Source organism: Podarcis melisellensis, assembly GCF_964234715.1.
Source record: "Podarcis melisellensis genome assembly, chromosome: 15".
NCBI lineage: Eukaryota > Metazoa > Chordata > Lepidosauria > Squamata > Lacertidae > Podarcis > Podarcis melisellensis.
Window position 1 is genome coordinate 22,967,443 of NC_138532.1, and position 144,179 is coordinate 23,111,621.

General features: G+C 44.8%; 3 long non-coding RNA genes across 4 annotated transcripts in view; all 3 read right to left on the bottom strand.

Annotated features, from left to right (window-relative positions):
* Window positions 1–38,446: 38,446 nt before the first annotated feature.
* LOC309357724 lies at window positions 38,447–54,053 on the bottom strand. 2 transcript variants are annotated; one of them, XR_014163199.1, is made up of 4 exons: window positions 53,972–54,053; window positions 51,107–51,232; window positions 50,458–50,555; window positions 38,447–40,065 (listed from the first exon to the last, which is right to left on the bottom strand). It is a non-coding gene; the product is annotated as an uncharacterized lncRNA (long non-coding RNA). The 2 variants fall into 2 exon arrangements; XR_014163200.1 differs by lacking the exon at window positions 38,447–40,065 and adding an exon at window positions 44,575–46,279.
* Window positions 54,054–71,204: 17,151 nt separating this feature from the next.
* Window positions 71,205–95,001, bottom strand: LOC309357730. The gene is made up of 5 exons (XR_014163207.1): window positions 94,848–95,001; window positions 89,768–89,922; window positions 84,094–84,176; window positions 77,046–77,081; window positions 71,205–71,409 (listed from the first exon to the last, which is right to left on the bottom strand). It is a non-coding gene; the product is annotated as an uncharacterized lncRNA (long non-coding RNA).
* Window positions 95,002–106,403: 11,402 nt separating this feature from the next.
* The window catches only part of LOC309357742, an 89,913-nt gene continuing 52,137 nt past the window's right edge, over window positions 106,404–144,179 (bottom strand). The window contains exons 2-3 of the long non-coding RNA XR_014163219.1: window positions 117,831–117,927; window positions 106,404–106,689 (exon numbers count right to left, since the gene is read on the bottom strand). This is a non-coding gene — a long non-coding RNA (uncharacterized lncRNA). The remainder of the gene's footprint in view (window positions 106,690–117,830; window positions 117,928–144,179) is intronic.

Consider the following 144,179-nt stretch of genomic DNA (forward strand, 5'->3'; position numbering starts at 1 on the left):
CCGGCAGCGAGGGAGTTAAATATTTCTGCAATGTTCAATAAACCCATCCCTCGTGAAAGTGCTTTTATAACCAGGATACTGGCTGCCAATTCTGTCTAATGGCATGGAGCCTCAGACAGGCGATGACACCGAACCAAAAAAATAAAAATCCAATTGCTCTCCTAACTGGTGACAATAAATGCTTCTGAATCACTTCCGCCTGCCCCCCCCCCCGGTGTAAAACTTGCAATGCGCACAGCGATTGCAATACGTCTCCCTGCCTTCCCACCCCACCACCCCCAGTACACATTCAAGCTAGGCTGGGTCACAGAATGCCTTCAAAACTCTTATTTTGCCCTAGACAGATGTGAATGCTGGAAGTAAAAGAGAGAGGGAGGAGAGGGGGGTTTGTTAAGGAGCCATTTTGCAGTCAAGGTCTGAAAGCGGGCTGAGGAGGAGAAGGGAGGGGTGGAGCCCACTCGCTCTTCTTGAGATGATCATCATGTAATATTAATACACAGAGAAAATATTTTCAGTGCATGTGTGTATTTATGAGGTCCTTGGGGAGGACAGAATTCTTGTAGCCCACAGGAGGGGCTGAAAGAATTGCAAGGGGGGAAAGCATACTGCTGAAAGATAAAATACATTACAGAATCCATTCCTATGCTACAATTTCTGTGGAAGGGCCAGAGGTATTGGTTTCCACTGTATCTGCTAGTTTAATTGTTTCTGCCTGTTCGTTTCTCCATCCACTGAAACCACTAGCCTGGAGGAATTTTTAAGGAGGGGGCGCGAGGAGGAATCAAAAGGTAGGTCTGGAGTTAAACAGGAAATTAACCCTGCTATTGCAGGATTATTAAACTCGGAGAGTGACTCTAGGAACGGGAATGTTAATGATGGTTGAAACACTGCCTGCCCTCCCTTACCATTTTGCTTGCTGCCAAATTGCAAAACGGGCTGGAAACAAGTTGGCAAATTGCTTTTAATACATTTAGTGCCATCACAATGTATGGCAGTCCACAGAATAGCATGGAAATACATGCAACACACACACACACACACACACACACAGGCCAGTCCTTGCCTCAAAGAGTTTCCTGTGCACATTTCAGTGGTTCAGGAGAAAACAAAGGAAGGGATAGGCAGGGAATCAGTTTCACAGAGCATTTTTTGCTGAGATATTTTAACACAGGGGTAGGGAGGGTGATGGAACGTGGCAACAGAGGAAGATGACTCCAGATGTTGTTGGACTACCACTCCCATCAGCCCCTGCCAGGACAGTCTGCCAGGGAAATGCTCTAGCTCAGAACCCTTTCGAATATAGGGAAAGCAAAGAAGTGATTATCAATATTTGCTTTCTGTTAGCCATCAGGGAATTATGTCATAAACTCCTTGACTAGGGGCCTCTCTCTCCTTCCTTTGTTTACATTAATTGGTCTGTAGATATTTATGTTGGTGAATTATGCTGCATGGTGAAAAGGGATGGATGGTGGTGCTTTTAGCTGTGCCCCCCAAATCTGCACAGCCCCTGCCATGTGGGAGCATAATTTCTTGATCATGAATTACGTCCCACTTGTGGAGGTTCTCTGTGTGCCCTGAGTGATCCAGGTTCTTGATAATGTGGCAGACTTGCACAGCGTAGCAACTCCCAGCTTCAGATTATTATGGGTTGCATCCAACTGAGTTGTTATCAGAGCAGTCTTGTTGAATTTGACAAAGTGAGGCATGCCCATTAATCTCAATGGGTCAGATCTGAGTCCAATGATTGTTGGATACAACACTGTGCCTTAACACAGGAGGAGCATCTTTTGCCTTCACACCTGAAGAGGACTCAACTCATTCATACGTCTATCAACATGTAAGAAAGTATCACTCTTCATGTCTCATGCAGAAGGTCTCAGGTTCAATCTCAGTTAAAAGAGGACCAAGTAGCAAGCGGCGACTATGACCTCCGCTCAAGATCTTGGAGAGCAGCTGCTGGTCCAAGCAGAAGATGCTGTGCTAGAAGGACAAGTGATCTGACTTGATATAAGGAAGTTCTTGAGGAAGGACCACAAAGCATCTGCTTTGCATGCAGAAGGTCCCAGGTTCATTCCTCAGCATCACCAGGTAGGGCTCTAAAGGTCTCCTGCCTGGAACCCTGGAGAGCCACTGCCAGTCAGTGTAGACAAGAATAAGCTTTGATGGCCCAAAGGTATGGGCTCCGTGTTAAGGCAGCTTCCCATGCTCCCATTTATGTCCCTGAAACCGACAGAGGTTAGAGATAATGCTATGATCAAAAGATAACTGCACAGAGTTGCAAATGTGGGTTGTTGTGCTTCTAAAAGGCTGTGCACTTCAGGAATTAATTTGGACCAAGGCACAAAAGGCTCTGCACAATGACAAGCAATTACCTCTCTTCTGCCTTTCAGGAACAATAAATTTGGGCCAGGTCCAAATTCGGAAAGGGGCGAAGGCGATTGGCTGAAAAATGTCAGTTCATTTCATGCAGCGCCCCTCTATCAATCCCTTTCCAGCGGCTTTTGGCGGTGGCAGACCAGAGGTGCAATGTGATGTGTGAAGGAATTAAATTAATCTTTAAAGCGGTGAATTAACTAAGTACCTATCTACCCAGGAATTATTGTCCAAGGCATTGCTGGATATAAGTAGCAATGCTAGATATAAGTAACAAAGGTAGCATTCCTCTGTGCTGCTTGCCGAATTAAGCCAAGAGTGGGTGGGTTGGAGTTGATTGTTTATACCATTACCTTTGGATTATGAATCATATATTTCACGAGGGGTGTGTGTGTGTGTGTGTGTGTGCATGCGCAGAGACTGAGAACATGTGAAGCAAAGAGGCATGAACAATTCCTACATGTTCAAGGTGAAAGGGTGATGACCTGGCGATCAAACTTAGCAACATTAAACATACAGTAAAACATGCATCAAAATCTCTCTCTCTTTTTACATATTTTGAAGAATGCACACACACACACACACACACACACACACTCCAGACTGCAGGCATTTTAGTCTCTCTCTGTCAAACACAATTCTCTCTTGATGAATGACAAGGTACGATAATAGGGCTGCAGTTACCATAGCAACCAGACAGCAGAGCTGTGTGCCTTGAATTTTGTCATCTGAAAATGAAACCAGAAGCTAAAGGGAGGCTGGGGTGCGGGGGGGGGGGAGAGAGAAGAGGGAGAAAAGAGAGAAGAAAGAAAGAGAGAAAGAAAGAAAAAGCTGAGAGTGTAGCCAGCAGATTAACTCATACAGGCAAGGGGAGGGGTGGCGATGGTGGGGAAGGTGGGGTGGGGGCCTTGGAGTAAAAGAGAAAAGAGGGATGGGGAAGGATTTACAGATAAGGGGAGTTAAGCTGCGCACACAGGCAATTAATATTATCATAACATGAAATGTGTTTTGGTAGCAAACTCTAGTCATCGAGGGTGCTGGGGTAGCATGCGCCTCCATGCGCAGCTTGCGAACCATTCCTAGTTTGGGGAGGGTTATGACATGAGACATGTGGGGAAGCTTACACAAATTCCTAAAGGCACACAACAGGAAGCCTACATTGTCTATACATTGGTTCCCCATGCCACAAGTGCGATGTGCTTTCGGGGGGAGATCAGCTGGGGGTGAGCGAATTGGTCAATTTCATTTCCTCTCAGTTTCTGTTTGTTCCAGTCTTAAGTTTAGTTGTCCACATTTCCAAATAAGTTCTTTGGGGGGAAACACCCAAAATTAAGTCCTTGTGAATATTCATCAGCATTTCTTCTGCCATACACCGACAAGTGTGCAATTTCCCCTAATGCACACTTTTTTTGGCAAAGCATTTCCTCTCCCCCCAATACTATGCATTTTTGTAATTTCACCAGTATATGGATATGCAGACTTTACTGTAGTATATGCATTGGTGTACACATTTGTTTGTTGCAGAGATGCAAAATTCAGAGAAGCATGAATTGTGAAGGACGGCTGTGTTTCCATTTGTATGTTGTTTCAGAAAGTGAGAATTAGGTATGTTTCCCATTAAATGCAAATTGAAACCAATTTTTAACCCATCCCTAATATCAGCTCTGCTGAGATGGACCAGTGGCTCTTTGAAACACAGCATCATGTGCCCCACAGGGGCCAACCAAGTAGTGGGAAGTGAAAGCAGAGCTCAGTGCCATAACTCATGCTTAGCATACAGGAAGTCCCAGTCTTCATCTATGGCATCTCCTGCTATAGGATCTCAGGTCTGGGATTAACCTTCACCTGAGATGAGGAGAGTTTCTATCAGTCAAAGTGGATGGTACAAAGCTAAATGGGACAACTCTGAGTCAGGCTGTTTCTAATGCATGTAGTCTAGGTTCTGCTAGCTTGTGGGAAGTTTGAACTGTAGAGTAGGAAGGAGAAGGCAATTCCTCCACTGATTAGATGATTCCTCTCACATGTGATCTATTTATATCCCATGCTTCTTTAAGAAGACTCAGAGCTAGAGCAGATGCTCTAAAAGGGGTGAGAAAAGCTTTTGTTTGCTATCAAGGACAGCATTCCCATTCTGCTGTCATTGACTCTGGCTCCACCTACTGTTGACCTCCCTGCCTTCCACCCTACCAGGCACACTGGGTACCAGTTGTCACTGTTGGAGGAGCAACAAGACTGTGTTGGGAGCCTTACGTTGGTGATTGGCAGGACCAAAGGGTCAGCATCAACAGCAACCTGCTTTCCTCTTCCTCTTTTCTTACCACACCATTCTCTCTCTTCCATCCAAACAGGGGATTCCCAGGAAAGGGTCAGATGACTTTTGTCATAGGTTTTAACTCTGGGTTTCCCAAACCTGGGTCTCCAACTACAATTTGGACTACAATTCCCATCATCCCTGACCACTGGCCCTGCTAGCTGGGGACGATGGGATTTGTAGTCCAACAACCGATGGAGATCCAAGTTTGAGAGACCCTATTTTAGCTGATTACTTGCAGAGTGACTTCCCCTTCTCACCCCATTGCTTCATCCATTTCTGCTCTAACCCCTTTCCTCACAGGCTGCATCTATGAGACCACTCCAGATGGAGGGTTTTAGATCATTTAAACGAAGCCCCTTAGCAGCTTAACTGGGACAACCAGAAACCTCTGCTAGGTGAACATGGATAAGCTCACATCAGTTAGCCTCCGTGGCACTACTGCATCAGGTGCTCCAACTTGGTTTGCTGGCCACAGTTATGTTACATAGAATGTCAATCATTGTGCTGTGTCAGAACAAAGACTCTCTCTGTGTGTTTTCTGCCTGTAACACTAGACAGCCATGGGAAGAACTATGAAGAAATGACATTTGTCTGACAGGTGAACAAATTCAGGATCCAACACATCCATGAAAGATAGCTTGATCTACCCATTGACCATGATGACTACCTGGGATCTTCCTTAGGCCAAGGACTCAGTCCATCTTCAGAGACTGGATGCCACTGCATAGAAGTTGCTGGGAGGATTTCCAAGGAGCACCAAGTTGACCACTGTAGAAAACCAGATGCTGGACTAGGTGGAGTTTTAATTTGACTTGCAAAGCTCTTATTGTGTCTCTAGCAACATATACACACACATTTGAAAAGTACATTAAATGTCTCAGAATAAAGCTTTAGATAGCCTTCCTCAGCCTGGAAGCCCTCCAGATGTTGTTGACTTCCAATGCCCTTCAGCATGGCCAGGGTGGCCATGGTCAGGGATGGTGGGAGTTGTAATCCAACAACATCTGGAAAGCATCAGGTGGGTGAGGTTACCTTGAGACATGATGAGAGCCTTATTTGAGCCTTTGGCTGGGGCAAAGAAGGTAACACAACTCAAGTTAAGAAGCATATCAGTCCATGTTAATCAGATTATCGAGATTTTTTTATGAGCAACAACAACAAAAAGAACATAAGAAGAGACATGCTTAACCAGACCAAGAACCTATCTAGTCCAACATTCTGTTCCTTCAGTGTCAGCTAGATGTCTATGAGAAAGAGCAATGATTCTTCATTGGACAGGGGTGCCAACTTGAATGAAATATTGGGGGCCAGGTAAGCCCCACCCTGCATAATCAATCACAAGATGTGGCACACACACACCATTTGAATGGCAATGCCCATCAACTTTGGGGGGCCCTTGCCTCCTCAAATATTTTATTGTGGGGGGGGGGGGGAAAGGGACATTGGCCCTAGGAGTTGGCTCCAATGACCTTGGAGGAGCACCAAATTTCATCTCTGGCTCCACTTTCGGTAAAATTAAGTTGCACGCTCAGTGTTAGAAATACCATGAAACTGACAGGGAACATCTGTAGAAGTCTTAACTCATGGTCACCAGACAGGGTTAACACCAAACAGACAGCGGACCTAAGAACAAGGCTGGAAGACACAAGCATGCAGAGAACTGGAAGAGGACAAAGCTGGAACCCCAGCAAGGCAGTGAAGTCTCTTGTGATGACCAGGGAAACAGGTTTGTGGGTCTAGAACCAAGAATTCAGGAAGACCAAGAAATGGGAATTAAAGGAAGAGAGGATCAGGTCAGCAAGATAGGCAGAAGGCTGTCTGAGGAAAGGCAGAAAACATGGAAAACTGGAGGGGGACACACTTGAGACCAGGAGCAGAGCCTGCAATCTAGCACCAGAAGAAGATATGTGCAAGAGAAAAAAGAGGAAATGAAATGCATATTCTTTCAGCAAAAAAATATCAAGCCAACCAGCCAACCAAGAGCAAGAAGGTGTTTCCAGAAAGGTGCTGGTGCTTGTTGGCAGTTGACAATGGCCTTCATTACCAACCAACAGTAAAGGCCTTGATCCCTGTGGCAATGGTGGCTGATGCCCTTTGGGACTGGTTGAGTGGAAAGTAGGGCATCCAAATAGTCACTGGAGCCAAAGTTAATGTCCCATCCACCTCCCTTGCTGAGTTCTACCCGGAGCAACACTGAGACTAAGGAGAAGCCTGGAATAGAGGAGACTGAGGTGAGATATGATAGCCATCTTCAATATCTAAAGGGCTGTCACAAGAAGGATGGAGCAAGCTTGTTTTCTCCTGATCCAGAGGGTAGGACTCAAACAAGTGGTTTCAAGTTACAAGAAAGGAGATTCCAACTAAACAGAAGGAATAACTTTCTGATGGTAAGAGCTGTTCAACAGTGGAAGAGATTCCAACAAGAGGTGATGAACTCGCCTTCCTTGGAAGTTTTTGAGCAGAGGTTGGAAGACCATCTGTCATGGATGATCTAAGTTGAGATTCCTGCTTTGCAGGGGTTTGGACTAGACGGCCTTCAGGGTCCCTTCCAACTCTACAATTCAATGAAGAGGAAACAGACAGGCTGTCCCATGCCATGGACTTGTTGTTAAGAAGGCAGACTGAGGTTGGTGGGACATTCCCCCATTTGCCCTAAGAAGCACTGTGGGACACTCAAAAAAGCAAATTGGCTCACCTGTATTCCAGGCATGTGATGAAGCATATTGGGGAGAAGCAACTGCTCTGAATAGCATCTATGCCAGACTGCTCAGAGTATAGTAGGACCAGCACCAGAAGCTGGAATCCCTGGAAGACCATGGGATGAAACATGCCATCACCACCACATATTGCCACTCCCCCTTTGGTTGCTGCTGAGCTTCTCTAGAGAGGAAACAAAGGAGCCTGTGGTGAATTACCTAGCCTGATTTGAAGGCCCCGCCCCCTTCTGAACTTTATATAAACACCCAGGATAGAAGTGGCTAGACCTAGTAGGCTCTTTTTATACGTTTTTTGGTTCAGATTTACCTCTGTGCTTGCTAATGCATGAAGTCTAGACTTATTTTATTGCAACTTACGCTGCGCTGATTGAATTGTTGATTTTGTCATACTGGAAGGTACTGATAGGTTTTTGTAGCAAATTGATCTCCCTCACATTGCTATATGCTTTGCTAATGTTTACGCTTATCGTGGTCCCAGATTTTGGGTGGAAACATGGGGTGTAAATAACATCATTGGTGGTTGCATTTGCCATCATTGCCATCAGTTAACACAAATGGGCAGGGAGTCAGTGGAAATCGGTCCATTAGGACAAATGGGGCACTGTGCCACTAACCTTAGCCTGCCCTCAACTAGCTCCTACCTGTCAGCTGCCTCCTCTTTAGCCTCAGTGTTGCCCCCTTGGAGGTGTCAACAGGGTGGAGGATGCGGATAAATCTAGAATTTTTGTTCCTCTTGTCATTGGCTCTGGCGCCACCTTCTGTTGACCTCCCTGCCTTCCACCCTACCAGTCTCTAGGAGCATCAGCCACCATTGGCAGAGGTTATTTGACCCCATTGCAAATAGGGGAGAAGCAGCAGCTCACCACCTCTTCCCCTTCCTGGACTTAAAGAGATAGGAAAACTGAAGAGAGGGCAAGCTGCATGCTGAACCCACATTTTCCTTTGGCTGCCCAAGGCCAGGATAGAGAACTGTCAGAGTTTAAAGACCACCCCACTGCCTCTCAAAGTTATTTGTATGCACATAGTAACAAGCAAAATGAAATTGCAAAACCTTTCCCTGGAATACACCACTTTAAGCTTTGCAAAGAATGCACCAATACCCACTCTACACATCTAAGGAGATTTTGTCCTAAGAGGGAGCCTTCAGACACACAAGCTTTACCACTTGATTCTATTGATGGTGTTGAATCAACTGGCTGGGAGTTGAAGGAGGGTCTGGGATTCTTAGGAATAAGGATCAGGCTGGTAATGGGGGGCGGGGAGGTGGGAGTGGGGGCAAAGGAACAACTTTCAGAGAGCTAGATCAAAAAAGAGCTAACTTTCAAGGAAGACTGCTAGCTCTGTAGTAGAAGGTTGCAGGTTCAATCCCTGGCACCTCCAGATTAGGCTGGGAGACACCGATGTCTGAAATCCCAGAGAGCCACTGTCAGTCAAAGTAGACATTACTGGGGTAGGTGGACTAATAATCTGATTCTGTAGAAGGCAGCTGCATATGTTCCTGTGTTCCTAGATTTGTCCCAGGTGGTTTCACTCACTGATCATTGTTTAAGGACATGCTAGGCCATGTGACATACAGAGCTTGCAATGCAGGTACATAACTCAGTTTCCTCTGACGTGAAAATGAGAACTAACACCCAAGGGCGCAATCTAGCATGGTGTCATCCTGCTCCATTCATTTCAATGGCTCTTCCACAGAAGAGATTCCCTGTGGATTATCCTCGAAACAGCCTTGAATACACCAGAACACCAGCACCCCAAAGAATTCATAGAATTGTGAATTGCAGATTGTGGAAGAGACTCCAAGACTTGCCCAGTTCAACCTCCTGCAATGCAGGAATCACAGCTAAAGAATCCCTAACAAATGGCTCTCGTATTCGAATGCTGTTGAATGGCATTTCTCTTGCAACCATTTTAAACTAGGAATATTTATTTAATATTTGTTGGGGAAGGGGTTGGTTTCTGCTCTGCTCTTAAACCTGCAGATGCTTCTTGTATAAAAAGCCCAGATAGCTGTATCCATTTCAGTCAGTTGATGCTGCCCAGAATTCACATTATCATATTAGCCTCAAATGTCTGCCAGAAGGCTCTTGGTTCAGGTGATGCCCAGAAGGATGGAATACAATGCAATTCCACTGCTAAAGCTAGGATGGTTTGGCTCTGGATGGGCCTGGATGGGGGACTGTCTGCCTGGGTTAGGGCCAGAGTTCCTCAGGGAAGAATGGATAAAAGCATCAGAAAACTGAACTACCTGTAGGGATGTGACTTTGGGAACAAATCAAGAAAAATGGGTGTTCTAAGAACAGGAGGAAAATGATGGTGGTGATCGTTTCTAAAGATTATTTATATTCCCTCTTTGCACAAGCCATGGCATGGCTTGCAGTAGACTCAAATAAGATAAAAGGAAACTCTAAAATCCATAAAACACAGAACACAACAACTCATAGCTATTCTAGTGTTCCCCAACCTTGGGCCTCCAGCTGTTTTTGGACTACAACTCCCATCATCCATCGCTAGCAAGACCAGTGGTCAAGGATGATGGGAACTGTAGTCCAAAAACAGCTGGAGGCCCAAGGTTGGGGAACACTGCCAGTCACTTAGAAGCAGCAGCAATAACAGCTAATCCATTTTTTTAAAAAATCAAGTCGTTCCTCCTCCAGAGGTCTGCCCCTAAAAAGTGCATCTGACCCAGCTGCATAAAACTGTCAAGAGATGGGATCAATTTCACTTCAATAAGAGGGAGTTCCACATGTGAGGAGCCACCACTGAAAATGCCTTTGCCTTTCTCTGTACCTCCACTCCATGTATGTCTTCCTGCATGAGGACCACCTACTTTGCCTCCACTGCTGATCTTAAAGCATAGGTAGGTTGATACAGGAGGAGGCCCTACTCAGCTACTATTTGGGTCCCAGGCCACTTAGGGCTTTCAGTGACAAAGTAAGCATGGTTGAATGGGGTTCAGAAAACAACTATTAGGAGTGTTATATCAGTGTTGGTACTTGAATGATGGGGAACAGGTAGAGAGGGGAAGAAATTAGTTCAGTTCACATTTTAATGCAAACCTACCTAGCCGGCATTTCCCAGACCAATACACAAACCAAAATGCAATTATCTTTTGAAATCTTGACTCTTTCAAATTCTGCAGAACTCCAGGCAAAAGCTATGTCCAAGGCAGTACTAGAAGAAGAATTTATTTCAGGAAAGTGTGCACAAAATTGTGTATGTTGGTAAACATAATGTACAAAAGCATATTTCTGCAATATGTGCTTGCAAAAATGAGCCTGTTAAGAGGAATGCAAATAAAAAGGCTGACCAATATTTCTGCAGAGTTTTGTTTTGTTAAAAAAACAACCACACATTCTAAAGCTGATGCTGAAATGGGACAAACTGAACTTACTACTGGAAAAGGAGAAAATGAGAGAAACAAGAACAGTTTTGTCCATTCCTAGATATAGGGGGGGACTATGAATGAAACCCATAAGTCCTACCATTAACCTCCTGCAACTATACTTAAGTCATTCTCCTCTGTATCCTCCTCAAAGCAGTCCCTAAGAAGGCTGTCCAAAATGGCAGAGGGCCAGCTCCACACAGCACACACCCCAATAATTCAACCCCCTCTTAATGGCTTTTACATGCTTTGGTGGGGTGCAGTTCAGGGTCCCCACCCCAGTTCCACCTAAAGCAAAATGTAAAATATATTTTTAGGACTCCAAGAAGTCAGTTTCTTGGCAATTAGCTGCTTCCATCCTTTGAATACCTTGCCAGAATAACCAAGCAAAAGTAGCTATGGCAATTTGGCTGAAAGTGATCTAGGAAGTAGATTTTGAAGATCCTGAGGCCAAACAACTGAAAATTTTGAAGGGAAGCAATAAAACTAGAGAATTCGTCACAAGTGGGATGCTTTTGCAAATCACTGAATTGTCAGTTCTCTTTCAACAGACTTTGGCTACAGGTAAAGATGAAATAAAGGTTTTGACTGTTTTTAGTGAGAGTTAAATCACAGGCAACATCTCAGTGAGCTCAGAGAAGAAACAGAGGTTACAAAATGGGGACCCCCCCCTTTGGGGAATCTTTTGGGAGTGCACAGGGATGGTGGCATCAATGTCCACCTCATTTTAATGTGGCAGCTGCCCCTTCAAAAAGAGGGAATGCCTGGCACAGTCTCTCCTCTCTTGGCAAGCGGCTTGCCAAAAGAAAGGAAAGCACAGATTGCCTCCTTCAGAATGAGAGTTGCCACTTTTAAAGGAGCCAATGCACAATGTAATCTACCGCTCTCCTTCCCCCTCTTCAATTCCTTCTTTTGGCAAAAACGCACACCAAGGCTGGGGAAGCGATGGCACCGAGTACTGTCTGGTGCAAAATTCTATTTTTTTCTCAAGGGGTGGTTTGTTTCTTGAAATGAGCTTGGCACCCCCTGCAAAACAAAAGAATGCAAAAGGAAAACCGGGAAATTTGGCAGAGCATTCTCTGGCAGCTCCTAAATTCCAGCCTTCTTAAAGCATCCCCTGAATGCCCTCCCATAAACTGGGGTCTGGTAGAACCTTTCATTTCACTATGTATTCATTACAGACAAACCTCTTTGCAAGTATGGAAATGGCCGCACCCCTTACGGCCATCTCTAGCTTCCGATCAGTTTCGCTTGATAAGTTGGTAACGCAGACAGCAGCCACTGATTTGGCTGTTGTGTTGGGGTTTACCTTTGGGACTAATACTTCAAGAGAACACTGTCTAAGATGCTGAACTCTAGAGAGTCCAAATGCACTGCTTGTTCTGATGGGCCTTTACTACAACAACAAGATATTCTTCATCCAGGAAGGGAGGGGGGGGATATCATCGTCATAATCTAGAAGCTACCTTTGGTTGCAGAACATAATTGGAAACATCCAAATGCTTAATAGTGTCTACCACAATCCCCAACCACCATTAAAAGGAAAAGAAAAAAAGGAAAGGAAAGGAAAAATAACTCGCCAATTGAAATCATGTGTAACAATTGTTCATTTTGTCAAAGTGGGGGAAGGGGGAGGTGTAGGTTTCATATGCTGGAGTTCTTTGTATAGAATACAAGTCACCCTGGGCGGATGTTTCTGCAGAACAAAGGGCCATATAGTCAAATGCACCAGACTATAGCAAGTAACAGGTGTCTCACCATGAGCATCACAAAGACTATTTTTAAGATGTAAAAAAAGCAATGCATCATTGCTTGGATTTCTATATAAAGACTCCCCTATCCTTGACCACTGTTTAATTCAGAAAGAGAGAGAATTGGTTTCTCTCCTTCGGCATATTCATATAAGCACCTGCATTTTCTCTGCAACACCTTGCAAGGCCGTCAAGTATGAGCCACATTCTCTTTTCTTCTCCTTTTGTGTAATCTGCATTTAATGGACATTCCTTCCCACATTTATGAACGGCCAAAACCCTTTGTTCAACAGCTAATGATAATCCTCTGGAATTTATTAGCCGAACATCATGTTGACCAACGAGTTTTGAAGTCAGCCTTTCTGGACGACGGTGCTCTTGATGGTTTCATAGAATCATGGAATTGTACAGTCGGAAGGGGTCCCGGGGGTCATCAAGTCTAACCCCTACAAAGCTGGAATCTCAACAAGATCACCCATGACAGATGGCCATCCAACCTCTGCTTAAAAACCTCCATGGAAGGAGAGTCCACCACCGTTCATGCGACGCTGTAGCACAATCAAATAGCTCTTACTGCCAGAAAGTTCTTCTTGATGTTTAGTCGGAATCTCCTTTCTTGTAGCTTGAACCCATCAGTTCAAGTCCGAGCCTCCAGAACAGGAGAAAACAAGTTTTCTGTCCACCCATTAGCTACCTGGAGCTCCTTCCTAGCTTTGTTTCTCATGCACAACTAGCTTCAAGTCAATGGAATTCTATGTGAATATGTAGACATTCTATCCATTCACATATTTTGCTTGTTTCCCCCTGGTCATTCTGAAAAACACCAGCCATATCTCTGTATGCACACAATCACAGAGGACAGATTGAGAGTGATTGGCCAGCCACCAGTTCACAGAAACAAAGAGGTATATACAAGCCATTCATATTGATCATCTGGGTCATGCAAGCATCCTTTATTTTTCAGATGAGCCCCTGCACCCTGTATTTTGATTCTCTGTCCTACCATAGGCTGTGAGCTATGAGCTGTAACAAATCAACTGGCATCACCTCTGTTTTTCTGGAAAGTTCTCCACAACCATTTTCCTGCATACCAGTTCTTGAAACTTTCTGCTTTAAAGATTATTAAAGGCTATTTGCACAGCCCCTAGCTTAGCCAGGTTCCCAACCCCTAGGTGCCTCATGAGCCCACATGAAGCAAAAACTGGTTCGTCAATGGCCACTGAGAGACAAATACAGTATCGTTTCTCCCAATAGCCAAGAAGGATGTGTCAAATTGTTTGGATAATCTGCAGCCAAGCCTATCCGGAAGTGCTGCACATTGCCTGGGGGAGACACTGCAAATTTGGGTTATCAACCTCTGGATAACACGAGAGGACTTTCTAATAAGGCAGAATATCCACAAGTGCAGGAAAATTACTAGGTGTCCCCATTCCCCAGATTGCCGAATTCAATGTCTGAGTGAGTCACCAGTGGCATATCATCAGGGATGAGTCAGCATAGGTAATACATATATCTGTACGTGAATGTACTTGATGGGCCTTGCTGTATAATTGCATATATCTCAAACCATGTGCGCCGACATTGTTAGTCGCTGCTGAAAAGGAAAGGCGCTTTGAAACAACAGCATCCTCGCCTTGCAGGTGCATCTTTGTGATGGTGTCTGCTCACTTGCCAAACGAAAGACAGGCTGCCCCCATTGTCTCCCCGTCTGTGATGCATAGACCGTGGCGCCTGCTTAAAGACCCATGTCCTTGGAGGAGAAAGAGAACTTCCCCCTTATAACAGCAAGTCCTGCTCTGACCCTGTTTACTCCCCTTGAAGATCACCAGCAACTTCAAGCGATGTTGCAGAGGACAGCTTCTCCTGAATTACATCCATGACAATGAGGAGATAATCTGGCACTATAATTGGATCCCCAAATTAAAATACGCAAGGAGGAAGGGGCTTGGGGGTGTCCCAGGCTGTTCCAAGAAGTTGGCAGACATAAAAAAAAAAATCCAAAAAATGAGTGTGGGGAGGGGCAGGGGGAGGGAAGGAATGAGGGAGAGATGAACCATGTCCAAAGATCTGAAGCAAAACTCCGGGGTATGTGCACAAACTCTAAGTCAGAGCAATTCAGTTTTTGAGTCATACGCACATTAACAAATCCATGCCTAATAATGAATCCTTAAAAATAAAAAAAAAGCGAAAGGAGAAAGAAGATCTATTGTTGCAGACCTGATTTTCTTAATCCATGTTTTGTCTATCGCCACAGCTGATTTGATTTGGGAACTTCCTGTCTGAAGGGTGCGTATCAGGTGCATAAATGTATATGTTTGCAAATAGGTTATCACTTTGTGGAGGAAGGCGAGCCCATCGCGAAGGAGGCCTAATTGATAACCACACAGACCCTCATAACAAATGGGTTGATCTCAGCTGGAAATGAACGCATGGGGAGATGTATTGTGTGTGTGTGTGTGTGTGTGTGTGTGTGTGTGTGTTCATTTGAGAAACCACAGCTTATAGCTTTCGGTTTTATGGGCTCCATTATTTTTCTCATTGCTTCTGAAGGAAGGAGGGGGCCCTATAGATATATGTATAAAAGACCATTGTGCTAATTAGCCCTGAATACAAATGAATTATATAATTATCTCTACTTTTGTGGAGTGAGATATGTTGTCATATCACACACTTCATCTGATGTTGCTGCTCAGTCTTAATGATGCCTTTAGAGTGAGTGTCCTCCTTTGTTCTTCCCAGCAAGAGTTTCTTTTGGAGGGGAGGAGAGGGGAAAGGGAGATTTTTTAAAAATTAAAAAATTAAAATATCATATGGAGAAAAGGAAAACTGCTACAGTTAAGAGATCTGGGTGTAAAGGCTGTTACGAGTACAATGGAAGTGGGGAACCCCCCTAACTGACCAAGCCCTTAGTGAGGAAGATGCAACAGTCCTTTAGTTTCTCTAAAAATGTAAATTAGCAAAGAATGCATTTAACAAGAAAGAGGTAAATTATGATAATTACTTTGACTGATAGGGTCCTTGAGCATTACTAATTAGCATTTATTGCCTGGATTATTGAAACAATGTGTGTGTTCTCTAGAGTAAAGGACCTAGGATGCCCCCCCCCTTCTGAGCTATTGGGTGGGGATGGGGTGGGAGGGAAGAGAAATATCAACTCAGAAAAGCTGGACTGTTAACACGGGGCTCCTCTTGCGAGCCTTGTGGACACTGCCATTTAGAAAAGGTGTAAGATAATAGTATCAAAAAGTCCTGTCCTTTGTTGCGCTCTCTCCCTCTCTCTTTCTGCCTCATTTTAGCGTTTTGTAGCCTTTGTAAGATGGGGCCAGAAGCTCAATTCCTGGACCACAAAGGGATAGCAACAATGTAAGGAAAACTCCTACCTCCGCTACTCTGCACACACAAAATTATTGGGGAGGGGGGAACAATATGTATGTGACTCTCTGCATAGTTCTAGAAGGGTGTCTAGATGTGAGCTATTAGGAAAATGGAACGCGGACAATCTTAAAAGGCGAGACAAAGAACTGCATTCAAATGGTGAATTCAAAATCTCAGCAATGGCTGGTTTTTATTTGTATTTAATGTGGCCCCATGATACAAACAAGCAAGCCCGACTGGACCCCTATCAGAGCTGGGGTTTTGTTCTCTTCTGTTGCTGGCAAAGGATTTATAAAGTGAAAGGAGCTTGAAATTAGAAATCAATTAGGAACAAATCAATCATCTCATCAGCACCAGCCCTTTAATTGCATGTCAGCCATCTAATTGGTAACGGGCCCAAGAAAACACTTAAAAGGCCCTGGAAGGAATTAGGAAGGGGGGAAAGGTAGAGAAGCTGGACTCCATTTTAGCTTCCAAGGGCTGAGCTACCACCTGCATTCAAAAGCTCTTGAAATGCAAGAGGAACAAAGAACTTTGAAAGAATAGGCCAGGACATTCTGACATGGAGAAGGAAGGACTCCTGAACTATAAAGAGACTCGCTGCTCACAAATATTATTATAATAATAATAATGAATTGTAATAAGAATCCTTCAGATTTTAAGTCATGCAATAGGTTCTGGGTTTTTTTATATATAAAAAGATAGCATATGCAAAAGTGGAAACATAATAGCGTTAGATCTGAAAGATGTGTTCATTTTCAAACAGATTAGCAGAGGAACATGATAGAGTAGCTTGCATTCAGATCAGGCATACTGCAATTCATACTAGCTAAGGACTTCTGCTGTTGGTTTGTCATCCTATTTAACAAAAGAATGTACTGCAGCATAATAATAACAATAATAGAAGTCAAACTTGACCATTGACTTTTTTCCCCGTGGTTTCCCTGCAGATTAAGTGATTCTCCCTAGCACAACACACAGACCTGTTAATGACATACTGAGAAATTCGAGAATAGTTCAAGTGTCGTTCTCGATTCTCTTAAAATAAAACATTTACCTATCAGAACTTAGTAATATAATGCATGGCTGAGAGAGGAAAGGAAAAGAAGGGGGAAGGGCTGTTTAGAGGAAAGGAAGAATGATTTGTTAGAAGGAGCAAAAGGAAACCTGCTTCTGATTATTCACATGGATTCCTGTTTGATTACTCAGAAATTCTTCCAACTGGATACATTTATAATGCAATTCCATTCCAAGCACCACCTTTACCTCTTAGATGACACAAATGCCAAGCTAACTGAGAAACCCCATTGAGCTTATAGGTTTCCTCACATGATGGGGGGAGAAATGTGGAATGTGGGAGATATATGTAAGGGGGGGCAGAAGAGAGAGAAAAAGTGCACTCGATTGCTGCTATTATAGCTCCTTTCTCTCAGAGTTCCTGCTTTCCTAAATTACCCCAAACATGCTTTCCCCTCCCTGAGTTAAGATTTTGCACTTTGAGAAAAAGAGGGAGATCAGTATCCATAAGGGCCTTCTTGTTTTGAGTGCGCTTTCCCTTAAAAAAAAAAAAAAAGACAGCCCCCTCTAATTGATGTGTCTGGGCTAGTCTAGACTGGTAGTGATTGAACCAACTCCCAATTATGTTATTCATTTCACTGAACTTCAGTGATGTGCTTCTGGGGGGGGGAGAGGGGGGAGAGGGGAGGGAGAACCTGTCTGTGCTACAGAAGGAGGAGAGAGAGAGAGAGAGGAAGACTGCATTCTCATGCATTGGTGCCTTACACCTTGATTCCCTATGGAATCTATTACCCAGCAATCATCTGAGTGCATTGACAAATCTACCATTATCCCTAAGGGATGGGAGGTAGGGAAGGCAATGATTTCCATAGCACCTATACACACAATCAGGTTGCTAGACCATATTATTCTCCACAATTTGATTTGGGAGCAGGGGGAAGGGGTGGGGACTAACAGAAGGTTGGCATCGCTGAACAAAAAGAGAAATATCTAATCTCATTTTATTTATTTCCATTTTAAAGCTCCCATTCAAGTACTGTATTAAACTACCTGTGCCGAGATGATTCCCGATAAATGTTGGACACACAGACATTAAAACAATTTATTGCTGAAACATCACAAAAAAAAACAGTCTCTTCACTGTTTTTTTTTTTTAAAAGACATGAATGGTTTAAAATCTGCTTTAACATATTATCGTAGACCAGCAAAACATAACATATTTTCCCTCATAAATCGTAGGTGTGAAGTGAAAGGTTTGGAAGACTTTAGGGTATTTTTGTGCTGAATCCAAAAACAGCAGGATGGTAATGACAAAACAACATCAGGTGAGGTTAACATAGGAATCCTGATTTTACTGAAAAGATACTTAGCTGCATTACACAGCGAAGGAAGGATGTCATTCAGAATTTAGCCGGCAAAAGGTTTTTGCCCTTAATTTTTGGGAGGTAACAAAGAAGTGGAATTAATAAGCATTATTGTTCTTTTATAAATAATTTAACCACTTGAAGTATCAGACAAGTAGTCAATGCTATGCACCTTTGCGCAGAAGCAAGTCCCACTGCGTGCAGTAGGAATTGTGTTCAAGTAACCAAGCATTGGATCAGAATCTTACATGTTGTCTCAAGAGTAGCACCAATTTAGTTCAATGGGACTAGTTATTCATAGGATCACATCTTTAGCGTTAGGTCCTCCCACCTTCAGTGACTCTATTTGCTGCATTGTTCATTAAGCTATTTCAAAAAGGACCATCACCAGATAGTAGTAACCTAATTATAAATTGCCTACCGGAGGAATCATTTAAAAAAATGCAACCACAGGCATAATAAATACTGCGCGCGCTCTCTCTCTCTCTCTCTCTCTCTCTCTCTCTCTCTCACACACACACACACACACACACACACACACACACCATATTAGTTTCTTTCTTTTTTAAAGCACTTTGTCAATTCAACCTCTCACCAAGAAAATAAAATGAAAATAAGTCATGATGGATTTGGATTTAAGGCAGGGAATGGGGAACATCGCAACCAGGAAAGAACAGCTGTTTGCTACCATAAGTAATATTGTTTATCTTGAATATAATGTTGAAATGGGGAAAAGACAGACATGTAGATTAAAAAACAACAACTAACAGATATCCACGCACAGTCCTTTCTTTACAATGCATCTCTCTCCAGAGGACATTTGTTTGAGAGATATTGTTCAGTTTTAAACTTAGAAGTGGGTGGGATTCTGGGATTTCAGCTGAGAGATAGACTGAGGTCAGGCACCAAGGTACTGAGCTGTTTCTGTTACGCTCTGAGGGTACTGTGTGCTGCTCTCAATAAAGTGGGGAAGGGGGAACAGATGCTTTTATTGACAGGCCCATAAGCAAGCCGTTATCACCCCTACACATTTAGATTCATCACAGGTATTTATACGTAGAAAGGCATTAGAAATCCTGATAGCCGGACATCATGTTGAAAACTGAAAGTACAGAAGTGCAAAGGCTGGAGGGGCATAATGCATTTCAGAGCCTTGTCAAAAATGTCAAAATATATCATATTTGAAGGTTCCAAGGACAAGAAGGCTAGATAAACAAGAGTTCCACTGGGTACATTATATATATGAAAAACAGAGGTCCCCGATCTCTACAGTTACTGACATCCATACAGATGCTCACACCTGGATTCGCAAATTCACATCCGTTCCTATAACTTGCCCACATAAACTTGCACATGGAAACCTTCAGCCTGGGTCCGCACTGTGGCACAGACATATAGAAAGACCAAGCCAGGTCAACTCTTTATATGGAAACAGATACACAAAATTTAAGTGTCATTATTTACCACTGTATATTATTTGGGGAGGGGCAGTAATCAAAGTCAATGTTTTAAACCTCCTGGTTTTTGGAGGGAGCAGGAAGGGAACCACCCTAATACAATGGCAAAGACCTACTTGAACTTAAAGGAAGTTTCCTCTTTCAAGTTTTACTAATGCATAAGACTCGAGAAAGATGTAGTGGCACAACTCACAGCTCCCAAGAGCCTAACCCGTGGACTTAAAAACGAAACGTCACAAGTTAGGGTCTCAGGGACAGAGAGGGGCGCAATCCAAGGGTTCCTGCACACCATAAAGATTAATATTGTTTTTTTTTGGGGGGGGGGAACAGTAAACCATAAATAAAAGTCAAATCAAAAATGGGAGGCTGGGAGGGGAGGAGGGAAAGGGTAAAAATAAAATTAAAAAATCAGCAAATAATATTTAGAAAGAAAGTGGGGTGGGGAGGGATCTGGAATTAAGAAGGGCAGAAAAATCCTAAACCAGAATATCTACGTCGAAAGACAAGGTTTCAAGGGGGGGGGGGGTGCATTCAAACAATTGGTACAAAAGAAGAAGAAAGAAAGCCAAACCCCTTTCCAGCAATAAACAACATTCGATGTATATTTATTGTTTAAAAGTTTATCTAGAGATAAGTTATATTAGATACAGGCTGGGCATTTCGTTCATGAGAACAGTTAACATTCTACAGCAAAACTATTCACCTGGTAGAGAGGCATGCAAGGATGGAGAGGCATAGATCCCCTTTGGAAAATTATATTGGGGAATTTATTTTATTTTTTTAAAAGCACCATAAAATACTCAGAAGTGGGGGAGGAAGCCGTTTGAAACTCACCCTTTGGAAGTGGCGAAGGGTCCAGTCTTCAACAAAAGCAGAGCAAATTTTAAGATGCAAGGGGAGGGGAAAAGGAGAAAGTGCCTGGGTGGGAAGAAATAAGTGGATTTGGGGGTTTCCTAGATTGGGTAGGGAATCTAGAATAGGCACCAACCCCGCCTCAGAAGAGCTCTTCGCTATATTCTGAAACAAGGCAGAAGGGCTAGCCGTGACTGTGTGAGAGTGGGAATCATTTTTTTCCTTCAAAAAAATTGTTTTTAATAATATAGATATATATATTTTAAAAAATCAATATATTTTATTTCCCAAATCTTCCGGATTTCAGCCTCCTCCCGCCCGGCAGCGTCGCCAAATCAGGCCCGTGGCGGGTCAGAATCGAGGCCGGTTTCAACAACAGCCAGCTCCGGTTTGTCTGGTGGAAGACCGGAGGGGCGGGAGGGAGCGAGGGAGCTGGTGCAGCCGCCCACCCCCCACCCCTCCAGAAAACCCCGCATCCCATCTCACGGATAGCCTCCATTTCGTGAAGGGGGGGGGTTAGGAGGAAGAGGAAGGAGGGGGGGAGACCTGAAGACATAATCACCTTGCAACAGTCTGCGAGAGAGAGCTGGCAACAGGCTGGTAGGGACAGGGTGGGGTGGGGTGCGGGGAGACTCTCCCTCTCTCCTCACTACCCCCCCGCGGACAAAACCACACACCTAACTGATATGAATGCAGACCGCATTAACTCTTAAAACGGCCCTCTCCTCTCTCTCCCCCCCCCCGCCCCCGCCATCATAGATCCTTGGACAATTCTTCCAAAGAGGGAGGGAGGGTTTCTTGCAAACGCCCCCCCCCCCGCTCAAGAAATCACTCAGGTCTCATATTTCTCCACCGCGACTTTTCTAACTATACAGCACCCCGGACCCACCCACCGACCCACGATTGAGAGGCCTTTGCCTTTACAATCTCCCCCCCCCAAAAAAAAAATAGTGTGTGCATTGGGCAAAGATTAATAAGCATCCAGGGCTGTGTATTTTTCATGGGGGGGAATTAGAAGGGTTTTTTAAAAAATGGGCAGAAAATAATAAATAAACCCCGAAGCCTGAGACACATTGTGCGGGGTTTTTTTCTCCCCCCCCCGCCCCGTCGGCGGCAGTCTCTCTCTCCCTCCAATCGTCCCCCCCCCCGCACGCCCGCGCCCGCCGCAAATCTCCGCCAACCTCTTCTTTTCTACCCTCCCACCCGCTTTTTCGTTTTACAAGCAAGCAAAGGCGGCCGCTGCCAAGGAGGAGAAGGAGAGCGTCCAACTTTGCCTTCGGAGCTCTCTCTCCGCCCGCTTCGCCTCTCTCCCTCCTCTCCAGCGCGGCCTCCCCCCCCCCCCCCCGCTCCGCGCCCTGCCGCGCGCAGCCCCCGCCTCCCCCGCACTCTCACTTTCACTGTCAACGTTCTAAACGCGAGCCGCGGACGTTCCAAATACACTACAAAGCGGGGAGAGGGGGCTGGTGGTGAAAGGGGAGGGGGGAGAGGGGCGGGGCGGAAAGGAGCCATCCTTTTGCTCACCTCTACAGGTCGCCACCAGGGACCCTTCCCTTCTCTCCCCACCTCCGTTTCCATCTCTCTCTCTCTTTTCTCCACTCCCCACTCCGTCCCTCCTTCCCTCCCGACCTTTCTTCCGGGATCAGCCAGTTACCGGCATCGTTAAGCTACAAGTCCTCTCCTCCTTCGTCTCCTTCTCCTGCCTGCCTTCTTGCCAAGTCTCTCTCTCCCCACTTTCTCTCTCTCTTTTTTAAAAAAAGAAGAAGGGGAGGGGGAATGGTTGCAGACACAGCAACATGAAGTGGTTGAAGTAAAAAAAGAGGGGGAGGAAAGCCGAGGTGTGTGATGGGGGGGGGGGGAGAGATAGATATATAAATATATATATATATGGAGAGAGAGAGAAAGAACTCAAGGGAGGTTCTTGAAGGGCAGCTTGCAAAAGGCTCAAATCAACGACCAGATGCGGTGTACTAGACCACAGTGCCCCCTTTCTGTCTGTCTGTCTGTCTTCCTTTCATTTTCCTTCCTCTCTCTCTCTCCCTCTTTCTCTCTCGAAATCCTTCAGTGTCTGGTTACAGACATCCAAACACACACACACACACACAGAGAGAGAGAGAGAGAGAGATCGGTGCCATCCATCTTACAGCTTGCTCGCATGCTCGCTTTACGAGCCCCCAGCCCGCAAAAATATTGGGACTACACCTATACGCGCGCACCCCCGCCTCTTTCCTAAAAAAGGGCCGCCTTCCCTCCACCCCACACCCTTGACTTCGCTCCAACAACGCCCCCCCCCCCACGCCAAAAGAAAACCCCGGGGTGTCACCATCATTTTTGCCCATCACGTCTGACTTCCTCTCGGCGAGGCTGGAATGAGCCCTTCCTCTGACTCTGCATCCGACCCCGTCTCCCTCGCTCTCCCTCTCTCTCCCTCTCTCCCCGAGCCTCGCCACTACGACATCCCTTCTTTCACTCGCGGCGCGGCACCGGATACTTCCAGACCATCACCCTGACTACTAATGAGGCCAAGAATACACCAGCGGGGTCGGGGCACGAGTTAGGCTACAGACGTTACGTGTGTGTGTCCCCAAATGTATTCCACATTACCCTTCCGAAAAACACGGTCGACACTATTCCCCCCTCCCAAATCACGGATCAGGTATCCCACACTACCCTTCCCCGGAAAAAAAAACCCAAAACGAAGGGAGGGGTTGCGTTAAGGAATGGTGGGGGGTGCTCTACAGCCCACCTCTCCTTGCAATAAATGAAATGGCACGCAGCTCTCCTGGTCCCCCCCCTCCCTCGCTTTTTCTCCCTCCAACCCCACCCACGGCACCTCTCCATTATATTGCGGTATATTGTTAGCAACGGCGACATGAAGCAGGCATTAAGAGCTAGCAGACCCGCTGTCTCGTGGCGGGGGTGACTTCAAAGCTGGCGGACACGCGCTCTGTCTTCCCCCACCCCACCCCCTTCCAAAATTGTCCGTCCACACCACTTTCACGCCACCAGGATTGCGCGCTCTACCCTCCCCCACCCGCACAGGGAGAAGAGACTATATTTGCAACATTTGGTAATTCACCAGCTATATGCTGTACTGATGAACTCATCAGTCAGGCAGCGCTTCTAGGAAGAGATGCTTTCACGCGCGCGCTCTCCCTTCGCTAGTAGGCAGGCAGGCAAGCAGGCAGACAAACAGACAGACAGACAGACAGACAGAGCATTCTTCCACCACCCATGGCTCTGTCCAAAGCATTTTAGCCTTTAGTAATGGAAAAGGCTGCCATCCTAAACTCACTTTCCTGAGAGTAAGCCTCACAGAGCTCAGTGGGCCTCCCTTCCGAATAGACAATATGAGGCTTCCACTGTACATCTCAATAAATTGGCGAAAAGCACCTAAAGGCAACCAAAACATTATTTTTTTAAAAAAACCAAACAAACATCAAAAAGACAAAACAAAAACAAAAAACACCAACATGTGCATGTATATTTTCCAGGAAGATGACAGTTGCATTGTGTGTTGTGCATACACATTAGACAAAAAAATCCAAGCAAGCAGCCCTGGTAGTAGGGCTTACGACTTTCACACATTATGGGTGCAGACCACAGGGGCTACCTTATTCTAAAACCTGCATGCTATGGTGGTGCTCCAGGTGAGTTAATATAAGCAAATATAATGCCATTGATATAGTTAAGGGGGGGGGCAGACATGTCTTGCACTTTCCCTGCAAGAGAGACTTTTGTGAGCCCAAGTTAGACCATCTGGACCCCAACCTATAAAGGTCTCTTGATTTCACTGTGATTCACCCTCCTGTATCGGGAAGTTTTTAATGTTTGACATTTTATTATGTTTCTATATTCTGCTGGAAGCTGCCCAGAGTGGCTGGGGGAAACCCAGCCAAAGGGGTGGGGTATTATTATTATTATGGCCAACAGAATCTGGTGGCATCTTAAAGACAAAACCCATTTATTATGGTCCATGAAAGCTTATGCCATAATAAATGTTGTCTTCTGCTGTTTCTGCAGCGATGGACTAACATGGATATAGAAAGAACAAGTGGAAGGGCACCTGGCTAGGCAAATTGAGTCCTCCCCCACCAAGCTCAGCTTGCCCTCAGCCAGCTTCCCACTTGCCAGCCTTCTTTCTTACAACCCATCTAGAAGGTAGCCCTGGCTGTCATTTTCCTGTCTCTGTGTTGCCTTTCTAGAACTCAGCAAGGAGGAAGACAAAACTAGAAGGAGTTGTCTGTACCTATCATTGGCTCTTGTCCCTCCTGCTGTTTGGGCTCCCTGGCTTCTGGCCCACCAGTCTCAAGGGGCTCCAGCCTCTGCTGTGATGAAATGAACCAGATATTCCAAAGGCTATGATTAATAAAGCAACAATGTATATAGTTCCATCACTGTACACTGTGTGCAAGGCAGCCTAAGCGATGAAGTCAGCTTGCAATCTACATTTTAACGTAAGAGATACGAAGAGGCAAAGCTAGAGTGTGTCAGAGAGGGGTGGATTGGGTTGGAGGCAAGTGCAGAGGCTCCAGCTGAGTTAGGGATGAGGTGAAGGGGTTAAGCCAAAGGCTGCGCAGGAAAGGTTAGGGAGGGTGGGGCCCTCAAGAGCCTTTGAGTCACTGGGGTGCCTCCCTTGGACACAGGAATTGGTGATTACTCAAAGAGCATTACAAGCTCCAGCTTGGAATATATGGCCCGCAGCCTGTCTCCAAAAATGTCAAGGCAATTAAGGCAATGAAAAGGTAAAATAGAGGGAGAGGGATAGTTAAGTGCTGCTACAGAAAATGTAACTAAGGATCTGGTGTGAAATATTAACATTCCTGGTGGATGTCTGTGGTTTTTATGAAACCAGGGTTAGACCAGGGCAGCCGCTCCTGATCCTTTGGCTTCCAAATAGCTTCCAAAAGTCTATTCAGAAATACATTTTGGAACTGAGCTGCATGGCCCTCAGCGCTCATGGGATGAACTTGTTGCTGGGACCATACTGCTTCAGACTGCAGATATGCAATCAACTGGTGGAATGCTGTATCAGCATCAGCATCATTTAAAAACCAAAACCAAATGCAGATGTCAATCTAGGCCAGAGCATCCTACCTGACATGCTTGTTTTGAAGGTGTGGGTTAGTGTGCTTTGATGGGGGGGGCAATCAAGCATTCAATACCCCCTTTTTTAATCTGATGTACTACAGTCCAACCTAATAGCCTTATCTGCTGCATCCTCTCAGTACCAACTGTGTATTACTTGTAAAAGTGAACTACGTGATGATTCTGGATTAAAAGCAACAAGTTCATTTCCCCGCTCTTACGCATCATAGCTAGATCTGCTGATCACAGTCGCATTGCAATACATCCTTAGGCAGTTGCTGCAATAAAACAATGGCATTATGAAGGCATAAGCCAAATGACAACTAGACAGACTTGAATATTATTGTTGAAAAGTTCTCATTTTGAAGTTGAACATGAAGAAACTGAAGAAAGATGCAATACATGCTGAACTTTTGAGTTGCTGGTTGGGCACATGGCGGGCAACTAAAGTTGGCAAGTTTGTCAGATGCTAGGACCCATTCTGGTTTAAAGAGGCTGGTGCCTTACACAGAGTCAGACCATCATTTCATTTAACCTAATATTGCTTTTATGGCTGCATCATTTCAGGCAGGAATCTCTCCCAGTCCTACCTGGAGATGCTGGGGATTCAACCTGGATCCTTTCTACTTTTATTTGGCTTGCTAAGGTGGAAGCAGAACAAGGCTTCCCAACCATGATGTCCTAAATCCTGTTCTGTTTTTAGCCTGTGCTACCTTCAATCTAAGGGACACAGGTGGTGCTGTGGGTTAAACCACAGAGCCTAGGGCTTGCTGATCAGAAGGTCGGCTGTTTGAATCCCTGCGACGGGGTGAGCTCCCGTTGTTTGGTCCCTGCTCCTGCCAACCTAGCAGTTCGAAAGCACGTCAAAGTGCAAGTAGATAAATAGGTACCACTCCGGCGGGAAGGTAAACGGCATTTCCATGCGCTGCTCTGGTTCACCAGAAGCGGCTTAGTCATGCTGGCCACATGACCCGGAAGCTATGCCTTTACCTTACCTTCAATCTAGTCAGGCCCATTGGAAAATGCACGCTTTCCCTCTCTGACCAATGCCAGTGCTGCCTCTGTCTACCCACCCATAATTCAGGCCCCCGCAAGTCCAACTTGCTCAAGTCCCCTTTCCCCAAATCCTAGAGACTTTGCTGGATATGTTGTGAATCACTGCACAATCCAACAAGTGCAGGAATTCCCATGACTCAGATTCACAAGCCATCAGTTTGGCAACAATCTAGAATGGTATCGCACATATAGGGCCAGATGCTAATTATAAAAAGGAACCAATGGGTAGGGAGATCTACTAGGAAGCTGGGCAAACTGATGGAGAGATGGCAAGGAAATCCATGGCATGTACAACTTAAAGGTTCGATCGAGCTTCATACATCAAAAATCCTTTTGCAGGAAAGCTGGTGTCTGTTGCAGAGAGGATTCCAGAGGGTGCTCTCTACTTAGTGCAGGGACAGACATAACTGGCAATGTTGTGAGTGCACAAACATACCCCCTTGTGACTACACACATATGCTCCAGAGAAATGGAAAATTGATATGTATTTGACATCTCTCTCCTCCTTCCCCTTCCTTTTCTAAAAACACACCATTTCTTTATACAGCTTAGCCAACTCTTTGGAGGATACTTATTTCAAGCAGTTAACACCTGACCCCAATTTCTGTGGGTAATTAGTGAACTAGATAACCACACAAAGTGGGTAATTATTTAGTACCCAAGGGTACAGTACAAGTGGGTAGTGGCTGGCAATTTTAACAAAAGCACATCTCTAATTATTGTATATTTGCGCTGGCCATGTTTTAAAAATACAGTCGCTCTTCCCTAATGATTCGAGATAAATCAGCAAACTCCTTGGGTTCCCGTTGCACGTACACATGATCTAATCAAACGGCAGGCCGGATGGCAAAAGGGAATGAAATGCACTTACCTTCCAGAGCCACTCGGGTTTGGGAAATGTTCCTTGATGCTGATGGCAGGTGTGGCTTTACTTTCATATTGTGCAAACAGGAAAGGGGGAATTCTTGGGACAAGCAAAAGGAGAGGGGTGCTAGGGATGAGCAAATCTAGTTTCTCTCAATTTCTCTCTTTGTTTAAATCCTAAGTTCTGTTCTCTACATTTCCATATCGGTTTGCTATTATTATTATTATTATTATTATTATTATTATTATTATTATTATTATTATTATTATGTCCTCACGAAAATTCACCAGAATTTTAGTGCGGATTTCTCCTGTATACAATCCCCACTGCAGTTTCCCCTAATAATGCACTTTTGTACATTAGTCTCCTTAATATGTGCACTGTAACGCACACTTTACCCCAGCATATGCTTACTTGTATACATTACCTGGTTGTAAAAATGCATTGCAAAATTCGGCAAAATGTGAATTTTGAAGGATGCCTGTGTTTCAGTTCTTATACTATTTCAGATAGTGCAACTGAACTTCTCTCACTTTCACTAAAGCACTCAAACCCCAACAAAATATCAGAGTGCAGCTTTAGCAGATGAAACCTGGTTCACCCAAAGGTATTTTAGTGTGAGACATGGGGACTCTCAGTGATCCCTCAGCCTCATCGCAGACATAAATGCATTAATAACAAGAACAAGATCAACATGCATGAATCCATACACATAGTGAGAAATTGCTGCCCTTTCATGATGCCCTATATCTGCCACTCAAGATATCCACCTCACTATACCCTGTGGATGAATCGACCTTGCTAAATTCCCATTGATTTCAGTGAGACTTTAGTGTGATTTATCTTTCTCAGAACCAAGCACTTGCTGTTTTAAGGATGCAGGAGGGCTGGAATAGCAGGGACTTCCCAAGGACAAGATAAATGGGATGAAAGAAGGAAGCCACAATGTTATCATTTATCTGCCCTAAGAAATCCCACATCCACCATTTGATCGTATCTTCAGAGGTAATATCTCTAGGAGGAGAGCCCAGGTAACTCAGCTGCTGATTGCTGGTTTGCATTGCATAAAAACAACACTGGACATTTCAACAACAACAACAACAAAAACCTGGCAGTCAGAGCTACTCCAGTTCTTAAGTGGTAGTAAACCTGTTCTTGTAGCTAAATATACATTTGGCTGGGCAATGCTAATGAGCATAACTATTTGCAGGATTCACCTGTATCCAGATACAATTGTCTCATTGCATTTTTAAGAGGAAACTGAAAAGCAGTATCTGGTGTATGTCTAAAAACCGTGATATGAATGAGGACACCCTTGACATTCCACCAAAAAAGGAAGATATTTCTTTATGAATCCATTTGAAGTAAACCACCACATTTCTATTTGTAAATTGGAAAAAGTGTGTGTGTGTGTGTGTCAGAAAGAGAGTATGAGCAACACTTGAACTATCTTTCTTTCTTTTTTACCATCCTTGAAGATAAGAGAGTACAGTACCAACCTGATCCTTAAACTCTATAAACACCATGTCCTCTGTATGAGAAAACTGACTCAGCCCTGATTCCCCTGGTCTGACAGAGTGCCCAAAACATTGAAGTGTGCAGGTTAACCATCCTACAGGTGAATGGAGATTGATCACACTCTTTCCTGGATTGTAAATTGGAAAATCTGGTGCCCTCCCTGTATTTTGGGCTCCCATCAGCCCCAGGCAGCACATGAAGGGTCAGGGGTGATTGTGATGATAATAGCTGTCCAACTGCATCTGAAAGGCACCCAGTTAGGGAGAGCTGAACTGGATGATGCCTATATGGAACAGGTGTGAGATACCTGTGCCCTGCCCAGTGTTTCTGGGCTATGACTTCCATCACTCCCAGGCAGCATGGCCAATTTCAGGGAGCTGTAGGACACCAACATTTGAAGTGGGGGCACAGGTATCTCACTCCTGGTCTAGAACTTCTGGTGCTGAACAAACTTGTTTAGCCACTAGGTAAAGGTAAAGGGATATGGGACGCGGGTGGCACTGTGGGTAAAACCTCAGCGCCTAGGACTTGCCGATTGCATGGTCGGCGGTTCAAATCCCTGCAGCGGGGTGCGCTCCCATCTTTCGGCCCCAGCGCCTGCCAACCTAGCAGTTTGAAAGCACCCCCGGGTGCATGTAGATAAATAGGGACCACTTACCAGCGGGAAGGTAAATGGCGTTCTGTGTGCTGCGCTGGCTCGCCAGATGCAGCTTGTCACGCTGGCCACGTGACCCGGAGGTGTCTGCGGACAGCGCTGGCTCCCGGCCTATAGAGTGAGATGAGCGCACAACCCTAGAGTCTGGCAAGACTGGCCCGAACGGGCAGGGGTACCTTTACCTTTACCTAAAGGTAAAGGGACCCTTGACCATTAGGTCCAGTCATGACCGACTCTGGGGTTGTGGCGCTCATCTCGCTTTATTGGCCGAGGGAGCCAGTGTACAGCTTCCAGGTCATGTGGCCAGCATGACTAAGCCGCTTCTGGTGAACCAGAGCAGCGCACGGAAACGGCGTTTACCTTCCCATCGGAGCGGTACCTATTTATCTACTTGCACTTTGATGTGCTTTCGAACTGCTAGGTTGGCAGGAGCAGGGACCAAGCAATGGGAGCTCACCCCGTCGCGGGGATTCAAACCACCGACCTTCTGATCAACAAGTCCTAGGCTCAGTGGTTTAACCCACAGCGCCACCCGTGTCCCTTGTTTAGCCACTGAGGTTACCCAAATCTCTCTTGTCTGCTTGGTTACCAGGAACATAAAGGAGTATGCTGCCTGTGTCTTCCTTAGCATACCAGCAGTACTATCAAATGTATGAAGAGGAAGAAAAGGTGTTGGCAGAGTGATATTAATCCTCACACACATGATGTTGTTGACCTTACTGTGGTCGACGGGGCTATGGTGTCAATGTGATAGCTCAAAGCATGCCAAGGCATGCTAGTTGCAGACCCTCCACATTGGATGTTTGAGGTATCACGGCTGAGTTTGTGGCTCTTTTATCATTGCACTAGATCAGCGGTTATTTCTTAGGTCTGCTTGCCAAGAACCAATTTGGATCTAGGAGGTGATTCATAGGGCAGGGAAACATAATATTTATTTATTCTAACATTTCTACCCTGCCTCCCAGTTTGTGAATGAGCGATTTACCAAATTACTCATCATGGCAGTTTACAAATTATTCAAAGACATGATCTAATAGGCAACAAAATCACGATCAGTGAGACAATTTAAAAATAAGGAACAAACAAAACAAAAAACAAGCGTCCGGCAGAAACTGAAGTAAAAACACAGCCACAAAAATGAAGATCAACAGGAAATGTGTCACCAACTTCCAGTAAACTATCACCATGGCCAACTCTAGGTTTGAGGTGGTGTCCAGAAAAGTGCTATCTGGTGCCTCCTGGTCAGAAAGACCCAGTTGCCACAGACTTTATTTGTGGCAGCAGCTATGTCTGAGAAGCCACCCATCATTTTAATTTAAAATAGCATGTGGCTTCCCAGACCTAGACACTGTTACCAATAAGCCTGTGGCTACAGACACAGGCAGGTGGTAGGACCAAAGCAAGTGTGAGTGCCATTGGGCCATGCTAGGGTACTTGACGCTGTGGGTTAAACCACAGAGCCTAGGGCTTGCCAATCAGAAGGTCAGCGGTTCAAATCCCTGTGACGGGGTGAGCTTCCATTGCTCGGTCCCTGCTCCTGCCAACCTAGCAGTTCGAAAGCACGTAAAAGTGCAAGTAGATAAATAGGTACCGCTCTGGCGGGAAGGTAAACGGCGTTTCCGTGTGCTGCTCTGGTTTGCCAGAAGTGGCTTGGTCATGCTGGCCACATGACCCGGAAGCTGTATGCCGGCTCCCTCAGCCAGTAAAGCGAGATGAGCACTGCAACCCCAGAGTCGGCCATGACTGGACCTAATGGTCAGGGGTCCCTTTACCTTTACCTAGGGTATTTGGAGCCCCAGCAACTGCTCTAGGGTGCCTGGTACTGTCAGCAAGCTCCTTAAGGGGGCTTTCCTAAAGTTGGGAGTTCCATATGGAGGGCACAACCATGCAAAGGTCCTTGCTGCAAGAACTCATTTGGATAACGCCAAGTGGTGGAGGCATCATTTCTGTAGGCCTTCATCCAAACACAGGTACCTCTGAGGGTAATAAGTTGTGCTCTTGATAGGGACCATTTTTTCCCATTTTTTAAAAAAATATTTTTAATATCACTTAATATAAATATGCTACAGGAAAATAGCTTTGCACAAGCATGTGATCTTGTTCTCTCATGCAAACACACACAACTCACTCCTAGTCCGATCCCTTCAAAAGCATACAGAAATTGTCAACCTGCCCACTGTTTCCACTAGGAATTTATAAACAGACCATTACCAAACGCTCATGAGAAATTGAGTTAGTATCAAAAATAGGTGCCCCTATCTCTCAAGTTGACCTCAACACTTCACTCTTGGCAAAATTCAACATCAACTATACTTTCTATTTTTCCATGGTCTGGGATTCCATGTTTCTGTCAATATGACTCAGAATGGCACTGGCATTTTTTGCCACAGCATCGTATCATTGGCTCATGTATAAACCATTAACCATTATAGTATTTCCCCAGCAATGCTGTTGTTCTTCCAGCTCCTCTGTTTTCACCATAAGCTTTTAAGTGGAAGAGAGGGTATGAAGGAAACAAAGAAGCAAACATATTATATTTGGTCTCTTGTTTCATAGGTATGCCTTAACATAATCTCAACACATCTTATCATGGCAAATCACATCACTAGTTGTAAGCCATTGATTAGAGTTCCATCCAAACGATCTTTAACACAAAGCACATGAATAATTATATGAAGGCTTTCATGGTGGCACTCCCAGCATGATTAAGAGTTGCAGCTCCCCTATGACCTGTCCATCCATCATAGGGCTGAAAGACTCCAACCTCCATGCAGTGTGTTTGAGTATATTGAGCCTTAGCAGTTTACGCCTTTGTTGAATGTACACTAATATGATGGAAAGAACCTTCTATGTTTCCTTGCTTTGTGCACTAGTTCCTGGATAGCTCAGCTGGTTAGAGCATAGTGCTGATAATACAAAAGTTGCAGGTTTGATCCCTGTATGGGTCTGTTGCATAGTCCTGCATTGCAGAGCGTTGGACTAAATGATCCTCAAGGTCATTTCCAACTCTACAATTCTATGATTCTAAGCCTACTTATTCAATGGACTGGTAGGTTTGGAAAATAGTTTTTCCTTCTTCTTTTTTACCTTGGCCAGTGTGGCGAGTCCACAGGGACCCAGAAACACCATGGCTGGTACCAGCATCCAGGAAGACCAGGCAGTTGTTCAACCCATGCAACATTTAAGGGCTCACGGGGCTGACACTCACATCCAGCATGCAAACACAAATCTGCCCTATGTGCTGCTCTTCCATTCTTTGGGAGACCAGTGCAAAGGATGGGTTTAGACCACAGAGGTGAATGAGGCACAAAAACCTACACTAGCAACATCCTTCTGTAGCTATCACTCAGTAAGCATCTCTTGATGTTTAGTGACTTTCAGCTTGCAACCATGTTGCATGCTCAGTTTTCATATGAGCATGCTTAAGTCCCGAGAACCACATTACAGGTCTTTCCATTGGTTCCTGCCTGAAGTGAGACTGGGGTGGTGGTGGAATAGGGACTTTTCTGTGGGGATATCCTGCATTTGGAACTTGCTCTCCAGAAAAATTCAGAGCACCATCTGTTGTTTTTTCCAGCATCAGGTGACTGATATAGCCTGTCCATCCATCCATTCATCTATCTTTCTTTTTAAATGCTCTTCTGTTATGAGGTTCTTTTGGTGTATGCTTACAGAGGTGGCATTGCTCAAATTTCTATAAACCACTTAGGAAGGTTGCACACTTTGAAAAGTTGTATGCAAATTAGTAAAGTCCCAAACAAGCTCATAATTTGTGGTCTGGGTTACATAGATCGACCCACAGGGATTGAATGGGGTGTGTGGGGAGGTCATCTATTTAACCTGACTACATGATTATCCCGCCTGGATGAATCAGGGAGAAAAATGAGACAAAAAGGCCCCTCCATTGGCTCAGCTGATCCCAACTGCTATTCAGTTTCGTCTGTTTTAACTAGGTACAGTGGTACCTCGAGTTACAGATGCTTCAGGTTACAGACGCTTCAGGTTACAGACTCCGCCAACCCAGAAATAGTACCTTGGGTTAAGAGCATTGCTTCAGGATGAGAACAGAAATCGTGCTCTGGCGGCGCGGCAGCAGCAGGAGGCCCCATTAGCTAAAGTGGTGCTTCAGGTTAAGAACAATTTCAGGTTAAGAACGGACCTCCGGAACAAATTAAGTAGGTACTTAACCCGAGGTACCACTGTACTCCCTTGTGGTTCAGCCCTTCTGCATAGTTCCACCCCATTTGCAGACCTTCCTTGGAGGTGCAGCTCCTCACCCCTCACTTTTTGGCATCTACTTAAGATGTACCTTTTCACCCAAACTTGGGGGAGGCATTGTGGTGTTCAAGGCCAGAGACATGTGTGCTTGTAGGATTTTATTTCAGGCTGCAGGTAATGTAAAATAGTGAAAAGTGGAGACAGGCTGGTTTCTTACAAACCAGCGAGAAGAATAATGCCTGCACATTTTGCCTCATATCTCAGCTTCTACAAATGCTAGAAACTTACTCTTGTTTCAAATGAAAGCTGGGAATCTAGAGATTATGGTTCCTCATGTGGGGTGGGGGACAACAACAAAAACTGCCCCCCATATACACCCATGGCTGTAGGTACCTATGTGTGCTGCTGTATTGACCTCAGGAGTTGAATGCTGCGGATTTTAATAGACATGTACGGTTTTAATAATTTCGTTGTCATTTATTTGTTTAGTTATTTATCTTATTGCATTTATATTACACCTTTTTCTCCAAGGAGTTCAAGGCGGGTTACATAGTCCGTCCGTCCCCATCTCATTTAATTCTCTAAATAACCCTGTTAGGCAGTTTAGTCTGAGAGGCAGTGATTTCGGCTTAAGTTCGCCCAGCGAGTTTCATGGCTGAGTGGGGATTTGAACCCTGGTTTCCCAGGTCCTAGTAGGACAGTCTAACCACTATACAGTCATACCTCGGGTTACAGAAGCTTCAGGTTGTATTTTTTTGGGTTACGGATCGCCAAAATCCGGAAGTACCGGAACAGATTACTTCTGGGTTTCAGCAGTTGCACATGCGCAGAAGCGCTAAATCGTGCTTTGCGCATGCGCAGAAGCACCGAATCATGACCTGCGCATGCACAGGCGTGCCGCTGCGGGCCGTGGATGCTGCGGGTTGTGAACATGCATCCTGCATGGATCACGTTCGCAACCCGAGTGTCCACTATACACTGCCAGAGCTACTTCTTTTGTCTGCTGCTATACTGATTTGACACAGGTGGCGCTGTGGGTTAAAGCCTCAGCGCCTAGGACTTGCTGATCGAAAGGTCGGCGGTTCAAATCCCTGCTGCGGGGTGCGCTCCCGCTGCTCGGTCCCAGCGCCTGCCAACCTAGCAATTCGAAAGCACCTCCGGGTGCAAGTAGATAAATAGGGACCGCTTACCAGCGGGAAGGTAAACGGCGTTTCCGTGTGCAGCTCTGGCTCACCAGAGCAGCGATGTCACACTGGCCATGTGACCCGGAAGTGTCTCCGGACAGCGCTGGCCCCTGGCCTCTTAAGTGAGATGGGCGCACAACCCCAGAGTCTGTCAAGACTGGCCCGTACGGGCAGGGGTACCTTTACCTTTACCTTTATACTGATTTGAGGAGTTGTATGCTGCAGGTTTTGATAACACATAGTCTTCTAATGATTGTGACATCTTATACCAAATCTGATTGTTTTATCTAGTGCAAACCTTCCTGAGATATTAACTGATGAAGGACAGTTTAAGGGCTGCATTAAATAAGCAAAGACGACCTGAATTTCTTTTCCTCCCTCCTCTGCACCTCCCAATACATACCTGTCCTTTGGCTGCTTGTTCTATTCCCCAAAAGTACAAAAATCAGATAAAAAGGCAGGATGAAGTGCAGGGCATAAAGATCAAAGCCGCAAACAGGCAGGGTGTGCATATGACCCGCCACATGCTTCCCTCAAAGCACCCTCCTCTCCCTCCCCAGCAATGCCACAAATAGCAGCAGGGCAGGCGGAATGCTGCAGCCAGTCTCCTGGTGCCTGTCTATGTTTCTGAATCATGATGATATTATAGTCCAGGCCGGATCATGCGCAGAGATTAAGCTAAACAATTTCAAATTGCAGAATGTATCAACATCGCTCTTTTACAAGAGCAGGGGAGGAATCCAGCTCCTGCAACTCGATAAGCCAAGGACTGGGATACATAACAAATAAGCAAAACACATAATTGTTTATTTGGGATATCTCATATTTGGGGTGGATGCAATATAATCCTTTGTAACCAGGTCTGTCTGTCTTTCTCTTACATACTCTCTCTCTCTCTCTCTCTCTCTCTCTCTCTCTCTGCATATCAGCGAGAGATTTCATTACAGATAAGTAGCACAGTACCCTTTTGATTCCAGCCCTTTTATACTTCCCACCTGCTTATCGGCTGCATATTAATTAAACGTCTACCACGTCTTATAACCACATTTAGCAACAGAATTTCTGGAAACCTCACATATAACCTGCTTAGTGCCCCAAAAGGAAGGTTTTATTCTCTTCCCCCTAATGAAATGAGTCCTGCTCCGCAGCCAGGTTCAAGGGTGCATCATAAGGATGTCACTGGTGACCCCACAACCTCTCCCCACTCCACAGCCAGCCAGTTTACAACCAAACATTGCCTGGACAGCAGCAGTTAGATGGATGGGAGTTTCTTGGGTACTTTGACTATTGCTCATGTTCCAAAAACATCATCTCCCCCACCCCACAATTCACTGGAAACGGCCTCTAAGCCAGCATTTAACGTAAAGGGAAGCCTCTCTCCCACCTTTTTTTGTAGACTTCTGAATGAATTCTTTCTGACTTGATGATAGAGAGGCAAAATAAGCAGAGCAGTTTGCTCCTCCGTGTGGCAAGATTACTTAAGTAAATCTATATGCTTTGTATGTACGAACAGGATTGGAAACGGAGGTTACATAAACCCACCGAGTCCCCACAGTTGCCTCAAAGTTGGCTGGGCACCTGGGAATGCTGCCAAGACCACTTGGCAGACCTTCCTTGACAGTTCCAGGAAAATATGGAATATTCAGAGACTCTTTCAAGGGGGCCTCCCAGTGATTCCAGTCACAATAGCCCCTCAACACTAAGCTCTTGAAGTTTTTCCTTTAAATGCGCACAGGATTATAAATAAAACTTTTTATCCTTTTTAAGGTTTTTTTGGGGGGATCTTAGGTCACATCTATTTTAAGACAGAATGGTGGATCCAGAAAAGATCACATTATCTTGTATGCAAAAGGGGCTTCTTCATTACTGCTCCTTTACATTAGCCAGGATCCATGGAACCACGTGTCTGGCTCTGCCAGCCAAAGTGCATTTAAACTTATCATCATCATCAGCTCCTCTTCCTTCTAACAAACAGCAAACTCCCTTTTAAATCAGAGGAAATTATCAAAAGCAGTTTGTGGTAAGCAAGGCTTTTCCCCCCAGCCGAAATTCAGTTCCGGCACCTCTCAGGTGGGCGCCATTGCCACAATAAGAGAACAAGTGGGGCATTCATGATGATTTCCAGCATCCAATTTTTTCTAGAAAAATAGCACTGATGGTACGTATGAGCAGGTCTCTCCTTCACTGTTAAAACGCCCACAGATTGCATGAGAAGTTTTCTGTAACTGTATCTGAGTTGATTCGTTTTCTTTTGTTCTATTCCCTGGTAACCTTTGCTCTCTCTGTGTATTCCTGTATGTTATATTATTAGAATAATAGGGTTTGAAGGGACCTCAAAAGTCATTGGCCTCCTGTTCAGTACAGGAAACCAACTATTGCAATGTAAGAACGGAAGAAGAGTTTGCTGGATCAGGCAAATGGCCCATCCTTTTCTCACAGTGCCTGTGGGAAGCCTGCAAGCAAGACCTGATAGGTCCTTGATTTGACCTAGCAAATCCTTGGTAGCCCCTGCTTTTAAAAGTGTAAGGAGGGAGAGTCTACCACCTACTGCTGCAGTCTGCTCCACTGTCATAAGAACATAAGGAGAGCCCTGCTGGATCAGATTAAAGGTCTTATCAGTCTAGCATCCTGTTCTCACCCTGACCCACCAGACACCTATGAAAAGCCCACAAGCATAACATGAGCACCACAGCACTCCCCTCACCTGTGATCCCAGGCATTCCAATCTGAAATTCAGTTCTCCACATTACTGCAGCCATTTGCAAATTTCACTTCATTAAAAAAAAATCCTCATGAAAATTCATCAATATTATAGTGCAATTCTCTCCTAATAAACAGATTTTTACATGCATTTTGGACTAGCACACTCATTTTTTGTATGTTATGCTATCTTCTTTTTAATGCCCACTACCCCCCTACATAGAGGGAGGCGGGTGGCGCTGTGGGTTAAACCACAGAGCCTAGGACTTGCCGATCAGATGGTCAGTGGTTCGAATCCCCACGACGGGGTGAGCTCTTGTTGCTTGGTCCCTGCTCCTGCCAACCTAGCAGTTTGAAAGCACGTCAAAGTGCAAGTAGATAAACCGCTCCAGCGGGAAGGTAAACAGCGTTTCCGTGCACTGCTGTGGTTCGCCAGAAGCGGCTAGTGATGCTGGCCACATGACCCGGAAGCTGTACGCCGGCTCCACCGGCCAATAAAGCGAGATGAGCGCTGCAACCACAGAGTCGGTCACGACTGGACCTAATGGTCAGGGGTCCCTTTACCTTTATCTTTTATCCCCTACATACGCATTTTCTGGGGGAATGTTTGGCTGGAAGGTTGTACCACAAAATTCAGGTGAGTGCAGATTTTGAAGGATGGCTGTACTTCAGTTATCATATTAGCTTTGAAAGTACAAATTTGATATATTTGGCTACAAATATGAACTGAATTGCATTTCTCCTCCACTGTTTTCATTACGCAGCCAACATGGCCAGCTGCCACTGAGAGACTTGCCCTGTATGAATTTGTTTAATCTTCATTTAAAGTCATTCACATTGGAGGTTGACTGGCTTCACGCCATCAGAAAGGTCTTTCTCATGTTCAACTGAAATCCCTTTCTTATAATTTGAACCTGTTGGATTGGGTTCTATTCTCTGGAACAACAGAAAACAAAATTTCTCCATCATCTAAACTCAATAGACAAGTCACTGCTCTCCAAGCCTCCTTCAGTCTGTAAGGTGAGGGTAATGATACTTTGCATCATGGCATAAGACAACTTAAAGTACAGTCTTATGCATGTCTATTCAGAATTAAGCCCCAATGAGTTGAATTGGACTTAGTGTATATAGGATTGCAGCCTGAGTATGAATTTGTGGCAGCGATGATTTGAACTTCTTAATTGGCTTGCAGGCAGCTAAGGCAGCTATTATACTACAACACTGGAGCATGCTGTATGGAATGACTTAAACTGCCCTTTTATAAATTATATAAACATGCTCCTGCCCAAGTTCAGTGCAAATTTCTCCTCATATGCACATATTTAATGCAATTTTACCTATTTTCACATGCAATTCCCCTCAACAGAATTCATTTTTTAAAAGTTATTTTTCACCAATATATGCATTTATGCATACTATCTCCCAGGATATGCACATTAATCAGTCAGGGAATGGCAACACAGAATTTGGAGAAGTGAAGATTTCAGAGGACATCTGTGTTCTGGTTCGCATATTATTTTGGGAAGTGCAAATTTAGGTACGTTGCCTTCAAGTCCAAACTGAGTCCACTTTCTCTCCTATCCTTAGGTCCAACTACCTCAGGGCACTGATGGGCAGTGGTTTTCCAGAGTTTCAGACAAAAGTCTTTCCAAGCCCTACCTGGAGATGTTGGAACTTGGAGTTCTACAGTATCTGGAGTAGCCCAAGCCAGCTAACAAGGAGGGGGTTGTGGAAGAAAGATGATGGCTTTCCAATGGCTATACAGGAGTTTCATAGCTCAGCTGAGTTTTGTTCTGTGGACAGTGTCACTCAGTTTTTGAGGGCTCCTGGAGAAGATATCCTCCACGCACCACGTTCTCAGTGAGTCTACCTCCATAATGCAGCAGGTTCAGGAACCTTTTGTCAGGAGGCCCTTGCTGAGCTATGGACCATCCAAAAATGCCCACCACCATCCCTGATCATAACATTCAACCAGCTCTCATGGAGGATCACACAAGTTACCTGTGGTGCTTTCAGATACACATCACCCCATTAAGAAATGGGGAAGTAACGAAACCCAGCTTTGAAGTGTTTCTGCAATGCGACAAGTATTGCAAATATTTTGTGTGCCACAGAGACATCTTAGAGGCAACAAAGCCTCTTCCACTTGGAGTGAATGAAGTAGCCAGCCTCAAATTTCCTATTGAGAAGAGAACAAAAAAATATATATCTGGTAAATAGGCAGTTTAAAAAGTGACAAAGGACCAAGTATTCTTGTTTTGGAATGAAATGTAGGTTGTAAGACATTAATTATTCTATAACAAGACAATTAAAAGACTTTGTATTCTGCAATTTTTGTATTGTAGCCAGGCACAGGGAATTAACTGTGCATTGCTCCCTAATGACAATCCAGCATCCCGGCTTTTTCCTAGCTTTCTTCATAAGAACATAAGGAGTGCCTGCTGGATCAGGTTGGTGGCTCATCTAGTTCAGCATCTTGTTCTCACAGTGGCCAACCAAATGCCCCAGTGGGAAGTCAGCAAGCATGAACTGAGCGCAACAGCAATCTTCCCACTTGTAGGTTGCAGCAACTGGTATTCAGAGCTTTACTGCCTTCTACAGTGGAGGTAGAACATAGCCACTTAATAAATGGGACTAATCTAAATCCCATTGGTTTCCATGAGAACTATGTTCAACTATGTTTGGAGTCAAGACACAGAGATGCTTAATGGACCAGGCTGGGCACCCATGAACTTTCAGCCTAAATGATTATGATGGTTACAATGTAAAGAAGGAAACAGCCTAGGGTAACAGGGAGAATAATGCAAATACATACATCTGTTTGGAGCTGGAGCAGATTCCTGGCACTGAGGCTGATGTTGTGGACCAGGACCCCACTACATGTGAGTCTTGCAGGTTCTAGGTCACTGAACTGGATCTCAGAACACCAGAGTCTGTATAAGTAGAGCTGGGATCCTCCTGGACGCTTTCCCTTGTGCCCGAGGAATCAAGAGCTTCACCCATCCTTTAGGGCAGGGAGCACACCAAGTGAGAGGCCATGGATCAAAGAAGTGCCTGCTCTTCATGCTACCCTTTAAGGTAAGTAGTTCTCCAACAAAGCAGGTGGAGCCTAGGAGAGGTGAACAGGGAGGCAGAGGCTCAAAAGGCTTCAATTCACCTCGAGCTCTTGTTGGAGCAAGCTGCTTACTTGGAGCTCTCCTTGGTGCTGGGACAACCAATATGCCTTGCCCCACTGTGCCCTATGGACTCTTCATTGGGACCAAACAGGAAAACTATGCAGACTGAGAGGTTTAGAAAGTGGTTTTTGAAGAGGAACTTGATGCTGTGGTCCTACACAGGTGTCCCAGGAGGGATTTCCTGACTTGGGAGGCAGTGTTAGAGAATGTGTGGGACCATTTAAGGGAGGTAAGATACTTGCAGGGAGTCCAGGGGTGGGTGGGTATAGAGTTGCTGGAAGATAGTGGGAAATACGGTTAAAGTGGAATGAAGTAGATGGTATTTGATATCCCCTTCAGCTCTGATTTCAAGGCACTGATAATTTACTAAGCATTTCTAGTCATCCAAGCACCAGTTATATCAAAACTGGAAAATCTCAGGGCAAAGGTTTTGGGAGACATCCCCCACCTCTCCCATTTCCCACCAATATGGAATCAGGATCTCAATCCACCCAAGCAGTAGAAGATCTGTCAAGGACTTGGAAAACTTTGGCCTTAAGAAACCTAGTTCTTTCCACTGGGGGAAAGTGAAATCTGAAAAGGGAAGCTGTGGTGCTTGAAAACCCACACAGACCATTTATTGAAAAATGTGTGTGCCCTCCAATGCCACAGCTGTTATTCCTGTCAGAGTCATGAAAGAGACGGGACAATTTAATCCAACCAAAATCTTTAAATATTTGTGTACACACAACATATAAAGAAACAGCTTTGGGGCAATTCCTCTAGAGTCAATGAAATTATATAAAATGTCTTAAAGCCACTGAAAGGAAATTCTTTTGTTGACGTGGATAGATTTTGGTTAAAGCCATAAAAAAGAACCAAAAAGAGCATGTTTGTGGAATCAAAGCCTTCTTTTTCTCCCACCATTCTTTTGTGTTTATCATTTCTGAAATGAATGCAACTCCCCAAATTGTCTCAAGCGCCCCCAAAAGATTCACAAAGTCTATAAAAAGACTCCAGTTGATTAGAGTGGACTGTATGGTTGGTTATTTCATGGATGAAGACTACAGAGAAAGTCTTGGGCAGAGACTGAAACCAGAAAGGGGAGAGACCCCATCTTAACATTTCAATGCAAACTGGAAACTGAGTCCCTAAGTTAAATGGAGGAAAGAATGGTTTGGCAGCATTGCAGGGTGGAAAAAAAAGCCCGCTATTGTCCTGTTCAAAACAAGCCACTCAGCCAAGGTCAAGGTGCTTATAGAGATAAGGAAGAAAGGGAAAGGGAAGTAAGTTGAATGAGGAATAGGAAAGGAGAAATAGACAGAAGCAAAGAAAGGATTTGAAAGGGTTCTATGTTTTGAGGGAGCCAATACTCCAGTTCTACTTGGGATGTGGGTATGGGTAGCCATGTGTCCTATTTTACAGAGGATGATCCTCTATTTTAAGAGCTGCCAAGTACAGTCCTCTGTTTGAGTGGTCTTGTACCAGCTGGGTTTAAAGATATTGAATTATAAGAAGAGAGAGCAGCAGGGACATTATTTACTCCTATCCACAGTTTGTAGGGATGAACTGAGTAGTTGACTTCCATCCCATTTCACTGGTACCTAATCATAGGTCTGTTAGGTCTTTTTGAAAGAACACGCAAAAGTCTGTGTACACATTTTGTACACAGTCATTATGTAAAATACACATTCCCCCCAATATATTATTCTGCTATGTGTGCATTTGTAGGCATTTTAAAAGGTAGGTAAAGGTAAAGGTACCCCTGCCCGTACGGGCCAGTCTTGACAGACTCTGGGGTTGTGTGCCCATCTCACTTAAGAGGCCAGGGGCCAGCGCTGTCCGGAGACACTTCCGGGTCACGTGGCCAGCGTGACATCGCTGCTCTGGCGAGCCAGAGCTGCACACGGAAACGCCGTTTACCTTCCCGCTAGAAAGCGGTCCCTATTTATCTACTTGCACCCGGAGGTGCTTTCGAACTGCTAGGTTGGCAGGCGCTGGGACCGAGCAGCGGGAGCGCACCCCGCCGCAGGGATTCGAACCGCCGACCTTTCAATCGGCAAGTCCTAGGCGCTGAGGCTTTAACCCACAGCGCCACCTGCGTCCCTTTTAAAAGGTAAGAGATGTATTTTTGCATACATACATGTTTCCTCATTGCAAAACCCAGGATGATGAGTGCAATTTGATAGGGAGTTGCATCCTGCAAGCAGCTTCAGGAATGTTGGGCCAGGTGGTCTGCTGTGTGAGATCAAATGATTTTTTCCTCCATCCCTATTAGAAGCACCCAGGCTGAACATGGCTTACCTGGTCACGGTCTTCCCCACTATGGCAAGATGTATTACGTTTCTATGTAAGTTATAGTAATATTTCTAAATCTACCTCAATACACATAAATTAGGACATGCAAATATTATGCAAACCTGTGTCCTCTTCTGACCTTTCTTGGGGTGATGCAGTGGTGGGCCACCCTAATCAGCAATCCTGCCCCCTCCCTCTAATCCTTCATTATTCCATGAATTTGCTCTGAATTCTGCTTTCTTTGAATTCTGGCTGCCCTCTATAGATGTAAAAAAAAAAACAATTGTCTCTTTCTTCAGGTTGTGTTTTCTACAGATCAGCTACACTTGTTGTGAGACATTGGTGTTATATGCACTAGAGGGTTGGGAAGAAAAGAGGGGTGGGTGGGAGAGAGGGGGTGAGTGGTAAAGCTTATGTTCTTTTACTCAGCGTATGTGTGGGGTTTTTGTGTCAGCATCCTTTGGGTAGGTTCCCTTTCTAGTCACTTGGTATGTATCCTTGGTGGTGAGAGAGGTTGGTGTGGTTTAGGGTGTGCTTGATTGTCTTTGGTTGGCTGCAGTGAGATTTGTTTGTTTGTTTTGGGGGCATATTGTTTGGTTAAGTTAGCCATATTGGATTGTATGCTGTCAGTGGTTTCAGTTTGTTGTCTTGTTGGGCTGTGTATGTGATAAAGGGGAGCCATAAAAAGCAATCTTGGTTTGATTGTACATGCACTTGCATCCAGATTTGTTTGCTCAAACCAAGATTGCCTTTTATGATGGAGAAATTTCTAAAACAACAATGGGATATCAGCTCCGCCCAAGGCATGACGGATAACAGCAACAATTGGGGAAAAGAAAGACACAATATTTTACAAGGACAGGAAGATACACCATGGACAGAATAATTGCCATACACAGGAAGAACAAGGATATAGTTTGAGCTCCTCACTTGAAGTTTTTATAAATCATTTAATATGTCAGCACGGATAGAAGTTATTATTATTACAGTTGTTGTATAAGGGATTATTATTATGACTGGAAAGTAATTGAAACTAAGGTTTTTGGAATTTAGGGATAAAGAAAATCATCAAATCTAGTTCACGGGGGCCACTTTAACTAAATTATATAATTCGATATTTGAATTATTGGTATTAACAATTGTATTAGAAATTGGTATTGTTATAATGAGGCTATTATTGGACTGTAATTGAAAACTAATAAAACTTTTTATACAAGATTGCTTTTTATGGTGGGTGGGTGTTTTGAAATTGATGCACACATGTGCTTTTTTATGCAAAGGGGGAAGGAGAGCTCCAAAGGATAGTGAGACAAACCAAGTGCTAACCCCAAATGTTTCCTGCTAATGCAATCACTCTTAGACTTCAGAATGCTGTTCTGAACTTTTGGACCAGTTTATTTTCTTTTTTAATCAATCCTGGAGAGAAGGATGAAGATCGGAAATTAAGATAGGGCTGAAATTTGTTTTGGTTGCTCACATTTTAATGCAGTTTGACTTCCTGAAATAATACATGAACTAAAGCACAGCTGACCTTTGAAATTCATAGAATTTTGCAATAGAGTTCTCAAACCAATTAAAGTTTACAAAAATGCATAGTTCAGAGGAAGCTGTGCTAACACGTTATGTATTAAGGAAAATAACACCAAAAAAATGCAGTACATTGGGGAAACTGCGTGAAAAAAACTCATGTATTAGATAAACCTGCATATACAAATGTGTATAATGGATGGCATTTGCACTAAAATGCTGACATATTTTCTTGAGGACTTGCAGAATGTAGTGAACAATGGGGAAACTGAGGATCTCCACCCCTGCTCTAGAACCTTGGGTCTATGGAAACCATCCCTTGCAGAAATATAGAGAGACAGATACACTGGTCCATAATGGGTTTGTTGTTGGCATCTGTCTGTCTAGAGAGAATGGTTAACATTTTGGTATTTCCTTCATCATACTCCAAGGGAAAAGCTTAAACTTTTCCAAGTGAAACTCTCTATTTTAACAAGACCATTTGACCCTTTAGAAAAAATATGCTCAGTTGTCCATCATCCAAAGGCTGTATGGCAATGATTTGGAGCCTCATCATATCGCCCAGTCATTTTTAGCAGCTTTTGTTCTGCCAGTTGGTGGGACCCAAATAGCACCAGTCAAGAATCCCTTTAGCCAGCCAATTTTGCTGATGGGAACCAGGTTCAGGTTCCATGACAGTTTTTAAAAAGAAATGGTCCATTATCTCCCAATGACTATGATACTCATTGTTAGACCTGACACCTAGGCACTGCTGTTAATTATAAACTGCTCCATTGTGACTCTCAGCTCAAAAGACATAATGAAACCCTATGAGCCTTAGGTGTTCTCTAACTGGAGCAAAAACAAGTTCTGAAGCGTTCATCAAGAGGTGATGAACAAAGGCTCAGATACCGCACAGTGGTCTTGTTTCCTCTCTGGGAAAAGACTGGCTATGGAGGCGCACCGATAGCACCTTGCCATCAACTCGTCCACTCTTTGCTAGAAGGTCAAACATATAAACATGCATTTTAAACAACTTCTTTAAAAATTAATCAAATCTTTTCTGTCATTTGAAAATTTATTTCCCATCCTTTCTTTATGGGGCACCTGTTATGACAAAACCTTTGCAAATCCCAGATTTCGACCAGTCGTCCTCCAAACTTGGGCTCTCCAGATATTTCGTGTTATCAACTTCCATCATTCCTGGCCATTGGCTATGCTGGCTGGCGGGGTGTGTGTGTGTGTGTGTGTGTGTGTGTGTCAAATAGCCTCACACAGGGTGGCATATTACCAAGGTCTGCCCATGATCCAACAGTGTCCAGAGAGCACCAGGCTAGCAGTCTAAATGACTTAGTAGTAGGGTTCAGGTAGTTCCCCATACAGTGAGGCTGTTCAGATATAACAAGTTCAGTCCAGAAACAATGGTGTATCAGCCTAAGAATAAGATAGATACATGGTTAATCAGACCAAGAATGAGCCTTGAGCCTGCATGCTACCTTTTGCTTCTTTCCTTGCATACTCAGCTTTGCTGCTAATATCCTGACCTGGATTTCAAACTGGGAAACTGGCTAGAAATACTGCTTACAGACTAGGATACAAAAATAGGCTCAGGTGCATACCTCCATCGGTTTATCCCCACAACAAACCTGTGAGGCAGGTTTAGGCTGAGAGATATCCATGGTCCACTGGCTAACCCAGTGAGTTTCATGAGATTTCAAAGCTGGATCTCCCTGCCGCTAGTCTATGGATGGGGAAACCTGTGTCCATCCTGATTATGTTGGACTACAGCTACCATCATTCCTGACTCTGGGTCATGCTGGTTGGTGTTGATGGGAGCTGGAGTCCAACAACATCTGGAAGGCCACCAGTTCCCTGTCATCTACTTGAATATTCCAATCACTACTACACACCGTCTTTCATGGGATGACCTTTGAGTTCCTCTACCAAGCCACCAATGCCTATAGATTGTGATGCAGCCACCTTGTTGAAGCTAAGCTGATTTGGGTCTCTTCAGTGCCTGGAATGGAAATGGTCTGGGAACCCCATGAATGCTACATTGCTCCATGTTGGGGGAAATACAGCATGAAAATGCAGTAAATAAAGCTTTTGGTTTATTTCTCCAACTGTGGGCCTATGAGCTCCATTCCAGTGGTTGCAAAAAGGTTGCGGAACTAATGAGAACATCTGCAATTGGCTTGGCACTGGAGTTATTGTTTTTGAGGCCATTTTGAACAGAACTACATTGACATAACAAGCTAAAGAGGGCCTGGCTAAGGCTTTGTGATTTTCATAATATGGAGCTGGTGCAATCTACTAATTCCAACCCCCCTCCCAATTATCAATTAAACGGGACCTTCTTCACAGCCTGGCCTGTGATTTTGGTGGTGATTTTGACAATGTTGATGCTTATGTGGTCCAGCAAGACTCCTAACAATTTCCAATCAGTCTGTGGAAAAGTGTGAGAACTGCTGCCAAATTACGTGTTCCCTTTTTTTCTCACAGTCAACCATAGCCTTTTCTGCATGTCTTTTGTTGTTTAGCTTTCAACTTATGATGCCAAAACCAAAGTTCTCTTGCCATATCTTGTAGAAGATGGTGGGCACCAGGAATGGGCAATCTGTGGTCTTCTAAATATTGCTGGACTCCAGCTCCCATGAGTCTCAGCCAGCATGGCCAATGGCCAAGTGTTATGGGAACTGTAGTTTAACAACAACTGGAGGAAGACAGGTTCATCCTCCCTTCTACAGAACTATAACAGAAACATACATTTCTCTTAACCCACCATGAGCAAGTTTAAGTGGCACCCTTTGTTTCTGAAGTAGCTTTTTAAAAACACATGTATGAGAAAATTGCCTAGAATTTCAGTGGAAACACTCCAAATGCTTTTTATACCTTTGACAGAAGTAAATCCATTATTCAGCTTATGGGCCTCACTGTATACTAGGAAACCAATTCTAGAAGTTGGAATCCTTGACATTCAAGGAGAGAAACAAAAGCACAAATCAATGCTGGAGGAGTGGGACCAAAGTTAGCATTTCCTGTGGGATGTGTGCCTGGAGAAAATAATATGACATTTGCAACAGACTCAGAGGAACATTTATTTGTGATCTGCAAAGACGCAAACCTTACTGGGTTTAATAGGCAGATTATTAGGGAGACTTAGAATGCAATCCTATGCATGTCTAAATTATATTATTATTTATTGAATTTATCTGTCGCCCTATATGTGGAGGTCTTAGGGCGGTTCACAGAATAACATCAAAATATAAAACTGCAAACTACATAATCAAAATAAAAACAACAACCCAATAACCCCCCCCAAAAAAACCCATCACTACACAAAGCTTATACCCAAACCTCACTACACAAATGACTGATTCAGATATCCAAACAGCTGGAGTTTGCCCACTTCCTTAATTGTTTGTGTTTCACTGATTGACAGCAGCCTTTTGGGGCAGAAACCATGGAAGGAGAAAAATCTATTAGACAAACCAGGGAGCAGGAAAAATGGGACAAAACAGTCCCCGCCCCACTTTGTTTGGCTTCTGCTAATTAGCTGCAGCAGTTTCAGGTAGGAAGCATGGAGGGAGAAAGCATGGATTAGAAATGTTTCCATGGGAAATGATGGAAACCACCAGCTCGTTATGTGAACGCTTGCTTAACAAATGATTTCCTGGGAATGCATTGCATTCAGAAAGCGAAACTTGCATGTTCTAAGATAAAATTGCACTTCTGATTGGCTTATTAGGTAGAAATTCTTGGTCACTCATTGGACAGCGGAAGTGGTCTGATGAGAGGGAGAATTTTGTTCTATTCAATTCTGGTTGGTTGAAGGATAGGCTAGCTAGAATATTAAATGGGCCTTTTTACTACTGGAGGAGAGAAGCGAAGACAAGGATGAAGAAGAGGAACACACAGAGAGAGTTTGGCTAAAGATCTGAGGGAGAAGGCCAAAGGTGGAGCCCAGTTGCAGAGTGTAGGCCAACACCCCAAGGTGGGCAGGGCACAGAGGGAGCCCACTGCAGCTCACCTCGCAAAGTGGCATGGGGGCATACTCATGAGCAAGGAGAAGGGTGGGGAAGCTGTCGCTGATTCTCTTCCTGCTCTTCACCCTCGGGTCAGACCCGCCCCAGGAATGGAGCTGTGGCCAGGCATGAGTGCCGCAGCTTAGGAGAGTGGGCGGCAGCATTACTGAGCACTTTCCTTTCTTTGCAAAGATATGAAAAAAAATTTTTTGGGGGAAACCACTCATATCCTGAAGATTAAATCAATTTTGGGGGGTGTTTTCACCTCACACCCCCAAATCCAAGAAAAATTCTGGGCCTAATTCTTAAACCCAGGACTCCCTTAATTGCTTACTGCAGCAGGGAGTGATAATCTACCAACATTACCTATGATAGCCCATGCCAGCAAATCTACTTCTTTGGTCAATAACAATGTGGTGAATGCCCAAACTGGAGTAGCCCCCGAATTCATGGATTCCACACTCTACCAGCTTCATCTGGTACACAGGCTGAGACCCTACCTGCCTGCGGACTGTTTCGCCAGAGTGGTGCATGCTTTAGTTATCTCCCGCTTGGACTATGGCTACGTGCTCTATGTGGGTCTACCTTTGAAGGTGACCCGGAAGCTACAACTAATCCAGAATGCAGCAGCCAGACTGGAGACTGGGAGCATCTGCAGAGACCACATAACACCAGTCTTGAAAGACCTACATTGGCTCCCAGTACGTTTCTGAGTTCAAAGTGTTGGTGCTGACCTTTAGAGCCCTAAATGGCCTCAGCCCAGTATACCTGAAGGAGCGTCTCCAACCCCATCATTCTGCCCGGACACTGAGGTCCAGCACCAAAGGCCTTCTGGCAGTTCCATCACTGCAAGAAGTAAAGTTACAGGGAACCAGGCAGAGGGTTTTCTTGGTAGTGGCACCCGCCATGTGGAATGCCCTCCCATCATATGTCAAAGAGATAAACAACTATCTGATGTTTAGAAGACATCTGAAGGCAGCCTTGTTTAGGGAAGTTTTTAATGACTGATGTTTTCATGTATTTTTAATCTTTTGATAGATCCTGAAGCTGAGGCTCCAATACTTTGGCCACCTCATGAGAAGAGACGACTCCATGGAAAAGACCCTGATGTTGGGAAAGATTGAGGGCACAAGTAGAAGGGGACGACAGAGGATGAGATGGTTGGACAGTGTTCTTGAAGCTACCAACATGAGTTTGACCAAACTGTGGGAGGCAGTGGAAGACAGGAGTGCCTGGTATGCTCTGGTCCATGAGGTCATGAAGAGTTGGACACAACTAAATGACTAAACAACAACAACAACAAAAACCCCCAAACCTTTTGATGGAAGCTGCCCTCAGTGGCTGGGGAAACCCAGCCAAATGGGTGGGGAATAAATTATTATTATTATTATTATTATTACATTACTCTCCTTAGATTGATCCCAAAATAAACAAGCACAATCGCCCAGGAATATTGTTCATAGATGTACTTCAGTTACCTACTCGTCAATCAATGCAAGGATGGAGGGCAAGATTCCAGTTTCCCTGATAGCATACTCTGGAGTCCCTCCCCTTCTGGTATCCCATAACACACTTCATGCAACTTACCAGTGTCAGTGGGTGATGCTGGGAAGCCTCCTGCCCCCGAGGTTTTGGATGCAAAACACTTTTTGGCTTAGCACACCTTGTCTTTTTAAAAATATCCCCTGAAGAAGAAGAAAATGTCAGGCACAACTCATCCAATGCATTTAATTTAATATTGCATTTCAGCTACTATGGAATGAACTGGAGTTCTCTTGCTCAGATTTTCACAGCTGCAAACGGGATTTATTGAAATATCATGAACCTCTGCACATCATCCTTGGTGTATTAACATGCTGCTGGAACACCAGGGCATACCTCGTTTCTCTGATCCTATCTACCTTCCACCCTTTACAGCAGACCAGAAACCCTGCTTTTTAAAGCGATGCATTTCTGAACTTTCTGATTTTTCTTTTCTTCTGCCACTCATTCCAGAGCAATGCTCAGTTGGGCTTTGCAAAATAAACTAAGAATCTAGGACTGACGGAATTTCCCTTCGTTTTTATTAAAACATCCAGCAAATTAACAAGGAAAAGTCGAAGGTATCTTGTAATGCACTGTAGTAATAGGCAAGTAAAAGGAAAACGGAGAAATCTCAAAACAGGCATTATTTAGAGTCAGCTCTACCCAAGGTGTGAGACAAAGTGAGAAATCTGTCCATATCTTGACACATTACCTTTCCACCTGTTCCTTCCTCCTTTTGCTCCATCGCTCAAGGGCTGAAAGGTACAAAATAGCTGTTCCTGTGCCCACTGCAAAAGGTCCATGTTTGCTTGCAATACTGCCACATTCTCCAGCAAGTCTAATTAATGTGATGGAAGCCATATGATGGAAAACTAATTAGTGACAAGACATATGGAAAACATATGACAGAAGGATATATGGAGGACATATGACAGAAGGGCACTCAAGGACATATTAGGAATGCCATAATTAATCAACAGTCCAATATTCTTGTTATGAATGCTCTTTTCCAGAATTGCCAAACGGCTACCTTTCATGTTAATTTCAGTCCTGGAATGCTCATGGGTTCCAGTTAGTAAGCGGGAGGTTCCCTCTGAAGCAGGCAACATTCGAGACAATGGATGGGGAACTCAAAGCACTGCTGTTCAGTCAAAGCTCTTGCCATCCCTGGCCATTGGCCATGCTGGTTGGGACAGATGGGAGCTGAAGGACAACAGCACTCAGAGGGGACCAGGTTCACCATCCTGTTCTGCGTTTCCTATGATTTGATCAAGTTTACAAAGTTAAGGAACATTTCCCAGAGATGAACAAAGGGGGGGGTTGTTTTCCACTAACCTGTACAACAATATATCTGCAAAAAATGAAATATTTTTTTATTTTTTTTACTGTTCCAAGGATAGAAAAGGACAACACAAAGATAACAGAACTTTCAGGTGGGTGTAGTTTAGTGGATCCTGGGTAATTTCCCTTCTGCCTTCAATCATGATTAAAAGTTTGAAATGGGGAAGAGCCCCTTACCATGTTTTAAGTCCAGTGCCAGTTACTGTGAACTGGCCACAAATATTTTAGACCCAATCAAAATGGGTTCTCCAGCGCCATCTTTAATAGGAGTATGAACTCCCAATGCTAAGTGATTTTGCAGTCCTTATATCTATATTCCTTTTGAAGGCATAAATGAGACAAAGCAATTTGCTCTTGGCAACAGATTTCAATGAAACATAAGAACAGTCTCTCACCACATTCTTAAAAAAAACACACCTGATGCCATTATAGAAAGGAGGAGGAAACTGGTCCTCCAGATGTTGTTGGACTCAGAGTCTACTCATTCATGGTTATTGGCCATGCTTGCTGGGGCTAATGGGAGTCCAATAAGAATATCTGGAGGGGCACAGATTCTCCAGCCCGTGATCAGAGGATGCACCCAGAGGGAAACCAATATGCCACCTGCTAGAAGCTACAGTGCAAAACCTGGAGTGCAGGAAGTGTCTCATAGGTGGTGAGCAAAATGTTCTTTTTCCTTCCTGGATGCTTCCATATCATGGAGGAAGACACCCTTGAAGAATGCACAACTCATGGTCATCTGATGCAGTTCTATGTCAGTCCCATTGACAGGAGAGTGGGCTGAGCCAATGAAATTGAGGCACTGGGTACAATTGAACTGCGTAAATGAGAAGTACTGGAATTCTCCCTTGAACTCAAGAATTCAGATGACATGGCTGAAACCAGTACATGCACCACTGAACCCTGCAGGGTACACCCACTCCTTGTGTAGACTTAGTCCGGTCTTTTTCCAACCTGCTTCCCTCTGGATGGTTTGGACCACAGTGACCATAATTCCTAACCTTTGGCTGTGCTGGAGGGGGCTGATGGGAGCTGTAGTTCAAAAGAGATGGCTGAGGAATGGTCTGGGACTGTCAGTTTCGTACAGCCGTGGCATAGAGCTAATCAGGTCAGATCATCACATTTTAGGGCTAAGCATGCAGTACAGCCCCCAAGGTTTTTCAGATTTATGATTCTGGTGAATTCAGATTCACCATGGCTGATTCACATCAAAAATGCCCTGCATGTAGAAAGCTAACAAAGCTGAGAGAAGTTTGCTTGCCCTTGGGTACCTTGTTTTCTACTGGAAATACAAAAAGGGTAAACACATTATCCCCTCTCAGTGCCTCATAACTGCATAAGATATTCACCAAATTGTCCTTAGAGTCCTATGGTTGTGAGAAATTAAAGGGGTGGGCAGGGAAGCAAGCAAAATATATGCTCACAAAACAGAACCTGATGCAGTAATGCAAGACACCAAAGCTCCTAAGCAAATTCCAGGCTGCAGCCACAACCGAAGAAGTCAATTATGTGACCAAGGTGCTTTCTTGAATGTGCAGCTTTTAAGCTGGCCAGAGTCTAAGAAATTGGGTCCATTTCTTGGTGGGACTGGGTTGCAGTTGGGCTGCCTAGCCACCCACCTTGGTGTGGGGGCAGGCCGGCATCCTGCGTTACGCTGGGAGAGACCCTGGCCACGTCAGGTTGTTAGGGGGCCAATCAGGCCGCTTGGGGGTGTAGACCCATTAAAAAACTAAGTTAGATCCATTAACTTAAATGGGCATACACTGAGTAGAGCTTAGTTGGCTATGACTGCCTGTCTCCAAACATCAGCCCAAACTGTCCGTGTCTATTGTTTGCCTATGCGCAGGATAACATCACCTTCAGTCAGGTGGGGAGGAAAGTTCTGTCCTTTTCCTCTGGAAGCATCATTCACTTGTAGTTTCTATGGCAACACACCAGTTCTTGGCCAACTCTTTAGTCATGCAGAGAGATGCTTTACAGACGGGGCTAGGGGCATTAACTTCAAAAGGTTTGACCACTTTGCCCACCCCTTCTACTACAGAATCCCATCCTAAAGAATCCCATCCATAGGTGTGGAGGGGACCCAAAGGTGATGTCCAGACATCACCACCCCATTCCATAAACAGCCTGCAACTTTGTAGCCCATCCACAAAGTTGATTTGTCTTTGTGGTGTGGTGCATGCCAGGGAAGAGAGACTTCATTGACTTAAAAAAAGATTCACAAAACACACCTTACCTGTTGTTTCTCAATTTGACCGTGGACAGCAAAACATTCTTGAAGGTTTATAGCCTTTTCACCATGCTCGCTGTTTTGTGCAAGACCCAGGGAAAGCTAGGAGGTTGTACAGTTATCTCCCTTGGTGTAATTCTAAACCATACAACCTACTACCTCAACCCGGATACATGCAAGAAGTCAAATATGTTGGGAGGGTCAAAATCCCTGCCCCAATAATGTCCCAGCACGTACTTGCCAGGGTAGGTCAATAACGTGAGTGACCAGCACAGCAGCAGAAGTTGGGAACGTGCTGGATAAATGAAATAAACAAGTTCACAGCGGGAGCACCACCACCTACCAGATCAACAGAGAGCAAGCAGGAAATATGGCACCAGAAGAGACAACCAAGATGAAAAAGACCAGTAAAAGAAGTTGGCAATCCCACATAGGAAGAGGTGATCACACACATAAGCACAAGCTAGGATCAAACTGATTGTGCATTAGTTTGGCAAAAAAAGGGGGATGAATTAGAAGTTGCAGCATCAGAAGCAACAACAAAAATCCTGTGTGGGATGCTGTGGCACAAAAAGGTCAACATCATTCTTAGCCAAGAATGGAGTGGGTGGGGAGCATACACCTTATTTAAAAGAACTACAGTACATCTGGCCAGCACATTTCAAGGAGGGTATTGATAGACTGCAAATGTTTTGGTGAAGAAAAGCAAGCATGTTGTAGCATCGTGTGGCCCAGCCACATCACAGTATCACCCTCCAATCAGAATTAGCTAATGGCCTTTAGCTCAGACACCACCCAGGGATGTGATGATGATGATGCAGGTGGATCTGATCCTCCCACAGAATGGATCTTGCAGCTCATCTGGAACTCCCTGATAGAAGATAGGGCTTTCAGTGCTGATCAACTGATGGCCATGGGGAAGTCAGCAGCAGCTAGTCTTCAAACCACTTGCAAACAGACTTCAAAGGGGATGGCTCTCAGCACCCATCAGATGAATACAAACTGCCTACCAGTGGACTTCAAAGGGGATGACTGTTGGCACCCAGTGCTGACAGACAGTCTTCAAGCAGACTCAGCAAGCCCCTTTCAAGTTGTCACCTGGCATCAGATGATTGGCAGGTGGGCAGTTACACCAACCTGTCAAAATTGGCCCACAGCAGGTGGGACAAAGGAAGGATCCAGCTAACCAGTCAAATCCAGTTCTTTGTTATTTACCATTTAGCTTCATTTCCCCCCATGGCCAAAGTATAGCCTTTCCAAACATGAGCACCCATGTTTGTGCCCTGTACCCCAACCACATCCTCAACTCATTAGGGTGCTGATTCCATTTGAACCTCCTGGGCTGGGTTGATCCTGACTTCCTCCCACCATATGGGGTCTACTCACCGATAAGCAGTCCCCAGGTGGATGGGAGCACATTTAAAGGACACCTGAATGCTTTCAGAGAGTTAATTTGAGGGGGGGGGGGACAAGAAGCCCTGCTTCCTCTAATGTCCTTTTTCCTATTGGCAGTATTTCCTTGTTGATTTTAGTCAATTATGTCTTTACCGAATTAGTGCAATTATAGATAATTATGCAATTAGGGTGAATATGTGCAGTCATGTAATAACAATGTGGCATTACAATATGTAGTAATGTCATGAAGCATTAGTGAGTAAATATACCACAATGGTGAAAGTATGGCATATAAAAGTAGCAACCAAAAGCTGCAATTAAGTTTATCTGTTTGGCATGCTTTACTTTTGTTTTCTCTCTTTCTTTCAACATACAAATCCAAATTCCCATAAATTATTGTTTCAAAAAGATATGGGACCAAAGAATCTAACATGCAATCCTATACCCACATTGTATTGGGGGTGGGGGGCTCAGACGACAATTGGACACCCTAACTCTAACCCTATACAGTCAAACCTCGGAACTCAAACAGCTCCGTTGCCGAATATTTCAGTTCCCGAACACTGAAAACCCGGAAGTAAGTGTTCCTCAGAACTCGAACGTCTGGTGCGACTTCTGCTTGAGTGCAAGAAGCTCTTGCAACCAATCGGAAGCCGTGCATCAGAAGTCAAACATTTCAGAAGTCAAACGATCTTCTGGGATGGAATACATTTGAGTTCCAAGGTTTGACTGTATCTTTCCAGCCCTGTGTTGAGCACAGAATTATACATGGGCAAATCCCAAATTTCAGGTTTTTAATTTTATTTTTCCCTTTTCCAAGTCTTAGGTTCACTTCTCCAAATTTCTTTTGTTGGGTTCTCATAAAATTTACCAGCATTTTCCTGGGGATTTCTTTCTTTCTTTCTTTCTTTCTTTCTTTCTTTCTTTCTTTCTTTCTTTCTTTCTTTCTTTCTTTCTCTCTCTCTCTCTCTCTCTCTCTCTCTCTCTCTCTCTTTCTCTCTTTCTCTCTTTCTCTCTCTTTTTTCTTTTTTGCTAATATTGGATGACTATTCTCTGCTGCTGAATATCAGTTGCTAGAAACCACAGTAGGGCAGGTTGCTTGGGTCTTGCTTGTGGATTTCCCACAGGCATCTGATTGGAAACTGAGAATATGATGCTGCACTAGATGGGCCACAGACTTGATCCAGTAGGCTCTTCTTACATTCTTATTTTCTTAACATGCAACTTTTAAATGCAATTTTGACAAATACACATTTTTGCAAGCAATTTTACCTAATAGGGTTGCTTTTTTCTATACCTTTTTTTTTACCAACATGTGCATTTTTACTCTAGTAAATGCATTTTTGTACACATTACTTAGCTGGAGATCTGTATTGCAAAATTCAGAGAAGTGTGAATTTTGAATGACTGCTGCTGTTTGGTTAACCAGGGTTTCCCAAACTTGGGTCTCTAGCTGTTTTGTTTTTTGTTTTTTGGACTACAACTCCCATCATCTCTAGCTAGCAGGTCAGGGATTATGGGAATTATAATCCAAAAACAGCTAGAGACCCAGGTTTGGGAAGTCCTGGGTTAGACCTGGGTTGTTTCAGGAAGTGCAAATTCAGCAAGCTCAACCTCTAAATATTGTGCTGAACTGAATTTCTCCCACATCCCTACATACAACTCACCAGGTGAAAACTTTTGTGATGGGAAAGAGGGAGAAAGGGTTCTCTGCACACACAGAGAGAACACTTTGCGCAGAACACCCCAAGACTAGAACATATGGAGGAGCTTAGACGCTTTGCTAACACTTCACTGCTCAAAACTTTAACAGGTCCCTTACCTTTAGACTTCAGAGGCAAACCCTCAATCCAACTTCACTCCAACAACTAGAGAGGCTGGGGCACCCCACAAACTTAAGCAAGGGGGTGGGGAGAACACAAGCTGTAATGTATGACGGCTGCTGTCACCACCATCTTTCCCACCCTCTTTGATATACGTCTGGGCTGGACTGCTCTAGCACTCTTCACTTCCTAACAGCAGGGAGCAGTGTCCTGCAGACACAAGTGCAGTGCTCATTCTCAGGTAAGCTTACCTGCTGAGAATAGCCAGGCACTCCACACCAACCATGGCCAAACACTCATGCACACTCTCACCTTACAAAATCACAGCCTGGATACATATAGCAGACCAAGCAAACACTGTTCATACCCAGTCTTTCACTGCAGTGCTCAAGGAGGAAGAGCACTCACAGCCACAACCATGCAGGAGGAATCTGAAGCAGTGCTCCTTCTGTTTGGCTCAGCTGTGCCTCTGTGTCTGGGGCCCTGACCCCAACTTTCCTAGAGTGTGGTTGCATGCCGGATTCAAATCAATCCCATGTGTAACACAGAAGTAGCTCTACCTGGCTAGGGCTTCTTCTGCAGCCTTTGTAGGTTTCATAAAATCATGGTCAACAATGACCAAAATTCACAGAACACATGAAAAGCTTGGCTTCATCCAGCTGACAGTGGATTCAGGTTATGTGTGGCCCACTTGCTGCTTACATGTGTGTGGCTGAAGCAGTGCTCCAGGATGGCAAAAGAGGGAGCAAAAGTGGTGTGAGTCTTGGGAGCAGGGGGCCATGAGTTTTCTGGGGAAAGGGTCATAGCTTAGTGCTAAACCACATGTTTTGCATGCCTTTGGTCTTAGATTTGCTTCTCACTATTTCCAGTTAAAAGGCTATAAAATATTAAGGCTGGGAGTAAGGACAGGGACAAATTCATCCAGTTCACATCCTGGTTTGCAATTCTGCCCCAAACAGTATGCAAATTGAAACACAGCTATCCTTCTAAATTTGCACTTCTCCAAATTTTGTAATGCAGTTCTCCATCAAAAAATGTGCATGAAAATGTGTGCAGTAAGGAAGCATGCTCACAAAAATGCTTATATTAGTGAATGTGTTTAAAATGTATTACGTTAGGAGAAAATGCTTTCAAAAATTTTGCATATTATGCAAGGTTGCATACAGAAAGGTGTATGTTTGGTGAAAGGCATGCACATTGTCATGCATTAGAGAACTGAGCTTAATATTGTAAAAATGAAAAAATGTGACAGATTCATCCATCCCTAGCTTGGTCAGGGTAGACCAAATTGACTAGGCAGACCAACAGTGTGATTCTGGATCCCAGAGAGCATCCAAAATAAACCCCAAAACAAAAGAACATGTCTCTCAAGATGCTGTAAAAACAATTTGGGATTTATTTTCAAAGCAGCTTAACACACTTTGGACAATCATTGTTTAAAAGGCTTTCTTCAGGGGTTAAACTGGAAAATGGCCAGCCCAGATAAATATATTGGGGGCTATATCTAACAGACATCTCTGCAGGTCACTTTTCAGTTTAGCCACTGAAGAAGGTTCAAGTGTGTTGAACTGTTTTGCAACTGATTTTATACTTTTTCAGCACCTTGAGACATATGCTCTTTTGGGGTGATTCTGGATAAGGCAGCTTATTTCATTCTCCTGCTCATTACTCTTGTTTTTCAAAAGCAGTTTTTGCTCATGTCCATATATCATTCTTGTAGGAACCAAGTCTTACTATTAAAAAAATAATAATCCAAAGAATACCTCTTTTTTCTACCTAGTCCTCCATCAGCTTTGCATTCTAGGGTGTTATCCCTAATTAGTACAGGTGTTGTCAAACACCACTGACATCATTCAAGGCAAGCAAGCATCAACACAGAAATCAAGCATGAAAGCGCTGCAAAAGTTTGGTTCTGAAGCTGTCTGAAGACATTAATTGAGAAACCCTTCTAAGCTCATCATCCATAGCAAATCCTTTGCTAAGAAAGGAATAGAATAGAACTTCCTGTCCAATTGCAAGCAGACTTCAATGAAATAGTGAAGCCTATTAGCATTACAGTACATCAGCATTATAAATAAAATTGGGAATGGGGAGGGGGGGGAGTCAACCTGTGAAATTTGCTTGGAAAGCAAGGATGAAGGAAGGCAAAAGCAGTCAGCTGCTTTGCTCCAGTCCTGAGAAACACCTGTGGATTTGAATGCTACAAGCAAAAATAATATCGCAAGATAAATCTACCACATGATGGTAGCTAAATAACAGCTCAAAGTGGGGCAGGGGGAGACTTAGGCCCTTTGAAGTCTTCCATCATAATCCAAGTCAACTCCCACATGTAGAGAAGAACAAACATACACATGCCATAGACAGTGAGATCAAGAACCACATGCGTTCCACGACTCCGTGCAAGCCAAATAAGCAGATAGTGGCAGCATCCTGAGAACTTCACTAGCTTCCAATTAAAAGAAACATGGCAAGGTTCTGTCCTTCATTGTTGTGTTAAGACAGGTCCCCAATTTGGCCCACAAAGCTGTTTCTCCCCCAAACTACTCCCACCTGTCCCATGCCGTATGTGATATCGTGTATGGTGCAGGTAGAAATGTAGCTACAAAGGAACAATTTGGAGCTTGACATGAGCTCCTGGTTGCTCTTTTGTAAGCTGGGTGAGGCCCTCAAATTACAGCTCCCAAGATCTTTTGCAGGGGAGCCATGACAGTTTAAAACTGGTATGAAACCAGCATGCATTTTTTGGGTGCATCCCAGTGGGAAATGGTCCACTGGGACAAAATGGGGCATCAGAAGCACCTCTGCCAATCAGAACAGACAATGCAGAGCTAGATGGACCAATAGTGCAACAGTATATAAGCCAGCCCTCCTGCATTCATTACGTTGCACACCTTGTCATGAAGGTGCTGTATGAAGCATAACCAGGATGGCATTTTAATTGTGCAGCAAGATTTGTATGGCTAATTTCAGTGCTCCTGAGTGGAAGGGAAGGGGGAAGACAAGTGAGGCAGTTAGGCCAATCTAGTTATTCCCATATTGAAAAGCATTAAACATTTATTGTTATTTTTAAAATCCACGTTTTGTGCATTGGCCAAGCAGACACATACCTATAGATACAAGCTTGTGTAGGATAGGAGCACAAGTTCGGATCTACGGGTTTGTGGCAACTGGCAGGAAGGTCTTCTTATAATATTAAAGAGAAATAAGCCATTTCTGGAAGTGAAAACACAAGGCTGTTAGAAATGGGAAAAGTTCACTCTCAACATTTTCACAAAGGCACTTAAGACAATAAAAACAAAGAAAAACCCAGCTGATTTTCAAATACTGGAATCTACACCAGGAAAGGATTGTTGATCTCCACCCCAAAACAGGTCTCAAAGATGTGGCAAATCTCCAAAATGTATTCTAGTAACTAAAACAATTCCCACCAAAAATAAGAATAAAAAAGAGGCAGAATGTTTGCTCCTTTCCTAGTACCTTTATCCATGCCTAGATTATATTCAGTTTATCCCTGCTCAATGGCTGGGGGCTGAATGTATGGACTGAAGACATGATGCCATGGGGGAAGAAATGGAAAATATTTGAGGTCTTGGAAAGCTGGGTCTGTGGAATTACATTTGCAATGGCCTGTTCACATATTCACTTGATGATGCACATCAAGGAATGAATATGCGTACATGAACCCAGCCCTCCTTGGTTACTTCCTGCAGTGTCCAGTGGCTGCTAGGCATGAAAAATGGGGTTTACAGTACAGCAGAGCAAATGTTCTCTGATCAGGGTTGCAGCCAGCCATGCCCTCCTTTAGACTACTCCATTCCATCCACTACCACCTCTAGCTATTTTCTTTCCCAGCTGACACTCAACATTCCAGGCCTCCTGGAAGCCCTCAGCAGGTTCAATCCTCCTAACAATACATCACATTTCTTTATTTGCTCATTTGAAACATTTTTTATACTGCCCATCAATGCAATTGGTTCCAAGACAGTTTGCACAATTAAGGCATCAACACAATTAAGGCAGCCACATAAAACTGCATGAGAAAGCAAGCTAGTGAATTAGACAGTGGCAATTGGCAAGATTTAGGCTGCCAGCCTAGACACCTGGGGTAGAGGATTGTTCTCAGCCTGAGGGCCACATTCTCTCATGGGCAACCTTCCAGGGGGCGTGTGCCAGTGGTGGGAGGGGCTGGAGGCAAGCAGTGGGTGGAGCCATGCCTGTGACTCCTCCCTGTGCTCAGAAGGCTAGATTCCAGCCATACAAAACTCATAGACAAATGGACTATGTTGAAACAGCAAAGCTAACAGCTATAATAAGAGAATCTGATGATGACTTTTTTTAAAAAAGAAAGAAATAATGGAAGCCTTTTTTGGATTATTTGAAGAAATACTATAACATGAAGAATCTGCGAACAGATTCTGTGAACTAGAGAATTGCAAGAGAGCAATTAAAGATTATTGTGTTAAAAAATACAGAAGAGAGGATGCAGCAAAGGGGGGGGATAAGAAAAACATCACAGAAAATGGGGTGGGAAGTCAATAATATAAAATATTTTTTAAAATATGTATTGGACTGTACTTTTGTACATTTAATAATTTTTTTTTTTTTAATAACCAGGTATTTCTGTGTGCACCCTCCACCTTTCTATCCAGGCAAATGTGAAGCCTTATAGGTATATATTTTCAAGGGTATATATTCCAGCTCAGCAAAATCACTCGAGGAGGGTGGAGGGGGAGCAGGGCTGGTGACACCTGAGGTCTTTCAAGGGGGCATGGCCTCATGAAAGGCCTGAGGCGGGAAAGGAAAGTGCTTGGAGGCCTGAGGTTCCTACCCTTGCTATATACACTGAGGTCACACCCATGGCCTAGATTTAAAGTGCATTTGACACATGGCTCCCCCTCAAAAGGTCCTGGGAACTGTAGTTTGCTCCAACACACTTAGCAAACAGCTCGGCCAGGATTTTTGCATGCCTACAGGAGAGTTCAGGTGGTTAGCCAGTGGCTTTCCAGCTCCCATCAGCCCCAGCCAGCATGACCAGTGTTTAGAGATGGTGAGTGTGGCAATCCCGCACCATGTGACACGCCACAGGACAGCAGCCCTATGCGCAAGAGCCATGGGCAGGGGCAAATGCAGGGAGGGAAGAGATTTCAAGGGGCGGGGTGTTCCCTCAGCATTGTTGTCCTGATCTGAATCAATTCCTGCCCTCATACTACCTATGAGGCACTTTAAAAGCACCAAGTGGGGGGAGAGATCTTGTTCATGATTCTTCCTCACAAAAACTCAGGTGTCCCTTCATAAAATTCATTTTTGAGTTGTCACAGGGTGACGTTTGGCCTTTTTCTCACCTGGGAAGCTCATTCTCTGTTTACAGCTTGCCCCCCCCCCCCGAACAAAAGAGGAGAATTTTTATTTGAGGAGGCTTTTTTTGCAGGAACACCTTGCATTTATTTTGCTTGAAAGCAAAACCACAGAGCCATCTGCAAATACTGGAGGAAGGCTTGCACAGTTGCAAAGATAGCATCAACGCTACCTGTTATTTCGTGGCTTTTGCAGGGGGGGGTGTGAGGGAGGGGGTGGGGAGGCCAAGCTATGCTCCTAAGCATTTTATAAATAGGCAGCAGGGGGATTGCTTTGGAAGAACTGATGTAATGGGTCGATACGGAAGGAGGGAGGCATCGAGATGCCGGAGAGAAACGGCTGGGAAGCCACATTAGTTAAGAAGATCATGTGACCCTTTCGCCCAGCCAATCATAAACCAAATTAATCTTCCCTTTGTCTTTTATCACAGAGCCACAAACCATTTTTTTTTTTTTAGAGGGGGGGAATGTCTACAGCTCGTAAAATCCTCTACTTGTAGGAAAGACAAACAAATTGAGGGGCAAAACACAGCAGCAAACCCTATTCACGAAAGATAGAAGATGCTGCTGAAGGCCGCTCCAAAATGCTCAGTGAAATGGCTTAAACATGAGCAATTTAGTTAGAAATGGGTGGAGATGGGCTGTGTATACTTTGCATCCATGTCAGGTGCTGGGTGTAAAAACAACAACAACAACCACCAGGGGTTCATGGTGGTATGAAACCCTTCCTCACTGCGACTGTAATGCCCATTGATGAAATTAAACACACACGCGCTGCAATTAGCTTTGAAATATCTTGAGGACAAAGGAAGGATGGTTGGAAATGAAATGGAGCAAGCAGAGTTCATAATACTTTTGAAGGTAGCCTTCATTAAAGAAGTAACCTTTGATCCAGATATGGCAGACTGCGAGTGCAATCCTATACATGCTACAGTTATGGCAGCAGAAGGGCTACAGCAACTTTCCTGACCCATGGACCTTCCACATGTTGTCAGACTACAACTCCCATCATCCCTGACCACTGGCCATGCTGGGTGGAATTGATGGGAGTTGGAGTCTGAAACACCCAGAAGTAGGGGTTAGGGGTCATGGGGGTGTTCAAAGACCTGCTGCCGTTTCTCCAGCAGGATCCCGGCATGGTCCCCCATCTAGAGTATCCTAGAATTGCTCAGTCAGCATGAAATGGGAGCTTTTTAGACACTGAATGCTCCAAAGATAAGCATTTCGGCACACTGAAAACACAAGGCACGCCAGTTTCCAGACAAAGGGGACATGTTATGTTACATAAAATAGGACTCCACAGAAAACACAGCATAAATCACTCTGAAAGAAGTGGCTGGTGCACTCCAAATCATTGGCCCATGTACGTCCACAGAAAATAGATCTAGCTGAAAAGCAACACATGGAGATCTGCACTGATGGTTGCAATGTATCCCTTCTTCTTATTATTATTAACATCATCATTATTGTTATATAATCTTAGAAGGGGCCGGACTGCGAAAGGCTGTGTGACTATCATGAAGGGACCCTGCACTTCTGAATTTGCCACTATCCTACACCAGGACGAGGACTGTTCGGCAATGAGCTATGGCAGAAGCCCCCTTCTCTGGCAAAATGTGAGATACGCCACCAGCACACAGAATATGCCACTGCAACCATGCAGTTTTGCCACTGCAGCGCTACACCAATGGACCTGCTATGCTCACACAACTCTGCTAGTGTGGCAGAGGTGTGTGTGGAACAAGGGAGGAGCAAACTGATGTCACAAATCCTCTAACCCACCAGAAAATTAATGCATCCCTAAATGATGGGGGAGAACTGGGAGAACCAACCTAGTTCAACAAGACTTGGAGGAAAAAACAAACCACTGCTCCCCACTGCCTCTTGCTCTGCCATGACAGAGTACAGGACTCAGCATTAATCAGCACCCAATCACGGCATGCCACCATCAGTAAATAAACTCAACCAAGGGAGACTCTGACTCAGACAATGCAAATATAGCATGGGGCTATATCAGTCTGACCTCATCCTGTGCATGCCTAGAACACTATGAGGGATAACTCTGATGATAGGAAAGAGGGAGAATGGGAAAAGGAAGTGCTTTAGCTAAAGACTTTGTCCCTGCACTTGAGAGTGGTTACCAGGCCATGACCAGCCTACCCCTACAGAAGGAAGAAGCCACCGCCAAAGAAGATTGGCAAAATAAGTCAATGAACTATGCAGGACAATTTAGATAATTTGAAATTCATGAAAGAAAGAGGACATTGATTTCAAAAAAAGGGGAAATGTTTAATGCATATTTTTCAAGCTTTGTGTATAGATCTTTACATTAGTAGAACTTTTAAAAGTCACTTGCAATAACATGAATAAGGTTTCAAAAATGGATTGTTAAGAATATAAAGTGTTATAGATGTGCATGAATAAGCACGAAACAATGGAACCAAGAGGGGGGGTGGAGAGAAGTCAAGGGATTTTTGAAATCCCAGGGTATGGTGAGGTTATGATTTGTATATACAGTGGTACCTCGGTTTACGAACTTAATCCATTCTGGAAGTCTGTTCTTAAACTGAAACCGTTCTTAAACCGAGGCGCACTTTCCCTAATGAGGCCTCTGGCCACCGGTGTCCTTCCACCGTTCGGCTTCCATTCATAGACCGAGGTAAAGTTCGCAAACCAGGACACTACTTCTGGTTTTGCGGAGTTCGTAAACCGAATAGTTTGTAAACAGGGCTGTTCTTAAACCAAGGTACCACTGTATAGTTGAATTAAGAATTATGGTTTGATTTTTTGTTTGTGATGTTTTTCTTATCAGAAAATTAATAAATTGTATTAAAATAAAAATAAAAAGGAAGTGCTTTGCACCAAACACCCTGTCTCCAGAATACAAAGAGGAACTTGACCTCTTTTGCTTTGCCTTGGAAGTCCAGCTATAAACAGCAACCCCTGCCCCACTTGAACAACTGGACAGAGCATCCTGTAGCCATGCTACACAGGGTATCTGCCGCAGTTGTCTCCTGTGTCTCTTCCACTCCTTTGCTGTATGTGAACATCCCGTATCTTGCCCAAATTGTATTGTTGGGAGTGTCTCTCATCTAAGACTTACTCTCCCATGTATCCTAGCTCTCTACTGACAAAGACAAAGCACTTCACTGGAAGCATTGGTACTTTTGCTGCTGTGGTGGCTGTGGCTTCCCTCATTGCCTCTCCTGGACCTTTTCCATCCCTGCTCCACAGAAAGAGAGAGACTCTTCCTCGCTCAGTGACCCTTGAACCTTTCTCCCAACGGGGGCTGTGCCTTCTCCCAATGGTCTTGTCTGGATGCAGCTTTACATGACCTCTCCCCCAAAAGACCAGTACTTGTGAGCAGTGGGGGGGGGGGAATCAGGGGAAGTGAAGCTTTGTCTGCAGGAATACCTCTGGTTCTCGATTGCTGGTGTCTTACTATGTGGACCACAGTGGCTCTTGCAGCAAAGAGAGAATGTGGAATCATTCTATCTTTTACATATGTTTTTACTGTGTGGTTTTACGTACTTTTGTTATAAAGTGCTTTGTTTGTTTGTTTTTTTAAAAATAAGACAATGGACTATATTTTCAAATAAATAATAATAATAAATAATCTGACATATTGGGGTGTGGGGTGTCAGAGGATCATACTGGTGGGTGATGCCAGTTAGTGAATTGATTCCTCCTGTGTCCAGCTGCTGTGGAGTGGGAGGCATTTCCACGACCCCTCTGCAACATCCCCACATCAACTTCACATAATCTCCTTGGCATCTTCACAACTTCATCATTCCATAGATTAAACTAGGGAACTGGCTCCCACAGGAGGCAGTGATGGCCACCAAACCGAATGGCTTTTTAAAAAAAGGATTGAATGAAGTCATGGAGCAGAAGGCTACCCATGGCTACTAGTCCTGATGGCGATGCTCTGCCCCTGCGGTTGAAAGCAGCGATGCTTCTGAGTACCAGTTGCTGGAAGCCACAGGAGATGCTAGTGCTATCATGCTCAGATTCTGCTTGAGGGTTTCCCACAGGCATCTGGTTGGTCGTTGTGAGAACAGGATGCTGGACTAGAAGGGCCATTGGCCTGATCCAACAGGCTCCATGACATCACCACGCAGGGTGTGACTGGTAGGTGGAGGACCCCATTCTGTGCTTTTCAGAGGAGTGTCGTTTTCCCTTCCTTTTCTGGAATGGTGGAATCTAAGATAGGGTGGACCTTTCTGCAGGTGTACTGGTGATATAGTTTGCATGCAAAATAAAACCCGTTTGCAACCATTTTGTGTTTCAACCAGACCAATGTTGTGAAGACATTCGGGGCTTTTTGAAACACTTGCGTCAGTGGTCAAAAATTTATTCTTCCAGAACTTATTGTATTTCGCAGAACTTATTGTGAAGAGGGCAGAATGGGACCAAGAAAAAAAATATAGAACTGTTGCTGGGGGAGGCCCAGAACTGGAACAAAAGGTGTGTTAACGATTCGTCAACACGTTGGGGAAATTCTTAGTGAATAGATGTCCCCATCTTATTGGGCCCAAATCTTTGACAAATGAATTCAGGGGGTCAGGATGAAGTTCCACTGATTTAAAAAAAAATATATCCTTTTATATTGGGTTCATATTAACCAATATGCTGGGCTTTTGAAAGAGTTGTTGATGAGCAGTGTTTGTGATGTGAAGCAAGAGGAATCCCCCTAGAGACAGGTGATATTATAAAACAGAAGCCAGTTGTCTATATCATCACACACATACACATGTCTCACCTGGACTCACCTCCAGGATAAGGTGCTAACTTTAAGAAAGTACAAAATAGCATTGCTTTCCTGCATCCTTGAAGACAATGGGTGGGGCAGGGGGATGGTGCTAATTTGAATATTGCCCAAATAAGCAAGGGGAAGGGCACAACTGCAGTAAACATATCACATATTGGGTAGCTACCAACATTGTACTAGGGACAGTGGATAACACAATGTAGATGCATTTGAGAAAAAGTAATAAGATTTAGAGAAGCGTTACCTGTTTCCACAAAGGCTCATCAATTCTCCACTGTAACTTTTAACATGGATGGAGGAATAATTGCTCCGGCTGCTGAGATTGTTACCCAAAAAGAGAGAGAGAGAGAAAAAATAGGAAAATAGGAAAATCACGGGGGGGAAGGAGAGCGGCAGAAATGCTTATTCTTGGTGCTTTTGCAAATGCTATTCTCTCTATGCCCCAGCAGGATTCTTGGCTGCTAGTCCAAACCTCTTTCTCGTGCCAAGTTTTCAAAATGCCGGTTTTGCCTTTCATTTTATTGTTCCTTTCGCAACCACTTAAAACCACGCAGCTGCTAACAGGAGGGGGAAGAAGAAGAAGAAGAAGAAGAAGAAGAAGAAGAAGAAGAAGAAGAAGAAGAAGAAGAAGAAGAAGAGGAGGAGGAGGAGATATTTCAGTTTTGCTTTGAAGACCACCCCTGGGATGGAAATGGAGTGATACCTACAAAGATGTGTTTTCTGTTTTGTTTTTTGGAAGAAGGCTTCTCATACTCGAGGCAGAACTTGGATTTTTTAAAATTTCTTTTAATGAAATGACCAGGGATGCCACTCAAAGAACAGGCGAAACTAAATTGTCTAAATTTGTTAGCCACCATAGTTATGTAAAGGCTGCTGTTGGGTGAGGCAGCTTGGGTCTGTCCATTTCCTCTTCCATTCCATCTCCCATGAAGGACAAAGCTCAAAACCAAAACAAAGGGCGAGAGGAAGGTTTCCCTCTTATTCCTTTTATAATGTAGTTTTTAGGACGTCCGGCATTCTTAAGCTCACTGTATTTGCCTTTGCCAATGGTACTGCACCCGAATAAACAATAGAACAGGAGTCATTCTCAGAATTCAGTTCTAATTGGAAAAGGACAATTGTTCAATGCAATTGGTGACTGTAAGTGAAACTACGGTGTTCTGAGGTTGGCTTTTTTCTGGTTTTTGGTTTAAAAGGGGGGGGGAAGGTAAATTTTGTAAATTTTGTGGGGAATGATCAAGGAAATAATTTTATTTTTTCCGCATGTGACAGTACAACGGACAGTCATGGCAAAATTATGGTGATGCATGAAGATAATTCTACATTTTTGGACCACAAATTTGTAGTACACTATACAAACCAATCAAATTTTTTGCACCAGATGTATTGATATGGTGAAATAAAGAAATGTATGTGATGGTCTTTTTATTATTTTTTTTAAAAAGCACAAACCACATAGATAGGCAAATTTAAAGCAAATCATATTGTTTATATGTAGATAATTAGAGGTAGGCGTCCCTAAATATAACATACTAAATCAGTGTCAGGAATGTTTATACTATCTAAATTTAAGTCTCTATGATTCACTGGATTGAGGAATATAATTATAACAAAGAATAAAGTTATTTTGTTCTAATGAAAATAATCATCAAACCCTCTTCAGTTTCAGGAACTTGACTAGCACAGGTCTTATGCTTCAGTGGAAAGTGATTTTTTAATTTAAAGAAAGAAAGAAAAACAGAAGCTGGGAAAAACAGTAATCCAGAACGACTAACAGCATAAGTATTTCAAATTGAACCAATAAGAGTTTTGTGTGTGTGCGCGTGTGTGTGTACAGTGTGTGAATTAAGGAGAGAGGAGGAAAGCGGAAGGCAGAGTAGAAGCATGAAATGTAAAATTGGAAAATCAGATGGCAGGATCTGCGATTCCCTTCATAGAAATGAATCGATCTGCTGCTACACTGCAGTTTGTGTGCCAAAAAAAGTTTAACGCTTGCGGGCCCGGGGAGGCGGGGAAAACCCTTCTGCTTTTATTTTGGAGATGTACTCTCCAAAATAATTGGGTGGTTAGGTCTGCAGAATAAACGCTAGAGCAGACTAAACTATATTGATATGTTTTTTGGGTTTTTTTTAATAGAGGATTTAAAATAAAATTTACAAAGCCTGGGAGGGATGGAGAGGATTAATCCAGCGAACACATGCGATAGACAAAAGAGCAAGGAAATAGGGACTGTCCACTTTTCATTTCAACTTCTACTGTATAAAAGAAAACGATTCTCTCTCTTACAATGCCGCAAAGAACCGGGAAGGGCGGCCAAAGGGCCTTCAGCCTCCGCAAATCCTGCCCACAAGAAAGGGAGCTCTCTGGCAAAACCATCAAAAACAGATTTTCCGCAGAAAATGAAATAGCAACAGAAGAAGAAGAAGAAAAAGAAAAAAAGAAATAAGGTGACATATCTCCCTCATCTAGTTCATTGCAAAACCTCCACTTACCGAGAAAATGTCTTGCGGCAAACAGAGCACCCTTCTCCCCCCTTTCTTGTTCTTTTTAGCTAAATATTTTCACCAACTTTCTTTCTTTCTTGAACAAAGGAAGCACAAACAAAACGAAACAAATTAAAAACAGCGGCATAGTAGACATTTCCTCCGTTATAATTATCGTTTTTAAAAGGTAATATAAGAATAAGGCACGCTTTTCACAGAAGATGGATTCCTCCAGCTTAAGAATCTCTATGTATGTAACACACACACTATATATATATATATATATATATATATATATATATATATATATGGATCTTTCTGCCTATTGCCTTCCTCACCCACCTTTCTAAACTCCGCTGCAGTTCTCTTTAAACTGCTCCTTGTTCCAATGTGGAGCCTCTGCTTAACTACAGAATGACAAGTAACATCTGTTTGTATGGAAGCCAACATCGAGTCGTCCAAAAAAAAAAAAAGAAAGAAAGAAAGAAAAAAAGAGGGGGAAAAGAGGCTTGGTTTCTTTATATTTTCCAACCTCGTGCTCTCTCTCTCTCTCTCTCTCTCTCTCTCTCTCTCTCTCTTCCTTTTATCCCCCCCCTTTTTTAATAAAGGAAAATGCAATGCAAGTTTGGAAAACCTCTCCAGTGAAGCAGTCGCTGTTTCCCAAGAGTCAATTCCGAGATATAGCATATCTCTAGAAGACTGCTTTCTTACACCAAATTCAAATTTAGCCCCCACAGTATTAACATAGTAATACGCAACTTTTTTTCAAAAAAAAAAAAGGAGTCACATACCTTCATCACTATCAAGCCACTCCCTCCTATAGGGGTTTATTCTTCAGCTGTCAAGTTTAGGGAAGGAAAAAAAAGTGGGAGGGGGAGAAATGGGAGGGGTTTGGGAGGAAGAGAGAGAGAGAGAGAGAGAGAGAGAGAGAGAGAGAGAGAGAGAGAGAGAGAGAGAGAGAAATCTTGCCCCAAAATATTATCTTTTGTTTTACAAGTTCGGTTCTAAAAATCATAATTCAAATGTGTCCCAAATTACTTAACAAATGGCAGGCTGCTGATGATTCTGTAGCTTGTTGAATAGGCCAGGGGGCCAGAGGGGGTGGGGAGCCAAGGAATCACTGTTCCAGATTGGAATAACTGGGAAGAATCCAACTCTGTAGCGGTTTCTTTGAATGAAAAAGTAGTGAGAGCCCCCCTCCCATTTCCCTGCGCGCACAGCACGTTCCCCCCCCCCAATAACCGTCTCTCAGACAACTAATTTAATCCAGTAATTGAACCAAAGAACATGAGAGTAGCTGGAAAACAGCGCTGCTTCAAAATGAAAGGAATGTTTTATTAAACGGGCGGTTTGGGGGAGATCCGTGTACATACATGAGCCTCTGCATACCTCCCCACCAACAATTTTTTTTTTAAAAAAAAAAAGATGTCAGACAAGTTGCTAAGGAGACTTGTACAAACTCTCAGCACCAGCACTTTCTTGCCCTTTCCCCCTATCTTCCATCTCGTATTCTGATCACGCTCCACTGCGACACAGCCGCACCAATCCATTGCATTAATCTTGGCCTTTAACGGTGCTGACTGGCATCGCAAACTGTGTGTATATATCATCTTTCAAACTTAACAAGTTAAGGGGGAGAGAGAGTGAGAGAGAGATATGTACAGAAAAAGGAAGAAGCAGAGACAGGGAGGAGGAGGTAAAGGAGGTGGGAAAAGGGTGGAGGAGAATCCTTCAGTTTTGAATATATAGAGGTACGAGTGGGAAAAAAATAAGGAGCCGAGCAAAATAAGGGAATAAAGAGGAAGTGGTGCTCAGGCATATGCTGAATGCATCCCTAATTCTCATTCTCTCTCTCTCTCTCTCTGCTTATAACAAGATCCCACATTCCCTGGCAGATGTTGAAAGCAGCTGAATCACTGCCAAATCTAACAATGTAGAACTCAGCCTATACCGCTAGCATTTTCTCGGTCACAAAATGAAACTCCTTCTCTCGGCATAGTGAGGCTGGATGTGTATGTTGTGAGAGAATATATATATATATATGGCCATACTTTGGCCCTTGGAGACAGGGGAAGGGGAACATTAACTGTAAAAAAAAATCAAAGTGTCTAACAAGCCCACCACCACCACCCCTAACTAGGGTCGTTTCTGGAGGGAGGGCGTTGAATGCCTTGTCCAACAAACCATTCCTTCCCACGTCAAACACCTCCAGCAAACAGGAATATCAATGCCAGGAAAAGGATGAACAGTTGGATTTCTTTCTTTCCTTTTTTTAAATACGTATGTCCAGGGCTGAAATTAACATTTTTCTTTCAATACACAGTCACAGCCAGCTTCTCTTTTCTTTCTTTCAGCTTTTCTCTCTCTCTCCCCCTCCCTTTTTTCTTAACCACGTTGTGTGTCGGGAATTCTTAATTTCCCCTTTTCAGTGGTGGCCGAGTTGAGGAATGGCACTGTACATGCTCCTGGGGGAACTACATCGCTAAGGTTTTGCTTTCTTAAGAAAGCACACCCTGTTCGCCCCTCGTCATCATCATCTCTCTGGCCATTCTGCTTTCTTTCCAAAAATATTAGGGCTTCCAGCTCACTCCACCATAGCCTCTTTCAAGCATAATTGTGTTATGTTTAGTTTAGCGGAACTCCCCAGATTGCCCCAAGGCAAAAACAAAAACAAAAAAACAGAACCCTGATTATAATTGAAGGATTTTTTTGGGGGGGGGGTGGAGATTAAAGGAGTATTCAGGTGTATACAGGACAGAATATCGCTCTTCATATTTTGTGTCATTTCAGGGTTTGTCCCTCAGTTGTTCATGGCTAATGGCCATATATTAGGGGTGGGAATCATTTTTATGCCCGTGAGACATGTTCGCTTCTGAGAAGCCTTCTGGGGACCACATGACAGTGGTGGGAGGAGCAGGAGTGAAAGTGGGCCGAGCAACAAACGTAAATTTTACCCCTGAGCAGTAGGCTGGTTTCTACACATCCTCCTCCGTGTCCTTCATCCAGGCGAGAGAGAGCTATTATCAGAGTTCAAGGATACATTTCTAGCCAAGCAAAAACACTCAAGAAGGGTGTGAAGCAATGTTGCTGGGGGGGGGGGCTGGGGAAAGTTTTGGTGGCCTGGGAACAGTTCCAAGAATGAGAGAGAGAGAGAAAGAGAGAGAGAGAGAGAGAGGTCCAGCAGCTCCTCACCCCTGCCATACATGCATCTTCCTGCTACCACCATTGCAGTCTTTTCTTTATTATCATTGCTAAACTTTCACCCAGCTGCATCCATAATACTCTAAGATAAACGAGGTTCAACAAGAATAACCCTAAAGCAGAACACTTAATGGAAGGCTCTTGGCGCATGACCTTGCAGCACACAACATGCCTGCACAAGATGGTCTATACAAGGGTGTTAGTTGCCTGTCTATTTGTTCATGGAGAGACTTTCTCAGGTAGGAATTGTGTAGCGTTTGAAAAGCTCCTTGAAGAGAAGGAGGGGCACAGAATTCTGCCCTCCTCTCACCAAAGCACTGTGGTCCAGGGAGATAGTCTCCAATCCTCTCCCAGCTAGAATTGAATAGGCTTCCTGAATCTCTGAAGATGCTTTATACTGAGCCAGATCTTCCTAAAGTGGGGATCACCCTTTCTACCAGAAATGCTTTTTAGTGAAAGAATGAAAGGAGCCGTCTGCATGCAAAATAAAAATAAAAATGTGCTCTGCTATGGTGGGCTTCCACTAACAGCTATAGCCAAAGGCTGCACAATATGCTGCAATTTCCCTTGATAGAAATATTGTCAGCACAGGGGGAAGTGGAATGTGACAAATGGCCCAGGATTTAGAGTCAAATATCTCTTCATCTCAAGATGGCCCCAAGAGTTGTGGCAATCCTCTGCCCCAGGAGTGAGCTCTCCTGTAAGATCCCCATAGATCACTAAGAAGCATCTCCTGGGGCCATGAGACCTTTTTCACTGGCCCCTGAGAATGTCTCTCTTCCGGTGTCCAGAGGATCCCTCAGCTCCTGACATCCCAGCTTCACTGCCATGCAAGAGACACAGTTGAAGAATGCAACCCAGGCTTCAATCCAGCTCCTCTTTGCGCTGGGCTGGAGGGCAGAGGCATCCCTCATTCCACCCACTGAATAAGCAGGTGGAAATGCTGTAATGGTGGTCCACAGAAAGCCACGGCATTGGGCAGGGAGGGGGCGGCAGGGGGCTGAATTAGTCCTGCATCCGCTGGATCCTGAACCAGGCTTGCTCCTTAAGTGTGGGCTGACTTCTCCAAGGATCTGAAGTCAACTTCACCCACCTCTCTCCCACAGTGTATCCGTCCTCCATATTCTACTGATTGACCTTGGAGCAACATTCAGAGTTGCCTTCACTTAGAGCCCAGAAGCCTTGTGATCTGTCCTTCATCCCGCTGCCTTATCTACCTGTCCTGATGACCTTGCGTTTGCCAGATTTCTCTAAGTACGGAAAATTCCACTGCATCTTTATTGGATGCAGTGGTGCCCAACTGCAAGATGAGCCCTGCCCAGTCTTTCCACTGAATGGCAGCCCCACACAATTCTGAGCGTTGAACAGGAGTCAATGAAGCACCACAGGTAAGACTGCCTTCTCTACCAAGCAGAGGACATCCCTGTCCAGGTGGGAGAAGGAAAGCTAGCTGGAAGCAGCACGTGGAAGGGAAACAGCTGCAACCTTCACCCTATTGAACCTCCTGGAGTTTCAGAATTGCAATTGAGCTCCTCCTTTTTCTAACACCACATGTGCTAACAGGATCAGGAAGTGCTCCAAAAGATGTCTGATACATCCTCCAAAGCACCTACACATATGAGCTCATAAAGTTTGAATTTGAGATGTAGGATATGACCAGATGATGGTCTAAAGGCTCGTGAAATAGTTCTATTGTTGAAGCTAAGCAAGCCTGGCCATGTAACCTGCTTGGCTGGGGGACCACCTGGGAACCAGATGGAAGCTGCTCTGAGCACTTTGGAGGAAGCGTAAGCCAATATATTCCTACCACCAGTGAATATCCTAGTGGGCCCCCTTCAAGCAGCAAATCATGTTGCAGGTGCAATTCTGACTGCCAGACCACCAAGGAAATATTTATTCATCATGGGCTAACTAACTAACACCAACTAACACATCAGCACAAGGATTTCCACTCGCACAACAACCCAGACACACCTTGTGCCCTCCCCAAATCTACTCTATCAGAACAGATTTATGGGGGTAGGATTATAATTAGGAAAGGGATAATGAGTCTATTTTGAGACTGTGTTAATTTCACATGCATTTTCACATTTGTCTCTGTGTTGTTGTTGTGTTTTTTTAAAAAAAAATCCATCCTAAAATTAATATCTAAATACTGCTTAAAATGCATTTTATCACATAATATTTTATCTAAATATAGGCACTTCTGAATGTATTTTATGCCAAGGTTTAGACTTATTTTATGCACTATGGTATGTTCCATAAGCTGAGGACTTGTATTACCAATTTAGAGAACTCAGAAATCTAAAGAATAACTATGCTTTGTTCCCTATATTAGGTCGTGGGGGATCACAAGCAGTGAGAGTGCTGTTGCACCCAGGTCCTGGTTTTGGGCTTTCCATAGACATCTGGTTAGACACTAGGAGAATAGGATGCTAGGAGGTCTTTGGTCAGATCCAGCAGGGATTTTCTTACATGCTAAGCTCCCTCCCCTCCAAAAGCGGGTTGTGGGTTTGAATCCCCCCCCCCCAATGCCAGATGGCTGTCCCATTTCATCTCCTGCAAATAGGATGGTGAATTGGAGTGACTGTTTTGGTCCACACACGAAGATTGTCCACATGTGATGAAGATCAAAAACTGACTTCTGTCTGTTAAAACACACACACACCACAGACTTGTGCTGTCCATCCCACAAACAATATTGAAAAGGGCAACATTGAAGGTGCTCTGAAGTCTACAAGATTGTCTGTTTGGGGATCTTTCTGTACCTGCAACTTGGAGCTTCTAAGGACAGGAGGAGAGGCAAAATGCAGATATTGATGTGCCTGACCTGCAGTTAGAGGGTGTGAGAAGAAATTTCGCTGGCTGCCTTATTTCCTCTCTGAAATTTCGTTGATGTTTTTCCTGATTTTCCTTGAATTCACTTCAAACTTCCATGCTAGGCAAAACCTGATAACAGTTAAGGCACGTGTGGGGAAAAGGCACACACACTTCTTTAGAAATGCAATGAGTCTTCCAGAACTCATCTGGGTCCCAGGGCCAGCTCTGCCATTAGGCAGGGTGAGGCATTTGCCTCAGGGAAGGAGTGATGTGCTTGTGGGATTGTCCTCCTTAGGTGCCAACTTCGCTTGGGCTGGCCTTGGGCGTTCTGAACCTTGACTTGGTGTGGGAAGAAGGAATCATTTCCTGCTCCACCTCAGGCAGAAATGCATATTAGGCCAGCCCTGTCAGCTCTCCTTAATACACATCACCAAAGGAGGAATCTCTGGATTTGCATTTCAATTTATTTATTCAAAAAATGTACATCCTCCCCTTCTCCCCTTGCGAAAAGACTTGCTCAGAGCAGCTTGAGAACAAAAAGCAAACATAAAATCACCAATAATTCAATCACCAACATACAAAATAGTGCAACTATTAAAAAAAAAAGTGCAAAAGCATCAAGGGTAACACTAACAGTCATCAGTAGCAGAAGTTTAAGCTTGTTTAAGAAAGCTGAGTGTCTAAGCATCTGCTCTGCATGCTGAAAGGTTCAACCTCCAATGGCATCTTCAGGTAGGACTGTGAACATCCTCCCCCTGAAACCCTGGATGGCTGCTGCCAGTCAGTGCAGAGCTAGATTGACCATTGGTCTGACCCAGTATAAGACTTCTTTCCTGTCTTCTGGTGAAACTTTTCAATTGCCATCAGAACACAAAGATAGAGAAAGCTAACTTGATCTCTTGGGAACAGGGAGTTCCACATAATTTCAGGTGCAATTTCAGTAGGACCTTATGGAAATCATTGTTTAGCGTTCTTGTTATTCATCATCATTTGAATATCCTGCTTTTCATCGCCCAGGCCCAGACATCCTGAGCTTCAGCAAGGTTCCTGCAACTCAAATCTGAGTTCTCAGTTCACCTTACACTGCTTTCTTTATCATAGAGGTAGCATGCAGAACACTTGACCCAGGTTTAAGATCAGGCATGTTCAGTACCCAGTACCCAGATTTCAAGATCCAGAGGTGTTCCTGCTCCTAAGGTAGATTTACCAGATATCAAAAGGTGTTTGACTTACCCATTCTGGCAACATCTGGTTTATGAATCCATGCACCTGGGAATTTAAAACAGCAACCATGAATTCATGAGAAACAGCTAGTCTTCAATAGGATTTTACGCAAGAAAAGAGCCCATTCAAAATGCACCAGCTCCCCCCCCCCCAAAAAAGCAACAACAACAACATGACAGAAGGAAATACAATTTTGACTGCTGGACGTAGATTGTCCTGTACAACTAGCTTTAGCGTAGTAATCATGGTGAATTTTATTGAAGGGCTACTGACTTTGCTCTGATGCCCTGCATATGAGCTTCATAAGGGCACCTGGCTGGTCACTGTAGGAAATGGCCACTGTTGCACTGGGGGGGATATTTGGCCTGATGCAGCACAACTTATCTTATAAAGGGTCTTACCTCCACAGTGGCTGGAAAATGGCAACATACAAGTTTGAGGCAGATCACGAGCAAGGAAATCATGAGAATGCAGAGCCATAATCCATCACTCTATATGCAGTTATGGGGCTCTTGGGGGGAAAAGATCCCTCCCATTCTGTACTTCCAGGGTCAGGAGCAGGAGGCTCATTGATTCCCTACTGGGCAAGCATGCATGGCTATTGGGTATTGGGTTATATTTGACTTGGAAGGTCACAAGGTACACAAAGGTGTCCTTGCATGAATGCCTTTCAGTATGGGTCCCAAGGAGAGCCATAGAATCATAGATTTGGAAGAGACCATGAATACCACCTAGTCCAACTTCCTGCAATGCAGGAATATGCAGCTCTCCCATACGGGGATCAAACCGGCAACCATGGCATTAATAGCACCACATTTAAACTAACTGTGCTATCCAGGCCCTAAATGGAAGCGGGGTGTGGTGGGGATAAGGCAATTTCAGACAGGTTCCCCATTCCTCTTGCAACCCCAAGGGCTGCAGCCAGAAGAGAAATGTTGGGTCCAAGAGCACCCCATTGCATGCATGGGGCTCTACTTACAGAGCTCTGTAACCCACCCGTTGTCCTGACATTATTCTGCTGCTGCTATCCAAAGCACACTTGCCATCAAAACAAATCAATCTCGCTTCCAAGCAAATGTATTTAGATCTGGGACATAATCGAGAAGCTGTAAGGACAAGTTCAGCTGGAGACCAGCATGGCTGTTTGGTTTGTGTTAATTGGGAGCAGCCTAGAGGTGCACATGTTTTAAAGGGATTTAGAATATGCAGATGGGCAATATGGGCAACTCTCCCCCTTCCCTTTCCCCAGACGAAAGAGCAACGTCAGTGAGTCCAGCAGGGACAGCAAAAATCAAGTTAAGAAGCCGGCACAAGACAAGGCTCATCTAGCTCTCCCCTCCTTTCAGCCGCTGCTCGAGAGAGACAGCGACAGCCCCACCGCAGTGTAGCTTTTGGCTTCATGTCTCTCTGCAGCAGACAGAGCCTCGGCTCAGCTTGCAAAATCTAGGTCACCTGAATGTTTGCCTGCCTGCATTTCTTAAATGATACCTCCCGTCGGCGTCTCATGCACCAGCGCTGAGTTGGGGAATGACTCAGAAATAGCCTTGATCAAGAGCATAGTCTGGGGCTGGGCTGACACAGTCTGCCCAAGTGTGTGTGTGTGTGTGTCTGGTGTGGGGAGGGAGGTGGCTGTGCGCTTTTGGCAAGGTAGCTCATGCTTCTCCCTGCAGATGGAGCAGGAAGAAAGGAGCAGATCATCCTTTATTGGCAATCAGGGAATTGCTCCATGGAGAATAGACTTTGAGTTTGCAATCAGAAGGAAGGGGTATTGATTTCTTTGTTGGTTGCCAGAAGCAAAGGCCAATGGGCGGTGGGGCTTAATCAGCGCTCTGTGTGCATTCTCTGATTCCACCTAAGAGCAGTAAATCTGAAGAAATTAGTAAGAAATTTCTTACTTTTAAAAACACACAGACACACACATGCATCTAGCCCTTATGACGATATACTCAGTGATCTAGAAATGCAGTTCGTTATGGGTGCTGAGAGTTGTAGGGAGCAGGGGTACCAACTTGAATAAAATATTTTGGGGGCCCAGGTAAGCCCCACTCCACACAACCAATCACATGACACTGTGCACACACACCATTTCAATGGCAATGCCCATCAATTTTGTGGGGGCCCATCTCCCTCAAATATTTTATTGCGGGGGCTGAATTCCCCACAACCCCTAGGAGTTGGCTCCTATGACTGGGAGACCCCCCCATTCACTTTCCAGAGCTACAGTTCCCAGCATCATTTCACAATCAATCCCTCTTTCCAGGGAACTCTGGGAATTGTAGTTCTGTAAGAAGAATGGGAGCCTCTGAACAACTCTCAGCACCCTGAACAAATGACACTTCCCAAGATTCTTTGGGAGCAGTCATGGCTGTAGTATGATACAGCTTTATATGTATAGTCCGGATACTGTTCATTAGTTTCAATGTGTCTACTTTGAGTAGCATTTAGTTGAATTGATTGAGGTCTTTCTTTGCATTGATGATATACCGTAGATTCTGGCGTATTAGGCAACTGGGCGTATTAGGCGACCCCCAAATTGGCAGGTGCAATTTGGGGGTTTGTCTTATAAGTCCAGTCACCTAATACGCTGGACAGCCCCACGCTGAAAGCCACAGAAAGCAGCAGTGGGCAGGCTCCGCGCTGGGCGGCTCTCTTCCAGTGCAGAGCGGACCCCCTGCTGCTACTGCTGCTTCGGAGCCACCGCAGCAGCAGTGGGGGGCAGATACCTGGCGTATAAGATGACCCCCCACTTTTTAACCTCTTTTCTGGGGTTAAAAAGTCGTCTTATACGCTGGAATCTACAGTACTCTGTGTCAGAAACACAGATTTCCATGGACTTGGATAAGGGCCCGACGAGATGAGATATGGAAGATTGTTCCCACATCTTGGATAGTTTGGTGACTAAGACCAACGTCCAGTTATTTGACTCACTCTTTTGAGAAAACACGCTATCAGTGTGAGACACTCTCCTTGTTGGACAACAACTTCCAACATTCCCAGCCAGCATGGCCCAAGGTCATACACTGGGAGTTGCCGTCCAACAACATTTGATTCACAGCCTCTTGGATTTTCTTTTGAATGAATGATTTAGAATGTCACCCCCGATGAATTAGACAATGGTTAGAAAAATATTATAAAAACCATGAGCATCTTTGAACAAGCTCCCCTACTTTTCTCAAATACAGGATAGAATGCTTTTCCTAAAACGATGCTGGTGGCAATACACATTTGCATCTAAGAACAAATCGCTGTTCTTCTACAGAAGTAAAGGAGGATTAGCTGAATTCTTGGAGGAGAAAGCTATCAGTGACTGCAGTGCTAGCCATGGTGGCTGTGCTCTGCATCTACCATTGGACGCAGTGATGATCCTGAATACAAGCTGCTGCAAACTACAGGAGGGAGAGGACTATTGTGCTCAGGTCCTGCTTGTGAGTTTCCCACAGGCATCTGGTTGGCTACTGTAACAACAAGATGCTGGACTCATTGGGCCACTGGCCTGCTCCAGCAGGCTTGTCATATGTTCTTATTTCATATTCACTGCACATTTGTGTAGAATTCATCAAAACCTGTATGATGAAGGAACTGCAGTTTAATTGAGTGATAGACTTATGTCAAGATATAGCTTACTGATTCATCATAAACTTTCTGCACAAGGAATGGAAAGCATCTAGCCCTCCTCATTGTGAGCGTCCTTCCAAGCCAATCTGTTTCTTAATGTTTCTAGTCCTTCCAAAATTTCAGCTTGGGCTGGGGGCAGCAATGACCAAAATCGGCTTATTAGAGCGTTTTCTTCTGTAGAGAAAATGTCCTTTTGCTTGCTCATAGGGTATTGTGAGTCGTATAGGGATGTGCCTTTCCTTTTTGATTTTGGTGACTCTCGTTTATGATGGTCAAGCCAGACCATCTCCATAGCAATAGACCATCTAGCCTTCCTGATGTTTCTGAACTACAACTCCCATCATGCCTGGCTAGGGCTGATGGGAGATATAGATGTGGTGGGCATAATTTTCCCCAGGATCTTGCTAACTGTTGCCTTTGCTGAAATGTAAATTAATATTTATTTTCCACATGTTGAAGCTGCTGTGGCTCTGTGATTGACTGCACATGCCAAAGATCCCAGGTGGAATCCCATCATCTCCAGGTAGGGATTGGCAAAATCCCTGTTTGAAACCCAGGAGAGTCACTGCCAATCAGAGTAGACAACACTGAGCTCAATAGACCAATGCTTTTATTTGTTGTAAGGAAACTTCCTATGCATGCATGCAACTTGACCATCATGAGGGCTAGGAACTTTAAGACCTTGCAAAAGCACAGCTAAACAATGATTTGGGAGTTGGGGGTCAGACTGAATGAAGAATTATTGAATTGTTAAAGGGTGGCAGTGCAACTTCGGTTGTTTATTTGAGTTGTAAAACACCTTGAGTGCAGTAATGTAGAAAGGTGGTATGCAATTCAAAAGTGAAATGAAATCTATCCTCAGGGTTTTTAGAGATGAGCTCTAATACAAACTCAGGGCAGAGCACGATCAGTGCACTGTACATCTCACTAACGCCTGTCCAGTCTCAACATAAGGCATCATAACCTTTCCCCAAAGATATGAATGAAATCCAAGCGTTCAGCATGCTGAAAACCCAGCAAGACCTCACTTCAGCTGCATGAAATTTGTTCCAGAACAGGCTGTGGTTTCACTTCCTCCCACATTCACCAAGAGTGGTGACTCAGAGATCCACAGCAAGGGCAGGGAGCAACTTTTGCTGGGACTTAAAAGGAAGAGTGGATGCAGTCCCCCACCCCTACCCCCTACCCCAAAGAACTTTCACTTTCAGAGAATATGGTTTCAATCAATTTCCGTTTCCATAAAGGTTGCTGGGATTCTCCCCCTCCCCCTTTTCTTTCTTTCTTCTTCTTTTTTTTTAATCTCTGCTCATTTGACAAGCGAGCATTATATTTGCAAGCTGATCGGCAAGCCAAAACACGCTCGCGTTCATTCATAACACTGAACTCTCCTGCGTTAAACAGCCGATTAGCGTGAATGAAGTGGGTGTGTAACTTCCTTGAAATCCTCCAGAGACCTGTCAAAGCAAAGCTACCGCAGCGCAGCACTTGCCGTGAAGCACGGAGATCAGAGGTGTAGCTGAAAAGCGTTGCTCTGTGGAAAGACAGGGGTGGAATCTGCCCAGAAGGTTTGTTAGGAAAGGGCTGACGAGGTTTAAGAAGTGGCCAACGAAGCCGAACGTGGAAAGATTCAGGACAAACAAATGAAAGTGCGACTTTGGACAGTGCATAAACTATGGAACTCACTCCTGCAGGAAGGGCTTGAAAGAGAATTGGACAAATTCATGGAAGAGAAAACTACCAATGGATTGCAAAAACGGTGTGGTTCTGAATTACTGTACCTAGAAAATCCCCGGGGTCTGTTCAGTTTTGGGCATTAGTGATGCAAGTTAACTCTGTGGACTGACTCCCATGTTACCTTGATTTGATTCCCTACCTTCGGCCTTAATAAGGAAGAGGCTGTTCTACCAAGGAATCAGAACTGCATTCTCTATCAGCAGCTCTTATCCAGGATATCCTTTATACAGAGGGGTGCACTGAGGAATACACAACATTTCATACACAATGGGCTTCCTCATCCCTTTGTGGCCCATATGAACTGGCTACGTAGGCCTTCCAGCAGCTAATGGTCAGTGCCAGATTACCAAATACGCAGAGTAGGCTCCAGCCTATGGGCTCCATGCCTTTTAGGGGCCCCACGACAATGGATCAAAACAATATTGATTTTAGAGATTTGAAAAAAGGCTGGCACAGCTAATGGTGGGGGTCAACCAGGAGACTCTGCCAGCAAAACTGGCTTGCCCTACTCCCCATTCCACTAGAACAACTTAGAAGCTTTGGGAACCATGGGCCACAACTCTGCAGGACTATAGCGCCTCCGCTGCAGCAGTCCAGTGGTGGTAGTGCAACTTGCAGCCTGGCAGGGACTAGCTGACCTGAGCAGCCAATAGGGATCCATCTACCCTTTTGACAGCTACTGACTTTCTTGGTTGTTTTGTTTGTTGCTTGTTTGTTTGTTCCTGATTGCACAGACTAAGCAATTGGCCATTCTGTGCAGCAAACTGGATTGCTCACAGACTGCCTGGAGCCAACTTGACTTAAAACCAGTTCCGAGCCTGTCTCATTTTGTTTTATGGGCCTTGGCATTCAGGCAATGGGATGCCACAGTGATCTGCCCAACTCCAGCAGTCATCTGCCAGTGCCCTTTTCAAGGCACCCCAGTTGTCATTGCAGAGGTGGGTGGCCATCAAAGAAAAGTGTTTTTGCCCCCTCCTTCTGCCAGTGTTCAACATCTTCCCTAGGTGAGCTTGCTTGGCACCTCCATTTTTCTTTAGGTGCCAAGAGAAAACCTTTCAGTTGGTTTTTATGGCATCCTTAAGTATCTCTCCAAGTTTTTTAATTGGTTGTTTATAGAGTTTTTGTGGATTTGCCTGCTGCTGTTTCAGCACTTTTTCGGTCTCGTTTTTGGTCGCTATCATCTTTTGATGTTTCATTTGTTGTAGCTTTGCCGTAAACCTCCCTAGAATCCTTGATGGAAGGCTGGTACATACATTAAATAAAAATAAATAACAGTTTAGGGGCTGAGCCCTGGCTCATATGTCAATCTTGGCATGACAACACACTCCTTCCCTAGCTGTAAGAATGTAAGGAGAGATTTGCGGGATTGGCCCAGGAGTCCCATCATTGAGTCCAACATCCTAATTCCCACAGGGACCAACCAGATGCCCCCAGGAATGCCAAAAAGTAGGATTTGGAGGCAATAGCTCTCCCCTATTGAAAATGGTATCCAGGACTACATTGGCTTTGAACAAGAAGGTCCCATTTAGGCAGGCATAGCCCTGCAGATCTTGCTGTCTCCCAAAACCTCCCACCATCTTTGGAAATCAACACCTGATCTTGCTATCCCCCCCCCAAAAAAACTCCCACCATCCCTGGACATAAATTTTCCTGCATTTTTAGTTATTATTGGTGCTATTTTTCCAGAAAAAGAGGTGCCAGAACTCACCATGAAAACACTTCCCTCATTTTCTTAGAATGCCAATAGCACCCACATGAGACGTGCCAGAACTGAGTTTTGTTGAGTTCCAGCTGGAAAAAGAAAAAGAAAAAGAAAAAGTCCTGGTTATCATGACTAAGACAATATTCACACCATACATTTAAAGCACAATGAAACCACTTTAAACAGTCATGGCTTCCCCAAAAGAATTATGGGAGCTGCAGTTTGTTAAGGATGCTGAGACTTGTTTGGAGACACCCAAACACCACATCCCCCTCCCAGTTCCCTAAATTCTCTGTAAAGAGGCTTTGATTGTTAAACCATTCTGGGAATTTTAGCTCTGGGAGAGGAGTAGGGGGTCTTATTGCCTAGCCCTCGTCTTAAGGTCTCATATACATGTTTGCATGTAATTTTGCCCAACAGACAACAAAAGAAATTGTGGTCTTGCATCATAGACACATCTGCAAAGCAATTTCCCTAATTTAATACAGTTTCATATGTTCTTTTCACTAATCTATACATTTATATGCATTGTTGACCCATTATTGTGCATTTTTGTACACATTTCATGACTGGAGAACTGCGTTGCAAAATTCAGAGGAGTGCAAAGTTTTAAATGATGGCTGTGTTTCAGATTGCTTATTCTTTCCAAAGCTTTAAATGTGAACTGAATCAAATTTCTCCCCCATCCCTGGTCCCAAAACATGGTTCCTGCTGTCTTAATTCTGAGCCCCTTTATTTTTATGAGTTAGGCTCTGAATGCACACACAGACACACAGTCTTCTGCATCCGCAGACATCCCAGGGCTCTCCTAATCACAGTCCACCACATGCAACACAGCCAGTAGTACAGTAAGGATGAGTTCCAGTAGGAACTCTGGCTAGGAGAGGAGAAGAGGCAATGAACTCCTCACTTCAGTTCCCCCTTTTTAACTGCAGGAATTCAGGCGTTGGCAGGCAGAGCTGAGACTAAGAAGTGATACACACTGTTTCCATTCTCGTTACCCTGACGGGCATGAACATTCATTTCTCTATTTGCTTCTGGCTGGCACTCACCGCTCGCTTTTGGAAGGGGATTCTGCGGTTTCATTGCTGTGAAGTGATCGTGGCCGATGACTCAAGGCGCAGAAGATGCATTTGCAAAGCCAAACTCATTGGTGGAGAGACAGGCAAGGGGGTGTGTTATATGGGGGGGGAGGGAGGGGAGAGAGAAAGACACACACACACACACAAACCCCTTGCCTTCTTCCCTGGCAAAATGGGCAGAGTGACGGGAGGGCGAGGAGGCGCAGGTCCCTCTTGTCTGATTCATTTCCTGAAGAAATAAATGCCATACAGAGCAAACGAGTGATTAATGCCGAATCTATGCCTGACACATACTGGAAGAACGATGTGAGTGAAATCTGGCATGCAATTAGCCACTTAGAAAAATAACCTGTTGCCAAAAAAGGTGGAGGTTATTTTTGAAGCCAATAGAGTTTCTCCCTCCCTCCCTCCCTCCCTCCCTCTCCCCCCCTCTCTCTCTTTATGAGCTGGAGGGAGGATTAAAGACAGCAGTAGATTAAGAAGCAAATCAAAGATAATTATTAAAAAGGTCCTGAGCCAGCAACTGCTGAAGGAGAGAAAATAAATCTCCCCTTGGATTCACTGGAATGCATCAGAAACGCAACAGATATTCTTAAATTCTGTTTTCAAAGTGTTTGGATGGTATAGGCTGGCACAGAGAATGAACTCTGTGAAACCCAGGGCATTTTGGGGTCTCTAATTCCCCCCTGGATAGCGATAAAAATCTAGCAAAAAGCAAGTTGGAGGGAAAGTATTAAGTCCAGTAGCTTTCTGGGAGATAAGAGCAAAAGCTCCCTTTCAGCACACCTGCTTACAGTTCCAAACTCAATACTTGGCATCTCCAGTAAAAAGGGATCTCACAGATTAGAGCCGGGAAAGAAATCTCTCTAGGAATTGACACAGAGTGTAATCTAGGGTCATGGAGGATCAAGGAACTAGTACTATTTCTGCAGCAGAGTCGTTGTAGAGTCCCTGTCCCTAAAGCCATCCAATCTGCAGGAGAGGAGAGCTTTCGGGCCACTGAGAAGTCCTCACCCTTTGTTCTGGTTGAAGCCAATCAGAGTGAACGGAGGTGAGTCAGCTACAGAGGATTGGCTCCTAGGGTCACTCTGGAGAACGCATGCAGGAAGAACACTGATGAGGAGTTGTTCTGTATGCTCCAAAGCTAAGCTTTTGGGAACAACAGAGAACACAAGGTGCTTCAGGTTCAAGAAAGTGGAGAGTTTATTGGGGATGAGGGGATATAGGGATTGTTTATGCATTTTGAGAAAATGATGAATAAAGTTAAGAAGTTAAGAAAGAGAATGGTGTGCAAGTTCTGTTACATGCAATAGAACTTCAAGGAAAACAAAAGTCATTCCAAAAGAAGATATTGGAGCGTTCCAGATCCCCTGCCCATGGAAAATAGTAGATCTAACTGAAAGGCAGCATGTGGAGATCTGCATTCATTGTTGAAATACACTCTTAATTATTATTATTAGCGTATAATCATATAATTATAAGATTATTGCATAATCTTAAAGTGTGTAGCTGTGAGGGAGAATGGCTGTGTGGCAATCATGAAATGACTCTTTACATTAAAGTGCAACAGACCAATGCAGCTACTGTTTAGGAAAGCAGGTGAAAGTAATTTCTTTCTGACTTCAGTGTGGCACACATAGTGCCTTCAAAGTTTTATGAAACAACATAGGAAGAGAGAGAAACGATTTTAGAAGCAATGACAAATGAATAGGAAATGAACAGGAAGGAAGGGAATGGGGTGAAATGGAAGAATGGTATTGTGTTGAGTGTGTTGGGGTGGTAGAGTATACAAGGAACACTACAATAATCACGGGGCAGGGAGGATGAATTTTCTAGCATGGCACAAAACTTTCACAAAACGGCCCAAGTGGTTTTGATTTGGCTCCAGGACTGAAAGAGAGCTCTCAAGAGAGAGAGTTGATCTAATAGTGCAAAAGCAAGGATGCACAAATCTATGCATTTCAATGTTTTTCAGTTTCTCTTGTTTTAATGTTCTTAGAATATTTTATTAATTTTGCAGTAATATAACACTGATCAATTTCAACAAAATCTATAAAGGGTTAAATTTTAAATTCAGTTCTCCACATTTCCACATCAGTTCAAGATTTTTATTTTTTTTCAAACAGAAAGTCCTTCTGAGCATTTCAGTGTGAATTTATCCGAATATACACATGTTTTATGTAATTTTGCCTAATATGCACATATGTGCAAAGCAATTTCCCCAAATATATAGTGCATTTTTGTGTGTCATTTTCACTAATCTATGCATTTTAATGCACATTTTGCCCCCTAGCCTGTTCATTTTTGCACACAGTCCTTGACTGAAGAACCACATTGCAGAATTCAGAGAGGTGTGGATTTCAATGGATCGTTTGGCTTCACTTTGAAAAGTGTGACTTAGGTAGTTTGTCTTTCAGTGTGAATGGAATGGAATTTCTCCTCTGTGTGCAACAGCATTCAGAAGGAGTGCAAAACCAAAAACCTGCATTAGAAATTACCGAAAGTGCCGTGCTGAAGTCAGTCGCGCTTCAGCATTATGCAAACGTTGGTCTCCATCTCCCCGTCTCTTTGCTTACTCGGTAGAACTGGAATTTGCCCAGGAAGGTCGATCCAGCCAGACCGCTGATGTGCCTCATTCCACTGTCTGCCCCCAAACTGAGACAGGGCACCTGGTCTGTCTCAGCCTAGCAACCAGTCTCAAAGCCAGCTTTCAAGTGCATTTTCTAACTGCTCCATCTCTGGCATGGATGACAGCAACGCTATTGTTTAGCCCAGGTAAAATGACCTCTGTTTAGTTTGCCAGCTCAATGACTTTGAGAGAATGCCTGGCTTTGAGATAACTCCTTGGGGGAAAAGATATCCAGAGGGCTGTATCAGTTCTTACGGTGGTATTAAGGCTAAAGTGGGTCTTGTGGCAGGGCTTTTGATTGGCTTCCTTTCACAGTAGCCAACATCTCACTGAGGAGACAGACTTGTGTCTGGGGGGGTACCACTGTGAATGAAAGCTGCTCCATTCAAAAGTAATAACAGCAATCCCCACGCATGGCATGGAGAAAAGTGGTCCAGAAGGACCACAGGAGAAGGACCATTATCTCCACGGTAGAATACCTGCTTTGGATGGAGGAGATCCTTGGGATCTCCAAGTGTTTATGGGAAAGACGATTGCCTAAAACTGTGGACAGTCACTGCCAGTCAGTGCATATAAGAATGACCTAGATCAGTGTTTCCCAAACTACAACTCCCATTATCCCTAGCTAGCAGGACCAGGGGTCAGGGAAGATGGAAATTGCAGTCCAAAAACAACTGGAGACCCAGGTTTGGGAAACACTGGCCTAGATGAATCATGTGGTTTGATGCTCTAAATTTGGGAAGGGATGTAGCTCAGTGGTACAACATGTGGCTTTGAGTGCAGAATGTCCCAAGTTCAAACCCCAGCGTCTCCAGAGAAAGAGTTAGGGAAGATCACTATCTGAAAACCATGGACAGTCACCACCAGCCAATGTAGGGAGTGGCGAGGTAGATTGTCCAAAATGGGCTTCCTGTGTAGCCCTTATCAAGTTTTCTGCATGGAATGTTTTGCTATGGAAGGATGTTCACATTGGGATACCGAACAGGTCTACTCAGAAATCAGCTCCTGATTTCAGTGGGAGTTATCTCTGGGTAAGTGTCTAGAGGACTGCACCCTCAGTCGCCTGGAGGAGGGCTCTTCATTGTCCCCTGTCTTCCAGAGGCCTGTCTGGACTCATCTAGACATTAGGAGTTAAATGTTGCACTCTTCCTACAGAGACTCTGGAGGCACCCTCACTTTTGACTTGCAGGAGTCTCTTGAAGGCTTCTTTGTGCCAACAGACCTTTTCAGTGTGGTGTAGTGGTTAAGAGCAGTAGACGCATAATCTGGTGAACCAGGTTCGCGTCTCCACTCCTCCACATGCGGCTGCTGGGTGACTTTGGGCCAGTCACACTTCTCTGAAGTCTCTCAGCCCCACGCACCTCACAGAGTGTTTGTTGTGGGGGAGGAAGGGAAAGGAGAATGTTAGCCGCTTTGAGACTCCTTTGGGTAGCGATAAAGTGGGATATCAAATCCAAACTCTTCTTTGCAGTCAGTTGACTTCATGATTACTTTCACATTCAATTTATGTATTTATTCATCTAATAAGGATTATTATTATTATTTACTTATTTAATTTATATACCCCCCTATACCCACAGATCTCAGAGCAGTTTATGGGATAAAATTACAATATAAAATATACTGTACCATATAAAAATGTTGTTGTTGTTTTTTTAGCGGTGTACACTGCGCCGACAGCTTGCCATATGGCAGTACAGAAATACTTCTATAAATAAATAATATCAGAGTTCAAAGACACATTCCTACCAGGAAAAAAAAGATTCAAGGAAGGGATGATGGAGGGCTGGGGAGAGAGAGAGGGTGGCCAAGGAAGTAGCATGTCTGAGGGAGATATGTGGCCTGAGGAGATTTCCAAGGGCCAGATAGAGATGTATGGAAGACACATTTGGCCCCTGCACCTTGTGCATGGCATGCAATGAGGATTTTATGCATTGGCTGTGTAGCCCCTTGGGGCCTAGGCATATACCTTTCTTTCTGTGTTCCTCTGACCCAGCAGAAACTTGCAGGACAGGAAGTTAGAGAAGTCAGCTGGGATTCTCCTGACAGCCTGGGTAAGAAACAGGGGTGGTTTTCTTTCTGGAGAACTTCTTGCCCATGTCTCACTCTTCTCTCCTGCTTGCTCTGCTGAAACAATGAGGTGCAAAGAAATCCTGACCATGTGCTAGATTTACGACAGACTTCAGTAGAATCAGAACATGAAGCTTACGTGTAGCCTGGCAGCTCCTGAAGAAAATGCTCTGCTGCAAGCAACGTTATTGGAGAAGAAACTTCAGGAACAATTTACATGGGTGAAACGCTTTGATTAAATTGTATAAATTTGGAAATAATTGGAATTATTCTGATATTAATTGGAAGCTGTATAATTGGCAAAACTGTGGTAATATTGGAATTATTCTGATATTAATTGGAATCTGTATAATTGGCAAAAGTGTGGTAATATTGGGTAAATATTGGAATATATATATATATATATATATGCTTTCGTAGATTTTCACGGGTACAGGAATGCAGGTTTTGGTGTCCTCGGGTGTCTTCCCGTGTAAAAGTTGGGGTGTCTAGGCGACGTTTCGACGAGGTCTCACTCGTCATCTTCAGGCTGGTGCTTTCGGCTTCTTGTTACTGGAACAGAGCAGGATCTCAGTGTTTGAGTTCCTATAAATACTGTTGAGGGGGTGTGGTGTATAGCCTCCAATGTTCTGGGCAGAGAGGAAGTTCCCAGGCTAGTGTGCCTTTTCTTCTTTTGTTCCTTAATTACTTGAGGGATATCTTGAGTGATTTCTTGAGTGATATCCTGAGTACCACTTAGGTGGGTCATTAGGTGTGGATTAGTTGCTAAAGTCTTTGTGTCTTGACCTCTTGAACTTTGTGAAGAGTTTTTCTGAGAAGATGGCTGTACTGCACTTAGTTGTGCTCTGGCTTGGCTTCGTGTATAGGGGCGAGCTGTGGTTTTGTGGCCTGTGTCAGCCAGATCTGTGTAGGGATTGCAGGGGGGTGCAGCATCCGGAGGTGCCACCATGGTTTGGCTACTGGATGGTGTCTGTAATTTATCTGTGGAGAGGGTCTGGGTTTGGGTCTGGTGTGGTTGATTGGTGATGGCGTTCTGTGTGCCTCTGGATCTGGTGTCAGTTTTTGTGGGGAGGGCTAATTTCCAGATGTCTGGCAAGCGGGATGTGTCGTCACGCTTGTTCATGTTGTGAGGGTGTTTCTCTATCTCGATGGCTTCCATGATTATTCTCTTGTGGTGATGTTCCATGTTAAAGAGCAATTTGGAATCTGCAAAATTAATTTCGTGTCCTGTTTCTTTCATGTGTTGGAAAAGAGAGGAAGTTTTTTCTTCTTTTTTGACGGCATTCTTGTGTTCTGCGATACGTGCATTTATTCGTCTGTTTGTTTGTCCAATGTACGTGGCTGGGCAGACTTTGCAGGGTATTTCATAGACCCCTTGGTTTTCCAACTGGATTTTATCCTTGGGGTTTCTGAGGATATTGGCTATTTTTTGGTTGGTGCAAAAGGCTGTTTTGATATTGTGTTTATGGAGGATTTTGCTAATTTTATCTGTAGTGCCCTTGATATAAGGAAGGAGGGCCATGCCATTGTTTTCTTCTGTGTCTTGGTTTTTGGGGGGTGTTTCTTTTTGGATTAGCTTCGTAACCCTGTTTTGCTGGTATCCATTGGCAATTAACACATTTGAGAGATTCTGTAACTCAGTTGTCAAGTGGTCTTTGTCAGCCAGGCGTTTGGTTCTGGAGATGAGAGTCTTGGCTACGGAGTTTATTTGTGCAGGGTGGTGGTGTGATTGTGCATGTAAGTAGCGGTTGGTGTGTGTTTTTTTCTATCTACCGGAAAAATCTCTCAAATGTGTTAATTGCCAATGGATACCAGCAAAACAGGGTTACGAAGCTAATCCAAAAAGAAACACCCCCCAAAAACCAAGACACAGAAGAAAACAATGGCATGGCCCTCCTTCCTTATATCAAGGGCACTACAGATAAAATTAGCAAAATCCTCCATAAACACAATATCAAAACAGCCTTTTGCACCAACCAAAAAATAGCCAATATCCTCAGAAACCCCAAGGATAAAATCCAGTTGGAAAACCAAGGGGTCTATGAAATACCCTGCAAAGTCTGCCCAGCCACGTACATTGGACAAACAAACAGACGAATAAATGCACGTATCGCAGAACACAAGAATGCCGTCAAAAAAGAAGAAAAAACTTCCTCTCTTTTCCAACACATGAAAGAAACAGGACACGAAATTAATTTTGCAGATTCCAAATTGCTCTTTAACATGGAACATCACCACAAGAGAATAATCATGGAAGCCATCGAGATAGAGAAACACCCTCACAACATGAACAAGCGTGACGACACATCCCGCTTGCCAGACATCTGGAAATTAGCCCTCCCCACAAAAACTGACACCAGATCCAGAGGCACACAGAACGCCATCACCAATCAACCACACCAGACCCAAACCCAGACCCTCTCCACAGATAAATTACAGACACCATCCAGTAGCCAAACCATGGTGGCACCTCCGGATGCTGCACCCCCCTGCAATCCCTACACAGATCTGGCTGACACAGGCCACAAAACCACAGCTCGCCCCTATACACGAAGCCAAGCCAGAGCACAACTAAGTGCAGTACAGCCATCTTCTCAGAAAAACTCTTCACAAAGTTCAAGAGGTCAAGACACAAAGACTTTAGCAACTAATCCACACCTAATGACCCACCTAAGTGGTACTCAGGATATCACTCAAGAAATCACTCAAGATATCCCTCAAGTAATTAAGGAACAAAAGAAGAAAAGGCACACTAGCCTGGGAACTTCCTCTCTGCCCAGAACATTGGAGGCTATACACCACACCCCTCAACAGTATTTATAGGAACTCAAACACTGAGATCCTGCTCTGTTCCAGTAACAAGAAGCCGAAAGCACCAGCCTGAAGATGACGAGTGAGACCTCGTCGAAACGTCGCCTAGACACCCCAACTTTTACACGGGAAGACACCCGAGGACACCAAAACCTGCATATATATATATATATATATATATATATATATATATATATATATCACATGGGTGAAACAGAGTAAAATAATTGTCTCATTCATAAAGAGAGCAGGAAGTATCATCCTCATTCTAAGGGCCTATCAATACTTAGCTTTTGCCTTGTGCTTTCCAGACACAGGTCTGCACTTTAAAGCTCTGTGTCCAAGTGCCCCACAGTTTTCCATGCAAAAAGACACTCTATAAGACTCAATGGCAATTCTGGTTTTCCATGGATTACAATTTTCTCCAATTCGGTGGTAAAGAGTGGGTTTTCATTGGGAAAGCTCTGGGGCAAAAAACCCCACCACAAAGAGCACTCAGACATGAAGCTTTAAAGTGTGGACTATGTCTGGAAAGTGCAGAGGAAAGCTAAGCATGGATAAATTCTAATTTAGCTTGGTTATGTCATTATTGCATAGCCAAATCCAATAGGCTAGATAGTGTAGTGACATCATCACACTAGTTACAGGATCCCTGACTGGCTGGATAACATAGCCAAGAAGGATTCCCCCCCCCCCTATTTGTTTATTTATTATTGCCAAAGCAGCTGCTGAAATGAGCAGCAAACAGGAGCAAAATGGTGCCAAACAGGCATGGCAGAAAACTTATTTTTGAGAGCAGTGGCGTAGCGTGGGTTGTCAGCACCCGGGGCAAGGCAAGTAATTTGCGCCCCCTAACCCATGGATTTGTGCCCTCTAACCCGTGGATTTGCGCCCCCTAACCCTAACCCCCAGATGTTGCGCCCAGTGCGGCTGACCCCCCCTGCACCCCCCATGCTACGCCACTGTTTGAGAGGGACATTTAGGGAGCTAAAACTCCCTCTTTTATAGTGAAAATGTTTGCCCATGAAAATTCAGTTCTGCCCTGCTTGCTACGGACATTCAGCAGGAAGGCAAGTGCGGTGTCCTATTGAAAAACCACAAGATCAGAGGAGATATGAGTCTGTGGAAAACTCAGATTCAAATTCTGGCTCAGCTTCCTAGTTAGCCAACGGGCAAGCACTGTTTTTGGCACAGCTTCCTTCACAGAGTTGTTACGAGGAGAAATGAAACTATAAGTGTATACAAAAATGCGCTATGAAAACAAATAAGAAAAGAAAATATTTTAAACAGTTGACCAAGCCAGGAACTTGCTGACACAAAAAAACTTTGACGGATCGCAAGATCTAACCCAGAGGGATCAAGCTGCCATTGCTTTACTCGTGGTGCAAATCTGGAAACCTAACATTGAATCAAGTGGTGCTAAGGGGGGGGGGGTCAGAGAAACGTGGCTTAACATTCCCCACCGTAGAGACACACAAAACGGTTCTGAGTCGTTTTAAATAAACGGAAATGAGTGAAACTTTAATAACCTATCTAAAAGCCAGTGCTAAATTAGGATCAGGTTGACTGAATGGAACACCACTAGTCAATTCAGATGGAAGAACACTACTACCATTGACCCCATGGTATTTGCTATATGCATCTTAAGTGTTTCTTGAGGGTCTTCAGCTGAAGCCACATCGCTCAGACTGGCCTTCTTTTGCTTACGAGAGCTTAAAGAGGACCATAAGTGGGGATATCCTTATTGGTTTAAAAATGAAAGGCAAAATCCCCCAACCAGAGGATGTCTTAGTAACCACATTCTCTCCTCAGATCTCTGTCCGCCAGCAGCTGCATTTGGGACTCTATTTTATCTGAGGACATGGGGACTGGCTTTTCTACTCTTTCCATTCTTTCTACCAAATATTGACACGTCCATTCATTTGCATTGTGACATTTCCTCTCCTCATTATAATCTTCTTTGCAAATAATGGCGGCTAATCCACCCTATACACACATGGCCAGACATGTATTTCCATGCATTTCTGGTAATTCCTTGCCCTATAGAGGGGGTCAGCGGAAGGTCTCTTGGCACAACCTAAATCCCCCACTTCACATTGCAAAATACTACCACTCAAGTGTTCCATAGGCCACCACCACAGCCCCTTGACACAGACCCCGAATCTCACCCTGAATAAAGGACTTCCTAAGATGCAATTTAGAAACTCACAAGGCCCGGGGAATAATCTTGAGGGTCCCAGGATGCACTTCACTCTTCAAGCGAAGGAGGTCTCAGTCTGGACAATGTCTGGGTGAGTGGGGCATTTGAGAGCTATAAAGAAACAGCTCTGAGATAGAAGAAGAAGAAGAAGAAGAAGAAGAAGAAGAAGAAGAAGAAGAAGAAGAAGAAGAGTTACTAAATAAACAAAGCAGAATGTGCATAAAATATGTTAGGCTATTGAGCCTCCTACTCATATGTATTTGACTGATGCTGTGAGTGTAAGGTGAGTATTCAAGTGCCTTTTCAGCCACGAGGCATATATGTCTATATTTACTAGCAGTAGTCTATAGTTCTTGGCCAACCACAGCCCCTGTTTTTGCATTATGGAAGACCATTGAAATTGTGTGGGTTGCTAGAGTTGTCTTTCACCAGGTAAAAGTAAAGGGACCCCTGACCATTAGGTCCAGTCATGACCAACTCTGGGGTTGCGGCACTCACCTCGTTTTATTGGCCGAGGGAGCCGGCGTACAGCTTCTGGGTCATGTGGCCAGCATGACTAAGGCACTTCTGGCGAACCAGAGCAGTGCACGGAAACACTGTTTACCTTCCCGCCAGAGCCGTACCTATTTGTCTACTTGCACTTTGACGTGCTTTCAAACTGCTAGGTTGGCAGGAGCAGGGACCGAGCAATGGGAGCTCACCCCGTTGCGGGGATTCAAACCGCCGCCCTTCTGATCGGCAAGTCCTAGGTTTAACCCACAGCGCCACCCGCATCTCTCACCAGAGTATAGGCCTCCCCTATTTCCCTCACAAAGCTACAATTCCTAGAGTTCCCGGTGAAGAGGGATTAATTGTTAAAACAGCCTGGGCACTGTAGCTCTGTGAGGGTCTCCTGACAACCGTCAGCACCCTTAGCAAACTACAGCTCCCAAAATTATTTAGGGAAGCCATGATTGTTTAAAGTGGTACCACGACGCTTTAAATGTATTGAGTGAATGGGACCTTGGTCAACTGTTAGCAGGCTACCAAGGAGACTTGTCCTTTGTCATCTTTGCTATGTAGCTCTCCAAGGTCTCAGGCAAGGGACATTCCCAGCCGTACCTGGATTGACCCTTGGACTTTGTGCATGCAAAGCAGTTCCTCTACTCCTGAGCTATGACTACACAAAACTTATCTTTACTGCAGCTGTTTTGATGTTTGCACTGGGGCTCACAATCCAGAGCATCTGAAGAGAAAAAGAGAGAGGCCCTTGTCAAAATGTGCTAGAAAAGTTGGCCTAATATGAAATATCCAGTTCAAAAAGTATCCAGAGCATTTTCAGTTCTTCCTTGAGAATTCAAAAACTGATAGGAAGTAAAAACAACAACTTTACCCTGCTAACCTTTTGAAATCTGTATTTAAATGGCTGGATGCTTCTGGATTTTGGCCTAACACCTCACATTAAATAAAAATCTTTATAGAGGCCCTTTCCCTTTTTGGTTCTAAAGCTGGACATCCCCTGTCATATTTACTGGATTCAGAACTTGCACTTGTGATGCTAAAGCAATTTTTTTGCGTATAGCATTTCGAAGCATTGTCCATATCTTGAGTATCCAAAATCTGGAACTTTGAAAATTTCTGTTCCATAAATTTATCTTTGGCTTATCATTTGAAACAGTCATGGTGATAACATGTCATGTGGCCAAAGGAGACATTTTAGATGGAGGGGGTAGAATGGGTGAAAACAGAGAAAGTCAATTGAATCCAAAATGGGTAACATTTTATATCCCAAGTTTCTACACAAAGGTGTGGTTGTGTATCCTTCCATCGCCACAGTAGGTGTGAGTCAGTGCCATTACACTGCCACCTAGTGGTGAGAGTGAGAAAAGGGAGGGGAAGTATCTAAATGAAGATGGATGACTAGCTAGAATTGCCTTCAGCATTAAGACTGGGAGAAAATAACATGTCAGAAAAAAGGAGCATTTGTTGTCAATAACATCCTTTAGAAATATAGCTGGCTAGAAGTAATGGCATAAGAATACTGAACAAGGATAGGGTTGACACAACTAGCCTCTGTGACAATACCAGTGCCTTGACCTCCAGACATTATTAGTATTATATATTGCATTTATAGCACACCTTTTTCTCCAAAGAGCTCAAGGTGGCAAACATGGTTTGCACCCTCCTCATTTAATCCCCACAACAATCCTGTGAGGTAGGTTAGGCCTACCTCACGGGTCGCACCCAGTGAGTTTCATGGCCCAGTGGGGATTTGAATCCTGGTTTCCCAGGTCCTAGCCCAACCATCTAACCACTGCACCACAGTGGTGAGGTCAATGTCCTTACTGGGGGAAGCTTCACTTGCTGATTTTGGCACAGGCTGCAGTTAAAAGCACAAGAGCAAGACACCATTTCTTCTTTGCTCTTAACATGCTGGATATCTTGGTGTCAGTGGCAGCCTTAGGCAACACCTTATATTTAAAGCAGTGTCATGCTGCTATAAACAGTATTGACTTTCCTCAATGAATTCTGGGAGCTGTAGCTTAAGGGGGCTGAGAACTCTTAGGAGACCCTTATTCTCCTCACAGAGCTACAATTCTCAGGGTGGTTTAACAGTCAATTGCTCTCTACAGGTGACTCTGAGAATTGTAGCTCTGTGAGGGGAAAAGGAGTCTACTAACAACTCTCAGTACCCTTAACAAACCACAGCTCCCAAAATTATTTGGGGAAGCCATGACTTTTTTTTTAAAAAAAGTGGCATCATAGTGCTTTAAATGTATTATGGCGATGTGGCCTTGGTTCACTGTTAGCAGCCTACCAGCAAGGCTTTTCCTTCATCACCTCTGTCTTTGCGATGTAGTTCTCGAAGGTTTCAGGCAGAGGACATTCTCAGATGCCAGGGACCTTCTGTATGCAAAGAATATCCTCTGCTCCAGAACGACAGCTACACAAAACTTATCTTTATTACAGCTGTATTGATATTTCACCAGGTTTGCCCTTGGGCTCAGAATCCAGAGCGTCTGAAGAAAAGAGAGCGGCTTCTCAAAAGCCGCTAGAAATGTAGTCTTTGTATGAAATATTCCAGTTCAGAAAGTATCCAGAGCATTGCCAGTTCTTCTTTGGGGGTTTCTGGGAGCGGTAGTCTTTTAAGGGTGCTGAGAGTTGCCTAGTCCCCTCACAGAGCTCCCTTTCCCAGAGTTCCCTGCAAAGAGGGATGGATTGTTAAACCACTCTGGGAATTGTCTGGCTGGACAATAAAGAGGGGCAAGCGAGTGTTTGCTGAAACTAACCTCCTGTCCAAAGGTAAAATTCGCATTTGTTTCACTGCCCACTTTTGCCAGCAGAAGCACACGGCCCCCATAAGGTCAGCCAGAAGGGCAGGTAGCCCTAACCTCACCCAGATAGATTCCTTCCGATCCGACAAAACACACACTTGCCGTCTAGCCGGGGATGGGGAAATCCTAAATGTAAAACTTATTCCCACCCAACCATTGGGCCAAAGGTCATAGGCTTCAGAAAGCTGCTCTGGGGGAAGCAACAAATGGCTGTGAATGTCACAAGGAAGCAGTGCGGGGAGAAAAAGAAAAAAGAAAGAATGATCTGGTGAGCTCTTACATTTTTGCTAATGCCCCCCTCCTTTCCTGACTTTCAACCGAGGCCGGAAATAGCAACATTTCCTGAGAAAATTTGTTCCCAAGGGAATCCCAGGTTGGTCTGAAACACAGTAGTGCTGCCATCGGAAAGCAGCCTGGGCTGTTTGACCTTGAGAACTTTTATGCTCAGTGCAAAATGTTGCACAATTTCATGTCTGGCAGCAGCGGGCAAACAAAGCTGGAGTAAAAAGAGAAGGAAAGGAGGGGAAGTGGAGGGAGGCAGGTGATCCAATTCCCGTCTCCACATGCCCCCAAAATAGTGGGGTCACTTTTGCAAATCTCAAAGTGGTGCAATTTCGACAGAAAAGATTCAGAAAAGGGCAACTTAAAGGAGACGGAGAAACTCCCCTTGAGAAATGGTTGCAGCATTTGGAACTTGTTAGCTTAGAAAAAAGCTGACGAAGAGGTAAGCAGGGCATGTTGATCACAGTTTGCTTACTTCTGGTTGATTTAAACAGCTCAGTTGGTAGAGCATGAGGCTCTTAATGTCAGGGTTGCAGGTTTGAGTCCCACGTTGGGCGAAAGTTTTCTGCATTGCAGAGGGTTCAACTAAATAAGTCTCATGGTCCCGTCCAACTCTACAATTCTATAATTCTATGAACTTTCTATGGATAGGAGTCAAAGTCTGGAGCTTGAAAATTCATATTCTGCACCACAAATCAAATTCCATGTGGAATCTGTGCATCTGGATAGGCTGTCAGAAGACTAACACACCAGGCTATGGGAAAACGCCCATTCAGCCTAACCCCTGAGTCCTCTTGACTGTCCATTTGTCTTTGGGTCGCACCAGACTTTAGCAATTATCAACCATCCTTAGGCAAAAATGTATCTTTCATTTTCTTTCAAGCAGGCGATCCTTTGATTAAAAGGTGAGAGTTAACGGCTCCAATTATTAACCTGAAAGGTTTACTTAGGCAGATAATGAATGGCGCAAATTTGTTAATTATTGCTATTATTTATAATTGTTTAATGAAGGGGGAGAATGATATCTTAAATGTCAAAGTTCCTCTTTTAATTGCCTCAGATGAGGCTCAGGAATCATTATGTTTCTCCAAAAGATCGTACTCAAATCTAATTTTAAATGCCCTGGGAAATCCTGAAGATATATTTAGAAAATGCACAGCATTTATGTGCATTACTGTGTGGATGGTTCAAAAGACAGAAAAGCTTATCAGGAATGTATTATAAATGAACTTTTTATTATTGTTTTCTTTACCAAAGTCATTACTGAGATTTACTTCAGTAATAGGATACATTAACAATAAGGGGCCATAGGAGTTAAAGGAAGGCAAAAGTAGAGGCAGCATGAAAGGGAGTATTTCATCTCGCACTATTGCAAGGCTATGTGTTTTGGCATACTGTTTTTAATTTTAGTTGGTCATGTTTTCTGATTTATATAGGCAACTATATATATATAGCAAACCTTGTTGGCTAAAATGCAAGGTACATATATATACACGCATGCATACATGGGGCTGCCTTTGAAGATGACTCAATTGGTCCAAAATGCAGGAGCCAGATTACTGGCTGAGGTTCCATCTAGATCTTATATAATCCCCTTTTTAAACAGTTGCAGTGTTTGCCAGTTTATTTCTGGGCTCAATTCAATGGGGTCATATTAGTGTTTAAAGTGCTAAATGACTCAGGCTCCAAATACCTGAAAGATCGTCTCCTCCCCTACAGACGCTCTTGGGTGCTAAGATTGGCAGAGGAGGCCCTCTCAATCATTCCACCACCCTCAGAAGCTCAGGGTGGTGGTGGCCCAGGAGGAGGAATTGTGGTGGCTCCTAAACTGTGGAACTCCTAACAGAGTTGTGTCTGGAACCTTCATTATTTCAGGTTACAGACTCCACTAACCCAGAAATAGTACCTCAAGGTTAAGAACTTTGCTTCAGGATAAGAACAGAAATTGTGTGGTGGCGGCATGGCGGCAGTGGGAAGCCCCATTAGCTAAAGTGGTACCTCAGGTTAAGAACAGTTTCAGGTTAAGAACGGACGTCCAGAACGAATTAAGTTCTTAACCCGAGGTACCACTGTACAGCTTCTAGAGAATCCTGAAGGTGCATCACTTGCCTGTGGCTTTTGAGACTTGAGGTGTATATTTTTATAATCCCCCTTATTTCTGTGATTGTAAGTTGTTTATAACTCTTTTGAATATTGAATAATAATAATACCAAAAAACCCAGCCCTCAAAGCAGTTTGCAAAAAAAGATAAAACAATAAAATTATCAATAAGCAGAATCAACAACAATAACTTTAAACTTTCAAAAAGTTAAAATAATAAATAAACTAAAAACAGATTAAAACTTGCATCAACGTTCTAAATATATGGGTATAATTATGGCAATGCATGTATGTCCAAGGAAAATGTATAGAATGTAAGAGTGAGAGATAGATAGTGCATGCCCACCACACATAAACTCAACAGAATGCTTGGAACACATCCATCATTTCTCACCAGTGGGCATGGCACTTGTTCGGAGCTGTGATTCCTGCATCCACATTTCAGCTCAGTGATAGAATAGCCTTTGGTAAGCTGCAATCTCCACCTCGTTTCCATCTCCAACTGGAAAATAGGAATGATGCTGATCTTCAGGCTGGTGGGAAAACCACAGGATTAGGAGAACCTCTGAACAGATGCTGCACGTTTAAAAAACAACAACATGAAGGTTGCCCAACGTAGTGGAAGAGAAGTTGACTGCAGCGTTTTCCGATCAGTAACTAGTAACACAGGGAACTGCCTTATTCCAGGGCAGACTATAGTCACACTGCTATAAAAGGTAAAGGGACCCCTAACCATTAGGTCCAGTCGTGGCCGACTCTGGGGTTGTGGCACTCATCTTGCTTCATTGGCCGAGGGAGCCTGTGTACAGCTTCCGGGTCATGTGGCCAGCATGACTAAGCTGCTTCTGGTGAACCAGAGCAGCGCACGGAAACGCCGTTTACCTTCCTGCCGGAGCGGCACCTATTTATCTACTTGCACTTTGACGTGCTTTCGAACTGCTAGGTTGGCAGGAGCAGGGACCGAGCAACAGGAGCTCACCCCATTGCGGGGATTTGAACCGCCAACCTTTTGATCGGCAAGTCCTAGGCTCTGTGGTTTAACCCACAGCGCCACCCGCGTCCCTTCACACTGCTACCATACCTTTAAAGAGCATGGCTTCCCTCAAAGGATCCTGGGAGCTGTAGTTTGTTAGGGGTGCTGGGAATTGTCGCTTTGTTAGGGATAACCTACAGTCCCCATGCTTCTTTAGATGGCTAGCTTGTATGGCCAGCTTTCCCAGTGCTCTCTATCCCGGCAGCACCTCCTCAGCAAAGGCAAGAGAAGTAGTGGTTTGGGGATTGCAGAGGGCTGAAGACCCATTGCAATTTCTGCAGCAGAGTCCCAGGGGTTCCCTGTCTCCAGCATCCTAGAGCCATGCAATCAACACAAAATGAGAGCTTTTTAGCCACTGCAAAGCCTTCTAAACCTTGGTTTTGCAAAGAAGGTGGCTCAGCCACTGAGGTTGGCGAAACAAGCGTACAAATTTTTTGCTTTGCAAAAGTGTATGTGTTAGGCAAAATTGCACAGAAACAGGGCTTTATTGGAGGAATATTTGCATGAAAATGCTGGTAAATTTTCAGGAAGACACCAGCATGGTCTAGTGGTTGGATTCCAAACCAGGACCTCGGAGACCAGGGTTCAAATCTCTACTTAGCCATGAAGCAAACTGGGTCACCTTGGGCCAGTGACTGCCACTTCGCCTAATTTACACCACAGGATTGTTGTGGGGATTAGATGAAGAGGGTGAAAACCACATATGCCACCTTGATCTCCTTGGAGAAAAGGGTGGGATATAAATGCAATAAATACTTTTTTTAAAAAATCAAACAAATGCGGAGAACCAAATTAATGATTGGAAAAATGAAAAACGGAGAGAAACCAAAACTGACAGATTTACACATCTCTGCTGCTGAGTCATCTGGGGGATTTTTAGAAGGTAGAGCGTGGATTTCAGGGTTGTGAACTGAGAACACTAGATAGCATTTCTGGCTGGGGTGGGAAGACAGGCCCCTTGCCATCAGACAGATCTCCAATAAATGAGTCCGACAATCTGAATTGCAGGCCTGTCCAACTTGGGACCTAGGAAGCCGAATGCATCTCACCAGCGTGACCTGTTTGTCTTCCCACTGGGAGCTAAATAAGCCTTCTTGGGTTCCCCAAACCATCAAGAGACTCAGATGGTCAAGGCTTTGGCAAACCACAATGCATGGTCATTTGGCTTCCTTTGGCTTTTCTCAGAGGAATCAACCTGCTACTGTTTTGATATGAAACATGCATCTTACACGCTCACACCCCCCCCCCTCAAAAATAAAGGTAGCTCAAGAACAGCCGCAGTAATCTTTACGCCAGGAAAAGTCAAATAGGCTCCTGAGAACAATCAGCAAATGGGTGTACTTGATAATTTCTATACACTATATATGTTCTCCTCACACCACCACCTTTCCAAGGATATGTTTTAACAAGACACGAGCCTGGCTTTTCTCATTCCTTATGTTAAGTCCATGTCCCTCTCCTGTTCTCAGAATCAGGACTTGCTGAACCTAAGTGGAGAATTTTTGTTGGCACAGGTACAGTGTCCAGAATGCTTGCAGGGCTGGCCAATTAAAACAAACCAAAAACTGCTGAGCAAAGTGCTTTTGGGCCAAGATCTGCTTACATTCTCTTGCTGGAAAGAAGTGGGAGGCCTCTCTCACACACATACAGACATAGAACAGAGAGAGGACTTTTCTTGTTTTTAAGGAGGAATACATCTTGCGGATTGGCCAACGCCCCTCCTACAGTTGTAGAAGAAACTCAATTCAGTTCACATTCAAAGGTGAACTCAGAGAATCTGTATTTTCCAGAACCATATGTGAACCGAAACATGACCATCTTTTGACATTCACCTTTCTACGGATTTTGCAATGCTGTTCTCTAAGCCCAGTGTGACATGAACAAAGGCATATACTAGGGTAAAGTGTGCATAGAAATGCATATATTATTGAATGAAGCATGCCAAAATTTTGTAATAGCTTTGCCAAAATGTGTATATTGGGATAAATTCACACTACAAAAGCTGGTGAATTTTTATGAGGACTTAAAAAGGAAAAACTCACATGTGGAAATGTGGAAAACTGAATCTAAGGCTGGGAAAATGAGACAATGAAAGGAACTGAAATTGGCCGATTTATCTGTCCCAAGAGCCCTTCCTCCAAAAGCTGAGTTGACAAATTGCATGATAAAATGACCAGATACTCAAGTTTCAAACGATGCTTATATTTCATCATGTGGTGTCAGTGTTGAGGAAATGATGGTTTTCACCAGGAGGAGCACTTGAAAATCCATGTACACCCTCTATGGGGCTGGGACACTGGGGGTGAGAGGAGGTGTTTCAGACAGTCCTGACAGACCTGAGTTCAAATCCCATTTCAGCCATGGAGTGGCCTGTGATGAACTGCAGTCTTCACCACTCCTGGTGGTGTAGCCTTACTGGAAATATCAGTAAACTAAATTAATGTGCTCCTGAGGAAGGCTTCCATTAAAACACACCGAGCATTTTGCCATTTCGTTAAAGTTATACATGTGTTTCTCAGTGGCACATTCTTTATTTATTTTGGCTTTCTCATACTGATACAATGCAGAACATGGTGAGGGTTCTTGAAAAGTGATACAAGCAATGCCAATATCCAGCAGCTTATAAAAATGAACACTGGAGTATTGTTAACATAAGAAATTATATGTAACTTTGGTTGTTTATGCCGCCATGGTGCATTATTTCTGTGAGAAATCTATGTGCATTTTCATATGCAGTCTTACGTGTTCCTTATACTAAGGCCACACTATGACACCACTTTCAACAGTCATGGATTTTCCCAAAGAATTATGGGAGCTGGAGTTTGTTAAGGGTTCTGAGAGTTGTAATGAGCACATATTCCCAGAACTGCAATCCACAGAATTCCTTGTGAAGGGAAATGGAATGTTAAGCTACTCTACAAATCCAATGTCAAAGTACTAGGGTTATAAATGCTTCAAACTACCCCACCCCAAACCCAGTACCTTGATGTGAAAGGGTGGGAAAGGGGAGATCTGCGGTAAAGAAATGTAATCAGAAATCATCAGTCATTATTGATAGGTTCTCTCCTCTTTGCATCTACAGGAGGACTATAGCAGCACCTCAATAAGAATACAAGCTAGTAAGTAGCGGATCTGACTCTTGAGAATCTGTGACACTTCCTCATGTTTTTACCCATAATTCTGCCCACATTATTCTATGATTTGTTTATTTTTTATTTTTTTAAAACAATCATCCCAAAATAAGTATTTAAATATATGCTTTCTCTCTCTTAAAATATATATGTATTTTTTCTTCTTCTTCAAAATACTCATTTAAATGTGCAGTTTGATACATTTAAACTGCTGTCTTGCAATGTTCAGAGGAGTGAAAAATCCAATGGACACCTTTGGCACTAAGACAGGGGAAGCTTCTTTTCCTATCAAGGCCTTGTTTTCAGTCACTTCCAGGGGGCACATGAGAGTGGCAGTAGGGGCCACATGAGAAACTGGGTTTGGTGAGAGGCAAGGAACAGAAAGTACCAGAGGCAAAAAGTGGCTGGAGCCATGGAAGTGATTCTTTTCTACAGTCACCAAAATGCCAAAGGTTTTGCAGACATCCATGATTGAGAACATCATCTTGGTTCCAGAACTCACCCCTGCCAGGCAATCACACTTGGGGGGAAAGGTGCAGAGCAGGGTAAATGAGGGGTGCATCTTGGGCAGAGGGTGTGTGACCAGGGGTGTGGCCTGGGAAGAGCCATGATGGCCAGATAGAGAGGTCTGGGGGGCCACATCTGGCTTCCAGGACACTGGCTTCCCATCCCTAGTCTAAAAGACGTGATTCGTGCTCTATCATAGAGGCATTTGCAAAGATGGAATCCCTTAAGCAGCGCTGGAACAAGCTATTTCTAACTCCAAGGCATTCCCAGTCCTGAATATTTTGCCTACTCTGATTCATTCCCAACCAGCATTGCAGCCGCATCTCAAAAAGGGTATTGTGCAGAGTAGGATAGCATTCAGAAATTGAATGATTATAAGTTGTATAATCTTAGAAGGCTGCATAATCCTAGAAGGGGCATGACTGTGAGGTGCCAGGTCTGTGAGCATGAACTTCTGACTTTGCTGCTGCACTACTGATGTTTCTGTAGCCAGAATTCCTCCCTCCCCCCATCAAACCCCCCCCCTAAAACTTCCCTTATGTGCATACACTCCATTTATTGTTCAACGACACAGACTGCCCCCCACAAAAGGCCCCATTTGCAAAGCACTAAAAGATAGGCACACCATTCCAGTGCCCACTTGGCAATCCCTTCTTCCCACCGATTGCCATCAACATTGCCACCATTAGACAAAGCATGGGCTTTATTGGGGCATCTGGGGATGAGCTTGGCAATGAAGCCTTTGGCCTCCGAAAGAGGGGAGACCAGGAGACGTCGGAACAACAGCCAAGGCTGCTATTCCTTTGTGTTTTGCACTTTCATTGAACTCATACTTTGATTGAGGTGGGTAGATAAACGTTTGGGGACAATAATTCAGAGATTCCTCACCCTTTCCAGAGAAGAGAAGCCCATCGCCATGACAACACAGTTAAAAAGGGGGCCAGGGCACAAATATTACCCTGGCAGAGAGAGAGAGAGAGAGAGAGAGAGAGAGAGAGAGAGAGAGAGAGAGCGCGCGCGGAAAAGAGAGAGAGAATTACTAAGGGTGGGTGGGGGTTGGGAGGGGAATCAGATTATCGTCAATTGCATTGATGTATCGCCAAAAGTGACTCGTTTTGACTTTCTCCAGGGCAGAGTTTTGGGCTTACAGTGGCGTAACTGAGATTGGGACATGGTCGATAGCCCTCAAAAGACAAACTTCAGCCCAGCAGATGGTCTCTGCATTCTGATTCGGAGGCCAAGCCGCAGGAGCCAAATGACTTTCTAAACCTTTGATTACTGACCTATGTGTTTGCTTCGAGAGCCACAAAGGTACAAAAACTCAGCATGGGACGACTCTTGTAGTTCCTCATCTTTCTCTTCTGGGCAATTTTATCCTTCTGGCTGTTGGCCAACACCTCTATCCTTGTTAACTTTTGTGTCTCCAGGAAAACACCTGCAGCTCTTTGTGTGCGAGAAGGAGAAAGAGAGGGGAGGGGAGGGGAAATCCACCACGGGTTGAGACAATGACTCCCTGTTTATTCTTTTGTTACATTTTAAACACATAGACAGGACAATGGAGCACAGTTTGCCATAACTGTCGGCCAATCAGGGCTATCAGACAAGAGACACACAGTGAGTCAAATCTGGCAAAACTCCACGATGAGCTGCCATGATTATATGGCTGTTTCCAAGTAGCTGGTCCCAACTGGGAAAGTGCTAAAACAACCCTATACTTTGTGTGGTTTCTTTTAAATCCTTTTAATTTTTACAGCTAATTTTTACAACCCAATGGAGTTACTGGATAGCCTACCAGAAAGAGGGGTGGCACCAAGGATTGGTAAGGCTGGGCATTTGCCAAGGGCCCACACCTGAGCACCCACTGTATAAGAAAGAGACCGACTCCAATCTACACAGATCACCTGTGGTTGCTGAACTGTGAGGGTACATGGAGCTTGAAGAAGGACTGGCAATCTTTACTCCCCCAGGTGACCAATGGGGAGATGATTGAGAGTGGAGACCCAAGTGAAAGTCAGGAGTTAGGGCCATGTAAGTTAATTGTGGCCCAGTGAAGCGGGTGGCACTGTGGGTTAAACCACAGAGCCTAGGACTTGCCGATCAGAAGGTAGGCGGTTTGAATCCCCGCGACGGGGTGAGCTCCCATTGCCCGGTCCCTGCTCCTGCCCACCTAGCAGTTTGAATGCACATCAAAGTGCAAGCAGATAAATAAGTGCCGCTCCGGCGGGAAGGTAAACGGTGTTTCCGTGTGCTGCTCTGGTTTGCCAGAAGCGGCTTAGTCATGCTGGCCACATGACCCGGAAGCTGTATGCCGGCTCCCTCGGCCAATAAAGCGAGATGAGCACCGCAACCCCAGAGTCGGCCACGACTGGACCTAACAGTCAGGGGTCCCTTTATCGTTACTTGTGGTGTAATTGTGTTAATTGTGGTGAATTTCTGTGGAACTTTATGGCATGGAATCGAAGCAAGCTTTAGTAAAAGATCAGTGTCAGTGTGCATGCATTTTATGCAGAAGGTTCCAGGTTCAATCCATGGGATCTTCAGTTAAAACCATCAGGTAGCAGGTGATGGGTACGACCCTCTGCCTGTGGTCCTGCAGAGCTGCTACCAGTCAGAGTGGGCAATCCTGGACTAGAGGTCTAGTTTAGCTAAATTGTGCTTTGTGCATGCGCAGAAGCACCGAATCGTGACCCGCGCATGCACAGACGTGGCGCTGTGGGTTGCGAACGCCTCCCTCTGTGGACCTGCTCCTGCTCTTCATTACAGTAACCTACTTGTACATTTGCCTCTTGATCTGGCCCAGGCAATGGTGTGAGAAGGCGGAGCAGCAGGGACCACTGCCTGCTTCCTCATTGGTTCTTGGTGGTGGTAGAGGGGAGCAAGAGGAACGATCAACAGTGGTGGGGGGATTCATTCAGGAGTGGTTCACCAGTTGGGGTGAAGCTGCTACCCAACTTTCTGGAAAGTGGGTCACTGTTGCTTACCAGAAGGGAGAGGGAAGAGGCAGTGGGGAGGCCAGCACCAGTAGAGACCATCTGACGTGCCTACTGGTGCGTTTGTACCATGCTGACCTCCCCATCGTCTCACCCTCCTGGTAACCCACCTTCTGGGGAGCTAGTACAACCACTCTGCTCCACCTGGCAAGCCTTGTACCTCATCTTCCTACCAGGAGCCTCCAGGGAACAAACCTGCAGCTTTCTGCTTACAAAACACACACTCTTCCAATATACTGGACCCTCCCCTGGTCCTGCCATCCACACATCCCTCCAGATGCCATAATGAGCAGGACTGCAGGTGTGCAGCAGAGCAGGTGGGGAACAGAGTCTGAGAATAGGGTTGAAGAATTGCGTTACAACATTCAGAGAAGTGCCAGTTTTGAAAGATGGCTGTGTTTCAGCTCACAGAATGCTACAGAAAGTGTGGATTAGAGAGCACCACATTAAAATCTGAACCAAATCTCTTTCCTCACTACCACCCCCTGTGTGTTTGTGCGGAATGGGCAGAAGCCATTGTCCCCTTTCTCTGGTGGAGCCTAAGAATTTTTAATGGGAAAGAGCAGATTTAATAAACAGTGGCGTAGCGTGGGTTGTCAGCACCCGGGGTAAGGCAAGTAATTTGTGACTCATAACCCATGGATTTGTGCCCCCTAACCCTAACCCCCAGATGTTGCACCCGGTGCGGCCAACCCCCCCTGCACCCCCATGCTACGCCACTGTTAGTAAACCCTCCAAGGCTTTGGGACCAGATTCTTCCCCATTGCTTGAGGAGATGCCAGAGACTGAACTTGGGACATTCTTCATGCAAAGCATGTGTTCTACCTCTCAGCTGCACTCTACATATTTATCTTTAAACACCCCCCCCACTTATGCAACATATGTGATTTGTAGTCCTGTCTAGACGGATGCTCATGTTGATTCCTGAAGCAATACAGCTCACACCCAACTGAACATACCTACGCACATACTTGGTTTAATCAAATGTAATGTTCTCACTGCAGGGTATGAGAAAAAACCTACTCCCAGCAGCCAGTGTCCCTGATACACATCAGAGAGGGACTGAGCACCATTTACTGCTACGCCCCACTTGTGGGTCTACCAACTCTTCCCTCTCTTGTCCCGAAGCATGAAAACAGAGGCTTGCTGTGGATCCTGACAATTTGCATTTTTAATTATCCAAGAGTTTAATTAGTATTGTGGCCTTAATCAGGGGTGGGAAAGATAGCTGAAGTCATCAGAGCTTAATTAGGCTGGAAAACAAAGTTTCCTCCAATCTGGAAGGCTCTTCAATGGCAGTGAGGTGAGGAGCCTGCAGCCTGTTTTGACTCTGGAGTGGTGGCAAAATGTTCAAAGCAGGGGAAAGGGGAGGTGCTTTTTTAAAAGAATAAAAATAAAAATAACTGGTTGTGCATGGCCGAAGGGGGAAAGAACCCGTCACCTCCCTCCTCTCTCCTGCTTCCTTTCATTTCAAAGGTGGGTTTTAATGCCACTTTGGGATGGGAGAGCAGCTGCAGTCGGTTTAGAAGCCCCCTCCCTGCTCCAAGCAGAGTGCATGACTGCTCACTTTGCATATGAAGCGCCTTGCGAAGTCTCTTTCTTTGTTCCTGTGCACCTACTCTTCCCACAGCGCATCACTAAGCTATGGAACACAGTACAAGGAGGGATTCAGCACTGCCCAACCAGAAACCTAGTCTCATGCGGAAGGATTTACTGCCAGGAGAAACCAGCGTATACGAAAACTCGTGGACATGCGACAAAGCTGAACAATGGAAGAAGACTCAAGACAGATAAAAGAAAGCGGTTCTTCATGCAGTGAATAGTTAAACTATGAAGCTCGCTCCCACAGGAGCCAGTGATGGTCGCCGGCTTGGATGACTTTGAAAGAGGGTTAGACAAATTCACGGAGGAGAAGGCCATCAATGGATACCACGCATGGTAGCTATGCTCTGCCTACATGGTCAAAAGCAGTACAGTGGTACCTCGGGTTACAGACGCTTCAGGTTACAGATGATTCAGGTTACAGACACTTCAGGTTACAGACTCTGCTAACCCAGAAATAGTACCTCAGGTTCAGAACTTTGCTTCAGGATGAGAACAGAAATCGTGTGATGGCAGCACGGCGGCAGCTGGAGGCCCCATAAGCTAAAGTGGTACCTCAGATTAAGAACAGTTTCAGGTTAAGAACAGACCTCCAGAACTAATTAAGTTCTTAACCCAAGGTACCATTGTACTGCTTCTGAATACCAGTTGCTCAAAACCGTAGGAGGGGAGAGGGCTCTTGTGCTCGGGTCCTTTTAAGGGCTTCCAGAAGAGGCATCTGGGTGGCCACTATGAGAACAGGATGCTGGACTAGATGGGCCATTGGCCTGATCCAGCAGGCATTTCTTTTGTTCTTAGGGTTGTATCCAATGTACCACCAAGTTAAAACCATGTAGCAATACCGTTGCTTTGCTGGAGAAATGTTTTGCTGCAGTGGAACATTGTTGCACAAGAGACTGCACAAGCAGGTTGCTAGTAACTTTGTTGCACAACAGAGGGTGCAATTTGTTGTGCAGCAAGTCTCCCCCACTGCAACAGTTGCACTTGATTCCCCAGCTGCACAACATTAAAACTGGCCTATCTGGCAGCTCAAGAGCCCATGGCACTAGTGAAAGGAGAATGCTGGATACAGCCATTACTCCTTACCATGTGGCCAACTTCACAGGGGACACAAGCAAGGACACGGGAGAGAAACCTGTTCAGTTTTCATTTTTATGTAGGCCTACCTGATTTGTAGGCAGGGACGTGGGTGGCGCTGTGGGTTAAACCACAGAGCCTAGGACTTGCCGATCAGAAGGTCGGCGGTTCAAATCCCTGTGACGGGGTGAGCTCCCGTTGCTCAGTCCCTGCTCCTGCCAACCTAGCAGTTCGAAAGCAGTCAAAGTGCAAGTAGATAAATAGGTATCACTCTGGCGGGAAGGTAAACAGCATTTCCGTGCGCTGCTCTGGTTCACCAGAAGCGGCTTAGTCATGCTGGCCACATGACCCAGAAGCTGTACACCGGCTCCCTCGGCCAATAAAGCGAGATGAGCACTGCAACCCCAGAGTCGGTTACGACTAGACCTAATGGTCAGGGGTCCCCTTTACCTTTACCTGATTCGTAGTTCCCAAGTGAAATGAAGCAGAGCTATCCTTCGAAACTGGCACTTCTCTGGATGTTGCGGTACAGTTTTCTCAATTGTGAGGCATGCACAATACTGTATATATATATACTTTGTGAAAGTAGCAGTACTTGCAAATCCAGACTTGGACTCAACTGAGATTGGGAGCGGCTAGGTCACTACCAAGAATCAGGGGTGCCAACTTGAAAAAAATATTGGAGGGCAGGTAAGCCCTGCCCCCACATAACTGATTACATGACACTGCACACACACACTATTTGAATGACAATGCCCATTAAAGGGGGTGGGTGGGTACCTGGGCCCCTTGAATATTTTATGGGGGGGCTGAAGAGACCCTGGCTCCTAGGAGTTGGGTTCTATACCAAGAATAATGATCCCTTCTTAGGTGAGTATTATGTACAAGTGAGACCTGCAATAAAATGTTGCAGCGTGAATTGTTTCTGTTCAGTGTTCCAGACAACCACACCCCTTTTGAGGATAGTCATGCATCACATTCTCATAACGTTTGAACACCGATCAAAATCCTACCACGATGAAAAATAATTAGTCATGTGTGCTGATTTTTCACTGACGTTGATGGTTATTATTTGGAGGTCTAATCTTCCCTGATCTGAGATACTAAGGCAGGATATACTATACATTTAAAAATATGTAGGCAATAAATCCAAGCAACTGCAAAAGCCAGATCAATACTGCAAAAGGGTAGAAAATGTTGGCATTATGGTTTTCCCCTGGAAATTCCATCTCACCTGCTGCTTTGTCCCAAACTCATAAGCATTCTCATTTCACTGCCTCATTATGTGTATGCTGATAAGAAGCATAGATTTTGTCCACCCTGCATGCGTCTAGACAAAGGGCACAACAGCAGGACCACTGGGAACAATATATATCAGTCTGAGGACCATGTCCAATAACGTCTAGGTCAGGAAACTCTTAACTGCAGACTCAGGGAATTAAGTCAGCTGTCATCACTTCTTAATTAAAAATAGCGGGGACTCACTTGCATTCCATTGCTGTGGCTAAGCCTATTTGTCATCTGTCCTCTCTTCACCAATAAACAACCCCAATCACCCCTGGGGAGGAAGGAAGAAAATGGAGGTGGGGTGGGGGTGGTAAAGGAAAGCAGGTATACGTAAGAACACTTGGGAGTCACTGACTGATTGACACACTGGGTTAGCAACATGTACACCCACACTAACTAAAAAACTGAGCCTTTACATATCCCAAGGCTTCCTTGTTTACTAGAAACCCCTGAAAATGCAAACTAGAAAACATCTTTCCCTTGGAACAGTAAGCAAAGAAAATCCTAAAAGGTGTGTCTGCATCACACAGAAAGCTGTGATTTGATACACACTGGGGTTGTGTACACACCAGATATTTAAAACGCATTCCCCACCCCCACCCTGTCCACACCCCCTTTTCCCTCTCCATCCTGCTTTGCATCTGTGGCTCAGCTGGATGGAAGTCAGGTGAGCAACACAGCCCACTATGTCACCAGCTGCCAGCACAAAAGCTCTAGCTAATGTGGTGCCCCTCTCGACGTTGTTGGTCTTTGCAAGTCCTGAGCAAGTTGTCTCCCGCTCAGCCCAGGAAAGGATTGAAAATTGCATGGAGATTCCCTAAGAGTGTGGATGTCAACAAGGAGGAGAGAGTCAACCTCTCAGAGCTGTCTATGGCCCTTGACAACATGCTAATAGCTTCCGAGAGTGGATTTCAACACGAGTCTTTTGCTTCCCGTAGACACAAACTTCACTGTCTTGGAGCACAGGCAGAACAAATCTCCATTGAAAGAGAAAAAGCAAGGACTTGAATGTTTTCAGATGTTTTTGAACTGTTTTAATATACTCTTTGGCTGTTTTGTTGCCTGTCACCCTAAGCTCCTTCGGAGGAAAAGTGGGATACAAAAGTCTATCTCCAACCAGCATGCACAAATGTCAAGAATGGTGAGTGCTGCAGCACAACATTGCTTGGAGAATGCCATGCTGGCTCCCCTGGGTGTAGTGTTGTGGTAAGAAGGTTGAAAACTCATCCAGATTGCAGAGCTCAGAGCACAGGCTCTGCTGAGTTTGCTGGATGAGTCTTTAGGTGAAGGTGGAGAAGGGCAGTCCCTTCAAGGCACCTATTTCTGGCCCATGGCTAGCTGGGAGTGACTTGAACTTTGATGGGGGCCCAAGGTCTTAGATAGATAGATAATTTATTATGGACAAAGACCAGACCCAAGGTCTTTCCCAGAAAAAATGATACAAACAGATGGCTTTATATAGCTTTTACACACACACACTCCATCATCAATTCCCTTAGCACCAAATTCCCAAATCATTTTTATGGGCTAAAGTTGGACACAGATTGGCTATATCCAGTAGATCTCAATGCTGTTAATTGATCTTATAAAGGCTCCAGCTTGGGCTTTGAAAGTTGGACTGAACCAAGAAGTAGCGTATTTCAGTCTCTTGCAGCATGTGTCTAACCACTTCCATGTGTTAAAACATACTGAAAGCAACTGGCTTACGTTCAGTTCTACGTCTTTCTTTCAGAGGAGGGAAATATCACATTAGGGCCCCATCTGCACCATACATTTAAAGTGCCATCATACCACTTTAAACAGCCATGGCTCCCCCCCCCCCCCAAGAATCCTGAGAGTGCTGAGGAGTGCTGAGGAGATCCTTATTCCACTCCAAGAGCTACAATTCCCAGAGTTCGCTGCAGGGAGGGATTGACTGTTAAACCACTTATAATTCCCTGAGTACCTAGTACTCAGAGGACTATTGACTCTGATGGTGGAGGTAGAACACAGCTATCATGGCTAGTAGCCATTGAAGTGGGTTTGGCAAGGTTGTCAGTAAGCAGACGGGAGTCATTGTTCAGCAACACCTGGAAGGCCAAAGGCCCCCAGTTTCTCTAATAAGTCAGAAGACAGAGGGGCCTGTGCCCAAGGCCTTCTGGGAAAGAATGTGTCTGCCAGGGACCACATTGCCATACACATTCCTACCCTTTCATGAGCATCATTCCTAGTGGTAAATAAATACCATCCTGTCCGATAAAGCTAGAGTGGGTTTCAAATGATGCTTTCATCTGTACTGGGAACTTATTAAAGGCAGAAATAAATGAAGCTGATCTTAATTTGCAGTCAGGGTTACCTACAGGGAGAGATTAAGAACTAAACGAGACAATAGCCATCTATTTCTGCCCGAAGATCAGATGACTGGAGAAGGAGGGGAAATTATCTCTCACACACATAACCTTTATAAAGCTAATGGGGAGGTGCCCAGGTAAGCCAGTCCTCATTTATTTTAAGCCACATTCCATCTGAGAAGCAGGCCAGTTCAAAATATTATTAAGAAACATAAGCAGGAATCTTCCCCATGTAGCTGAGCTGGGACACTGGGAGGTGACGAGGGCAGGGAGGAGAGAAGGTTGTTTTCTTCTGTTGCTAAGACAGATTTCTGCCTCCCTCCCACCTTCCCCTCATGCAACCGTCAGTTCCTCCTTCCCATTGGCCTCCCGGTTGCATCGAATGATCGTGACAGGTTTTCATTCCCCTCGCTTTATTGGCTTAGTCTTGTGGCCTATTGTCAAGGGGAAGCAAATCAGATACCTAATCAATAGTTGGCAAAGGCTGCGAGAGGCTAGCCATTTGCATCAACACTCTCGCTGTCTGGGCTTCTGCACTCAAGATAAGCATTGCCGTAGCCTACGACAAGATGGAGCGCCACCATCCTATAACGCTGTTCGGTCGCAGAGGGAAAGAAGCAACTGCAAACTCTGGTGATGCCATTACAGGCCCAATACATTTTGATTTCTGGGGCAGAGCAGCAAATGACACCCCCTCCCTTAAGTTGAGGTGCATAAATACCCAAGGCCAATATTTTGGCATCAGAAGCACTTCCTCCCCTCCTGCCTGTAATTGAAATATATCAATACTATATTTAACGATGCACAATTTGCTGTCAGAAGCAACCACCTCACTCTGCCTAATGGCAGGGCCATCCAATGGGGAACAAAGGAGCATTCAAAAGGGCCACACTGAATCCTCTCACATAGAGGAGGAGCTGATGACAATGGTTTTTTGGAGAGCAGTGTTTCCCAAACTTGGGTATCTAATTGTTTTTGGACTACAACTCCCATCATCCCTGACCACTGGTCTTGCTACCTTGGGATGATGGGAGTTGTAGTCCAAAAACAGCTGGAGACCCAAGTTTCAGAAACACTGCTATAGAGGGTGACTTGCTCAAGGGCCTTCAAAAACCTCGTGCTAACACTGCTTTCCACTGTCCCAACCCCCTGCAATGCAGGGATCTCAACAAAAGCAGCCATGACAGATGGAGAGCTGAAGTCCAATGAAACATGGAGGGTTGCAGGCTCTCCAATCTGCTGCATCCATTGGGGGCTTTGCACTATTGGGTGATACACGGGTGCAAGGCAAAGCATTCAGTCTTCAGCAGTCTCCATCACCACCCATTGAAGCTTCCAGGGGGTTGCAATAAGCAGGAGAGATTGGTAAAAGCTGGATGTCTTAACTCATGTGAGAATAGGCCGTTTCTGCTAGCAAAAAGCCACCATCAAACGCAATCTTTCATCATCATCAACAACAACATCATCATCTTTTAATACTTTATTTGAAGTTAGGCGTGGATGGGTGTCAATTTTGGTTTCTCGGTTCCTCATTTTTCTGATCTGAAGTTGAGTTCTCCATATTTCCACATCAGTTTTCATTTTATAAAAATAAAAAATGTCATTGAACGCGACTTTCTCCCAACTTTCATGCTGGCATTAAATTTTGCCCACAATGCACATTCTTGCAAAGCATTTCCCCATCCTATAATGTATTTTGTATGTTATTTTCACTACTATGTGCATTTTTCTCATGCACACTTTGCCAAGTACATGCATTTTGCACACACTGCTTGATTGCATGGCTACATTGCAAAATTCAGAAAAGGACAACTTTTAAAGGATGGCTCTGTTTTGGTTCCCATTTTGTTTCAGAAAGTACAGACTAGGTAACTTCCCCTTGAAGTGTGAACTGACATGAATTTCTCCCCCATCCCTACTTGAGGTTAACAGCTTTGAGCGATTGGCCAAGCAGGATCTAAACAAATTTAAATGAACAGGCTGAAAAATCAATGTGGGGAAAGAGGGTCCTTTAGAGAAATTCACAATTAAAAGTGTTGGTGCTGACCTTTAAAGCACTAAACAGCCTCGGCCCAGTATTCCTGAAGGAGCTTCTCCACTCCCATCATTCAATCCGGACACTGAGGTCCAGCGCCGAGGACCTTCTGGTGGTTCCCTCACTGTTAGAAGTGAGGTTACAGGGAACCAAGAAGAGGGCCTTCTCGGTAGTGGCGCCCGCCCTGTGGAACACCCTCCCATCAGATGTCAAGGAAACAAACAACAATCTGACTTTTAGAAGATATCTGAAGGCAGCCCTGTTTAGTTTTTAATGTTTGATGTTTTACTGTGTTTTTAACATTCTGTTGGGAGCCGCCCTAAGTAGCTGGGGAAACCCAGCCAGATGGGCAGGGTATAAATAACAAATAATTGTTAATGCTATTATATAGAGGGCCTGGTCTCAGACTTTTAAAATCTGCAATCTTATGATCTGCAATCTACTGCCTGGTGCTTAGATTAAAGAGGGAACAGCTACTGTTTCAGGAGGAGACACGGGGCATGATTTGGCTACAACCGGAGCGCTTGCAGATTTCCCTTATAAGAACGTAAGAAGCTGAATCAGGCCAGGGGCCCATCTAGTCCAGCATCCTGTTCTCAGTGGCCAACTAGATGACTGTGAGAAACCTGAAAGCACAACACTAGAGCCCTCTCCCCTCTTGTGGTTTCCAGCAACTGGTATTCAGAAGCATCACTGCCTCCAACTGCAAAGGCACAGTATAGCCATCAGAGTTGGTAGTCATTTATAGCCTTATCCTCCATGATGTTGCCTAACCCTTTTAGAAGCCATTCAAGTTGGTGGTTCACACTGTGTCTTCAGGGAGGGAACTCCACACTTTTAACTGTGTGCTGCATAAAGTACAGTGGTACCTCGGGTTAAGAACTTAATTTGTTCTAGAGGTCCATTCTTAACCTGAAACTGTTCTTAACCTGAAGCACCACTTTAGCTAATGGGGCCTCTGCTGCTGCTTCAGCACTGCTGCACGATTTCTGTTCTCATCCTGAAGCAAAGTTCTTAACCTGAGGTAGTATTTCTGGGTTAGCAGAGCCTGTAACCTGAAGCATCTGTAACCCAAGGTACCACTGTACTTTCCTTTTGCCAGCCCTTAATCTTCCCACCTTGAGCTTCATCGAATGTCCATGAGTTCTGGTGTCCTAAAAAGAGGGAGGAACACTTCCTGTCTCCACTTTCTCCATGCCATGCATCATTCAAGCACTGTCACTGCTAAAACTGCAGAGATTCGGGGGGGGGGATATTTCATACCTGTAGCCGCTGGCGTCCAAGAGAAGCACATGGCAGCCATGCTCCAGATGCATTCAACAGTTCATGCTTCTTCCTAGTTGTGTGAACACACTTCTTCCTGTGTGGATAAGAACAGAATCAAATATCAGCATTTTGACCCCACCTTTGGACATGCAGCAGAGGACTGCACCATTTCCCAGAAGGAAACGATGCTTGAATCACTTACTCCAAAAACGTGGGTTTCAGCAGACAAAGCAAAGAAGACTGAGCACATTTTCTCTCCCCCCACCCCATCCAAGGAAATGTTAAGAGGAAACGAGAGTCACAGGTTACTTCCTCCGGTTACTACTAGCCTGGTACCTGCAGTGCTACAGGCTCCATGCAGTATAGTTATCCAGCCAGTAGATGTCACCGTACACTTCATTGCATGACACTAGGAGAGAGAACCGGGGTCCCTTCTAACAAAGTACTAAAAGGGATTTTTCACAACAGCACTAAGTAAAGCTATAATACTCCAAAATACGAGAAAATAAAAATAGATTGCTGGATCATCTAATGCCTGTATCGGCTTCTCACAGTGACCAACCAGATGCCTGGGAGAAATCCACAAGTTGTTTGTAGGTATATGATATGTTGCGGTTTTTATTTTATTTTAATAAGGTGGATTTTTTTTTCATTCTGTACCTGCTGAATCATGTTAGTGGTGAGACAGCCAGTCATTTTGAACACTCCAAACAGAGGGGGGGGGGGGGTGGGATTAAAGAATGTTGGATCTTATCAGATACCTTGAGCAGCTCCTGAATAAATGCTTTACACACAGTAAGTACCAGGTTCAACCTCTGGCATCTCCAGCTCCCATTGTGAAATCCTATAGAGCTGCTGCCAATCAGTGCAAACAATACTGAGCTGCATGGAGCAATGCTCTGGTTTGAGATAAGGCAGCTTCGTAATGAAGGGGGAAGCAGGGAAGGATCTAATAAAATAAAAACAGGCACTGAACGGTATTGAAGCAATGCAAACATTTGGTGAGATCAGAGTATATATTGTTATAGGTTGGAGGGGTCGGTCTGAATGGTGCCTGTGGCTCCTTTTGAACTTGAAATCTTGTATCTCTGATGTAAGAGGAAACCAGTCAAACCAGTTCATTTGCTAAGGGAATGGGCTTGGCTGGCCAGTTAAGTACTATCCTTTACATGTCCTAACAGACTGCTATAAAGACAAATGGGCAGGCCTTTTCTGCCCCCCTCAGTTAGCTGGATGCCACATCATTTGAAGATGGGGAACAACAGGCCAAGGATTTTTTTGTTTGTGGGTGAGTTTGGGGCTGATGCTGGAAGCAGGAGACACAGAGGCCTGTGTGCTGGAGCCAAGAGCTATGGTTTGGGGATCTCAGTAGGAGTCCATGGGGAAGCAAGTTCTGTTGGAGTGTTGATGCTGTGAGCCCCTCCATCCTGTGCTCAGGTTGGATATTTGAGTAAATAAAACCAAACATCCTAAACACACTGCAATCTCCATTCACTGTCATTCCAAGAAAACGGAACACTTTCACCGAAAGTGAAAGTGGCATTGAGGAGAACTTTGGATTACAACAGGAAAATAAAGAAGATGAAAATTAAAATATTTCGCACAGAACTACAAAGGACCAGCCAGCTTGCTAAACGAACTCAGAGGCTGTTAAAAATAAAGGAAGGAACAACACTGGAAATGTTTTATCGGGACTATTTGGACTAATTAAAGAATGCAGTACAATATAAGATCATAACTCCCCAAACTTCAGGGCATGGGAAGTCACCCAAAGATATATAATTTGGTATGGTTATTTGGCTTTTTTGATTGTATTATACTTTGGAATGTTTTGATGCGGTTTTTATTGGATTGTTAACATGGAAAACCTAATAAATATATATATATATATTTTTTTAAAAAAGAAAGAAAACGGAATCGTGAATAAGCACAGGAACCCCTGGAATCTCTCACCCCTCAGATATTGTGGTGCAAGCCACAAGATATTTTGTCAATTTTGCAGGTGCATGGAATGTGCTATTTTTGAAGTGAAGAAGGATCAGATTAGTCAACTGATAGTACACCCAGTTCTTTTTTTATGGGGTACTCAAAGGTATGTAGTAACAGTGCTTTTCACCCCCAAATGTTAAAAGGGTGGCACTTGCTATAACAACTTCATGGTGAGTACCAGCACTTTTGTTTCTTTAAAATAATAAAAATAAAGTAAAAGCACTTAGTACACCCCTGGTGTTAAGGACTATTAGGCTACAAATGTCCACCTTTTCCTCACATCCTTCAGCCAAACAGCCCCATGCCATAGCAGGCCATGTACCTGCTCATAAAGCTGTATGTTTTCCTCTTGCAGCCTGTTTCTTTCCCTGAAGTTTAGCCTTACTTTAAAAAGAGAGAGAATCTCTCATAGACACTGATTGATGTCTCTTCCACAGTCCTGAAGGCTTCCCCCCACCCTTCCCTTTTGCAATTAACAAGCCAGACATGTCTAAATAAACTGGGGCACAATGACTTTATGACTAAGGCAGCAATGCCAGGCCCCCTGATGAATGTGGGCTCTTAAACGAAACCAAACAAAAATAAGCCTGGCTAACAAGTCTCTAGGCTTGTTCCTTCGGGATGACAGATTGACAAAACATAGGCTTTTTATAACTCTCAAACCAAAATAAGCCATTGACCCAGCTGCAGTGCCATGCTAAACAATCGCGGCTCTATATAGGCCTCACCAAGGCGTTTTGTGGGAGCGCTGGATGGGATCGTTTCAGGCCTTTCCACAGACATTCTCTGGGTGGGGAGAAACTGGACATAAAAACATAAGAAGAGCCTGCTGGATTAGGCCAATGGCCCAACTAGTCCAGCATCCTGTTCTCACAGTAGCCAGACAGTGGGAAGCCAGGAAGTAGGATTTGAGCACCAGAGCTTTCTTCCCTTCCATGGTTTCCAGGAGCATTGTTTCCATCAACTCTAGATGCAGAGCATAGCCACTGTGGCTATTAGCCACCAAAAGCCCTCTCTTCCTCCATGAATTTGTCTAATCCTCTTTTGAAGCCACTCATGTTAGTGGCCCTCACTGCCGACTGTGGTGGTGAGTTCCATCGTTTAACTACGCACTGGCTATAGGGCCCACAGTGCATTTAGAAAACAAGAAGCAGTCATTAAAGGTAAAGGTAAAGGGTAAAGGGACCCCTGACCATTAGGTCCAGTCGTGGCCGACTCTGGGGTTGCGGTGCTCATCTCGCTTTATTGGCCGAGGGAGCTGGCGTACAGCTTCTGGGTCATGTGGCCAGCATGACTAAGCCGCTTCTGGCTAACCAGAGCAGGGCACAGAAATGCCGTTTACCTTCACGCTGGAGTGGTACCTATTTATCTACTTGCACTTTGACATGCTTTCAAACTGCTAGGTTGGCAGGAGCAGGGACCGAGCAACGGGAGCTCACCCCGCCACGGGGATTCGAACCGCCGGCCTTCTGATGGGCAAGTCCTAGGCTCTGTGGTTTAACTCACAGTGCCACCCGCATCCCTGAAGCAGTCATTATTTGGGTTGACTTTTTTTAAAAAAGGAAATTAATTCAATGGTGCTTTTTTTCTGGTGGTATTCAACAGTACACTGTACCAGCACTTTTTCCCTCTTCCAATCTTGCAGTAAGGGAAATACAGTAGAGGGCGGACAGTGCAAGGAAGCAGCTGTGGTGAAAAGGGGGGTTGCGAAGAGCTAAGGTGGTGGCAGCGAGGGAAAGGAGGCCCTTGTTCCAGGCAGTAGTTGCTGCTCTCAGTCCACAGGCTGCACTGTTCCCCCTCAGCTGCCCCACAATGTGCACTCTTCCCCCTTGGGTGCGCTGCCGTGCCGCTGCCTCACTACGCCATGAGTGGCCAGGTGTGACTGAGTGCTGCTTCTCCTTCACCTCTGCTTGCTCTTTCCATGCCTGCGGGGAGGGGAAGGGGGAAGATGAGGGGAGGAGGGAGAGAGAGAGAGAAATGGGAGGAGAAAGCAACCTCTGCTGCTTGGACCACTGTCTTCCATTCTGGGGCCGGGGCAAGCCATAGAGGCGAGCGGAGATGGTCTGGCTGGTTAATAGGAGGAGAGGAAGGGGGGAGGAGGGAGGAGAAGAAGAAGAAGAAGAAGAAGAAGAAGAAGAAGAAGAAGAAGAAGAAGAAGAAGAAGAAGAAGAATTTGGATTTGATATCCTGCTTTATCACCACCCGAAGGAGTCTCAAAGCGGCTAACATTCTCCTTTCCCTTCCTCCCCCACAACAAACACTCTGTGAGGTGAGTGGGGCTGAGAGACTTCAGAGAAGTGTGACTAGCCCAAGGTCACCCAGCAGCTGCATGTGGAGGAGCGGGGAAGCGAACCCGGTTCACCAGATTACGAGTCCACCGCTCTTAACCACTACACCACACTGGCTCTCTAGAGGGAGAAGGAGAAGAAGGAGAAAGGGGAGGGCAGGATGCTGAGAGAGAGAGAGAGAGAGAGAGAGAGAGAGAGAGAGAGAGAGAGAAGGAGGAAAAGGAGGAAAAGGATTATGTGAGGTTCTGTGCTATTCACTGGTGTTCCTTTGGTGGTGAGAGAGGTTGGGGTTGGCCTAGGCTGTGGTTGTTTGTTTGTGATTGGCTGTGGTGAACCTGCACAAGCGATGCTGACACAAAACCCCACATATACTAAGTTTAATAGAAACACTGCCACCTGACCCCCCATCCCCCCCTTTCCCCTTCTTCTTCCTAATGTCTCAACAAATGAAATTGATCTGTAAAAAATATTACTTGGAGAAGAGAGAGAGACAGAGAGACAGAGAGACAGAGAGAGAGAGAGAGAGAGAGAGAGAGAGAGAGAGAGAGAGAGAGATTGCACATACTTTTGTAAACTAAGAAAATCTTTAATAAAAATACATTAAAAAAAGAAAAGGATTATGTGAGTACTGGCACTTTTCTATATATATATATATAGAGAGAGAAAAAAAGCATTAATCATCATCCACAACAGCCTGAAAGGCCTCCCGTCTCCTCACAGACCTTCTTGGATGTTAAGCTCTGCAAAGGAAGTCCTCTTGGTAGTTCTGTCACCCACAGAAGTCCAGGATAAGTGATGGCCTGGGGGACGACAGTATTTGCGACAACCCCATAGATGTGGAATTCCCTCCCCACAAAGGTACATGAGGCACCTTTAAGAGGGCTGTGTTGTGTAATGGTTAAGAGGGTTGGACCAAGGTTCAAGTTCCCACTCAGCAACTGGAATTCAGAAGCATTATTGCCTCTGGCAGAGAAGGTTGGACATTGCCATTGTGGCTACTGGACCTTAGTAGCCTTTTCTCTGTGAATCTGTCTCATCTTAGTGCACTGGGGGGCACTGTCCCTCCAGTTGTTGTGGGACTCCAACTTCTAGGGGGACATCTAGGACAGAGGAGGCAGCAGAGGTAGGGTGGCTGGAGGATCAAGCTGAATCCAGCCCTGATTCAGCTGCTTGCTGAATGACTTGGACTGTGTTCAACCTATTCCTCCTCGTGAATAACCAGTCAAGGGTGGAGGTTCTCATTTGTACACTCCTTTGCCTAATTTCTTGCAGCATCCCTAATTTGGGCTCAGCTGTCCATTTGCTTCAGAAACAAATGCACACACCCTGATCAGGATGACTCTGTGTGCATGGGTTAAAAGTGCCTGACTTAAAACCGTCTATCAAAAATTTCACTCTTGTGGCCTTTCCCCACAAGACCTACTCACTATGGGCCCTACTAAAGCAAACAGTCTAATTGGTCAATGTCTAAAAGATATCGAGCATCAGAACAACCTGGCCACTCTAAGGAAATTCTGCCCTTGGTATGTTCATTTTCCATTTTGATTCTCTAGCCCCATATCTGCACAAACTTATTATCCCAAAATACAGACATGCTTTTACACTTGCAAGACTGGATGTTTTGCCATCTGAGGGTACTTGAGGGTCGATTCCAAAATATCCCACCTGAGAAAGGTCTTTGCCCCTGTGGGAATGGTAGCATCGAAACAGTAGCACACGTCCTCCTGTCCTGTACTCGCTACAAAGACCTGAGGAACGAAATCATCACCCCACTCGTACTAACCATCCCAGGGTGCTCAACCACTGCCACAATGTCCTTTCTTCTATCAGATCAAAATGAGCAGATAACAGCAAAGGTTGCTAGGTTCATAGCAGGGCAATCAGAATAAGGGCCACTAAGTGACTGCTGATTCAGGACTTTAAATTGTGCTCTTATATCAAATTTCCTTTTCTGCGTATACTGTAATGTTTTACTGTTGCTATGGCCATTGGCTAATGCAAATAAAGTTTTATCTTCTCTTATGTGTGCATGGGCACGGTGGATCTCCTGACTCATTTCTGAAATGCAACATGCTCGGCCAGTCTCTGCATATGGAAGGCCAACATCCAAGGCCCTTGTAAAATGTCAAAATATATTTTTAAAATTGTCCAGTAGCACTTTAGAGACCTCCTACTACCCTCCCGAGAAAAACCCCACCCCACCCTCCCACTATATATAAGGGTCTAGTGACTTCTGTTTCAGCATATCTGAAGAAGTGTGTCTCTAAGGTGCTACTTTTTAATTTTTTAAAATATATTTTATATATTTCAACTCCGTCAGACCAGCACGGCTACCTACCTGAACCTTTTAAAATGTGTTAGGGTTATTGGGTTGTTTTTGTTTTTATTATGCATTTTGTGTTTTTATATTGCGATTTTTATGTCGTAACCGCCCTGAGACCTGTGGGTATTGGGCGGTATACAAATTTAATAAACAAATAATAAACAAACAAACATCTAAAATGGCTCGTTTTTCATCCTATGCAGCAGGATACATTAAATGTCTGTGTGCCTGCATGCAGAGACCACTGTTGCCCACTACGATGGCTGATTTAGCACGTATGATGACATTTGTTCCCGATTACTCTCATGTAGGGCCTGAAACACCAGTCCAAGTCGAAACGCAGCCCTGCTGTATAGTGTCGACACTTAAATGCTGGAAACAATTCTATTTGGATCTGCTTCGCTGAGAGGCCTTGCTACTTCAACACTCATGTTCCCAACACACATACTGTGCCTTGAATATGCTCAGCCCTTCAGATGGCACCATGCCTGAACTGGCTCGCCCAGGGGCATGCTAATGCCATGTCAGAATAAAGTGGGTAACGAACAGTAATGTTATCCACTGCTCTGCACAAAACCTTGGCACAGCCTCTTGCTTCTGCTCTTGGTGACACCGGCGAGTGTGCCAAAAGGGGAAGAGGAAACTCTCCAAATCAAAGGGTGTGTGATTGGGACTTGCCAGTCCTCGAGGCTGCCAAAATGTTATAGTATGGCAGTGGGCCTCTTGTCAATCCCCAAAGAGCATTAATGATAGGAAATATGGATATTACTTGCAAATATGTAGACTTCTCATCTGGCCAGCCTCATGGAATTTAATGAACTGTAAAGGATGACATTGGTTGCTCACTCGCTCAGAAAGAAAGATGGCGGACATCCAAAAGACAGTAACCCTAGGTGGTCAAGTGCTGTTTGACTAAACAAAAAACCCACAGAGGTAGAAGCCAAGGAGACAATGTAGACAATGTATATGCTATTATTTTCTGGTTGTCTGCCCCTGGGCTGTAAATATCTATGAAAAAAATATGTCTGCACAGCCACATTCTGTGTGGTTCCATTTGCAAAGTATATAATCTCTCTTCAAATTATCGTCCTCCAATATGTATGTTTCATAACAGTTGCACTGCATTGTGAGTTTTTGTAGGCTTAAGGGCTTGCTACAAGCTGCCTAGTATTAGGACATGGGCAAAAAGGTTCAAAGTATCAGGACAATAGTGCAATGCTTACTGCTTTGTGGAGAAGTGGATTGGGATAAGGTTGCCCTTGTTCTGAAACACTATTCAGTTTTAATTGAACTATACATTTTGAGCCAAATTCTGCGATTAACAGAATTGGTTGGCAATCCTGTTGATAATGCAAAACCCAGTGAGCTACAAGTGACAAAAAAAGTCTCCTTGAAGAAAACTATATTTAGTTTGCCTTTAATTTGTTCCAATTTCCATTTAAATCAGGCGCCACTTTAATGTTCAGCATTGCTGCAAACACTCCCTGGCGCACAGCAGTGATGTCACTGGCGCGCGCTAGGACCTAGGTTTCTAAGATCGGTCTTGGGGTGTACACTGTGCATATTACAGACTGCAGGATAAAGATTATACAATTAAAAGATTAAGGAGTGCAGTCTTAAAATTAAGCCAATTGATTCCACCCTCCTCCACCCCCATCACTACAGTGCAAGCTGTTGAGGCAACATCACAACTACAAAGTGTAATTATCTATTAGAGTGTGTGGCTCCTGCAGTTTTTCTTCTTTTGCATGTGCATGTGCCCTTTCCAGCATGCCAGACCATTTTTCAATGCAAGGGCTAGCTTCCCTTTGGGGCAAGCTTGTAGGGCCCAGGCACTCGCGGTGGGAGGAGCTTGGAATCTGGCCAGAATTGTTTGGAGAAAGGCTCACGACTCAGACCCAGTTCCCAATGAACTACAGAATGCACATACAGTATGACTCCTCTAGGAAAATTCCCCTCCCCTTGGAAAGAAAGGCTCTAGACTGGGACACCCAACTTGGCAGATGAATTAGCTGCCGGACTACACTTCCCATTTCCCATAGCATTGGACATGCTGGCTAGAGCTCATAGGACCTGCAGCCACGCAACTTACAGAGGGCATCAAGTTAGATTGTACACTTCACCAAACTATGATTCTCAGGAGCAGGGATGGGGAATCTGTGGCCCTCCAGATGTTGCTGAACTCAGCTCCCAGTCTGTGAGTTCAGGATTGCAGCCGAAGTTATTTTAGCATGATGTTGTGCTGTACCCTGAGGGAAGGGGCACATCAAAAGAAGGGTGCTGTGTATCTTCCATAGTCGCCTGCTAGACTAAGGGGTCAAAGGAAGCACTGACTCCTGCTTGCTCTGTGGCAAGGATCACTTTGTTTCAGGTCTGTTGCTTCAAAGCTTCCCTACTTAAAGGGCAAGGTCACTGGCAAACGTACTGGTGAGCCCTGGTTCCCCATGAGGGACACATTCCTTTGGCATTGTTTTTAACCTCTGCACTGAAATAAAAAGGCGAGTTACACAGTCATACCTCGGGTTACAGACAATTCAGGTTGCGTTTTTTCAGGTTGCAGACCACAGAAACCCAGACGTACTGGAACGGGTTACTTCCGGGTTTCGGCGGTCACACATGCGCAGAAGCGCTAAATCATGCTTTCCGCATGTACAGACGTGCTGAATCACAACCCATGCACGTGCAGACGCGCCACTGTGGGTTGAGGACACTGTGGGTTGTGAACATGCATCCCGCACAGATCCCGAGTGTCCATTTTATATGCAATTGAAATTGAATCATCTCGTCAGTTTTGGTCCCAAGAGCAACTTAGAATCATAGAATTGTAGACTCATAGAGATGGAAGGCACCCCAAGGTTCATCTAATTCAACCTCCTGCAATGCAGGAATCTCAGCTAAAACAACCATGACAGGTGGCCATGCCACCTCTGACTAACAACCTCCAAGGAAGGAGAGCCCACAACTTCCTGAGACGGTTCTACTGTTGGACAGCTTTTACTGTCAGAAACTTCTTCCTAATTTTAGTCGGACTCCCCTCTCTTCTGACTTGAGAGTTGGAAGGGACCACGAGAGTCATCTAGTCCAACTCCCTGCAACGCATAAATGCTTTGTCCAATGTGGGGCTCAAACCCATGTCCCTGAGATTAAGAGTCTCATGCTCTACTGAGTGAGCTATCGCGGTCTAATAGCGACTGCTCATTCATCAATGAAAAAGCGAGCTTTGCATTTAATTCCACAGCCACATCACTTGTGTCCAGCAGAGGGCAGTAGCACACCTGCCACTAATTTGTCACCTGCTCCTCCATGACACTCCCTACTGACACATGTCAGAATCCTTTCATTTTGTTAGTGCGCATTTGCGATGGATACACACTGGCAGTCTAATCCTGTACTTCCACCAACTAGGTGTGACTTTGTTCACACAACCACAACCAGGTTGTGGCTGTGGCTCTAGATGCAGAGCAAGCACCTAAAACTTCATTTGCAGGCTGGTGAGATACTCCCATCACTGTAACAGACTGAGGAGCTGAGGATTTCTCAGGCAGCTATCAGGCACCAGAAGAAATATAGAGGGGGGAGGCCTTCTTCAGCTTGAGGACCACATTCCCTTCTGAGCAACCTTCCGAGCGCCTCATGCATGTGGTGGGTGGGGCCAGAGGCAAAAGTGGGAGGAGCAATGGATGTCAATTTTACCTTTGTACAGTAGGCCTGTTCCTAGACACACTCTCCCTATCTATTCTCCATTCAGACAAGCAAGAGGCATGTTCAGAGTTCAAGGACCCATCCCAGCCAGCAGGGCTTTTTTTCAGCTGGAGAACACCACTGACTGGGTTCTTCTTTGGCTATAAGGCAAATGTCAGTATTAGATGAGGTGGCTTTGTTCCTCCTGTTCGCCCTTTTGAATGCAAACAGTGGCTGAAGTGACATGTCTACAAAATGCTTATAAGGAAGGACCCCTTTCTGGGCTAAAAGAGCTTTCTTTTCCATGATTAAAGCTGGAATTCTACAGCTGCTGAAGGTTAGAAGTCTTGTGGTATCTGTCATTAAAAAGCCCCTTGATTGATTTTAAGTCGATATTTCCAACAGCACAACCTAGAAGTAAATTCAAATGTTGCTTAGCCCAGTAGGCTGGCTTTTAGTAAAGTAAGGTAAAGGGACCCCTGACCATTAGGTCCAGTTGTGGCCGACTCTGGGGTTGTGGCGCTCATCTTGCTTTATTGGCTGAAGGAGCCAGTGCACAGCTTCCGGGTCATGTGACCAGCATGACTAAGCCGCTTCTGGTGAAGCAGAGCAGCGCATGGAAACGCTGTTTACCTTCCCGCTGGAGCGGTACCTATTTATTTACTTGCACTTCAATGTGCTTTCGAACTGCTAGGTTGGCTGGAGCAGGGATCCAGCAACGGGAGCTCACCCCGTCGCGGGGATTCAAACCGCCGACCTTCTGATCAGCATGTCCTAGGCTCTGTGGTTTAACCCACAGCGCCACCCACGTCTAGTAAGGTAGGGGCCCCCTAAATGGAAGAACAATCTCACATGATGACATACTGTGTCAGCAGCACGTTAAATTGGGCTGGAAACACCGGCAATCAGGGCAATGGGTACAATATGCTCCACTTACCCGATTTCAGTCAGGAGCTGCGCGGCCACAACTGCTTGAAGTTTCCAAGCAGTCTTTAACTCTCTTTAACATTACCACTCTCTTGATTGTTCTGTTCCTTCTTCTCTTCCTCACCACCACTTGGTTGCCTGCCATTATGCCAACAATGATGATAACCAAGAGAAGGAGTGGCATTTCCAGGGGCTTTGCTGGCCTGTGGGCCAGACCTGGCCTTTCCCCCTCCCTGCAGGTCATTGTGAAAGTTGGGAGGGCCAATCACCTGTCAATCATCTATTGCCACCATGCTGTCCAGCAGCAGCTACAAGGAGTGTCACTGCTAGTACTGTGTCAGCTGATTGGCACTGACAGTGTGCCCCAATTTGTCTGTTTGCAGATGTGGTTTGAATTCAAACTGTGCTTGCAAATGGACATTTTTATTCTGGTCCTATACAAACTAGCCTGTTGCAGGGGGTGGGGGGAATGGCTATTTGCATGGGCAATTTGGTTACAAACTCTGTCTGCAAATGGAGAAAGTGGGACTCATGGCTGATTGGCATTGAAAGTGTGCCTTCAAAGGGCTCACCTTCGGTGCCAATCAGGTGATACGGATAACAAACTCTCAGGGCTGCACAAGGGAGTTCTCAACAGGGAACTCCTGAGTACAGCTGATTGCAACAGGCTCTCTGTCGGTGCCAATGAGCTGATCAGCACTGGCAGCACGCCCTGCTCACATAGGAACATTTGGCAGCTCCCTTTAAGTTCCTAGTTGCTCCTTTGCAGTCGTGTCCTTATCTGCCCATCACCTGATGTCACATATGGCAACAGGTGTGTGGGCTTGTTTAGTGAGAAATGGGCTTGGAGGGGTCAACTTAGGGCCTATGAGCCAGAGGGTCCCCATGTTTGCATCTTGAGGCTGGTTCTCCCTCTTTGTCTTCTCCTTTGGATGATGATGATTAGGAGTAAAATTCAGCCAGAACTGGTTGTGTGTCTAGATTTCTTCTTCCCTAGTAAAGGTAAAGGACCCCTGACCATTAGGTCCAGTCGTGGCCTACTCTGGGGTTGTGGCGCTCATCTCGCTTTATTGGCCGAGGGAGCCGACGTACAGCTTCCGGGTCATGTGGCCAGCATGACTAAGCCGCTTCTGGTGAACCAGAGCAGCACACGGAAATGTCATTTACCTTCCCGCCGAAGTGGTACCTATTTATCTACTTGCACTTTGATGTGCTTTCAAAGTGCTAGGTTGGCAGGAGCAGGGACCGAGCAATGGGAGCTCACCCCGTCGTGGGGATTCGAACCGCCAACCTTCTGATTAGCAAGTCCTAGGTTCTGTGGTTTAACCCACAGCGCCACCTGTGTCCCTTCTTCCCTAGTGGTTGGCCTTAAAGACACAAACCCTTCTTCCCAGTGATAGAAAGGTGTGTGGTTAAAAAAAAAAGGTAAAGGACACCTGACAGTTAAGTCCAGTCGCAGACGACTCTGGGGTTGTGGCACTCATCTTGCTTTGCATGCCAAGGGAGCCGGCGTTTGTCCACATACAGTTTTTCTGGGTCACGTGGCCAGCATGACTAAGCTGCTTCTGGTGCAACAGAACACTGAAACCAGAGCAGCGCATGGAAACGCCGTTTACCATCCCGCCGGAGTGGTACCTATTTATCTACTTGCACATTTGGTGTGCTTTCGAACTGCTAGGTTGGCAGGAGCTGGGACCGAGTAACGGGAGCTCACCCCATCACAGGAATTCGGACCGGCGACCTTCTGATCAGCAAGCCCAAGAGGCTCAGTGGTTTAGACCACAGCACCACTGTGTTCCCAGTGACAGAAAAGTGTGTGGCTTAACAACAAATAAACAAGCAAAAACCAAGACAGCTTTGGGATACCCTGTTATATGTCTGACCTTCCCTCAAGCTCAGGTGATGAACTGGACGAGGAATCTCCATTTCCACCTTACTATCTCAGAAGACTATTTGGATTCAGAAAATGAAATTGCCACCATGCTAGGAGCCAATGACTGCAGTACAAGGCAGCAGTCCTGCAAGGGCACAGAGCAGCTCCTCCAAAAGCTAGACTGGCCTGGTTGGCCTTGAGATGGCCTCTGAAGCATGCTGAAGCTATATAGTTTTCTTGCCCGGAGGGATAGCACAGTTGGTACAGCCTGAGACTCTTAATCTCAGGGTTGTGGGTTTGAGCCCCACATTGGGCTAAAAGTTCCTGCATTGCAGGGGGTTGGGACTAGATGATCCTTGTCTTCCCTTCCAACTGAAGGGTTGGTTGGTTGGTTGGATGTAGCCCACCTTTTTCTTCAAGAACCATCAGGTGCCATACATGCATATTCCCCAACACCACCACAACCCTGTGAGGCAGGTTAGGCTGAGAGGCAGCAATTCCGATAGCACTTGCCTGAAAGCAATTTTACTGCAGCAGGTGGGGAGACTGTCAGATTATGCTGGGCTACCACTCCCATCACCACCTCAAACCATTCTGGGTCCTATGGGAGCTGTTGTCTGACAATATCTGGAGTGGACCATGCTGGTTATCCTTGGTGTACAGTACACCATCCTGAGCTCCTTGAAGGAACAGCAGGATTTTTAAAAATGCAAACTATTTATCAATAAATCGAAATATGCAGATATTAAATCTCAAGTACAGAGATGCACAGAGCAATTCCACATACAACCCCATCATATGCCACACATAAGGTATGTGTGCATCACATGATCTCATTTATGGATGTCATTGTGGAACATGCTTCACTGTGAGGGTCTTAAAAAAAAAATTGTGCAGCTTAAAAAAAAAAAAGCCTATTGAGTCAATCAGAATGGGGGGACCCAACCACAGCACACATGCCCTCCGCAAACCCCTCCAAGCTACTCATCAAAACCTTTGCTAGTTAATCTTCACCTCTGTGCTGGAAGATGGGTTCTGTCTTCTGGGTTTAAACCCAGCTCTTTTCTATCAAGTTCTGTATTTGCAGGACGGTGTCGGGTGGCAAAGCTGCCATACTGCTCTTCTTTTTCGCCTGCGACTTCAAATGAATTCAGCACTGATTTGTTGCCCTAATCGGAATTCATTGACTTCCTGCCTTCTGCAAATTGATCATAAAAACGTGTTAAAAGTCAGTCAAAATGGAAATCCAAAATTACGTGGCCTCCTTATGGTTGCTATGGCAACAAAGGATGTTCCTCTAGATCAGTGTTTCCCAACCGGTGTTCCGCGGCACACTAGTGTGCCGCGAGACGTTGCCTGGTGTGCCGCGGGGAAAATTCGAAAGATTTTTTTTTTTTGTAAAAGTCAAATTAGGTCCTAATCTATCCCTCGAGCGCCTCTTGTCCGTTATTGTGACGCATGAAGCGTGTTCCCGCCCACTCCCCACCCTCCCTTGCTTCTCTCTCTCTCTCTGTGGCGTTCTCCGCCGCTTCCTGCTGGGCATGCGCAGCTCGCCTTGCGCTTCCATTCCGGCCCCTCCTTCCCCCGACTACCCCGCCGCTCCGTTCCTTTCTCTTTCTCGCGTGTCAGAGAGCGGCGGCGCGAGCGCGGCGGTTCCCTCAGGGCTGACGGAGGGCTCGAGGAGGAGGAGGCAGGACGTGGAGGCGGAGAAAGCGGCGGCGGCCACCCCCCACCTCCGGCTCGAGGCCCGTGTAGAAAGCTGAGGGGGAGAGATAGATAGAGGTGGGCGGCGGCGGCAGCGGCGACGACCACGACCAACCGCCACAGTAGTTGTAGCGGTGGCGACGGCGAGCAGGGACTCCCGCTCTCTCTCCGTCGTGTGTCTCTCTCTGTCTCTCTCTCTCTCCCGGGCCCGTCCGTTGAGTCTCCCACGCGCCTCGGCTACAAGATGAGCATCGAGATCCCGCCGGGTCTGACTGAGCTGCTGCAGGGCTACACGGTGGAGGTGCTGCGGCACCGGCCGCCGGACCTGCTGGCCTTCGCCGCCGAGTACTTCGCCAAGCCGCGCACTCCTTCCTGCCTCACTTTGCTGCCTCCTCCCCCCCACCCCCAAAGCTTGGAGGTTCCCCGGCGCCGACCCGCAGGTTTGACACCCTTCTCACACCTGTTCGCGCTCCTTGCACGGAATGGGGCGGATGGGGAGGAACGGGGCTCACCGCTGCCTCCGCTCGCCCTCCCCCCCTCCGCCGGCGGTCCCACGATTCTTGGCTTTTTGGCGGTTGGCACAGAAGGAAGGCAAGGGGGAGGGGAAAAAATTGAATCTTACACTTTCCTGCGTCCCTCCCGGCGTGACGCTGCGCGCTGACGTCACGGGGCTGTAATGGTGGTGTGCCTCGAGATTTTTTTCATGAAACAAGTGTGCCTTTGCCCAAAAAAGGTTGGGAAACACTGCTCTAGATGAAGTGTGTGTGTGTGTGTAAAGGGGCAGGTGTCCCTTCCCCAGATAAGCCAAGATACCCTGATTCTCAGTTTTCTTTCTTTTCTTTTCTTTTCAGTGTGTTTGTACCATTTGAGAACATGAAATATGAGACAATATGTGCAACCACAATTCTCATTTCTTTTAAAAAAACCAAACCTGTATTTAATTATCTGGGGCATTTGCATCACACATACACATTGCTGGGGATGCCCATATCTCTCATGGTGATAGTTCAGGGCAGGTCAAGCCTAAGGCATGTTGTTGCCTGAGGTGAAGAACTAGCTCCTGCCCTCCTTAATACCCCACATAGAAGCATACTGAAATGGCAGCCAAAACTTACTTGAAGATCTTCAATGTTTCAGAGCCCTCCACCACACAGCTCTGTCCTCCCAACATCTCACCACCATTCCCTGCCCCTCAGCACCTGCCATCTTGGGCGACTGCCACATTTGGCCTAATGGAAAGGCCAGCCATGAATTGTTGGGATCTTTGTTCCATTCAGCCCCATATTCATCACAAACAGCACCGCTTCCGTTCCACTGCACATCATCTTGCACCAAAAACTTTGTTGCTCATCTCACCATTTGCTCGGGCAAAACTACGTAACATACATAACTTACGTAATTAATTAAGTAAATTACATAAACTGTCATTACACCATCCCACCCCGTTGATTTCAATGCAAAGGAAACACTGTGCAAATGGGGGGTGGGGAATGTGGTCAATTACATATTATTTTGGAGATGAAATAAAACAACAAGAGTAAATACCAGTAGGATTCAGTGGAACGAAGACTGGTGATTTCTGCTCCTGTTCCCATTTCTGTTGGAATTCTCTGACATGCCTACAGATTTTGCAGAGTGCAAAACGGAAGTAGTAGTAGAAGAAGAAGAGGAGGAGGAGGAGGAGGAGGAGTTTGGATTTGATATCCCACTTTATCACTACCTAAAGGAGTCTCAAAGTGGCTAACAATCTCCTTTCCCTTCCTCCCCCACAACAAACACTCTGTGAGGTGGGTGGGGCTGAGAGACTTCAGAGAAGTGTGACTGGCCCAAGGTCACCCAGCAGCTGCATGTGGAGGAGCAGGGAAGCAAACCCAATTCACCAGAGTACAAGTCCACCGCTCTTAACCACTATACCACACTGGAATACTTCTTTGTGCATTGTGCAATTAATCTATGGAACTCACAGCTGCAAGGTGTTAACTTTTAAGGAGGCCATCCATAAGGCAATGTCCAGCATGCATCACCCCCCTCTTGGCACATGTTCTGCCATGGGGAAGAGTTGGACTGTGAATAGGAAGTGAAATATATCCTTTCCCTTAAAAGAGTGTGGCTTCTGGAGAAAGGGGCTGGAACTTTCAACCATCACCATTTCTGAAGCAGTACCTTTTGGGTTATAAAACAACCGACACAAATCCCCTGAAAATCTAGTTCCTCTCTTTTAGGGATGGATTTGTTAAGAACATAAGAGGAACACTGTTGGATGAGACAAGCTATCTATGGCAGCATCTGTGTCCTGTTGTGGCCAAATGAATACCTGTGAGAAGCCCATTAGCAGGTAGAGATGAAGGAGAAATTTGACACCGTTCACACCAGCACAAACGAACAACATCTGCGCTTCCAGAAACAAGACACAAGCCCAAATGAACATAATAACTTAAAAAGAGCTTGCTGAATCAATGACAGCATCCAGATGCCTTTGGGAAACCCACAAACACACATTCTTCAAACTTCACTGAACTTTTTTCAATGCATTTTTCTAATGAAAAGCAGTGTTTACTAAGAAAAAGTGTACATAAAATGTATATATTGGTCAAAACAACAAAGAAAAGCCCATTATATTTGACCTTGGTACCAGAGGCTAGTTTCTGTACACACTCACTCATCCCTCTCTATCCTCGAGTCCAGTGTTTCCTAAATTTGGGCCTCCAGCTGTTCTCAGACTAAAGTCCCCACCATCCCTGACCACTGGTCCTGCTAGCTAGGGATGATGGGAGTTGTAGTCCCAAAACAGCTGGAGACCCAAGTTTAGAAAGCCCTGCTCTAGCCAGACAAGGAAGAGGCATGATCAAAGCTGAAGGATGCATTTCAGTCAGGCAAAAACACTTGGGTGTGAAACACAACCCATTGAGGGGTGTGGGCTGAGTCTGAGTTTCTGCACCCCTGCTATAGAGAAAGGCAAAGGCCCAACCCATGAGAATGTATGGATTGTACTGGAGCAGAGCAAAAGGCCCATCTAGCAAGTTGTGACCCTTAAGTTGTGACCCTCAACTTCGAATGGTCAGGGAGAATGGGAGTTGTAGACCAACACCATCTGGAGAACTGCATCATTAATCCAGACCCTCCATTTAATCGAGCATTCTAATTCCAAATTGCTGGAACCCATGTCATATCCCAAAAATTGGGGATGGGGGGATGGGGTCGGGACACTAGTAGCCTGTGCAGCTGCTTCATCCTCTAAAACCCTGGTTGTATTCATTGCTTTGTGACCCATCATAGGGTTACTTAGATCTTGCCAGGATCAGCCAACAGCACTCCAAAAGTATGACAGATTATGCGGAACAGTTTCCCCTGCCTCAAAGACAGGGGTTAAGAAGATTAAACCAGTTCACCAACATCACTCATCAGAAGCTGACAGAGCAGTCAAAATTCAAGAATCTAGACTGCTTGCTAACACAAAGTTGTGCGTCCTTGACCTGAAACAATGCTGTCACCATTCCTATGAAAACAGGAAGAATTCTTCAGTGACAAGATCAATTGCCTGCCTGGCCTAGTTCTCAATAACTTAATTGAAAATGTTGATAGTTTTGCATGCATACAGAATTTGTCTCAAGGTATGCAGGAATGCTGTGCAAAGTTTAAATCCCCACAGCTGTTGCTGTGGCCCGCTGGTTCAACAGTGGGTCAACAAAGGGCACTTTGGGCTGTTCCAAGAGTCTAAAATGAGCTTTGTCTGAATCTATGGGGCATGCATGAGGATAGCATCCTGCCCACACAATCACTAACCAGATGCCTTGTGGGAAACCAGTAAGCAGGACATGAGCACGGGAGCACTTTCCCCTTCTGTGGTTTCCAGCAACTGGTCTTCAGAAGCCACAATGCCTTGTAGCCATTAATTGCCCTCCCTTTCATGAATTTGTCCAATCCTCTGTTAAAGCCACCCATGTCATTGGCCATCACTGCCTCCTGTGGGAGTGAGCTTCACAGTTTAACTATGCATTGTGTGAAGAAATAGTTCCTTTTATCTGCCCTGAATGTGTTCCAACATTCATCTTAATTGGATGTCCACGAGAGTTCTTGTGTCACGAGAGTGGGAGAGAAACTTTCCTCCATCCACTTTCTCCATGCCATGCATAATTTTTATAAGCCTCCATCATGCCATCTCTGAGTCGTCTTTTCACTGAACAAAAATGTTCCAAACGCTGCAGTCTTTCTCCTTAACATCCATTCAATCCTGCCCATTTGTAACACAACAGATGATTCCTCAGGCACCCTAAGGGCTTCTGATCGGGGTCAAAAATGGGGTAGGATGAGGGGCATCAGTGTGAAGATGAGCGAGGCAGAAGGAAAGGGCTGGAAGCGGACAAGGGCAGGATGGAAGAGTGCCTGCCTTCGACAGTCAAATCTTACCATTGCACTGTTAAAATAAAGAGTTCATCCGAGCATGCACAGAGAACCTTTCCAACACCACCCAGCAACTGCAAGGCTTTCTCCTGCAGACAAACTCATTTGCGCCTTTCATTGTGGAATCTGAGCTCCCTACAGGATAACCCCCTGCTCCCAATTTCCCCAAAGTCATCTGCTGCTACCCTAGCACATCAGTATCTATTAGAAACAGAACAGCCTCCTCCTCCTCTTCCTCCTTCTCCTCCTCCCAAACATTTTCTTTTTCCACCGCAACGCAGTCTGCTCCTCTCAGAGCCTCCTTTCCCCCCTTACAACGGGCCTCTCATCAGGCTCAGTGACAACATCGCTTAGCTGCTGCTTGAGAAGGACGCACTGGAATAATAATCAAAAGGAACCTATTTTTTGCCGCAATGTAATCCCTGCTCCATTGCCATGGTACCAGACGGTGGTCTTTTCCTTTCAGTGACCAGGCATGGTCCTCCTCGATTTCTCCTGACGGAAGGCTTTATTCTCCCTTGCATTACGCAAGAGGCCAGGATTGTCTCTCCTTGGGAGGAGAGGCGGGCATTAAAAAGGATGTGTTTAGGTCGATTGATCCTTCAGGGACCCGAGCTGGTTCCGGGCCTTTGAAATCCTTGACTAGGAGCTCAGACAGAATCCTTTCGATGGGACATAACAATAGGGAGAGATGCTGCCCCGCCACTCCTCTGCCTTTCAAGGAATCCTGCCCACCCAAGAACCCTGCAGCTTTTCTGATCCTCGCCTTAGATACAACAGTCACTAAATGTAGTGGGAAAGCACCCTGTTTTTTTACAGAAAACAAAACCTCTGCATATTGATGCTTGACACTCATTGTTAATAGCCATGTGGGGAGAGGGAATGAATTAGATGTTTGGTGGAGTTTTTTTAAAAACAACAACAGCAAAACAATAACAATAATATTATGAGTTGCACAGCAGGCTGGGGCTCACCTGACCTCCGGACAGTTTACTCACTGCTGCCTTCCAGGAAGGGGAGGTGGCAAAGAGGCCTGCATAGTGTGAATGCACTCACTGCAGTACCACATTGGCTCAACAAGAGCATTTGAACCACACCGACTGCCCTGCCACCTTGCTTCTCCTCCTCCTCTCAGCAAGCAGCAGCTTCTCAGCTGTCAGGATTTTTTAAAATCCAGTGAATACCTCCCAATTTCACCACCCCCGCCCCTGAGCAGTTTACAAATTTAGGAAGAGGTCAGAGTGACCTACCTTTTGCATTTCTTTCTTATTAAAAGGAAAGCCAGGAGTAGTTGCTTGAGAGAAGTCAGAATGTACAAATGGACCCTCCATTCATTTGCTTAATCCCCTTTCAAGGCCACTTAAGCTCACATCTTGTGGCCCTGAGTTCCACAGATCCATTGCAAAGCTTGTGAGGAGGTATTCCCTCTCCACTTTCCTCAAGTGGTAGAAACTTGAATGACTCCAAGTTCTTGGGTTATGAATGACGGAGAGGGAGAGGGAGGAAGAGAGAAGCTCTCTGTATCCACTTTCTCTAGACCATGAATAATTTTGTAAACCCTTCTCATGTCTCTTTTGAGTCCCCTCCCCTCCTCTTTTCATTGAAGGTAGGAATGTGTAACCTCTGGCCCTCCAGATGTTGCAGGACTCCAACTCCCATCAGCCACAGTCAGCCAGCACGACTGATAGCTGGGGATGCTGGGAGTTGTAGTTCAGCAACATCTGGGTGTGCACAGGCTCCCCATCCCTGATCTCATTAGCTTTCTTCCTTATGGGGCGGTGTGCCTTTCATCACTCGCTGTTACCACCCTACAGTTCAGAGAGGCAGAGTTCACCTAATGCTGCACCTGACAAGCCATTGTTGTCTCATAGTAGTACCAATGAAGACATTCCAATTGTAATCATTTCACTATACTTACAAACGGGACAGGTGTTTCGGCTGCATCGCTCAGCTCATAGCAGCACCAAAATAAAAGATTTCTAATTGCAATCGTTTTCATATGACACCAGTGGGGGAGCAGGCATATATTTGTGACAAGTATGTCCCCTCTACACATCTCTCTCTCTCTCTCTCTCTCTCTCTCTCTCTCTCTCTCTCTCTCTCTCTCTCTCTCTCTCCCCCCCCCCATAAATTTTATCTCCTGCTAACCTCCACTTGAAATAACAAACTCTTGCCAGCATTTCCCATTTCATAGGATAGATTCATCGTTATTGGCTTAAATGAGATTAAAGGAAACTATGTTACTGGATAAAAGCAATGATAGGGCAGGAAAAAGAGGAAAGCTGAAAATGACCCTGGTGTTTTTGGTGTTAGACTATTGCCTCCTACTCCCTGCTTTCCCTCCTAATTATTTAAAAATGCAGACAATGTGAAATGAGAGGTTAAAAGTAATGGAACAGGAATGCAGAGCCTCTTGAGCTTTTAATGCATGTTCTGCATTTGCAAGGAAACAATCTTTTTGTGTGTCAGCACCCACACTTTGGAACTCCCTGCCTATTGACATTGTGCAGGTGCCTTCATTATATTGTTGTTGGCACCCACTTAAAACATTTTTGGCTGAGGCAAGCCTATCCCGGTATGTAGAATGTTGACATGTGCATTGATATGGTTTCAGTTTGTGGTTGGATTGAATTATTTGTGACTTTATTAAATACTTGCTTTTCACTTGGTAATGTTATTATTTTGTTCTTTCTACAAACCATTTTGCAGTTTTATTACAATTAAGCGGCATACACACACACACACATTAATTAATCGGAGCCGGCCCTACCGTTAGGGAAAATGAGATGGATGCCTCAGGCAGCAGATGCTGTAGGGCAGGAGTGATGGTGAGTCATCAGAGGACGGAGCTGGATGCATGTACAAACCATAGGGCCTGTGCTGAACCTATTAAGCAAGCTAGCCATCAATAGGTGCAGTGAAGGATTTTGTGCTATGATCAGGGTTGGACCAAAATGGGTGGTTTCATGTTAAAATGCAAACTGAGAAAATCACCACCATCAACACACACACATCGGAAGCCAATAACACACCATAATCTATCCTACTGGCTACAAGAGAATGCTTCTTTCAAGCCAAATTTCAGGGGGAAACAGGGACAGTCCTGTGGGTTTATGTGTGCCCTTGGGCTCCCTGTTGGTAACTTCTGATGGAGATGAAGGTTGGGCAATTTCCTTTGTTCTCTATGCATAAACATTGTTTCTGTTGGGGCCGAGGACATCAGTGCCACCTCCTCTGGCCAGATAGACGCTGCCCCTTCCCCAAGGCATACTGGGGAGCAAGGGTGCTGGAGCATGCCCTGGGTGTGCTTCCATCTCTTATTTGGATTTCTCAACTCCTTTACTGGAAGAACCTGACTCTTGGTACATGAATGGTGCTGCGGTGCTGACACGGATTCCCAATTCTGCACATCACTGTCAGTTACCAAGAAGAGGGAGAAGCCGAGTGCGGTGCAACTTCAGCAGCAGAACCAATTCAACAGTCCTATTGCTGTGCCTGAACCAAGCTCACCACTCCCCTTTCGCTCCCAACTCTCCCTACTTGGTAAGCAGCAGTGATGCACACAATGGGGAAGCCAAGTTAGCAACACAGCCCCATTAGCCACTACTGTCCCCCATACCTTCCCCCTTGCTTTAAATGAATGGATTCCAGCAGGAAGCTGCTGGAATCGGGACCATTTCCCAATGAGGCCTCTGAAACACTGAGAGGCTTGTGATAGCATGACAGCTCCCCTGGCCACAGGTTTCAGGGTCTCCATTTATTTTGTATATGATGGGAAACTTCCATTAAAGTGAGGGGAAAAAATTGGGCAAGGCTGCCACACCTTTTCCAGTATGTTCCCTGCCTGACCCCCCTCAACAAATTGCTCAGATCTTCCTGTTCACTGAAAGTACCTCATTTTTCTCCTCCATCTTCACTCCCTCTCCAAGCATCACTTCAAATATTTCTGGCTAAAAGCTCAGCCAGGAGGGAGCTCCAGGACTAAGTGGAAGACAGGGGAACTGGGTGGAATCATTTGAGGAAGCAAGAGTAGTTTGGGCACCCAGTGTAATCCTATACATGTCTATTCAGAAGGAAATTCCACTTAATTCAGTAGGGTTTATTTCCAAGTAGAGGTAGGATAAATTCACTTCAGTTTGCCTTTAAAGGCAGAACAAACTAATTCACACTTTCTGAACCAATATGTGAGCTGGAACACAGCTACCCTCCAAAATTCATGCTTCTCTGAATTTTGCAACGCACAGTTCAAGGCAGGTTAAAGGCATTTTCCCCAGTGTAGGTTTCATGGATTCTTGTGACTATGAGTTTCAAAAACTCCATAAACTTTGGTTGGGACCCTAATCCATTTAAATTATGATTAAGTCTTTGATGCTTTAACCATAGGGGATAGCGGAAAATAAATGAATGGGACATTTGCCATCACTGGAAATTTCAAGTGGCGGAAGTGCAGTTGCCATCCCTCAAAATTCACACTTCTCTGAATTTTGCAAAGCAATTCTTTGGGTGAATAATGTGCACCAAAAAGCACTTACAAAAGCATGTACACATGCATGAAACTAACAAACAGAAATGCATTAGATTTGGGGAAATTGCTCTGCAAAACTATGCACAGCTGCATACAAACATGTGTCCATTAGGAGAAATTATCGCTAAAATGCTGTTGAATTTCCATGACGGCTTTTTAAATAAATAAAAATAAAATGCAAACTAATGTGGAAATATGGAGAATTTAACTTAAATTGTAAAAATGAGAAACTGATAATGCAAAAATAAATAAATGGCAGATTCTCCCATGCATACTTGCAGGGAAGTTTTCATGAAGAAAGATAATGGGAAATGAAAACCTGATTATTAGGGACAAAGTCCTGGAAACCCTAACAGGCTGGCTGCTAGAGAAGTATCATCTCTGCTCCCTTCCAGCTCTCCCTTGCACAGTTCTTACAATTGCTTGAATCACTCAGAAAGAAAAGTTCTGCAAACTTTCAGCTGTTTTCAACCAGGGCATGGCAAGTTGATATCTTGTCACACTTTGGACCATTCACAAATGTGTTTTCCCCTTTCCAAAACCACAGAAAGTGGGGAACTGTCCTACTCCCTGTGAATACCAGTTAGTGGGAATTGCAAGTGGGCACAGTGCTGTTGCACCCAGGTGCTACTTGCAGGCTCCTCACAGGCATCAAGTTGGTTTCTGTGAGGACAGACTGCTGGACTGAATGAGCCACCACCCTCATCTGGCAGGACCCCTCCTATGTGTTAAATTCAAAGCTACACAAGCCATGAGGCATATCTTCCTGTTCAGAGTTAGGTGGCAAATGGGCTTTTCTTGTAAATCCCCATGTGAAGGGCACACAATTTTCCATATTTTCTGCAAAGGAAAAACAAAGCCAAAAGACTGACTACTGCCTACCTGACCATTTTAGCCACAACCATTTACAGTAGTGCACTGGGGTCTACCATACAGCCCCAAATCTCTTGCACCATTAGAAAAATGCCTCTTTCTACTCCACTTAACGGAACCCCACCCCACACACAACCCTGCTATTTTCCAGCTTCAGTTTCTGACCAGTGCTATGTCTGCTACAGAAACACTTAGGGCAAACCTGGGGGGGGGGGTGTCAAAAAAAATGAGGAAGAGGGGGCAAAGGTCTGCATCTGTCTGGTTTTAGGCTTGGGTGGGGAGCAGGAAATCATCTGCCCTTAATGAAGACCATAGGACCCTGGAAGACAAGCCAGACTGGGACACACCCGGTCAATTCTCCCAGGCCCTGGAAGAGCAATCGCCAGGCAGAACAAAAGGCGTCTATGGAGGAAGGGGGAAAACAAATGAGAATCGACCGAACACAAGGACATTGGGGGAGAACCCGGCTGCTCCAACAGCACGCCCAGGGTCAACAGCACCGACTGGAGCGGATAAGTCAAGAGGAATCGATAATGCAAAACAGCCCACGTCTCTGGGAAGCAAATCAGTTCAAATGCAGTTAAAAACCTTCTGGGTGCTCTGCGGCTATAAATCCTTATTGAAGTCTGGCAGGTGATGCACTGACTTTGACAAACGCAGGTCCCCCTGTATATTTCCCCGGGCTCTGTGTTTTTTCCCACTCTGCTTGTATGTTCATGTGCACTGCACATGCGGGTGTAAAATCTGGACCAACAATGGTTATAAAGGGTATGTTCCATATTTCCTTCCCCCATGCAAATTGAGGTTTATCATAAGCCAGATTTCCTGGCTGAATAGAATTACAGTCTGCCTGCCTAAAATTTCTCTTCTACTTCCAACAGGCTGTTGGAGGGCTTTTTCTTTATCTTTGCTATGAGTCAGCATAGCAGGCTTCAAAATGAAAAAAGGCAGTCACTCATTTTTTAAGGTGGGTGGGTGAGAAGAACCTGCTTCCCTACATTTTGACATGAAGGGGTTCTTCAGTAGATCTCTCCAACCCAACAAAAACCTTTCAGGCTGCAAGCCTAAGGTCACTTTCTGGTGAGTAAGCCCCACTGAACACCATGGGACTTCTTAGTAAGCATACGTAAGACTTCACTGCTGGCTGAATATAAGACTTTATATCATCAGGTTATTTGTCTATATAGCACAGTATTGTCAAGAATGACCAGCAGTGGTTCTCTGGGGTTTCAGACAGAGGGTCTTTCTCAGTCCTAGGAATGGGGGAGGAATTCAATTCAGTTTGCATTTAAAGGCAAACCTACCTAATATGCACTTTCTGGAACAAGATGCGAACCAAAACACAATAGTCCTGCAAAATTCACCCTTCTCCGAATCTCTTCCCCCTCTGAAATTTGCAATGCAATTCTTCAGCCAAGTTGTATAATGTGGTGAAGTGTGTCCAGAACTTAATTAATTAGTGAGAAATAACATACAAAAACGAATATAGTTAGGGAAATTGCATACAAAAATTTCTATGTTTGAAGAAATTCACACTAAAGTCCTGATAAATTTTCATGGGGACTCTCTCTCTCTCTCTCTCTCTCTCTCTCTCTCACACACACACACACACACACACACACACACACTGATGTGGAGAACTGAACTGAAAATTGGAAAATGAGAAACTGAGCAAAACCAAAATGGACCAATCTGCCTGCTGCTAGTTGCCAACCAGGCAGGCCAAACATCTACGGGCTGGACATAGACAAGCATCCTGTCG